Below are 144,179 nucleotides of genomic sequence, written 5' to 3'. Positions count from 1 at the left end.
GTGCAGGGTAAGTGGATTGGCCACGCTAAGTTGCCCCTTGTTGCTCTTTTTAATCGGAATACTAACCCACCAGCGTCACCAATAATTTTGTCAATTAATAATGATGCTCTTTAGATTCGCAAGGTATCAAATGATACCACCACAAGACTTTACCGGATATCGATCAAAGACCACACAACCAGTTAGTCAGTTCAAGTTCAAAGATGGTGGGCGGAATTCTCCCCCCCAACGCCGGGTGGGAGAATCACCGGGGCGCCGAGCAAATCCCGCCATGCCGCCCTGGCACCCGCACGTGGCGATTCTCCGGCCCGGATGGCTGAGCGGCCTGCCCAACACGACAGGTTCCCGCCGGCGCCATCCACACCTGGTCATTGCCGGCGGGAACAGCGCGGGAACTCTGGGGGGGCGGCCTGTGGGGGGTGGAGGGGGGTTTTTGCAATGGGGGGAGGGGGGGGGCCTCAAAACGGGTCTGGCCCGTGATCGGTGCCCGATCTGGTCCTTTCCTCCGCCGCCCCGCAAGATCCATCTGACATCTTCTTGCGGGGCGGCCGCGGGGAGGACTGCAACTGCGCATGCGCGGGTTAGCGCCGACCAACCTGCTCATGCACGGATGACGGCATTTACGCGGCACTGGCTGCGTCATTTACGCGGTGCCGCTTTTACGCGGCGCCTAGGCCCGGCGCGCGTAAATGACGCAGCGCCGCTCCTAGCGCCCTGGGGGCGGGAGAATAGGGGGCTTGGAGCGGCCTCCGATGCCGGAGTGAAACACTCCGGTTTACACTCCAGCGTTGGGACTCCGTCTCCCGATGGGAGATTTGCGACCGGTTTATTTACACACAGGGATTACTTTGACGTGCAATACAAAACACTACAAGTTAAACTACACCAAACAACTACAATAACCTATACTTAACTTCAGGGCAACCGGCTCTATGCAAATGGACAAGGCCTTTGTCCAGATATTTGGTCGTTATGCTGCACTTGGGTTGGCATAGGCCAGATCCAAGAGAGACCGAGTACATGGCTGTATCTCTTCTTATCCCTCTGGGACTTTGCGCTCTTTGGGCTGGTCCTTAACTTGGACCCAATAATTCGACAGGCTTCGATCACTACCTTCGATTTTGGCCAATAAAGGGGCGGGTGCCTTGATGGCTGGGCGTGTCCTTAGCGGTCATTGACCTTGGCTGTTTGGGCTCCCTGAGTAAAGGGAGTGGCGCCGATTAGTCTGTGGCTGTATCGGTTTCTTGAGGGCAGTCCTATTGTTCTGGGGAAATGGGCCTTTGGAATGCAAATGAGCGGGGGTTTCGATCGCATCTAGCTATCTGGGTTGTAAATACACATACAAACTCTGAGTCTGTCTGAGTCCTGGGTTGGCCATAATTCCCATGGTCCTTTGCAGGTGGCCATCTGAGATGGCTACACTCTTCATTGGAAAAAAGAATTGGTACTCTAAATTTATAAAAGCAAAAAAAGGGACATTAAGAGGCAACCAGATAACGCAAGTTAAGTTCAGGATGGAACAGTTCAGGATGGTATGTCCCTCCTCTAAAGAACACTTGTGGACTAAAATAAAAGTAAAGTACTGCGGCTGCTAGAAATCTGATATTAAATAATTCAAAGTCCTGGAAAAGCTCAGTCTGGGAGTATCTATGGAGAGAGAAACAGATGTTTCAAGATGAACATAGAACAGTACAGCACAGAACAGGCCCATCGGCCCTCGATGCTGTGCCGAGCAATGATCACCCTACCCAAACCCACATATCCACCCTAGACCCGTAACCCAACCCCCTCCCTTGACCTTACTTTTTTAGGACACTACGGGCAATTTAGCATGGCCAATCCACCTAACCCGCACATCTTTGGACTGTAGGAAGAAACCGGAGCACCCGGAGGAAACCCACGCACACACGGGGAGGACGTGCAGACTCCGCACAGCCAGTGACCCAGCTGGGAACTGAACCTGGGACCCTGGAGCTGTGAAGCATTTATGCTAACCACCATGCTACCGTGCTGCCCACCAATGACTTCTTCAGAACTTGGTGAATTTGTTGGGTTTTAGCAACAATCCAATAGGTTCCAATGTTGTTTTTCAGCCGACAAATAAAGCTTTATTTGAATTCAGTTAATTTTCTTTCTTCATTCTCAGGATTCAGGAAGAATTGTTAAAAAAGCAGGATAAGCATTCTTGGTCTGCACAGAGATGTGTGCTGGGACATATCACCTGTGGCATGCTTGGAGTTAATGGGTGGTTGCTTTAACATTTGGAAGGAGAATGCATTCAAACCAAACTGATTCACTCTGGACTGTCTGCTGACAGTACGTTAGCATTGTGGGCAGCACGGTAGCATTGTGGATAGCACAATTGCTTCACAGCTCCAGGGTCCCTAGTTCGATTTCGGCTTGGGTCACTGTCTGTGCGGAGTCTGCACATCCTCCCCGTGTGTGCGTGGGTTTCCTCCCGGGTGCTCCGGTTTCCTCCCACAGTCCAAAGATGTGCGAGTTAGGTGGATTGGCCATGCTAAATTGCCCTTAGTGTCCAAAATTGCCCTTAGTGTTGGGTGGGGTTACTGAGTTTGGGGATAGGGTGGAGGTGTCGTCCTTGGGTAGGGGGTAGGGTGCTCTTTCCAAAAGCTGGTGCAGACTCGATGGGCCAAATGGCCTCCTTCTGCACTGTAAATTCTATGTAAATTCTATCTATAACACATGGATATTGTCACTTCAGCATGACTGAGCCACAAAATGCAATCAATAAGAACTAATTATTTTTGCCTGCCATTTAAATCTTTCAATGAAACTACAGCTTAAATGACTTCTAAGTAGTTCCACACTGGCAACCTTATTAACATTTTTACAATGATGCTTGTAGGTATGTGATACTCCCATCATCAAAATAGAGTAACGGACTCCTTTGTTATCTTCAGACTTGATTTATTCTGATGTTCTCTTGGCCTGGCTTCCAGCTATCATGTTCTGCAAAGTTAAACTTATCTAAAACTCTGCTGGTCATATCCTAACTTGCACCAAGCCCCACTCATATATCTCCCCATTGTTCACTGTCCACAAGACTTCAATTTCAAAACTTTCATCCTTGATCTCAAAGCTCTCCAAGGTCGAGCCTCTCCCTGTCTACACTATCGCCTTAATTTTGCAATCTCCAAGGCACTTTGCTCCACCAATGATGCTGTGTCTTCACCTCTCCATCGCTTCACCTCTCTCTCTCTCCACCTTTCTACCTCTTCACCTCTCTACCTCTCCAACTCTCAACCTTCCCACCGTTCCACCTATCCACTTATCCAACTCTCTACTCACCTCTCCACCATTTCACCTTTCCACCTCCAACACTTGAATTCTCCAATCTCTACCTCCATATCGCTTCATTTCTCCACCTCTCCGTCTCTCCAAATCGCCAAATCTCCACCTATCCAATTTTCCAGCTGTCCAACTTTCCACCTTTCCAACACTTTATCTCTCCACCCCTTCACCTCTCTATCTCGCTATCTCTCCACTTCTCCAATTCTCCACCTCTCTCTCCAACTCTCCATCTCTCTAACTCTCCACCTCCATCTCTCCAATTCTGTATCTATCGACCGCCCTATCGCTCCACCTCTCTCCTTCTTGAAACTCGCTCTTTCTGCAAGTTCTTGGTCACCAATCCTAATAATGCTTCATCAGGTTTAACGTAAAATGTATTTAAGCTTCTGTGGAGCACTTTGAATTGTTTTATTGCGAGCCTGCTAAGTAGAAGTGGATGTCGGTCATTCAGCCCTTCGGGTCTGCTGCTCTATTCAATTAAATCGTGATCGATCTGTTTGTGTGTCAAATTCCAGTCTTATCACCCTCAATAACATTTGATTCCATTGCCCAATAAGAATCTATCGACTTTTGTCTTAAATATTCAATGATCCTGCTTCCGCTCCTTCTTGGGCGGCATGGTAGCACAGTGGTTAGCACTGTTGTTTCGCAGTGCCAGGGTCCCAGGTTCGATTCCCGCTGTCACTGCCTGTGCGGAGTCTGCACGTTCTCCCCGTGTCTGCTTGGGTTTCCTCCGGGTGCTCCGGTTTCCTCCCACATGTCCTGAAAGATGTGCTTATTAGGTGAATTAGACATTCTGAATTCTCCCTCTGTGTATCCAAAAAGGCGCCGGAGTGTGGTGACTCAGGGATTTTCACAGTAACTTCATTGCAGTGTTAATGTAAGCCTACTTGTGACACTAATAAAGTTTATTGTTCTGAGGCAGAGAGTTCCAAAGTTGTGCAACCCTCTGAGAGAAAACAATTCTCCTCATCTCCAGGTGATCCCTAATTTTAAACCTATGCCGCCTAGTTCTGGACTCACCCACATGAGGAAACATCCTTTCCACATTAACATTGTCAAGACCATGCAGGACTTTAGCATGTGTACTTTGTCTGCCTCATGTGCTCTCAGACATGGCAAAGCCTCTCAGTCTAACATAAGTTGACATTTATCTGCTGCACAAGTATTGGTCTCAATCCTCTGTTGTCTACCTAATTCCTTAATCCTCTTTATTTTTGATCACCCATCCAATGTGTCGCGGCAGATATTGCTCGCTTTCAGCTGTATTAGCCACAGGCTTCTGGCCTGAAACAGGTAGGCCTTGACTTGGGTTGAGGATGGGAAGAATGGTCACTAGAGCACAGTCGTTCATAGAGTTTGAGTGTCTCAATTTGAATGCTGCTCTCCCAAAGCCCCGACACGTGCATGCTCGTGCCCAGAGCCGCTGGGTGATGTTACCAATTTGGAAAACTATGTGATAGCTGAGGATAACGAAAGTCCATCCAAACTCCTGCATTCAGAAAGATTCAATATTCTCCCATTCCCACCCCACTCACAGCATCCAATTTCTTCCTTTTTAAAGAATTTGAATGATTTGGCCTTCACCATCTGACATACAAAGATACATACATAGAAGATAGGAGCAGGAGGAGGCCTTTTAGCCCTTCGGGCCTGCTTCGCCATTCATGACGACCATGGCTGATCATCCAACTCAATAGCCTAATCCTGCTTTATCCCCATAGCCTTTGATCCCATTCTCCCCAAATGCTATATCTAGCGTATATTCAAAGTTTTAGCGTCAACAACTTCCTGTGGTAATGAATTCTATGGGCTGGCCACTCTTTGGGTGAAGAAATGTCTCTTATCTCTGTCCGAAATGGTTTACGCTGAATCCTCAGACTGTGACCACTGGTCCCGCCATCCCTGGAATCAGTCTGGTAAACCTTCGATGCAGACCATCGAGAGCAAGAACATCCTTCCTCAGAGAAGGAGACCAAAACTGCTCCAAGTGTGGCCTCACCAAGGCCCTGTGCAATTGCAGCAACACATCCCTGACATGCAAGACCATCCCATAGGTTGATCAGTCTGTATGAATTTTTCGATATTGGTCCTAAATTGTTTTTCACTTGTTTGAAACTGTTCCCCGAGGCCTCTGGTCACAATGTAGCTTTGAATCAACATTACAGACCTACATTTTTCTACACAATTTACTACCTTATGTAAGATGAGGCCTCCTCTTAATCAGATAAATTCCTTATGCTGTCGGCAAAGGAGAAGGGAGTGGGACCAAGAGGGAACACAGGCACAATGGGCCATATGGCCTCCTTCTGAGCATATGATTCTACGATTGTCTGAATTACTTGGGCTCCTGTTAATCTTCCTCTCTTTTTAAATGCTTTTTGCCTTTCATGGGTATTCTTAAAGGTGCTGGTTTCCATTTAAACTCATGTGAAATGCCTGTTGGCCTCCCCTTTGTATATACACACACCTCAGGCCTGCGACCAAATCTCTTGAGGGTCCAGTTTGACAAGTAAAATAAGCCTCGGAGAGAAGCTAGAAATCCTGTTCAAGTGCATTTTTTTGGAAGTGAGTAATGGCATAAATGATGCATTGCACCTTAGTTCCCTTAATAGAAAGCCTGGCAGCTAGCCACATATGTTGAGAAATGTGTTTTTTTTGTGTCGACAGGACAGTAATACTGATGGGAATTTCATAGCAACTGGAATTATTTCACAATGTGACTTTCCGTATGCTCAATGAGGGCATTTGAGGAGTGCAGGAGGTAGCAGCATACTGGTTATGCTTACAGACTAGAAGTAACTTGCTATCCTTGCCCACCCTCTTCTCTGTGATTCCAGTCACTCAACAATGTGGTTGACTCATAATGGCTGTCTGAAGTGGTCTATGAAACCACCCAGGTGTATCAGATTCTGGGAAATTAACTAAAAACTAACCTATCAGTGATGCTGGGGATTAATTTTCAAAAGGCCTCTCCTTTTGAGGGTGATTGGGAAGCAGGTTGCATCATGTGGATGTCATGCACGAATCATCATGGTCTTCATTCAGAGATCATGAAACATTCACATCACAAGCTTCATTTATTATTCCATCCTCCTCTTGAAGAGCCATTATCTCACACTGGGGTAAAGCTTTTTTATGCCTGCCTTTCCCATTCGTCACTTGAACGGCCTGATCTTTACTTCCGAGCCTTGATCGGAATAATCTTAAACTTTGGCTCGGGGTTGCACATCTAATCGGATGACAATGAAGAATGGAGACAAATTGGGCAACATTTCCACCCCAAGCCCAGGGGTCCTGTGAGCGATTGTAGCATCTTACCTACCTGCATCCCAACCTACATTAGCAAACACAGGACAGGTCAAGAATCCTTACTGTTTGCATAACAGACAAACATAGAAAAAGTGGGATGTCAGAAACCTGTTAGATATTGTTCAGACAAGAGGAGTATGTGCATCAGAACCGAGTGACATTCATGATTCTCAACATGAAGCTAGTTGCAGGAGTCCTTAATGTTTAACAGATCAGGTTACCACTAGGAATCTTGTGTCATGTGACATGTCTGCTGAACCATAATTTATGTCAAGTAATCTATTTCCATCTACTCAATTTATTCCACTCATTTTTTGTTTGAAGCGTGGGTTCTATCCCCACTCAGCCCACCTTTATTATCACAGAAGATCATTAGTTCAGGTTTTGGGATCTTGGAACTATTTCCTCGCTGTTTTCCAACAATGTCCTCTTGAAGGTTGGGTGCCCAATGTTGCAAATAATGCTCTGAATGTAGACCCACCAGTTCAAAACAATTTGTTTTACCTTATAATCAAATTCCTTGAAATATTTCTCATTGTTTGAATAGCCTTGTTAATAACATCCATGCTTCCACTTACTAGTGCAATTTTGTAGATTGTATTTTCCTTTCATCCCTCTGTCAGAGCTGTGGACTAATTCATCTGAGCATGCTTTACATTGGAGAGAGGCAATGGTTGAATTCAGCATGCTCAGTGTTTGCACTGTATTGGAATTGTGCTATTGGGCATGCTTTATATTGATGGAGCATCACAGCCAGACCCTGTCTTTTGGCATAGATAAACACGCACAAGTATACGCAAAGTGTGCATAGATTTTTTAAAAACTAAATTTTTTACAGGATGTAGGCTTCGCTAGCTAGGGCAGCATTTATTGTCCATCCCTATTTGCCCTTATTATGGTGATAAGCTGCCTTCTTGAACCACTGCACTCCACGTGGTGTAGGTACACCCACAGTACTGTCAGGGGGGGAGTTCCAGGATTTTGACCCAATGGCAGCGAATGAACAGCGATATATTTCCAAGTCTGTGTGGTGAATGACTTGGAGGAGAACCTCCAGGTGGTGGTGTTCCCACGTATCTGCTGCCCTTGTCCTTCTAGAAGGCAGTAGTCATGGGTTTAGAAGGTGCTGCCTGAGGAGGCTTAGTGACTTCCTGCAGTGCATCTTGTAGATGGTCCTGTGTGTCAGTGGTGGTGGGAGTGAATGTTTGTGGAAGGGGTGCCAATCAAGCAGGCTGCATTGTCCTGGGTGGTGTAGAGCTTCTTAAGTATTGTTGGAGCTGTACTCATCCGGACATGTGCAGAGTATTCCATCACGCTCCTGACTTGTGCCTTGTAACTGGTGGAAGGCTTTGGGGAGTCAGGAGGTGAGTTACCCGCCACAGGATTCCTCTTCTCTGATCTGCTCTTGTCGCCACAGTATTAATATGGCTCATCCAGTTCAGTTTTTGATCAATGGTAACCCCCAGGATGTTGTTAGTGCGGGATTCAGTGATGGTAATGCCATTGAATGTCAGGGGACCTTGGTTTGATTCTCTTGTTGGAGGTGGTAATTGCATGGCACTCTTGTGGTGCCAATGTTACTTGTCACTTGTTAAACCAAGCCAGGATATTGTCCAGGTCTTGTTTCATTTACACGTGGGCTGCTTCAGTGTCTAATGAGTTGCAAATGGCGCTGAACATTGGGCAGTCATCAGCAAACATCCCAACATCTGACCTTATGTTGGAAGGAAGATCATTGGTGAAGCAGCTGAAGATGGTTGGGCTGAGGACACGAGGCCATGAACAGATGGAGAATTCTAGCCAAACAGTTTTGGAGAACTAATTCACTTTGACTGTCAAAGTTTACATTGTTCTTAATTTATTTGCCACACTGCACAAGACTGCCACTTTGCATTTCTCAGTTCTATAAAACTCTCCCCTTTCTAACTTCAGCCAACTCCGGCACTTTCTGGCTGATGTCCGCTTTAAATAAAATCGGGATGAAATAGTTGGATCTGACCATTGTTAGGTTGAGAACTTTATTTTTCTGTCTGCTACAATTCCCTCCATTTTCAAAGAGAAGTTCCATTGCAAGATCTGTGAAATTTGGAATCAATCTCCCAGAATCTCTGTGCAGTTTGGTTTAATCAGCATTACACGGTTCTGTTGGAGTTCTAAGAATGGGAGTTTTGATTGTGTAATGGCCTTAACCTGTGTCTATACCTCACTGGTGTTTTTGTATTATTGAGGTGAAGGGCGAAAGCACACAATGCAAGACTGCTCTCCAATCCCACCACCACAGCCATGGCTGAAAGGCCATGATGTGGAGATGCCGGCGTTGGACTGGGGTGAGCACAGTAAGAAGTCTTACAACACCAGGTTAAAGTCCAACAGGTTTGTTTCAAACACGAGCTTTCGGAGCACGGCTCCTTCTTCAGGTGAATGGAAAGGCTTTGTTCTGGAAAATACAGAATGTGTCATTTGAAACATAGAGGTCTGCCAACATCTGATCGGGGAGAGTGCAGGGAAAGATCCCACAAGAGGTTGGTGGCAGCTGAAGGGCACAGAAACTGTGGGCAGCAATTTCAGTCTATCAGAATGGTTATTACAACCTGCAGCAGGAGAAAGGCAAAAGAAAAAAGTTTTAAAAAATCTCTTTGTGTTGTTGGAAAATTGTGATGGACTGCCCCTTTAAGACCCGAAGTCCGATCCTTATCGGAGGTCCCGATCTCGCGCCAGAGATCAGCCAGCGCGGGCTTCCAGAACAGCTGGAACAAAGAAAACAGCGCGGGCTTCAGACTCCTCCTCTCTCCCCACGAGGCAAGAAGAGAGGAACAAAGGGACCAGGGCAGAACACCAGCGGCACCAGAAGCAGGAAGAAGGACAGCAGGAGCAGCAGCAGGAGCGGAGCGGCCCAGGAGAGGGAAGGCCCAGGAGAGAAGCGGCCCAACGGCAGACCAGACCAGAAGGAAGACGCAGAACGGCAGACCAGACCAGAAGGAAGACGGCCCAGCAGCAGGAGCAGCAGCCAATGAAGAAAGAAGAGGAGAAAAAGAGAAAACTGCACCAGGAGGGATGACCAGGAGACTTGAAAGAGAAAGAGAGAGAGAGAGAGTCTGAAGGCCTCAACAACCAACCAGACAACATCCAAAAAGTAAATAATGTTTTTAATTTAATGAAATAGAAAAGAGTATGTTAATAATAAAATAATTTAACCTGAAAAAGTGGTTATTAGCTTACTTCACTTCCTTAAGAACGCAGGACCCGGGACATCGATGCGATTAAGGGGTAAGTAAGTAAAATTCTTCAGTGAAGGCATGAGTTATACCGGGGGATAACTTGAAAGGAGAGTTTGACCCGAATAGCACTCACAGAGGCCTGTACTGGAGTCAGGGAGGGAGTTCCCTGTTCGCCGTTTTAGAATATTGGCCCTTAAGGTCGTTGGTATAAGGGGAATTCTAAAACATATAGGTGAATTTAGAAAAACATGGCGCCCAGCGTGGAGGCCTAGAATATTAGAAGTTTCTAGGTAAAGCGAGGCTAGAATATTAGAAGTTTCTAGTTAAGCAGAGTAGGGGCTAGAATATTAGAAGTTTCTAGTTCCCAAGAAACGGGTGGAATATTAGAAGTTTCTAACCGGCAAAAAGGCTAGAATATTAGAAGTTTCTAGTCTATGTGTGAGTCAAACTTTACCTGCCGAGTTTAGTTTGGAAAGTCAGGTGTGATTGGCTTTTGTAAGGATATTCTGTGGATCGAGGGGACTGAAGCTCAGGTTGGGTGTGAAAATCAGTAGACTAGAAGATACTGACCCTGAGAAAAAGTCTACAAGACATTTTGGTGATAGCACTAAAATCTTGCATCCATTACTGGTAAAAGGGGCTAAAGAATAAATCATCCTCAGAGTAAGGCAGATTGTGCGGACATTTTCTGGAAAATAGGGACGCTTATATTCAGAAACCAATAATCAATCGACCCTTAACTAAAGCAGGAAGATAGTGCCTTGGTCAGCCTTGGATAGGGCCCAGAAAGGGTACTTATCCTTAATTTCAGAGTGCACCTGAAAGGGACAACCAGGAACAGAACTAAAAATCCGAAAATGGCAATTAGGGTAATTCTCATGCCCTGGGATACGGTCAAGAGAAATGTAGAAATGAAAAGGGAATGGAAGAAATTAAAAGAGCAAAAGAAATCCTGGACAAGCGATATGTATCCAGACGGAGATATCTCCCTCTTTGTTAGAGTGCCAAAAGCCCTGCAATATACAGATTCAGTCAGGGTCCTTAAAGCACTTTGTCAGTTTGCATTTGAAAAGCGAGCTGAATCACTAATCGTATTTGGACACAGACAGAAGCATGCAGCTGCTCAAGTGGGCAAAGTGTGTTCCAAACTGATTAAAATCATTGACGGAGTAAACAGGACAGAAATAATACAGATCCCTAGTAAACCCAAAAGTAACTCTGAAGTGGTAGGCAAATATATAAAACAACTGCAGAAAAATGAACCATTAGAAATGGAAAGTGACGAGGAATCAGGCCTAGAATCAGATAGCCGAGAGAATTCGGACCCCTGTGAAAATTTCCCAACGGGATACAATTTTCCATACCCAGAGCCAAGTCTGTTTCAGGAAGAAAATTGGCCTCAGCAATCTGCCACACATAAGAAAGAAGCGTTTATCGATCATTTCGTTGAACCACAAGAAAGTGAAGAGGAACAAGGCATAGTTGGGATTATGGCGCCTCCTGTGATGGGACAGGAAGAATTATCATCCTCATCCGAGAATGAGGAAATAGTCAAACCAAAGAGAGGAATAGGGAATAGAAAAAATTCTAAACCATTAGAAATAGGGGATTATAGCGATCACTGGAAACACCAACAACCTTCCACTTATCAACCAGTAAATAAGGATGTACCGTATTATATTTATAATCCAGAAGCAGAAATGGTACACCATAGAGATCAGGAAGGATGGGAAAGAGAGGTTACAGCTAGGGGACTTAAAATAGGAGAAATATTAGGCGGAAGTCAACAAATTGATTCTACGAAATTACTAGAATTACCAAACGTTACCCCCAAAGCTAAAATTTGGCAAATGAGCAAAGGGTATGACAGTTTCGGAAGAGCCATGAGTAGGGTAAGGAACAGCACAGAAACACAAGGCCAGATAATAGCAGCATTAAGACCACAGGAAAGGATACAGAATCGTCCAAGACCCCAAAAAACTGCTCCTACTCCAATGGATAGGGCAAGTTATGCTCCACGAGATAGCCAAGTACCAAGTGCAAGGTTTGAAGAATATATAGAATCGGTGGAAGAGTTTGCACAACATAGTACCCCCTATTTTGAGGAAGAACCGGTACGACGACGGATACATTTCTCCGAATATAGGGACCCAGATAGAGGTGCCCCTTTGAGAACACCATGCCCCAGAAGTGAGAAAATAGTTCAGTCATTTACACCAGGTCCAGAGGAAGGACAGGGAGGCATGGTACCGTATAAAATAGTAGCAGCCGTAATGAAGACAGCAGGCCCAAAGAAACATGGGGAGAGTAGAGTTGAGTACTCACAGAGGTTAAAACAGTTAGCGAAGAAAATGGGGGCATCAGGAGAATCCACCAAATTGATTGATTTACATACAGTGGGAGAAATAGTTACAGGCGAAGTCTCAGATTTAATAAGTGAGTTAGATTTGGGAAATGAGAGAGCTAATTTAATGAAAGAGATGACAGAGGCAGCATATGCAGGGGAACACCTCACACCATATATCGACCGAATATATGAGGTTAATAAGGAAGAGGGGGTCGATGTAGTCAGATTCCTGAGGGAATTAGGACCCAAGATTCCAGGAGGAAAAAGCCTCTCAATAATACTGTTAACGACCTCTAGAAGAGAAATAGGAAGAGAACTGGTTAAATTTGATTTGGCAGGCAAAGCATTTAAGGATAAACACACAAAAGGGGAACAAAAAAGAGCAGCTGCCCAAAATAATGTTTCAACACAAAATGCTCAGATTAGACCACCAAACCGACAGATACCTGACAAATCGGAACAAAATCCAGCACAACCAGCAATGCCACAACATGGGTATAATTTGCGGTCACAAGGGCCACCTCCACCACAAAATCTAGATTATTTACCAAGGGGACAATTCCTAGCCCTCAGTCGGGAGGAAAGAGACAGATTCATTGAGGATAGGAGAAGAAGAGCAGCTGGTCAGGGGAGGATTGAGCAAGGTAGATATCAACCACCAGAAGGGTATCCGGGACGCTCGCGAGGGGGATTCCGAGGAGGAGGCAGAGGAGGCCCCGGTATATATGGACAGGATTCGGCTTCTCCCCTTAAACAGGCTATACAAAATCTAACCACAGAAACAGACAAAGGAGAATTAGTAGTAGTATACAAGGGGGAAAGATGTATAGTGGACACAGGGGCTGAGATATCAATGATAAGGGAAGAAGCTGGAAATCCGACAGGAAAGAAATACATAGTAGAAGGAGCATTAGGGAATAAGGATATTAGACCAGAAGTTAGATTGGGAGAATTACTGGCAATATCAGGAACTGATAATCTGATGGCAGGGAAAGATTTAATAAAAATAGATACTGGAAAAATAAGGATATTAAAACCAATTGATAACATGGAGGAAATAAGGAAACAGAAAGAGAAAAGTATTTTAAATGACGAAGCTTGGAAGAAGATGGAAGAAGTACTGATGGGAGCAAACCTAGCGATAGGTAAGAATGACACAGGTTTGCTTAGCCAGCAATTTCAACACACAATTCACGGGGGACAACACAGACCTCAAAAACAGTATCCTTTGCCTAGAGGAGCTAAGAGCGAGCTGGAGATAATAATCAAGGAATTGGAGCAGCAGGGGATTATTCAAGGGGTCACATATGCCTCAACAAATAGTCCACTTCAGGTAGTAAGAAAACCAGATGGTACATTTAGAATGGTAACAAATTACAAAGCTTTAAATAAAGTCACAAAGAAGGACAAGAGATATTTAATAAATCCACAAGCTACCTTAGAGCAAGTCGCGGGAAAAACTTACTTAACTAGTATAGATTTGGCGAATGGATTCTGGAGTGTTCCATTAGACCCAGACAGTAGGGAGAAAACAGCATTCACCTTTGGAACTAAGCATTATGTATATTGTAGACTTCCACAGGGATATGTTAATTCTCCAAATCACTTTCAGGCAATAATCAGGGAGCTGATTCAAGATGATTTGGCCTTAGTATATATCGATGATATATTAATTGGAGATGACGATCAGGACAAACATGTGGAAAGAGTGGCCAGGATCATTAAGACACTTGGTGAAGCAGGCTTTAAAATAGGGCTAAAGAAATGTCAAATTGGGAGAAGCGAAGTCAACTATTTGGGTTATTCAGTATCGAAGGAAGGTAGAGAGGCCAGTATTGAAATGAGGAAGAAGATAGCTGAAATTACTGCGCCTGTTTCGAAAAAAGGGGTTCAAAAAATAATGGGAATGTTGGGATATCTAAGGCCAGTAGTGAAGGACTTCAGTCTCTATGCTAAAGCCATTTATCAAACCTTGAAAGGGGATTTTATTTGGACCAGCGAGGCCCAGAGAGGGTTAGATCAGTTAAAGACAGCAATTGCGATATCGGGGTCATTAGTTGGGAGACAAGAAGAGGATGATTTAAGCATTAAATTAGACATATATAAAAATGGATATGGTATGGTACTTGCTAATCTTAGCAATCAGACACCTATCAAACATCTGACAGGAAACTGGTCGAGAGCTGAACAAAAGTTTTCAAACATCGAGAAATGTCTAGCAGCTATAACAAAGAGAATAGCAGAGATAGAAAACTTGTCGGGTGGTAAGAAAATTTATGTCACAACTGAGTTTTTGGAGTTAAAGGAGCTAACCAAGAGACAGATTTGCCAGCAAGGCGCGAATACAGCTCGATGGGAAAGATGGGAAACCATTCTTCTAAACCCTGACTTAATGTTTGTTCATAACATTCAAAAGGGACAGAAACTTGATGAGCCAGTTGGTAAAACGGAGTTGGTGAATGCTTGGGTATTATATACTGATGGTAGTAAAGTCAAGAAGGACGAAGAACAAGCCAGATGGGCATTCATTTTTAAAAATTCAGGAAACATAGTAGTGGAGGAACAGGGAATAATCATTGGATCAGCTCAGACAGCTGAGGTAGAGGGAGTATTGCAAGGGTTAAAGGAGTGTCACCAGCGAAAGCTGCAGGAAGTTACCGTTGTAACCGATAGCTTTTTCGTGCAGCAAGGATTGGAGAAAGATTTGGAGTTTTGGAAACTAAACGGTTGGACGAACGGTAGAAATAAACTACTGGAACAGAAAGAACAGTGGGAAGAGATAGATAAAATTTTAGCCGATATGGAGATCCAGACAATTCATCAAAAAGCACAAACAAAAGGAATTGGGGAACTGTGTAAGGGGAATCAGGAAGTGGATGAATTAGCCAGACTTAGGACAATAATCTTGGGGACTCTTGGGAACTCAGCAGCCGACCATCAAATGATAATTAAGCAAGTACATGAAGCCACAGGACATGGGGGTCATGTTGTAGTCGCAAGGGAGTTGAAGAAGTTGGGACTTAAAATAGCCTATTGGAGACAACATTTAACTGCAGTAAGGAGAAAATGTGAGAGATGTATGGCCTGTGGAGGACAGAGAGGAAATAAAACATATGGGAGCATAAAAACTGAGAAACCAATGCAGGAATGGTCATTAGATTATGCAGGACCACTTTTTCCCAGAAGCAGCAAAGGTAATTTGTATTTCTTAGTCAAAGCTGATAGCTGCACGGGAGAAATTGACCTTAGAGCAACCAGCAAAGCAAATGGAGCCACAACCAAAAGGGTATTGGCAGAAATGATGACCTCCAGAGGTAGACCAGAATCGATCCGAATGGACAACGCGCCACACTTTAGAAACAATACTGTTATTAACTTTTGTGCTGACAGAGGAATAACAATCAATTGGGCCGTGAAATATGCACCTGAGAGTAATGGAATGGCTGAGAGGTCTGTAAGAAAAGTAAAGGATTGGATCATAAAGAATCAGAATAATAAAGGCTGGGATAAAGACATTGAAAGAATAGTATTTGATCTTAATAGCAACCTTGGAACCTCTGTCCCCCAGGGACAAGGAGACCCAAGTGAATCTGGGAATTATCAAGTAGGAGACGAAGTTTGGGTGAAGTTACCAACTAAGACTGCGGGGAAAATCATTCGCGAGACTGTAAAATGTAAAGACAAGATTGTTCAGATTCTGGGTACACATACAATTGAATTAGAGAAGCATGGTGTCTGGAGCAAAAGAAATTGTGTCACGCTTGAAACACACAACCCAGTGAGCATCAGAGGAGTTTGAGATTCTTCGAATCTCACTCAGGGGTGCAATGACAGAAGGAGGCTTGACTACATCAAGGATATGGAATATAAACCAGTTCAAAAAGAAATGATGGCAAAAGGAATCCGGAAGTCCTGGAGAGGGCACTTCTGGGATAATCCGAATTAAAGAATAGGGCCCTCTCCACCCTTGATCTGTTCATTTGCTTTTTCAGGTGGAAAAAATTAATAACAAACCAGGTCGCAAGAAGGAAGAGAACTACACTCCAATAACAAACCAGTTCGCGAGAAGGAAGAGAACTACACTCCAATAACAAACCAGTTCGCAAGAAGGAAGAGAACTACACTCCAGAGAAGAATCTGTTCGACAGGATTGGGGGGAAACTAATGATATAATTGGCTACAAATTTGAGGGAATTAAATGACAGAACCCGGAGGAAAACTTTACGGGTTAGGAACAAATTAGAATATCAAATTATAACTGGACAGTGAAACCCCCGGTCAGACATCTCTAACTGGACATTAGTTGATGGATGATCTGTGGTCTCCATGGGGTATGTACTACGCAGTGGAATCATTAAGGTCTCGGCAGCAGATAGCAGCGACTGACGAGGAACCCCAATATGATCAATGATAATAGGTTAAGAATTTCAGTAGCTTGATACTACGGCGGGAAAATTGTTACCAATGCAACAAAACAATATTGCAGTGAAGAGCTATAATCGTTGATAAGAAAAAAATTTTTATTTTCATGTAAATTGATAGGGACTGTTGTATATATATGAGAAGGGGGGTATGTGTGTCGTTAAATAACTTGATCCGCATTTCTAAACTGTGAATGTTTTAATAGAGGGTTAGTTTAGTATGTAATAATGATTGTTCCAAAAGCCAAGAAGCGATGTTTCGATATTGATATTAAATTGTTAACAGTTGAAAATATGTAAAGTGTAACACACAGTCTATTGGTTAGGTAATGAATAAGGTGTTAAGATAAGATAAAAATTTTACTATGTATAGAACAATAGGGAGAATTTGTTTGGGAAGAAAAGAAAAAAGAGACGGTTCAATGCGGTTTTGTAAATGCTGAAATGAAAAATATACACGTTGTCAGAAAGATGTTCTCTCATGTAAACCAGGGGTTGGCAGACTTACATGATTCACGACAATGTTAGACATTAATGGGGAAGTTAGGAATACAAGCAGGATCAATTGAACATTTTAAATTAATAAGACTAGGGGATCAGTGGGGGTAAAAGATATCACAATTACCACATTCCAATCAGAAATGGAAAACAAGTTGGACTGGAACGGAAAACAAGACTCGTATTGACACTGGTCTGTGATATGCATACAAATGACAATGATCAGGGATGTAGGTTAGTACAATTGGATGGGGGGACAATAAACCAAATTATAGTAATGTTTCAAATGTCAAGACGGGGTGTTCTGGAAAATACAGAATGTGTCATTTGAAACATAGAGGTCTGCCAACATCTGATCGGGGAGAGTGCAGGGAAAGATCCCACAAGAGGTTGGTGGCAGCTGAAGGGCACAGAAACTGTGGGCAGCAATTTCAGTCTATCAGAATGGTTATTACAACCTGCAGCAGGAGAAAGGCAAAAGAAAAAAGTTTTAAAAAATCTCTTTGTGTTGTTGGAAAATTGTGATGGACTGCCCCTTTAAGACCCGAAGTCCGATCCTTATCGGAGGTCCCGATCTCGCGCCAGAGATCAGCCAGCGCGGGCTTCCAGAACAGCTGGAACAAAGAAAACAGCGCGGGCTTCAGACTCCTCCTCTCTCCCCACGAGGCAAGAAGAGAGGAACAAAGGGACCAGGGCAGAACACCAGCGGCACCAGAAGCAGGAAGAAGGACAGCAGGAGCAGCAGCAGGAGCGGAGCGGCCCAGGAGAGGGAAGGCCCAGGAGAGAAGCGGCCCAACGGCAGACCAGACCAGAAGGAAGACGCAGAACGGCAGACCAGACCAGAAGGAAGACGGCCCAGCAGCAGGAGCAGCAGCCAATGAAGAAAGAAGAGGAGAAAAAGAGAAAACTGCACCAGGAGGGATGACCAGGAGACTTGAAAGAGAAAGAGAGAGAGAGAGAGTCTGAAGGCCTCAACAACCAACCAGACAACATCCAAAAAGTAAATAATGTTTTTAATTTAATGAAATAGAAAAGAGTATGTTAATAATAAAATAATTTAACCTGAAAAAGTGGTTATTAGCTTACTTCACTTCCTTAAGAACGCAGGACCCGGGACATCGATGCGATTAAGGGGTAAGTAAGTAAAATTCTTCAGTGAAGGTATGAGTTATACCGGGGGATAACTTGAAAGGAGAGTTTGACCCGAATAGCACTCACAGAGGCCTGTACTGGAGTCAGGGAGGGAGTTCCCTGTTCGCCGTTTTAGAATATTGGCCCTTAAGGTCGTTGGTATAAGGGGAATTCTAAAACATATAGGTGAATTTAGAAAAACATGGCGCCCAGCGTGGAGGCCTAGAATATTAGAAGTTTCTAGGTAAAGCGAGGCTAGAATATTAGAAGTTTCTAGTTAAGCAGAGTAGGGGCTAGAATATTAGAAGTTTCTAGTTCCCAAGAAACGGGTGGAATATTAGAAGTTTCTAACCGGCAAAAAGGCTAGAATATTAGAAGTTTCTAGTCTATGTGTGAGTCAAACTTTACCTGCCGAGTTTAGTTTGGAAAGTCAGGTGTGATTGGCTTTTGTAAGGATATTCTGTGGATCGAGGGGACTGAAGCTCAGGTTGGGTGTGAAAATCAGTAGACTAGAAGATACTGACCCTGAGAAAAAGTCTACAAGACATTTTGGTGATAGCACTAAAATCTTGCATCCATTACTGGTAAAAGGGGCTAAAGAATAAATCATCCTCAGAGTAAGGCAGATTGTGCGGACATTTTCTGGAAAATAGGGACGCTTATATTCAGAAACCAATAATCAATCGACCCTTAACTAAAGCAGGAAGATAGTGCCTTGGTCAGCCTTGGATAGGGCCCAGAAAGGGTACTTATCCTTAATTTCAGAGTGCACCTGAAAGGGACAACCAGGAACAGAACTAAAAATCCGAAAATGGCAATTAGGGTAATTCTCATGCCCTGGGATACGGTCAAGAGAAATGTAGAAATGAAAAGGGAATGGAAGAAATTAAAAGAGCAAAAGAAATCCTGGACAAGCGATATGTATCCAGACGGAGATATCTCCCTCTTTGTTAGAGTGCCAAAAGCCCTGCAATATACAGATTCAGTCAGGGTCCTTAAAGCACTTTGTCAGTTTGCATTTGAAAAGCGAGCTGAATCACTAATCGTATTTGGACACAGACAGAAGCATGCAGCTGCTCAAGTGGGCAAAGTGTGTTCCAAACTGATTAAAATCATTGACGGAGTAAACAGGACAGAAATAATACAGATCCCTAGTAAACCCAAAAGTAACTCTGAAGTGGTAGGCAAATATATAAAACAACTGCAGAAAAATGAACCATTAGAAATGGAAAGTGACGAGGAATCAGGCCTAGAATCAGATAGCCGAGAGAATTCGGACCCCTGTGAAAATTTCCCAACGGGATACAATTTTCCATACCCAGAGCCAAGTCTGTTTCAGGAAGAAAATTGGCCTCAGCAATCTGCCACACATAAGAAAGAAGCGTTTATCGATCATTTCGTTGAACCACAAGAAAGTGAAGAGGAACAAGGCATAGTTGGGATTATGGCGCCTCCTGTGATGGGACAGGAAGAATTATCATCCTCATCCGAGAATGAGGAAATAGTCAAACCAAAGAGAGGAATAGGGAATAGAAAAAATTCTAAACCATTAGAAATAGGGGATTATAGCGATCACTGGAAACACCAACAACCTTCCACTTATCAACCAGTAAATAAGGATGTACCGTATTATATTTATAATCCAGAAGCAGAAATGGTACACCATAGAGATCAGGAAGGATGGGAAAGAGAGGTTACAGCTAGGGGACTTAAAATAGGAGAAATATTAGGCGGAAGTCAACAAATTGATTCTACGAAATTACTAGAATTACCAAACGTTACCCCCAAAGCTAAAATTTGGCAAATGAGCAAAGGGTATGACAGTTTCGGAAGAGCCATGAGTAGGGTAAGGAACAGCACAGAAACACAAGGCCAGATAATAGCAGCATTAAGACCACAGGAAAGGATACAGAATCGTCCAAGACCCCAAAAAACTGCTCCTACTCCAATGGATAGGGCAAGTTATGCTCCACGAGATAGCCAAGTACCAAGTGCAAGGTTTGAAGAATATATAGAATCGGTGGAAGAGTTTGCACAACATAGTACCCCCTATTTTGAGGAAGAACCGGCACGACGACGGATACATTTCTCCGAATATAGGGACCCAGATAGAGGTGCCCCTTTGAGAACACCATGCCCCAGAAGTGAGAAAATAGTTCAGTCATTTACACCAGGTCCAGAGGAAGGACAGGGAGGCATGGTACCGTATAAAATAGTAGCAGCCGTAATGAAGACAGCAGGCCCAAAGAAACATGGGGAGAGTAGAGTTGAGTACTCACAGAGGTTAAAACAGTTAGCGAAGAAAATGGGGGCATCAGGAGAATCCACCAAATTGATTGATTTACATACAGTGGGAGAAATAGTTACAGGCGAAGTCTCAGATTTAATAAGTGAGTTAGATTTGGGAAATGAGAGAGCTAATTTAATGAAAGAGATGACAGAGGCAGCATATGCAGGGGAACACCTCACACCATATATCGACCGAATATATGAGGTTAATAAGGAAGAGGGGGTCGATGTAGTCAGATTCCTGAGGGAATTAGGACCCAAGATTCCAGGAGGAAAAAGCCTCTCAATAATACTGTTAACGACCTCTAGAAGAGAAATAGGAAGAGAACTGGTTAAATTTGATTTGGCAGGCAAAGCATTTAAGGATAAACACACAAAAGGGGAACAAAAAAGAGCAGCTGCCCAAAATAATGTTTCAACACAAAATGCTCAGATTAGACCACCAAACCGACAGATACCTGACAAATCGGAACAAAATCCAGCACAACCAGCAATGCCACAACATGGGTATAATTTGCGGTCACAAGGGCCACCTCCACCACAAAATCTAGATTATTTACCAAGGGGACAATTCCTAGCCCTCAGTCGGGAGGAAAGAGACAGATTCATTGAGGATAGGAGAAGAAGAGCAGCTGGTCAGGGGAGGATTGAGCAAGGTAGATATCAACCACCAGAAGGGTATCCGGGACGCTCGCGAGGGGGATTCCGAGGAGGAGGCAGAGGAGGCCCCGGTATATATGGACAGGATTCGGCTTCTCCCCTTAAACAGGCTATACAAAATCTAACCACAGAAACAGACAAAGGAGAATTAGTAGTAGTATACAAGGGGGAAAGATGTATAGTGGACACAGGGGCTGAGATATCAATGATAAGGGAAGAAGCTGGAAATCCGACAGGAAAGAAATACATAGTAGAAGGAGCATTAGGGAATAAGGATATTAGACCAGAAGTTAGATTGGGAGAATTACTGGCAATATCAGGAACTGATAATCTGATGGCAGGGAAAGATTTAATAAAAATAGATACTGGAAAAATAAGGATATTAAAACCAATTGATAACATGGAGGAAATAAGGAAACAGAAAGAGAAAAGTATTTTAAATGACGAAGCTTGGAAGAAGATGGAAGAAGTACTGATGGGAGCAAACCTAGCGATAGGTAAGAATGACACAGGTTTGCTTAGCCAGCAATTTCAACACACAATTCACGGGGGACAACACAGACCTCAAAAACAGTATCCTTTGCCTAGAGGAGCTAAGAGCGAGCTGGAGATAATAATCAAGGAATTGGAGCAGCAGGGGATTATTCAAGGGGTCACATATGCCTCAACAAATAGTCCACTTCAGGTAGTAAGAAAACCAGATGGTACATTTAGAATGGTAACAAATTACAAAGCTTTAAATAAAGTCACAAAGAAGGACAAGAGATATTTAATAAATCCACAAGCTACCTTAGAGCAAGTCGCGGGAAAAACTTACTTAACTAGTATAGATTTGGCGAATGGATTCTGGAGTGTTCCATTAGACCCAGACAGTAGGGAGAAAACAGCATTCACCTTTGGAACTAAGCATTATGTATATTGTAGACTTCCACAGGGATATGTTAATTCTCCAAATCACTTTCAGGCAATAATCAGGGAGCTGATTCAAGATGATTTGGCCTTAGTATATATCGATGATATATTAATTGGAGATGACGATCAGGACAAACATGTGGAAAGAGTGGCCAGGATCATTAAGACACTTGGTGAAGCAGGCTTTAAAATAGGGCTAAAGAAATGTCAAATTGGGAGAAGCGAAGTCAACTATTTGGGTTATTCAGTATCGAAGGAAGGTAGAGAGGCCAGTATTGAAATGAGGAAGAAGATAGCTGAAATTACTGCGCCTGTTTCGAAAAAAGGGGTTCAAAAAATAATGGGAATGTTGGGATATCTAAGGCCAGTAGTGAAGGACTTCAGTCTCTATGCTAAAGCCATTTATCAAACCTTGAAAGGGGATTTTATTTGGACCAGCGAGGCCCAGAGAGGGTTAGATCAGTTAAAGACAGCAATTGCGATATCGGGGTCATTAGTTGGGAGACAAGAAGAGGATGATTTAAGCATTAAATTAGACATATATAAAAATGGATATGGTATGGTACTTGCTAATCTTAGCAATCAGACACCTATCAAACATCTGACAGGAAACTGGTCGAGAGCTGAACAAAAGTTTTCAAACATCGAGAAATGTCTAGCAGCTATAACAAAGAGAATAGCAGAGATAGAAAACTTGTCGGGTGGTAAGAAAATTTATGTCACAACTGAGTTTTTGGAGTTAAAGGAGCTAACCAAGAGACAGATTTGCCAGCAAGGCGCGAATACAGCTCGATGGGAAAGATGGGAAACCATTCTTCTAAACCCTGACTTAATGTTTGTTCATAACATTCAAAAGGGACAGAAACTTGATGAGCCAGTTGGTAAAACGGAGTTGGTGAATGCTTGGGTATTATATACTGATGGTAGTAAAGTCAAGAAGGACGAAGAACAAGCCAGATGGGCATTCATTTTTAAAAATTCAGGAAACATAGTAGTGGAGGAACAGGGAATAATCATTGGATCAGCTCAGACAGCTGAGGTAGAGGGAGTATTGCAAGGGTTAAAGGAGTGTCACCAGCGAAAGCTGCAGGAAGTTACCGTTGTAACCGATAGCTTTTTCGTGCAGCAAGGATTGGAGAAAGATTTTGGAGTTTTGGAAACTAAACGGTTGGACGAACGGTAGAAATAAACTACTGGAACAGAAAGAACAGTGGGAAGAGATAGATAAAATTTTAGCCGATATGGAGATCCAGACAATTCATCAAAAAGCACAAACAAAAGGAATTGGGGAACTGTGTAAGGGGAATCAGGAAGTGGATGAATTAGCCAGACTTAGGACAATAATCTTGGGGACTCTTGGGAACTCAGCAGCCGACCATCAAATGATAATTAAGCAAGTACATGAAGCCACAGGACATGGGGGTCATGTTGTAGTCGCAAGGGAGTTGAAGAAGTTGGGACTTAAAATAGCCTATTGGAGACAACATTTAACTGCAGTAAGGAGAAAATGTGAGAGATGTATGGCCTGTGGAGGACAGAGAGGAAATAAAACATATGGGAGCATAAAAACTGAGAAACCAATGCAGGAATGGTCATTAGATTATGCAGGACCACTTTTTCCCAGAAGCAGCAAAGGTAATTTGTATTTCTTAGTCAAAGCTGATAGCTGCACGGGAGAAATTGACCTTAGAGCAACCAGCAAAGCAAATGGAGCCACAACCAAAAGGGTATTGGCAGAAATGATGACCTCCAGAGGTAGACCAGAATCGATCCGAATGGACAACGCGCCACACTTTAGAAACAATACTGTTATTAACTTTTGTGCTGACAGAGGAATAACAATCAATTGGGCCGTGAAATATGCACCTGAGAGTAATGGAATGGCTGAGAGGTCTGTAAGAAAAGTAAAGGATTGGATCATAAAGAATCAGAATAATAAAGGCTGGGATAAAGACATTGAAAGAATAGTATTTGATCTTAATAGCAACCTTGGAACCTCTGTCCCCCAGGGACAAGGAGACCCAAGTGAATCTGGGAATTATCAAGTAGGAGACGAAGTTTGGGTGAAGTTACCAACTAAGACTGCGGGGAAAATCATTCGCGAGACTGTAAAATGTAAAGACAAGATTGTTCAGATTCTGGGTACACATACAATTGAATTAGAGAAGCATGGTGTCTGGAGCAAAAGAAATTGTGTCACGCTTGAAACACACAACCCAGTGAGCATCAGAGGAGTTTGAGATTCTTCGAATCTCACTCAGGGGTGCAATGACAGAAGAAGGCTTGACTACATCAAGGATATGGAATATAAACCAGTTCAAAAAGAAATGATGGCAAAAGGAATCCGGAAGTCCTGGAGAGGGCACTTCTGGGATAATCCGAATTAAAGAATAGGGCCCTCTCCACACTTGATCTGTTCATTTGCTTTTTCAGGTGGAAAAAATTAATAACAAACCAGGTCGCAAGAAGGAAGAGAACTACACTCCAATAACAAACCAGTTCGCGAGAAGGAAGAGAACTACACTCCAATAACAAACCAGTTCGCAAGAAGGAAGAGAACTACACTCCAGAGAAGAATCTGTTCGACAGGATTGGGGGGAAACTAATGATATAATTGGCTACAAATTTGAGGGAATTAAATGACAGAACCCGGAGGAAAACTTTACGGGTTAGGAACAAATTAGAATATCAAATTATAACTGGACAGTGAAACCCCCGGTCAGACATCTCTAACTGGACATTAGTTGATGGATGATCTGTGGTCTCCATGGGGTATGTACTACGCAGTGGAATCATTAAGGTCTCGGCAGCAGATAGCAGCGACTGACGAGGAACCCCAATATGATCAATGATAATAGGTTAAGAATTTCAGTAGCTTGATACTACGGCGGGAAAATTGTTACCAATGCAACAAAACAATATTGCAGTGAAGAGCTATAATCGTTGATAAGAAAAAAATTTTTATTTTCATGTAAATTGATAGGGACTGTTGTATATATATGAGAAGGGGGGTATGTGTGTCGTTAAATAACTTGATCCGCATTTCTAAACTGTGAATGTTTTAATAGAGGGTTAGTTTAGTATGTAATAATGATTGTTCCAAAAGCCAAGAAGCGATGTTTCGATATTGATATTAAATTGTTAACAGTTGAAAATATGTAAAGTGTAACACACAGTCTATTGGTTAGGTAATGAATAAGGTGTTAAGATAAGATAAAAATTTTACTATGTATAGAACAATAGGGAGAATTTGTTTGGGAAGAAAAAAAAAAGAGACAGTTCAATGCGGTTTTGTAAATGCTGAAATGAAAAATATACACGTTGTCAGAAAGATGTTCTCTCATGTAAACCAGGGGTTGGCAGACTTACATGATTCACGACAATGTTAGACATTAATGGGGAAGTTAGGAATACAAGCAGGATCAATTGAACATTTTAAATTAATAAGACTAGGGGATCAGTGGGGGTAAAAGATATCACAATTACCACATTCCAATCAGAAATGGAAAACAAGTTGGACTGGAACGGAAAACAAGACTCGTATTGACACTGGTCTGTGATATGCATACAAATGACAATGATCAGGGATGTAGGTTAGTACAATTGGATGGGGGGACAATAAACCAAATTATAGTAATGTTTCAAATGTCAAGACGGGGTGTTCTGGAAAATACAGAATGTGTCATTTGAAACATAGAGGTCTGCCAACATCCGATCGGGGAGAGTGCAGGGAAAGATCCCACAAGAGGTTGGTGGCAGCTGAAGGGCACAGAAACTGTGGGCAGCAATTTCAGTCTATCAGAATGGTTATTACAACCTGCAGCAGGAGAAAGGCAAAAGAAAAAAGTTTTAAAAAATCTCTTTGTGTTGTTGGAAAATTGTGATGGACTGCCCCTTTAAGACCCGAAGTCCGATCCTTATCGGAGGTCCCGATATCGCGCCAGAGATCAGCCAGCGCGGGCTTCCAGAACAGCTGGAACAAAGAAAACAGCGCGGGCTTCAGACTCCTCCTCTCTCCCCACGAGGCAAGAAGAGAGGAACAAAGGGACCAGGGCAGAACACCAGCGGCACCAGAAGCAGGAAGAAGGACAGCAGGAGCAGCAGCAGGAGCGGAGCGGCCCAGGAGAGGGAAGGCCCAGGAGAGAAGCGGCCCAACGGCAGACCAGACCAGAAGGAAGATGCAGAACGGCAGACCAGACCAGAAGGAAGACGGCCCAGCAGCAGGAGCAGCAGCCAATGAAGAAAGAAGAGGAGAAAAAGAGAAAACTGCACCAGGAGGGATGACCAGGAGACTTGAAAGAGAAAGAGAGAGAGAGAGAGTCTGAAGGCCTCAACAACCAACCAGACAACATCCAAAAAGTAAATAATGTTTTTAATTTAATGAAATAGAAAAGAGTATGTTAATAATAAAATAATTTAACCTGAAAAAGTGGTTATTAGCTTACTTCACTTCCTTAAGAACGCAGGACCCGGGACATCGATGCGATTAAGGGGTAAGTAAGTAAAATTCTTCAGTGAAGGTATGAGTTATACCGGGGGATAACTTGAAAGGAGAGTTTGACCCGAATAGCACTCACAGAGGCCTGTACTGGAGTCAGGGAGGGAGTTCCCTGTTCGCCGTTTTAGAATATTGGCCCTTAAGGTCGTTGGTATAAGGGGAATTCTAAAACATATAGGTGAAATTAGAAAAACAGCTTGTTCCAGAAATGTTTATATAGACACAGTCAGAGATGCCCCGGAATGCGAGCACCTGCAGGCAATCAAATCATCAAAGATGCAGAGAGAGAGGTAACTCCAGGTTAAAGAGGTGTGAATTGTCCCAAGCCAGTTCAGTCGGTAGGCCTCTGCAAGTCCAGGCTTGTTGGTGGGGGCCGAATGTAATGCGACATGAATCCCAGATCCCGGTTGAGTCCGCATTCATGCGTGCGGAACTTAGCTATAAGTTTTTGCTCAGCAATTTTGCGTTGTCGCGTCTCCTGAAGGCCTCCTTGTAGAATGCTGACCCGGAGATCAGAGGCTGAATGTCCTTGACTGCTGAAGTGTTCCCCAACTGGAAGGGAACAGTCCTGCCTGTTGATAGTCGCACGATGCCCGTTTATTCGTTGTCGCAGTGTCTGCATGGTCTCGCCAATGTACGGGCATCGTGCGACTATCAACAGGCAGGACTGTTCCCTTCCAGTTGGGGAACACTTCAGCAGTCAAGGACATTCAGCCTCTGATCTCCGGGTCAGCATTCTACAAGGAGGCCTTCAGGAGACGCGACAACGCAAAATTGCTGAGCAAAAACTTATAGCTAAGTTCCGCACGCATGAATGCGGACTCAACCGGGATCTGGGATTCATGTCGCATTACATTCGGCCCCCACCAACAAGCCTGGACTTGCAGAGGCCTACCGACTGAACTGGCTTGGGACAATTCACACCTCTTTAACCTGGAGTTACCTCTCTCTCTGCATCTTTGATGATTTGATTGCCTGCAGGTGCTCGCATTCCGGGGCATCTCTGACTGTGTCTATATAAACATTTCTGGAACAAGCCTTTCCATTCACCTGAAGAAGGAGCCGTGCTCCGAAAGCTCGTGTTTGAAACAAACCTGTTGGACTTTAACCTGGTGTTGTAAGACTTCTTACATGGCTGAAAGGGGCAATGTTTGTATGTCAAGATGGACATTAGGATTAGATTGTAAAAGCTTGTGGCTTGTAGGAAGCAAAGACTGGATGAGGTAAGAATTTCAACCATACTGTTGTATGGGCAGCTAAATCATGCAAAGTAGGGCCCATACCATTAGAAAATGATAAGAATAACTGAAAATCTATACTTGGTGTGTCGTTTGAAGGAGGAATGTTGGTAGACAATGGGAGAATTTATTTCCCCTCCTCTAATAGTGCCATAACGTTCTTGTGCCCAGGCCAGCGTTATAATCAAAACACCATCTGACAATGCAGCACTCATTTATTCCTGCATTCATGTATCAGCCTGGGATATGTACACAAGCATTGGAGCGCCTTATGCGAGGTAGACCTGAAGAAGGAAAAGGATTGAGGTGCGCAATTACACAGCCTCTGCTGTTGCTAGTAGTAATGTAACAATTAGACCCACTGGATCACTGGGTAGTTATTTTTGGCTGAAGATATCTGCCGGGGATGCACATGGTAACCAACTTCCTCTTTTCATTGTTTTAAGAGAGGCATATCAACCCAGTCAAAACAAACAGCTGTGCCATTGAACTGAAGGACAGACATATGCCAAACACTTGAGGAAATTATTCACCCATTTCTCAAGGAGTAATTTCCAATCTCTAGTCTACGATAGGCTAAGAAACTAATTAAACAGGGCAGCACAGTGGGTTAGCACTGCAGTCTCACGGTGCCGAGGTCACAGGTTCGATCCCGGCTCTGGGTCACTGTCCGTGTGGAGTTTGCACATTCTCCCTGTGTTTGCGTGGATTTCGCCTCCACAGCCCAAAGATGTGCAGGTTCCGTGGATTGAACACACTAAATTGCCCCTTAATTGGAAAAATGAATTGGGTACTCTAAATTTGTAAAAAAAAAAGGAAATTAATTAAACAGTGGGGGTCAGTTAGCTCAGCAGGCTGGACAGCTGGTTCATGATACGGGGTGATGGCAACAGCGTTGGTTCAATTCCTTTACCAGCTGAGGTTATTCCTGAAAGCCCCGCCTTCTCAACCTTGCCCTTTCCCTGTGGCATGGTGACCCTCTGGTTAAATCACCATAGTCCCAGAGGACACTCTCCCCTTTGAGAGCTGGCTGCGGTGGCATTTACATTTCACTTTGGTTCCCGAGTATGCAGCCATGCAGCTTATCTCGGTACCTTCATTCATGAAAACCCTGAGCTCTGAATCCCCTTGGTTTCACTGCTCCAGCAAAGCTCAAATAGAATTCGTCCTTCTACTCTCCAACTCTTTTAAAGTCTTTACATTGTCTTTAATGGTTTCAGTCTTTAACTCCCATGTTCAAGGCGAAAAGATCTTGTGAGCAACATTGATCGATTATGCCAATGTTTCCAAGCAGTGCAAGGCAACTTGGGGGGGAAAGAACCCCAGAAAAATAGATCAGTATAACAGGCAGAAAGTAATGTCAAATGGAGTTCTTGAAAGTGGTATCTCCCAAGGGTAGATATTAGCACCACTGTTCTTTATGATGTATATTAGTGACTTGCCTGTACAAGGATCATTTCAAAGATGATAAAATGTGGAAATGTAGGGCGCGATTCTCCCAAAAGGGAACAAAGTCCCCGAGCGAGCGTGTTTAGCTGAGTGTTTCCAGGCGCTGTACAGGGAACACACGGCCAAGGCTGCACATAGCCCCATTTTGTATAGTGGGGAGCTCTGCTCACTGGAACTCCCAATGTGGAGAGAGATTGGCAAACCATTTTTAAATTGCGTCCTGTTCTGAATACCGCCGCACTCCCTGTAGGATACTCTCCATAGTTCACTGAAAAATGACACATGCGGATGTAACTCCAAAAGGCAAAGGGATGTACTGGTAAAGGCCTCTGTGTATTGTTTGTCATATACTCACCTGACTTGCTGACCAACTCCAAGTGCTGATAGGCATGGCTTAGTGAATGACTTGCCTCTCACTAACTTTCCATACAAGTCATCGATTCTAGGTATGGGGTACTTGTCTAACTTTGTTGTTCTGTTGACCGTCAATTTGTAGTCACTGCATAGACGTACAGTCTGGTCTTGCCTGATAACTGGGACGATGGGTGTGGTCCACGTAGAAAGCCGGGCACGTTGAATTATTCCCAGGTTTTCCAAACTACACAAGCCAGCTTTCACTGTTTCCCTGAGGAACTAAGGCACCGGCATGGCCTTGAAAAAATAAGGTGTTGCCCGGGGATTGATGTGTATTTCAGCTTGCATACCCTTCAGTTTTCCCAATACATCTTGAAAAAGTGTCATGTTGTTTCAAAAGCTTGGAATTCCATCGGACTTCAAATGGAATATTTCAGACCAGTCTAGTTTCATTATTTGTAGCCAATCTCAACCTAAAAGGCTGTGTTGCTCCCCCTCTATGACCATCACACGAGGTTGGGCTGTCTGCCGTTTGTAGCAGACTGGAATAGCAGCAATGCCTTTGACATGAATGGGCTTTCCAGTATAGGTTCTCAATTGAGTGTACGTGTGCCCCAACACCAACATCTTACTCCCTTTACTGAGGTCCTTGAACATGTGCTCCCCAACAACAATAGCTGAAACACTGGTGTCCACCTGCATCTGCAGTTGTTTGCCATTCACCTGCACTGTCACTGCAATGGCGCAGATTTAACACCACTCACATGATACAGAGAGTACTCAGCAGCAGCAGCTTCTGTAGTGTGGTTAATTCAATCAGATTTGTTCTCTGCTTGTTGTTGTTTGATTGTTTTGCTCTGCATTGTCTAACCAGGTGTCTCTCTTCTGACAATAGTAGAATCATGGAATCCCTACAGTGCAGAAGGAGGCCTTTCGGACCAGTGAGGTTGCACTGATCCTTTGAATGAACACTCTACCCTTGCCCATTCCCCTCTATCCCCATAAACTCATAACCTAACCTGCACACCCCTAGACACTAAGGGACAATTTATCATGGCCAATCCACCTATCACGCACATCTTTGGACTGTGGGAGGAAACTGGAGCACCCGGAGGAAACGCACGCAGACACGGGGAGAAGGTACAAACTCCACACAGACAGTGATCCAAGGCCAGAATTGAACCGGGTCCCTGGTGCTGTGAGGCAGCAGTGCTAACCACTGCACCACTGTGCAGGTAGCACTCTGCTTTTCTAAATCTGCATGCATCTGCTCCATGGTTGACTCCACAACTATAGCATATGTGTACCCTGTCAATCTTTTCTACGGAAGCTTGTAAATGTCTTCTTGAAGTCCATAAAAACAACATCCATCAGCATTCCCTTATATTCCACATTAGTGGCATCCTCAAAAAATTAGGGTTGTTTTCTCCAAACCTTTCGCAAATCCAGCTCATAACGTTCATTTTGTTGCTCCTTTTGTTCTGTTCTCTTTTAGACTCAGTTCACTTTAATATCCCCCCAGTTCCGACAACGGTTTACACTTGAAATGTCAACTTGTCTGTTCTGTTCATGGGTGATGGCTGAGTATTTACAGCACTATTTTTTGTTTCAGAATGTGTTGGCTACGATTTGGCTGATGAAGGAGCAATTTATCTGTTTTTTGGTGATGTTGTTTGAGGCACCCACGCAGGCACACAGATATGCGCACACATACATGCACACACATGTGCACACATGGACACACATGTACATACACACACGCACACATGCACACAATGATAGGCACACAAAGACAGATATAACAGACAAAAGCAGAAACACACATAAACAAAAACAACACAATCAGAAACACACGCAAGCCACTTCCATTAGGACACATATATACATAATAAAATATATACATATATGGTCACAGACAGGTACACACCGACATGGATGCACATATACACACAACACACACAAACCCAGACAAATATAAAATGTATTTGTCCTTTAAACACACAAAGAAAGCAGGACTCCATATGTGACTTTTCCCAATACCTCCCATGCAGGTTGGCGTCTGTTTTATTTTTTAATTGAAAACTTATTTTTTTCCCAGAGGGTTTCTATTTTTATGGCAGTTTTTTTATGGATTGTGTTTGAGTGGAATATATCAGCAGGAAATTAGCTAAACCCTGTTTACTAAGTCAAACTTTTAAACATGGTCACAGCTACATCGAATGCGGAGAATCGAATACAGGTGCACATTCCAGTGAGTCAGCCCGAGTGCCAAACTGGGGAGGAGGTTGCTGTGAGCAGCCAAGACTTAGTTAAACTTGTGGTAACCTTCTGTTGTTCCTTTCTTTCAGGGATATGTTTTGATGCAGCGATCACAGATTTCACAAACGACATGGATTGCCGCATCTTTCCTGCTTTCTCCCCACGCACACACCCCTGGTGATGCTGGAGTAATAGTTCCTCTTGGTCGTGTGGGGACAATAACAACTCAGCAACTTGCTTTGCACCGTATCCAATATTCTTTTTCATTGCAGGCTGTGAAATCCAATTTATACCCCGCCACAGGCGTGGACTCTGCTTAATAGGACTGATTGCGTGTCTTAGTAAGCTCATGAATGTTAGTTTTAGAGCATATTGGGGCACCCTCCTTGTGGTATTTATTGCAATTAAATATTGATGTTTTATCGAAAGAAAGGCTTGCATTTTTGGAGCACCTTTCACAACCTCTGAGCATCTCAAAGCCTTTTACAACCAATGAAGTACTTTTAAAGGGCAGACATTATTGTAATGTAAAAAGGCAGCAACCAGGTTGTGCACAGCAAGCTCCCTAAGAGCAAAGTGATAGTGATCAGGCAATCTGTTTATTGTCATGTCGATTGAGGGATAAATATTGACCTGGACACCACAGAGAAATCCTCTGCTTGTCTTTGAAATAGGAATGTGGGATTGCTTATATCCACCTGAAAGGGCAGATGAGATCTCGGTTCAGTGTATCAATCAGTTCGATCCTGGCCTTTTAGAATTCGGGTATGACAAAGACTGGGCCTCATTCTACATCATGATAACGATCTTACATGTATATCCTCTGCACTGATAAGGCTCGCCTGTGCTGGAAGGTAAGCCATTCTACGGAGGTAGAGGATTCCCAGCATCCACCACACTACAGAAACCCCTCTATCAAAACGAAAGGACCTGGCACTTTAAAAATGGGCTCCAATTTGCATCTTTCCATAACGATTGACGCCCCTAAGCACCTTACAGCCAATGAAGGACTTTTGGAAGATTAGTCATGTTGTAATGTGGGAAACACAGCAGCCAATTTTTTACTCTACAACAGCAGTGTAATAATCACCAGACCATCTGTATTTGTTATTGATGGATAAATATTAACCAGGACGTCAGGGACTGTGGTGTTCTTTTTGATTCTTGTTCTCAGGATGGATGCTGTAGTGTTCATAAAGTCCACATTTACACTACTTAATTAAGCTCGACCACTTACTCCTGTAGAAAACAATAGTCTAGTAATCTGCAATCTACACTCAACTACCACTAGACTCTACACTCTATCTATAACTGTACTGAACTCTCTATCACTGCTCTCTCGCTCTCCTCCAGCTCTCTCCCAGAAGTCTGTGAGTCAATGCTTTATATAGTTCTACATATAGCTCCATCTAGTGGTTAATTGTGACGTAACATTAACCCTTTGTATTCTGAACATTCCCATAATGTCACACGGAAAACTCCCCTAGCCTTCTTCGAAGAAGTGCCATTGGATCGTTTCCATCGACACGGGGCCTTAGTTTAAAAGTCAGTGCATCACTCCCTCAGTGCAGGGTCAGTCTGCACTCAGCTCCGGACCTGAAACACGGAACCGCTGTGGCTGGGACGGGGCGGGTGCTAACAACCGAGCATGACTGCGTCGCCAAATCACCCAAATCCTGCAGTCACTGTTAAAAAAACGGGCAGACTGAGAAAGAGGAAAGTGGGGGTGGGGGTGGGGGTGGGGTGGGGGGGGGGGGTGCAGAAATGGACAAAGAGGATGAGAAAGAGAAGAAACGTTATTGGAACTTGATGATGCCCTGCAGTTTTTGTGATTTTAATTTTAATTCCCAATGCCTGGTGCGAACCGGGCATCAGAAAAATAGGTTTCTGCTCACAGTCATATTGCTGGTTGTGGGAGCTTGCTGTGCAATAGTCGGTTGCTCCTTTTCCAATATTACAACAGTGAATGCATATCAAAAAGTACTTCATGTAGTATAAATGTTTAACAGGTGAGATATGTCAATATATAACTTAGATAATGATGTACCACTGACACCAGTCGGCCTTGTGTTAGACTCTTGATAGTAAGCTTGGAATGACGCCTAAGAACAAGGTACCCACTCTGAAACCTGTTTAGAAGTCGTACTAATAAACAAGTGTTAAACGGACACCACCGTATGTCTACAGTCTGTCTAAGAACCAAGTCCCGTTCCTTGAGTCCAAGACGGAAGGACCCGATCTCAGAAAACCTCATTGCTTATAAGTTGTTCTTTGGGCTGTCCTGAAATTGTGAAAGGTGCTATATAAATGCAAGTCTTACATTCTGGCACATAGCTACAGAAAGCGGGGGGGGGAGGGCAGTGTCCTGTGAGTAACTGGAGATTGGGGAACCCGCAGAAATGCAGCAGACTGTCTTTGGGCCTGCTGTTTGGCACTTATTGCTGTCGGACCAGGCCTGCAGGAGATACACTGCGGGCCAGGCCTATAAGTGATGCCATTCTATTTTAGGCTTCCTCATGGCCCAAGGGGAGCAGCTATGTGCATCAGAGGAAGCCCTGGTCCTCCCTTGCTCCCATATCACCACCCCAACCTCCACAGACTCCACCCTATCACCTGGATCCCTGATGTGGCATTCCACCCACTGAATTCTCACTCTTACCCATAAAGATTTATGGTCATGAAAATGGCTGCTGGGGTTACAGCAAACACCTACCCCCTGGGGTTCGGGCAAACACCTCATCTGCTTTAAAATCAGATACAAAAGGGGCGGCATGTGGTGCAGTGGTTAGAACTGGGACTGCGGCGCTGAGGACCTGGGTTCAAATCCCAGACGTGGATCACTGTTCATGTGGAGTTTGCACATTTGCCCCGTGTCTGTGTGGGTTTCACCCCCACAACCCAAAAGATATGCTGGTTAGGTGGATTGCCATGCTAAATTGCCCCTTAATTTTAAAAAAAGTAATTGGCTACTCTAAATTTTTTTTTAAATCAGACACAAAGTTGCTTTTGCTGAAAACAGGTTGATGTGTGTTTGAAAACAGCACGACGACAAATAGGTAATGGCCCAGTGGTACATTGAAGGTGACAATTAAAACCACTCATGTTTGAATGAATCGCTGCCTGTGTGCGTAAAGGCATCAAAATAAAATCCTTCCGCAAAGACTTCCCAGCATTTCCGATGGGATTTTCCACACAATGAGGACTCTGAGCTGCTACATTGTCAGTCTTGTGGGAAGTGTTCAGCTGCAGCTTAAACCTGTTGCAGTTCCTGTGGGAAACGAGTCATTCCGTTAAACACTGACTCGGCTGCCAGTTACCAGCTTGCACGGATATGTCTGACACCCGACCTTGGTGCCTTGTTCTTTTTTTAAATAGAGCTGAGCAAGAGTCATGACAGCCAGCAAATGCCAGGGGAGGGTGTAAGGGCAGATATATCTCCACCTCTCTCCTGGCGGTGCAGGCTCATACTGAGATTCATCTTCAAAAGGTATGAAAATGAAGGGCCCAACAGACCGTAAAGTGGGCCTGCTCGCTGAAGTTGCAAGTCTAGCACATTCACTGGCAGCTGCTCTATTTTCACAATGTCAGGGGTGTTTAAAATGAGTAAAGGAGTTGTGGATTTGCTAGAGAAGTTTGCTCTGGTAGGAGAGGCCAGAACAGGATGGTATAACTTTACGATTGCTGCAGGGTCGTTCAGGGGCAATTACATAAAACTCTCCCTCACACAAAAGGGAGGGGAAATCTAGAACTCGCTCCCCCCAAAAAGCTGTAGAGTCTGGATGAGGTGGGCCAATTAAAAATCCCAAAACTGAGATCGATGGGTTTTTACTAAGCAAGGGCCTTAAGGAGTAAGGAAGCAGGTAGCAGGTGTTAAGATCCAGGCCATCGTCCAATCAAATGTTGGAAGAGCTCGAGAAACTAAATGTGTTCCTTAGCTGCAGGATTGATTGATTTTATCATCTGTGTTGATGTGCGAGCATCTAATTTTCCTTACTTCACGGGTCACTTGCTGCCATGATGCCTTGCAGGCCGCACATACTTTAAATAGATATTTCGATTGATTTGGGGAGAGATGACAGTGTAGTGGGAATATCACTAGACCAGAAAGCCAGCTTAATCCTCTGGAAACACAGGTTCAAATCCCATCACAGCACCTGGTGGAATTTAAATTCAATTCATAATTTTTTTAAAATCTGCAATTGAAAGCTAATCTCTAATCTCTGCGAAGACTTCCTTACCAACATCTGCACCAAAATTGTCCTGTCACACGAGCAGGACAGATCCAGGATTGATTGATTGATTGATATTCATTGTCACATGTAATGAAGTACAATGAAAAAGTATTTTTCAGCGGCCAAGGGAACGAACGTACACAGTACGTACTAGGCAAAAGAATAATCGACAGAGTACATTGACAATGGTACATCAACAAATAGAGATTGGTTACAGTGCGGAACAAGGGCCAAACAAGAGCAGCATAGGGCGTCGTGAATAGTGTTCTTATGGGGACAGATCAGTCCAAGGGAGAGTCGTTGAGGAGTCTAGTAGCCGTGGAGAAGAAGCTGTTCCTATGTTTGGATGTGCGGGTCTTCAGACCTCTGTATCTTTCTGGCTGGTTTAGCTCAATGGGCTAGGCAGCTGGTTTGTAATGCAAAACAAGCCCAGCAGTGTGGGTTCAAGTCCCGTACCAGCTGAGAATTCTGATTTCTCCTTCTGTGTACCTGAACAGGTGCCAGAATACGGTGACTTAGGGGCTTTTCACAGTAACTTCATTGCAGTGTTAATGTAAGCCTACTTGTGACAATAAAAGATTTGTACTATTATTCTGCCTGATGGAAGGGTGTGGAAGAGGACAAAGTCTGTGTGTGAGAGGTCTCTGACAATGCTGTCTGCCTTCCTGAGGCAGCGGGAGGTGTATACAGAATTAATGGGAGGATGGCAAGCTTGTGTGACGGGTTGGGCTGAGTTCACCACACTCTGCAGGAGACGGGGTGAGACAGCGGTATACAGCCGGGAGGGCATTACCCTGGGTATCTGATCAAACATGGGCCAGGAAACCTCCTGCTGATTATGATGTACCACCTTCTGATGAATCAGTACTCCTCCACTTTGATGTGGCGAGGGCATAGATTGTCCTCTGGGTGGGTGACCTGGCTGGCTGAGCCCTAAAGGACATGATTTCAACAGGTGGTGAGGGCGGTGGTGAGGAATCAACATGAGGGGAAAGCATACTTGACCTCATCCTCACCAACCTTCCTGCCGCATATGACTATGACGGTATTGGTAAGAGTCACCACCACCACCGAGTCCTTGATGAGACAGGGCTCTGTCTTCACATTGAGGTTGTGTGGCACTCCCATCATGCTAAATGGGATAGATTCAGAACAGGTCTAGCAATTCAAGACGAGGCATCCATGAGGCGCTGTGGGCCATCAGCTACAGCCACAATCTGTAACCTCATGACCTGGCATATCTCCCACTCTATCATAACCACCAAGCCAGGGATATCAACCCTGGTTTAATGAAGAGTGCAGGAGGGTATGCAAGAAGCACCAGACAACATGTAAAATGAAGTGTCAATCTGGGGAAGCTACAACACAGGACTACTTGTGTGCCAAACAACATAAGCAGCAAGTGATGGGTAGAGCTAAGCGATCCCACAACCAACAGCTCTGCAGTCCTGTTACATCCAGTTGTGAATGGTGGTGGACAATTAACTCACTGGAGGAGGAGACTCCACAAATATCCCCATCCCCAATGGTGGAGAAGCCCAGCACATCTGTGCAAAAGACAAGGCTGAAGCATTCGCATTAATCTTCAACTAGAAGTGCCATGTGGATTACATCATTCCAGGAGCTCCTCAGGGTGGTGCCCTAGGACCAACCTTCTTCAACTGCTTCTTCAATGACCTACCTTCCAACATAAAGTCAGAGGTGGGGATGTTGGCTAGTGTTCAGCACCTTTCATGACTCCTCACACACTGAAGCAGTCCACTTGCAAATGCAGCAAGATCTGGACAATATCCAGGCTTCGGCTGACAAGTGGCAAGTTGCATTCACGCCACACAAGTGCCAGGCAATGACTATCTGCTACAAGAGATAATCAAACCATCACCCCATGATATTCAATGGCATTATCATGAATCCCCCACTATCAACATCCTGGGGGTTAACATTGATCAGAAACTGAACTGGACTAGCATGTAAATACTTTGACTCCAGAGATTAGGAATCCTGTGGTGAATAATTCACCTCCTGACTCCCCAGAGCCAGTCTACCACCTACAAGACTTAAGTCAGGAATGTGATGGAATACTCCCAACTTGCTTGGAATAATGCAACTCCAACAACACTCAAGTAATTTGATATCACCCAGGACAAAGCAACCCGCTTGACTGGCACCCCATCCACAAACATTCAATCCCTCCACCATCAACGCACAGTAGCAGCCTTGCGTACCATCTACAAGGTACACCGCTGGAACTGACCAAGGCTCCTGAGGCAGCACCTTCGAAACCCATGACCACTATCATCTATAAGGACAAAGACAGTAGATACATGGAAACACCACCACCAGCAAGTTCCCCATTTACCATCCTGACTTGGAAATATATTACCGTTCCTTCACTGTCGCTGGATCAAAATCCTGGAACTCCCTCCTCAGTAGCATTGTGAGTGTAACTACACCACATGGACTGCAGCATTTCAAGAAGACAGCTCACCACCATTCTCTCAAGGGCAATTAGGGAAAGACAATGAATGATGGCCTAGCCAGCGATGTTCGCATCATATAAAAATGAATTATGTTTTGACAAGGTTCACTGGAAAGAAATCTATCTGCCTGACCTACTCTGGCCTATCTGTGACCCCAGATCCACAGAAATGTGATTGACTCTTAAGTGACCTAGCAAGCGCTCAGTTCAAGGGCAATTAAGGATGGGCAACAAATGCTGGCTTTGACAGTCACATCGCATAAAAGAATGTCTCAAGCTGCCTCCTGCTAGCAATGGATGTCAGACATGGTTCAGTTACTAGCAGGCTTTCCTTTCAGTTAGAAGATTGTGGATTCAAGAACCACGTTGGAAACGTGAACATATAATCAAGGCTGATACGCCAGTGCAATAACGAAGGAATGCTGCTGTAACCATCTAAGATGGCCACCTGCAAAGGACCATGGGAATTATGGCCAACCCAGGACTCGGACAGATACAGAGCCTATGTGTATCTGAAACACAGGTAACCAGGCCTGATCAAAAACCCCACTCGTTTGAATTTTAATGGCCCATTTTCCCAGGACAATAGAACTCCAATCAAGCAACTGGTACAGCCACAGACTGATCGGCGCCACTCCCCTTACTCAGAAAGCCCAACTGCCAAGGCCAATGACCGCTACGGACCTGCCCAGCCACCAAGGCACCCACCTCTTTATTGGCCGAAATTGAAGGCAGTGATCAGAGCCCTGTCGAACTATTGGATCCAAGGTTAAGGACCGCCTCAAAGAGCGCGAAATCCCAGAGGGATAAAAGAAAGCATAGCCATGTATTCTGTCTCTTTTAGATCCGACCTGTGCTAAACTATTGCAGCAGGAGCAGCCAGCTAAGTTCAAGACCAACGCTACCTGAGTCCAGCAGAGACAGAGCCACTTTCTTTGAACCAGCCAAGTGAAATCCAGATAAAGGCCTTATCCATTTGCACAGTGCCGGTCGCCCTGAAGTTAGGTATAGGTTATTGTAGCTGATAGGTGTAGTTTAACTTGTAGTAGATATTGTGTTTGCATGTCAAGATAATTCTTGTGAATGTAAATAAACCATCTTTTGAACTAACTAACTTGTTGTGTGGTCATTTGATCGATATAAGGGAAGGCTTGTGGTTCAGTAACATTATTAATAGAGCAACGCTGCTCTTCCAGACGTGCCTCCTTTCAGATGATTGATTGATTGATATTTATTGTCACATGTACCGAAGTACAGTGAAAAGTATTTTTGTGTGGGCAAGGGTACGTACACAGTAAGTACATAGTAGACAAAAGAATAATCAACAGAGTACAGTGACAAATGGTACATCAATAAATAGTGATTGGTTACACAGCGGAACACCGGGCCAAACAAGAGCAGCATTGGGTGTCATGAATAGTGTTCTTACAGGGAACAGATCAGTCCGAGGGGGAGTCATTGAGGAGTCTTGTAGCTGTGGGGAAGAAGCTGTTCCCATGTCTGGACGTCCGGGTCTTCAGATTTCTGTATCTTCTGCCTGATGGAAGTATCTGGAAGAGGGTAAAGCCTGGGTGGGAGGGTCTCTGATAATGTTGTCTGCCTTCCTGAGGCAGCGGGAGGTGTAGACAGAATCAATGTGAGGATGGCAGGCGTTGGGGTGAGTTCACCTCACTCTGCAGTTTCTTGCAATCTTGGGCCAAGCAGTCGCCATACCAGGCTGTGATGCAGCCAGATAGGATGCTCTCCATGGCACATCTGTAGAGGTTTGTGAGAGTCGATGTAGACATGCTGAATTTCTTTCACTTCCGTAGGAAGCAGAGACGTTGTTGGCTTTCTTGACTGTTGCATCAACCTGAGTGGAGCAGGACAGACTGTTGGTGATGGTGAGACACTAATTCCTGTCTGTCCTCTCATGTGAACAGGAAATATCCCATGGCATTATTTCAAACAAGAGAACTCCCAGACTCATGGTCACTCAGTGGCAGTTGGACTCAGATCTTCCGCCTGAAGGATCAGCCACTTGCATCATCTGGGAGTCTATCCCAGTCTATCTCAGTCCTGCTGAGGGTTCCTGGCCAGTGAACTGGCAAGAGTTGGAGGTCAATGTCACCACTTGCCTCTGACAGGACTGCTTCAAGTGTTATCCTGGACAAAATGTTGCACTGGCTCTTTGCTGCGGTTCTGTATCTCCCACTGAGGGGGTTCAGGCACCGGCGTGTCTTTGTCCCCAAGTGGTGACTTTCCATCTCCAAACCCTGCAGCGATACCTTTACATAGAGCCCCCTCGCTGATGGTGTGCTGTGGTGAGATATTTCTACCGCCCGGTGCCTATAGCTCCTGTTCATAGACTTGAGGGGTCTCCAAGCCTCCAACCAGTTGTTGTCTGATTTTACCAGGGCCTGTTCAAAGTCTGGAGCATGATTGTTTTGCGCCCAGGCTCCCTTGTGTCAGGAATAGTGGCTATCGTCAGAGAGCCGCTGCTCAGGAATCCGAAGCTCCACCAAAAGGGGTTCACGTGGCTGGTGGAATGGAGGGTTCAACTGCTGGGATAATCCAGAGTCAGGGACATATTGGATAACAGAGGAGGGGGATGGATGCCGCCACATGAACTTGTGCATTGTGCATCACTCGATGTCCAGCTCGCAGCGATCACCATCCACAACTGAAAAAGCTCAGCCCCCAGCTGCACCCGTGGTGTTCAGGAGACTCAAGCATTCGGTGGACTCCCACAGTCCAAACAATGTACAGGTTAGGTGGATTGGCCATGCTAAATTGCCCCTTAGTATCCAAAGCTGTCGAGGTTAGGATGCGGGGCTGGGGGCGTGGGATTGGGCCTAGAGAGGGCCGGTGCAGACTCAATGGGCTGAATGGCCTCCTTCTGCACTGTCGGGATTCTATGGATTCTATGCCGTCTTAAGGATCTTTCAATTAGTTCAATTGTCTTACTTGCCCAATCAGTTTGTTTTATTTCATGATTATTCAAAAGAATATAAAGACAGACCGTCCAGCTCATGGCCCAAGCCACTCAAAGCCTTAAAACCATGGTGCTCGGCTCCAATACCTCTCGTGTTGAGGCAGCCCTTACTGTCAGAATGAAGACTCTCCTCTCTCTCTCTCTCTCTCTTTCTGCTCTCTCTGTTGCCTGGAAAAGTCTAAAGGGAAATAAATCTGAGTGATCTCCACCCATTTCCTCGTGGGCTCAAATATATAGTTTGATAACTGCCCATAACTCAGCACTAATTGGCATTAAACTGGCAATCCCTCTCGGAAAGTCTGCAACTAATGTGCGGGAATTTTAAATGTCACGCTGATAGAGAGGGGGGGGGGAGTGAAAATAGGGTAATGTCCCTCAACTCCAATAAAATAGTGTACTGAAATAAATCAGGGAAGAAAATCAGAAAGATGTGACGTTGATGGTGATGACAGAAAGAATCGGTTCCGCCAGAAGGCGCAGATTTAAGATCATTGGCAAAAAAAAAGCATGGGGAGAGAGAAAACAATGAGTTGTAATTTGGAATGCACTGTCTGAAAGAAGCAGATACAATAATAATTTTCAAAAAGAAATTGGCTGAAGATTTGGAGAGAAAGAATGTATAGAAATTAAGAATTGAAAGATCTGGGGAGTGGGTGGGACTAATTGGATAGGTCTTTCAGAGAGCTGAGACTAGCATAATGGACGGCGTGTGTGTGTTTGTGCTTCATATGCTAAACTGGCTATACCCCATTCACCCCTCGCCTGCGCACTTCTACCACAGAATTTCCCAGGGTCACTTCGCTATATGTGCACAAAGTGAGTAGCCAACATTAGCTCATGAAACAGACTTATTTCAGTTTAATAATTTGACATTCTCACGTCACAATCGTGAAATGTGAATCTATTCCCACAGTGCCCCTCCTGAAAGCCATTCTTTAGCCTATCCCATGTTACTCAGCAGAGCGCTCAATCTCCCACAGCGCCTTTTCCTGCAGAGAGGTATTCATTGCACTGGTGACTGTGGCAGAGGAAGGCGGACTTCCGATCTCAATCACTCCCTTCCCTTTCAGCTAAGTGGAAGGAGCTAATAGCTCTTCCTGTGAGCTTAACGCATTGTTTTAAGGTTGGAGTATGTGAATCACCTTTCAGTTTGGGTTTGCCTTGTCGTAAGAAATGGCGAAGAATGAAGTGACACACCTTGTATAATTGCAGCAACGTAATTTATTTATCTTTCCATTTAACCTCAAAAACCCCATTTTGATTTATGTATTTCCCAATTTGCAACAAGTTGCATTTATAAAACAACTTCAATGCAGTGAAATAACCTAATGAAGTGCTTCACCAGAGTGTAAGAAACTGACACCACCACAGAAGATGTTTGGGCAGGTGACCAAATACTCAGATCAGGAGGCAGCTTTTAAGGAGAGAGAGGTAGAGTGGCAGAGAGGTTTCGGGAGGGGATTTCGGAGCTTGACAACTGGAGGTCGGGCCATGAATGGTGGGGAAATTGGAGTGGGAGATGTACAAGAGGCTGGAGCTGGAGGAGTGGAGGGTTCTCAGAGGATTGGAGGGCTGAAGAAAATCACAGAGATAGGAAGGGATGAGGGACTTAAACACGGGGATAAGAGTTTTGAAATGAAGCTGAGAGTGAGCGAAAAGAAGACCTGGAGGCAGTCAGCAGCACCTAGAAGAAGATCTATCCAACCCAGTCATGCGGATGTACCGACGACATGCCCAGCATCACATTGGCACTGAAATTCATATACCACATTACCAATTCGTGTGATAGGCAGATGGTCTTTTTAGTTTGACGGTCGTATCCTGGGATTAGTGAATGTCACTCTTGTTACTGCATGGCCATACATCTCAAAGACTACTGGATCACATCAGACAGCATGTCTCAGCCGTTGTTCTCAATGGGAAGGGACAGACTGTACACCACAAAGATTAATGGTAAGCCAAGGAATTGGGAAAGTGCTTTTTGAAATGAAATGAAAATGAAATGAAAATGAAAATCGCTTATTGTCACGAGTAGGCTTCAATGAAGTTACTGTGAAAAGCCCCTAGTCGCCACATTCCGGCGCCTGTCCGGGGAGGCTGGTACGGGAATCGAACCGTGCAGCTGGCCTGCTTGGTCTGCTTTAAAAGCCAGCGATTTAGCCTGGTGAGCTAAACCAGCCCCTTTTAAAAAACAAACAACAAAAGACGACCAAAAAATAATAAAGAGGGAGAAGATAAACTGTGAGGGTAAACTAACAAGCAAATAAAAAACAACAGCAAGAGCTTCTTTTAATATAGAAGGAAGAGAGTGGCCATCGTAATATAGGCCCCTTAGAGAATGAGAGGAATAATGGGAAACCAGGAAATGGCAGTCTTCACGATAGAAGACACGAATAACTTCACAAAAATAAATAATCAAGGGGCAAAAGAGAAGGAGGAAATAAATACAATGACAATCACTAGAGAAAAATACCAGGGAAACTTATGGGGGTAATAAGTTCCGGTTGCATCCCAGGATATTAAAGGAAGTAGCTGCAGAGCTGGTGGAGGCACTGGTAGTAATCTTCCAAGAATCCTTACATTCTGGATAAGTCCCACTGGATTGGAAAACTGCCAATGTAACACTCTTACTCAAAGAGGGAGGGAGATAAAAACAGGTTAGTTTAACATCGGTCATTGGGAAAATGTCAGAATCCATTATGAACGATGTAATAACAGGTAATTTTGACATACATAATATAATCAAGCAGTGTCAGCATTGATTTATGAAAGGGAAATTATGACCGATAATTTTATTGAAATTCATTGAAGTGATAATGAGCATGATAGATAAAGGGGAACCAGTAGATGTAATATACTTGGATTTCCAAAAAGCATTTGATAAAGTACCACACAAAAAGCTATTTAATAAGATCAGAGTCCATCGTGTTGGGGGTATAATATTAGCATGGCTAGAGGATTAACTAATTTATAGGAATCAGAGAGTTGGGACAAGAGTGGCAATTTCAGGATGGCAACATGTAACTAGTGGAGTAGCACAGGGATCACTGCTGGGGCCATAATTATTTAACAACATATATTATTAACTTGGTTGAGGGAAGTGAATGTGCTATTGCCACATTTATAGATGACACAAAACTCGGTAGGAAGGCAAGTACAGCATCTACAGAAGGATTTAGACAAATTAAGTGAGTGGGCAGGACTTAGCGTATGGAATATAATGTAGGAGAATGTGAAGTTATGCACTTTGGTAACAAGAATAAACAAGCTAAATATTTTGTAAATGGAGAAAGACTGCAGAAAGTTGCAGCAGAAAGGGATTTGGGGGACCTCGTGAGTAAATGACAAAAAGCTAGCATGCAAGTTGAGTAGGTAAATGGAATGTTGGCCTTTATTTCAATGGAATGAAATATAAAAATAGGGAAGTCTTGATAAAAAGACACTAGTTAGACCATACCTGGAAAATACTGTGAACTGTTTTGATCCCCCTATCTAAAGAAAGATATACTGGCATTGAAGGAAGTGCCAAGAATGTTCACTAGGTTGATCCCGGGTATGGAGGGATTTTCTTATGAGGAGAGGTTGAGTAGGTTGGGCCTGTACTAATTTGAGTTTGTGAGAATGAGAGATGACCTCGTTGAGATAGGATTCTCAGGGGGCTTGACAGGGTAGATGCTGAGAGGTTGTTTCCCCCTGTGCGAGAGTCTAGGGCCAGAGGGCATAATCTCAGACTAAGGGGTCGTCCATTTAAAACAGAGATGAGGAGGGATTTCTTCTCTCAGAGGGTAGTGAATCTGTGGAAATCTTTATTGCAGAGCGCTGTAGTGGCTGGATCATAAAGTATGTTCAAGGCAGAGAGTCAGATTTTTAATCAGTAAGTGTTCCAAGGGCTATGGGAATAAGGTGGGAAAGTGAGTTAAGGATTATCATATCAAATCAATCATTATCTCTTTGAAGGGTGGAGCATACCTGATGGGCCAAATAGCCTCTGTCTTCTGGTCTTACAACCAGCCCATCTACAAAACTCAAAAGAGTGTCTAGCATTAGAGGTGATTCTGCGAATCAACAGCATTTGCTAAATAATCCTCAGTGTGCTAAAAATTACACTGGCAATCTATTTAAGATTGTCTGTCACACTCGCAGTGTGGTCCATTTGCTTGTACTAGAAGCTACATATATTAACACACAGTGTCCTGTTCTTTGCAGACATAAAGAACAGGTACACAAATTGCACCTGTTTCAGCAAAACAAAGTAGATGACAACCATTTGTGGACTCTTTCTTCAGGGAATGTCTTTACCAATCAGGGTCAAACTGCCTGTTTTAAATTTCAATGATTGGTAGCTGTCAGTCACCTGGTGCATTCTCCATGACAACGCCCCTATCAATCAGAGTCTACTTGTCAACCAATCTGCACTTTCTTCTCATTCAGTATAAATTGTTGTTTTCCCCTCATGTTGGTCTTCTGGCAAAGTGCCCTGGTGAGTGCAAGACAAAAACTTTGACATTTCAGTTTTATCAGCAATTATTAGTCACAGTACTTGTAGATTTAAATAGTTGTGGTAAGGTTTACCAGCAGCAGCAGTAAAGGTTATTGGGATTAGAAGTGTTTAGATGGCAGAACAGGTGATGTATTGCAACTGCAGAATGTGGAATTCCCTGGACATCGGGGTGACCCAGGGCAAACACATGTGCAGTGAGTGTCTGGGGCTTGAAGAGCCTTGGCTTGAAGAGCTGGAGACCGAGCTGCAGACACTGCGGTACACCAGGAAGAGGGTAAGTTACCTGGATGTTTTGTACCAGGAGGAGGTGGTCACACACTTTAGGATAGGATCTTCTCATTTCGTCAGGGACAGAAGGATGTGACTGTGAGTGAGACAGGTATGGGGACCCAAAGGTTGAGATGGAGGAGCCTCAGCCTTTCCACATGTCTAACAGGGTCAAGGATCTTTGTATGAATGGAAGCAACAGCTACAGAGTGGATGAGCAAACGGACCCTGGCACCATGGTACAGAAAACCACTCAAGTGGCGTGGGTTGAGGAGGGAGTGGTGGTGTGGAGTTAATAGGAACATAATGGTACTCGGGGACAGTATAGTCAGGGGGAGTTCTCTACATCTGAAAGTGTGAGTTCAGATGTCTGTGTTGCCCGCGTGGTGACAGGGATTGGAACATCTGCTCTGAGCTGGAGAGGAACTTGCCATTCAAGCCGGAGAGGATCCAGTAGTCGTGGTCCACACAGGTACCAATGACATATGTCAAACTAGGAAACAGGTTCTAATGAGGGAAATAAAGGGACAAAGTGCAAAGCTAATAATCTCTGGATTACAAACCAGCTCTGAGCAAATTTGTCAAATCAGATTAGAAAAGGAAGACACGCCATCTAATAAATAATCGCTTATTGTCACACGTAGGCTTCAATGAAGTTACTGTGAAAAGCCCCTATGACTAACTCTATGACTAACTAAAGAAAATAAAGATCGTATCAAATTGAAAAAAAAACTATAATTCTGCAAAGATGAGTGACAGGTCAAATAATTGGACAGAATTTAAAGAACAGCACATTAATATGGAGGGATAAATTAGAAAGCTAGCTAGAAATATGATTCAACAATACTCAGAGTTTCTACAGGCATTTAAAAAGGAAAAGAGTAAGTCAAGTGAGCTTTGATACTCTCGAGAGTTGTCTGGGGAACTAATAATGGAAATTAAGGAAATGGCAGATGGATTGAACAGATATTTCATATCTGTCTTCACTGTAGAATATACCATTAACCTCCCAGCAATAATTGTGAATCAGGATGTGAAAGGGAGGGAGGAATTTAAAACAATTACAATCAGCAGTAGCAGAGAGGGAAGAAAACCCTGTACTCTGGAACCCACCGCTTCATGGGATGTGCTGCAGGTTCTAGGTCACACTGTGTAAAGTGGTGTTTACTCTGAATTTGATTGTCATAATATCCACTCATGTATATAATGAGATTCAGACAGGCAGTGATTGACACATAGGATGACCAGTCAGCACACAACACAGAACAGCCAATCACCAGACAGGACACTACCACTATAAAGCCAGGGAGCACTAGGTTTCCCGCTCTCTCGGGACCCAGCTACTGAGACAGTCAGAGTCCACGAGCTAGCAAGTGCAAACACCATGCAGTAGCTAGTAAGTCTGGTCAGGCTACTACAAGGTCACCAGTCAGATCAGTATAGTGTCGACCCACAGCTGAATATTTATAGCAGTTCTCTAGTTGAATAAAACAGTGTTGGATCTTCTCCAGTGTTAGACGTCTGTTTCTAACTTCCCTGCATCGAGTGCAGTCCACATTGAACCAACCTGCCGAGCACATCATTGATTACTCAGATTCATTATTTTTTTTTAAAAATAATCTTTATTGTCACAAGTAAGCTTACATTAATACTGCAATGAAGTTACTGTGAGGGGGTCGGAGAATCCCTGATCTGAGGGATGACGCCATTTGGAACATTCAAGGAAGTAAAGCCAGATCTAATGCAAAGTGGAATTACAGCAATAAATGCATTATTTTCCCATTCGCATTCTAGATTTGGAGTCAATTAAGGTCACAACATTGTCAATCTTCTCCTAGTGTGCTTGTTCATTCGTATTTTAATCAAATTTTTATATGGTCTCCCCAAATTTAAATACTAATCCTTGTTTTCAAATACCTCCATGTCCCACCTTATTTCTGTAGCCTCCACCAGCTCGACAATCATGCTCTCAACGTCTCAACGGGGAAAGCCTGGAGCAGGACATCAGCATCCTGAGCGGTGTTGCCCAAGGCATGGTTCAGTCAGTGATGACCGTGGCTGAGGGCCTGAACAGTATGTCCTAGTCCCTGAGCTATATGTCCCATATACAGGTGGACATTGTCAATGCCATGCAGAGCATGTTCCAGTCATTGAGGAAAATCGCTGAGGGTTTCAACACCATGGTGCAGACAATGGGGTGCCGCGAAGCCAGGGCCGGCAGGGACGGATGCCTCAGTGGCCTCTGGAGCTCACTCCTGCTGCCATTCTGTCCCATGGAGACCCCTAGGGCCTCATGGGCACTGGCCAGGAGGAGGGAGCGCTGGAGGCCAACCTAGTGCCTCCCCTTAGGGAATCCCCTTGTCCTGACAACGACGCGTCTCAAGGTCAGAGGGCAGGACAGGATGGCATGGCGACGACAGTGTCACGGCCAAGGCAACCAGAGCCCTCTAGCAGGGTAGTGGGGCAAAGGGGAATGTGGAGGAAGGAAGAGGGAGTGGGGAAAATAGTGAGGGATGGGGGAAAAGAGGGAGAGGTGAACAAAAGGGTGGAAAAAGGAGGGTGGGGTGGAAGTAGTGGGCAGAGGGGGTGAGATGATGGACAAAGCCTCGTCCTATCAGAAACAGGAGAGGCTGAGGGCCTCCCTGGTCCTCCGGGCATGCCAGACCATCGCTGCCTCCTGCCCTCCATCCTCCGGATGGTCACGAATACTCCGACGGCTGATCCTCCATCCCCTGCTGGCACTGCCCTCCTCAGCCTCCTCCAGTACATTGCCCCGCTGCTCTGCCAGGATGTGAAGGGCACTGAAGACCACCACAAAGCGGGAGACACTCGGGGAGGGGGGGGGGGGGGGAGTATATTGCAGGGCACCGCCAGAGCAGCTCAGGCATTGGAGCAGTCCGATGCATCGCTCATTGACAGCACTGTCGGCAACTTGGACCGCGTTACGGGGCAGCACGGTGGCGCAGTGGGTTAGCCCTGTTGCCTCACGGCGCCGAGGTCCCAGGTTCGATCCCGGCTCTGGGTCACTGTCCGTGTGGAGTTTGCACATTCTCCCTGTGCTTGCGTGGGTTTCACCCCCACAACCCAAAGATGTGCAGGGTAGGTGGATTGGCCATGCTAAATTGCCCATTAATTGGAAAAGAATTAATTGGATGCACATAACATGGACCGCATTACATCGGGTCTCCACATCCGTCACCGGCCTCCGTACTGGCGTCATTAGCCAAGGCCTCAGCAGGTACTCCTTATCCCCCAAATGCCAACCCGTCATCCTGGGGTGGCACTCAAAAACGCCAGGGATCTCCGAGTGTCCCAAGATATAGCTGTCATGCACACTCCCCAGGAGTGCATGATCCTCACGGGGTGCTCGTACATCAGTTGAACATTCAGGGAATGGAACCCCTTCCAGTTAATGAAGGGCACTCCCTGATGCCCCAGTCTGCACAAGGTGACATGCATGCCATATATTACCCTCATGACGTGGGACATTCCGGCGATGGAGGAGAATCCTGCTGCCCTGGCATCTTGATGGGCTTGGTCGAGCTCAAAGTTTATGTAATCTGATGCCCAGGCACATGGGGCATCCATGACTGCACGGATGCACATGTGGGTCATAGCTTGGGAAATGCCAGACAAGTCCCCATTTGGGCCCTGAAATGAACCCGTAGCATGGAGGTTCAAGGCTGCATTGACCTTGACGGCCATCGAGAACAGTTATCCTCCTCCCCCACGTGGTGCCAAGTATGCAAGGACATGGCACAGGTGCTGCACCATCTCCTTGTTGAGACGGAGCCTCCTGTGTGACATGCTGTCTGACATCTGCTCAAACGACCCACAACACCTGTACACAATGGGCCATCGCCGGCAACCCCTCTGGTTCCCTCCCCAGCCTGATGCGTGGCCAGGCCCTCAGGATGTGCGGCAGGTTCCTGCACATGAGCTGCCACCTCGAGCCTCCGTCAATGCTGCTGCTGCCGATTCTCTGGTGTCTGCTGCCTGGGCTGCCACCAACACCATGAAGGCAGCTGCTGTGGGGTCAACAACACCATCCATATTGCTACATCTGCAAGGAATTGGAGGAGAGTGACTGACGATCAGTTAGGGCATCCACCAAGGAACCATCGAATCCCCCATTTCCCCGCCCCCCAGCACCTCCGCCCTTATGGGTCCCGCCTTCTCTCAGAGTGCCATCCACCGAGTCAGTTGTACTGGAAATCCTCGCTCTGCACACTCACCCCCAGCAACAGCGGGAGCCCGCGACCTCAGACTCCAGACCAAGGACCCCAGACCCCTGCCAGGCACACTCGGGCAGACTGTGCTCAGGTATCCTCCCCTGGTCCACGCACTCACTCTGGCTACAGGGATATGCCCAGTGCTGCAGCCTATCTCTTGAGTGTTTGATTGTTGGCTGCTGCTTCTGTGCTGTTGATACCCCCAAGGTTCAGGCAGAATGTCCAAGCCTCACAATTTGATGGGAATGCAAGGCAAGAAGACTTAAATAACTAATAATCTTTATTGACACAAGTACGCTTACATTAACACCGCAATGAAGTTACTGTGAAAAGCCCCTAGTTGTTCGGGTACACAGAGGGAGAATTAAAAATGTCCAATTCACCTAACAGCACGTCTTTTGGGACTCGTGGGAGGAAACCAAAGCACCCGGAGGAAACCCATGCAGATACAGGGAGAACGTGCAGACTCCACACAGACAGTGATCCAAGCTGGGAATCGGACCTGGGACCATGGAGCTGTGAAGCAACAGTGCTAACCACATGCTACAGTGCCGCCCACTCACCTGAGACATGGCGTGTGAACCCAGGTGTGTACTTGAGAGCTGTGAATTGTTCTCGCATAACTAACAGTGCCAATTCCTTATTAGCAATAGCCTTCACCTGTGCAGACAGAGGCTGCTCACAGTCAGAGGTAGTTAAAGTGACCTTCAGCATATATCCAAGCACAGGACTCTGTCCTGGATGTGTTCAGTAGGTCAGATGGGTAGTGGCTGGAGTTGCCCCTGACATGGATATAGACATTTAGGGGGATGGCTTTATGGCCTTTAAAGAGCCGCAGGCGCTGAACCCCCATTCCCCCAGCCCAGAGGTCACCCCCAACCGATGGTGTCCAGCCCCTCCAAATTGGCCCAGCACCCCTAACCAGGTCCAGCCCCCTGGGTCCGAGCACCTCTGGCTGGCATCCCCCCTCCTCCCTCCACCGCACCCCCTCCCCCCCCCAACCCCCGCAAGAGGCAGAGCAGCCCCATTGCTCCTGGGCAGAATGCCTGAAAATGAGGATAGTACTCAGCTCCTCCGATCCTCTCAGCAAACGTTACGCAAGGTTCCATGTTTTAAATAGGAGTGCTACACGGCATCCATCTGACCACTCGCCGGAGGGCCAGTTAGACCAAGGGAGGCCATTAGATCGGTCTTCCATCTCGCTAATGAGGCCCTTAATTGGCCTTGTGACGTGTCTAGGCGCTATGTCTCAGTGGGATCCGCGTCCTGCCAACAGGAGCAGGCTGGTCAGATCGCAAACCACTCGCCACCTGGCGCGGTTCCTGATCTGGGCCTCTCCCACGATCAAACCGGCCCTCACATATCCTCGCTGGGCGCAACGCAGCCGTTAAACCGCACCCCTCCTTACGCAGTTTAGTGTGAAATTCTGCTTGAAAACCCCTTCTGTGCGGTGCCTGGGGATGTTTTACTGCTTTAAAGACCCAATGGAATTTGCTGTTGTTTTAAGAGAAATCCCCAGAGTTGTCCATCAATCTTTGGTGTCACTTAGAGGCACGGGGGACAGAAACAGCTCCAAGACAGACGACCGAGAATCAGAATTAATGTCTGATTAAGCAGCATTTCCTTGACTAACACGGGAAACAGCTAACCAGGTGACAGGGCAGTTCAGATGAAAAGAGGTAGGGGGGGGGGAAATGCACGTTAAAAAGAAAAACAGAAAATTCTGGAAATTCTCAGTGGGCTGGTTCACATCTGGAAAAGAATAGTTGAGAGTTTGGGTGGAGGCCCTCCATCCGTTTGGATGAGGGTTGCATCAGAGCAGCTGAGCCTCTGTGAGTTAAAGTCTGTTCTTTGGTGCGACTTTATTCCTGAGCTCCATGTGTGGAGCCCATCAGATATTGTTACGGCCAGGGATCCAAAAGAGAAACAAAACATTGCTTATTTTACTTACACCAATTCTCAAGAAGAAGTGATACAATAGGTACCTGGAAGTGATTACATGGCAGTAATCTCATCAAGATGACTTCATAAACACCAGATGAGAAAAGCATGAATTTTTATAACCATTGTCAGATTCCCAAGGTCACAGCACAATAGGAAGCTGTTCGGCCCATCCGGCCCATGCCGGCTCGGTGAAAGACTTATTTAATTAATTCCACTCCCCTGCTCTTTCTCCATCGCCCTGGGAATTTTTTTTCATTCAAGTATTTTTCCAATTCTCTTTTGGAAGTTACTATTAAATCTGCTTCAGGCACACTTTCCGACAGGACAATCCCGAATATCTTTCCCATTTTGTTGTGTGCCCAATTTCCTTAAATCCATGTCCTCTGGTCACCAGCTCTGTTGCCCCCGAACACATTTTCTTGCTGTGTACTCTATCAACACTCCACATCATGTTGAACACCTCCTTTAACTCTCGCCTTAACCCTTTCTACTCGATAGAGAATAACCGCTGTCCCTCTCATCTCCCAAAAACTCCCCAAAGACTTTCTTAGGAATGGGGCTGCTCCACATTGATTGTGCCAGATTAGTCCTTCATCCCAATACTATTCTGGTAAATCCCCTCTAGTTAATTTGGTAAATCACCCTTGGTCCAAACATGGACAAAAGATCTGAACTCACGAGTTAAACCCCCATCCCCCCGAGTTCAGGTGAGAGTGAGAGTGGCTGTCTTTGAAATTAAGGCAGCTTTTAATCAATTTGGCAAAACTTCAGTCATTGGGAATTGGGGAAATAATCTTCACTGGTTGAAGTTAGACCTAGTGCAAAGAAGATGGTTGTGGTTGTTGGACATCAATGATCTCAGTCCCAGGTCATCACTGCAGGGGTTCATCAGGGGTGTGTCCTAGTACAATCATCTTCACTTGTTTCATTAATGACCTTCCTTCTATTAAAAGGTCAGAAATGGGGATGTTCACTGACTGCACAATGTTCAGCACCATTCACGATTCCTCAGATATTGAAGCAGTCCATGTCCATATGCAGAAAGACCTGGGCAATATCCAGGCTCGGAATAATAAGTGGAAAGTAACATACACCCCACTCATGTGCCAGCCAGTGACGATCTCCAGCAAGAGAAAGATCTAATCATTTCCCCTCCTCATTCTCATAATGGCATTAGCATTACTGAATCCCCCACAATCAACATCCTGGGGGTTACCATTGACCAGAAACTGATCTGGACTAGCCATATAAATACTGTGGCTACAAGAGCTAATCTGCAGCAAGTATCTCACCTCCTAGCTCCTTAAAGCTTATTTATAGTAATCAAAATATTGGAGAGGGGGAGAAAAGGCTGTTTAGGGCAAAATCCAATCCTGTCAAAGAGTCTGCTTGCTTTCCAATTGGTCGTTGGAAGCCAGTGCACTTGAAGGATGGACCAATAGTGGGAGTGTGGGGGCAGGGCTGTTAAGGGCAGAAGGTCATGTGCTCCATGGAAACACCCAATCAGAGTGGGCATCCTTACACAGGCCCAGATTGGAGACTTACAAGTCTGCTGTCTGCTTTTTTCTGTCCAATAAAATTGGTCGTTGCTGGGAGCTTCCAATATGCATCAATTTGAGGAGTAAAGCCAAGTTGTAACATATGTAAAGAGCTCTCTATTCTCTTTGACAGTCTGCCCACCACCCTGAGCCATGTGGCTCCAAGACCATAATCTGGTCCAATCCATGTGGAGCAGTCCCATCCCGAAGAGAGTCTTTAGCAATGCTCAGAATCAACCAAGAAAATTAATGTTTAAAAAAGACAGATTCTGGCAGATTAAGACGTTGTTCATAAAGAGATTCTGTTACATCATTTATTATAATGACCATTGGGGCAAGTATTTGTTATCACAAGATTGCAATCCTTCATCTTAAAGTGATGAATTTGTATCTGGAGTTTGTTATATTGAGGATATACTCCATTGAGAAACAAGAGCAGAAAGCACTTTTTAAAATAACAGCTGGCGCAGAATATTCTTCCGCCCACCTCCCTGACAGCAGGGCTGCTTCCTGACACCCTGAGGCACAATGCTGGCTTCAGCATACTCGAGCTGTCTGGACACTCAAGCTTCTGCTAAGGTTACATTGCTGGCCAAGTAGTCAGCCCTTGCTTGCATTGCACAATTCTGGAGTCCAGTCATCAACAGATGTGTAGTCCATGTAACCACAGTGAAGCTTCCATGTGGCAACTTCTGCAGAAAGTATTAAACTGAGAACATCCAGATTGCAGGGAGATCCCACAAGACCTTCCCACAAAGTGAATGTTGGAACCAAGATCTATTCTTCACACATTCATCGACAAAAAGGGAGGCTCTTTTCATCCCTGATCAAAGTCACCAATGAAACAGCATGTCTAATAACAATGAATGGTTTGATGAGAACGATTACTGATATACATAGGTTTTCACTTTCTAATCACATTTGTAAAACCATATTAGGGGGCAGATTGCTGCTGATTTGTCTTAAATATCACTAACGCTCTGCAGTTCCCAGTGGGAACTCCTTTGCACTTCATCAAAACAGTGCTAATGGAAGCATTAGGAGAGGTAGGGGTAGGGCAGCACGGTGGCCTAGTGGTTAGCACAACCGCCTCACGGCGCTCAGGTCCCAGGTTCGATCCCGGCTCTGGATCACTGTCCGTGTGGAGTTTGCACATTCTCCCCGTGTCTGCGTGGGTTTCGCCCCCACAACCCAAAAATGTGCAGAGTAGGTGGATTAGCCACGCTAAAGTGCCCCTTAATTAGAAAAAATAATTGGGTAATCTAAATTTATTTTAAAAAAGGAGAGGCAGGGGCGTAGTGGTTGTCACTGAACTAGTATTCCAGAGACTGAAGGTTATGCTGTGGGTGCCTGAGTTCGAATCCCACCATGGCAGATGGTGAAATTTGAATTCAATAGAAATCTTATGATGATCATGAGATCATTGCTGATTGCCATCAAAATCTTCCTCTTTTAAAATACATTTAGAGTACCCAATTCTTTTTTTCCAATTAAGGAGCAATTTAGTGTGGTCAATCCACCTACACATCTTTGGGTTGTGGAGACAAAACCCACGCAAACACGGGGAGAATATGCAAACTCCACACGGACAGTGACCCAGGGCCGTGATCAAACCTGGGACCTCGGTGCCGTGAGGCAGCAGTGCTAACCACTGTGCCGCCGTGCTGCCGTCATAAAACCCTCCTGGCTCACTGATGTCCTTTAAGAAATCTGGAAACATCTGGTCTATATGTGACTGCAGATCACACACGGCTGACTTTTAAATGCCCTCTGAAATGGCTGGGCAAGCCACACTCAGTTCAAGGGTAATTAGGGATGGGCAACAAATGCTGGCCCAGCCAACGACGCACACACCCAGTGAATTTTTAAAAAGGGCCACTTGTAATGTCACACCTGAGAAACAGCATATCAAACAGTGTAGCATCCCTTAGTACTGCAATGGACTGTCAACCTTGATTGTGAGTTCAGAATTGGGCTTCAATCCACAACCTTATGACAGGAAAATCTGACCGACTGATACATTAAATTTGTCAGGCTCAGCTACCCCTTGCCTCTTGTCTTGTGTGTTTTGTCCAGGCTGGTCCCTACTTTCTGTGTGGAAGAGGATAAGGCTCTTTCACCTTGCAAACATAGTGTGATTACTTGTTTGATGTACGTGTGCACTTGTAGATATGCTAGATGGTGTCTTGGAATGATACAATATCCCAAAACAAAACTAAAATAAGCGGATGCTGGAAATCAGAAAGAAAACAGAAAATGCTGGAAATACTCAACAGGTCTGGTAGCATCTGATCTCTAACGTTTCAGCAGGGCTGGTTCTATGACAGAACAGACCTATAATAGTATAAAACCTATTTGCTCCAACTTACATTTCTGTGCAAAGAACCATGGGCGAAATTCTCCGTCCCCACGACGGGTGGGAGAATAGTGGGAGGGCCTTCCCGACATTTTTGCCGCCCTCCCGCTATTCTCCCCCCCCCCCCCCCCCCCGCCGAAGTCCCGACCCGAATCGCTGCCGCCGTTTTTTTACGGCCGGCAGCGATTCTCAGCTGTTAGATGGGCCGAAGTCCCAGCCCTTTACGCCGTTTTTACGAACGGCAAACACACCTGGTCTTGCTGTTCGTAAAAACGGCGTGACTAACTCGCTATTAATAACCATGGCACCGATTGGCACGGCCGTACCAAGGCCGTGCCAAGGGTGCCATGGGCCCGCGATCGGTGGGCACCGATCGCGGGCAGCGGGCCCGATGCCCGCGCACTACTTGTCCTTCCGCCACCCCGCAGTATCCATTCGCGGGGCGGCTGAGGGGCAACCCGGCCCGCGCATGCGCGGGTTTCGCGCAAAAACGCGATGACGTCACCCGCGCATGCGTGGGTTGGAGTCTTCCAAACTGCGCATGCGCGACTGACGTCATATGATGCGTCAGCCGGCGCTAACTCCGGCAAGCGGGCTTAACGATTTTCGTTAAGCCCGTCTTGCCGGAGCCTACGGCGTCGGGCTGCTAGCCCCGACCGGGGACCAGAATCGGTCCCCGGTCGGGAAGGGGCGCGCTGCCGTAAAACCCGCCCGGGTTTTACGCCAGCTTTACGATTTCTCCCGTTTTGGGAGAATCGCGCCCCATGAGCGGGATTCTCCATCCCGCCGTACCCGTTTTCTGGCACGGCGGCCCCCGTCGGCAGCGGGATTTTCCGCCCCGGCAGCCGGCCAATGGGATATCCCACTGTGGGTGCCCCCACACCGTCGGGAAATCCATGGGGGTGAGTGCGCTGCGGGCGAAACGGAGGATCTCGCCGACGGAGAATCCGGCCCACCTACCAGCATGCTCAGCCTCACTTTAACATGTGAATACATCTCAGTGGACTCCATGTTGTAACTTATAACTTGTTCCATGCCCCATTTACAATGTTTTGTTGGAGCTATGGGATGTTATTGGATGTAGGAAAGTCACAGGAGCCGAACAGCTCAAGAGGCCCAGTTAAAGTGATTTCTGCTGGAGGTAATGTATATAACAACATATAATTGCTGCATTTTAATCTGTGTGTTAGCAGTTTTAACTGGGCTACCTCCACTTTTTCATGTCGCTGCTGTTTTTGAAAGTCCATAAGGATAAAGCTAGTGTTGGACATTCCTTGGGTAGTGCCTCTGTGCAATTCGAATAAGGCAGCGGAAATCGAGAAGGATCAACAAATATACGTGTGACAAACCCTGAGGCACTTTACCTGTACCTTGGAAGGTGAGTGATACCTAGGCAGCTCAGAGGAGGTTAGATTCATTCACTGCTCCCTCCTTCTGCTCCACCCATATTTACATAAAGTTCTAAATGCCACATTTCAACATTGCAATACAGGCATTCAGAAAATCTTCATAGTTATAACGGCATAATAGATTAGTGCTAATGCTATGAGATTAGCATCTCAATGGTCATGATTTAAATTTATCTGATCACTAGAAGGCAGGATTTACCAGAAAAGATGCTGGAATATTGTAAAATGTTCACTCGTACAGGTCCTTCAAGGATGTTGCTACTTCTACCTGATCTGACATAAAATTATTGGAGTGAACAACAACAGCCTGTATTTATATAGCACTTTCAATGTGATAAAACACTTCAAAGTACTTTAAAGAAGCACTATAAAGTAAAATTGGTCCCATTCAGGGATATTAGAACAGATGGCAAAAAGCTTGGTTAAAGAGTTAGTTTTTAAGGCGTGTTTTAAGGAGGAAGAGGCAGCAAAGTGGCAATTCCAGAACTTAAGGCATAGGCACCTGAAGACATGGCCATCAATGGTGGTGCAGTTAAAGTCGGGAATGATCAAGAGGCCAGAATGAAACGAGTGCGGATATCGCGGAGGGTGATGTGGCTGAAAGAGATTATGAAGATAGAGAGTGATGAAGGGATTGGGAAACAAACATGACCTCATGTGTAGGGAGGGTAGAATGTGGGGGGGTCAGCCTTGAGTGCATTGGAATAGTCAAGTCTCGAGGTGACAAAAACGTGCGTGATGGGTGGTACGGTTACACAGTGGTTAGCATTGCTGCCTCACAGCACCAGGGACCTGGGTTAAATTCTGGCCTTGGGTGACTGCTTATGTGGAGTTTGCATCTTCTCCCCACATCTGCTCCTGTTTCCTCCGGGTGCTCCGGTTTCCTGCCGCAATACAAAGATGCGCAGGTTAGATGGATTGGCCGTGCTAAAATTGCCCCTCAGTGTCCAAAAATGTGTAGGTTAGGTGAGGTTACAGGGATAGGGTGGGGAAGTGAGAGTTTGGGCTTAGGCAGGGAGCTTTATCAGAATGTTGGTGCAGACTCAATGGGCCGAATGACCTCCTTCTGCACTGTAGGAATTCTATGAATGTTTCTGGTTTCATAGCAGAAGAGCTGAGTCAGGGGTAGAGTCGAATGATATAAGGGAGCTAACACAGTCTTACTGATCTTAATGGGGTCAGAAACTCAATAAAATATGACAAAATGGTTGCAACCAGACTAGTTTAGCCTCAGATAGTTTCCAGGGAGAGGGTTAGAGTCCGTAGCTAAAGAATGGAGTTTGTAGCTGGACTTACCATAATGGGGTTGGTCTTCCAAATTTTTAATCGGAGGAAATGTTTGTTCAAGCTGTACTGGATGTCGGATAAGCCATCTTATAATTTAGCAACGAGAGAGGAGCAAAGTAGGGCCGTGATGTGGTAGAACTGAATGTCGTCAGCGTACATGTGTAACATGTACATGTATCGGATGATTTTTTTTCATCATTCTTCCATGGCATGTGGGTGTCACTGGCTAGGCCTGCATGTGTTACCCATCCCTAATTACCCTCAAAATGAAGGGCCTGCGATGCCATTTCAGAGGGCCTTTAAGTGTCAACCACATTGCTGTGGATCTAAAGTCACTTCTAGACCAAACCAAATAAGGATGGTAGATTTTCTTCCCTCAAGGCCATTAGTGAACCAAGTGAGTTTTTATAATAATTGATGATAGTTTCATGGTCCCCATTACTAAGCTAGGAATAGGAAGGGACTAAATATAGATTCTTGGAGTATACCAGAGTTAACAGTGTGGGAGCAGGAAGATTGATACTTCAGCTACTATTAGATAGATAAGAATGGAATCAGTGAGTGCTGGATGAGAGTGGAGAGGGATTGGAGATGGATAATATGCCAGCCGTGTGAAAGGGTCCAGGTATGTTGAGAAGGGCGAGAAAGAAATAGTTTACCTTTGGCACAGTCGTATGGTGTGCCATTTGTGCCTCTGCTAAGGATCATTTTAGTACGATAGAATGTCGGGGGTGGGGTGGTGTAGGGGAGGAATTTGATTGGATAGCATCATGCACGGAGTTCCAGACAAAATGAACATGGATTTTGGCGATGACATCACGTCTAAGGAGAGGAGAGGAAGATTGGAAATGGGAGGGGGCTTTGACAGAACAGTGGGGTCAAGAGTTGGTATTTTGAGAAGAGGAGTGATGACAACGGAATTACAGCAAGCGGGATAACAAGCTGAAGAGATAGAACCATTAACAACATCGCCTGACATGGGGACCGGATGGGAAAGCTGCATGGTTGACAGTTTGGTGTGAATAGGATCAAGTTGGATCTCGTGGGAGCTTGGAAAAGGCAGGAGGGGTGATAGGCGAGAAACTAGAGAACGATGTAAGTTCAGGGCTCGGGATAACTTTAGAGGAAGTTCAGCTCAGTGGGCTCGTGTAAGGCAGGGAAGCAACAGAGACAACTGATCGAATGCTCTCAATCTGAGTGATAAGAACTCAAACTCCTCACACTCAGTTACTATTTTTCCTCACTAATGCCTTGCGGGCAAGTAGGGATGGGCAATAAATGCAACATTTGTTCTTGTTTCCCACATCCCTTTGAGCAAATTTAAAAAGAACACACTGACTTAATTGGTTGCAGCCATGGGATTTCCACGTGCAGCAGATATTTGTGAATAACAAGGTGTCCGTTGAGATTGGGTTATTCTTAACACAGAGCCCACCAACTGTGCATACTACAACTTACACACTCACACATATTAAACAAAACTGTATGGGGAGCTGTCTTTTCAAATTGAATTTTTATCCTCAGGAAGGTAATGGAGAAAAAAAACTGTGTTTAATTTTTCTGGCCTCCCGGGGGATTTTCTCCATACAGTTAAATACCTGACCTCAGGTTTGTGATGTTCCACACATGGAGAGAGGGAGTTCCTGCTCCTGACATCGGAGTTGTGAGTAGTTGAAATGATCCCCCAGAAAATTTCAATCCAGCAAAAAAAACAAATGTTTTAATTTCAAGATCCAAATGCTCCATTTAGAAAAGAAAACAACATTCTTGAAGAAGCTTTTTGGGTGGAAACGTCAGTGTTCAAAAATCAAAAACACCATAAAAATTGATTTTTCAGCCAGCTGTGAAATCCATAGCATTTCCTGCTTTTGCAAGATCGCAGGCTAGATATTAAAACGGGCAGGTCGTTCAGTCCAAATGGACTCTTCCCATTCCACCACCCCCCCCCCCCTCTCCCCACCATCCACAGAGCAGCAGCAGAAACAGTCCTGGGTTCTGGTCTCCTTCAGAGGGACCAGAGCTGATGTTCAAACAAAACGGCGTCACTGGCAGGGGTTCAAAATGGCAGCCCTAGAAACACAGAATCAAAGAAATGTTACAGCGCAGAAGGATGCCATTTGGCCTATCGTGCCTGCATTAGATCTCAGTTGCACAAGCAACCTACCCTCTCTTCAGATGGGATTGAACAGGCTGGGAATTAGTACTCTAGAAAAGAGAGGGCCGGAAATCAACCTGATCAATATCTTTAAGATTATGACGAAGTTTGACAGGGTAGGCTTAGCGTTACGCGTCGAAGTCTGAAACAATCACGCTATCTGACTGTTGGAACCAACAATTCTACGGACACGTGCTTGTAGGATTAGAATAGCGGTTTTAATATACTCACAACAGAGCCAGCCTATTAGCCATTGAACTTTCGGTGAACTGGCCGGCTGACCATGTGGCACTGATCTTTATACAGAAGCTCCTGGGGGCGGAGTCCTGGGCAGAGCCAAGGGAGAAGCTCCGTACAACTCAAGCATTCCCAGAGATACTCCCCCTGGAGGACAGGTAGTGCAACTGCACTTACAATACAGACACATGTATATACAGATTATAATCCGGTGTGAATCACATTCACCACATTCACCCCCTGTGAAAAAAATTGAGTCCAGCGGGGTGGTGGCTCACAGAGTTAGTCTGTCCGGTGGATGAATTGTTCTTTTCGATCTGCGGAGCACCGGGGTTGCAGCCTCCTGCGGTGGCTGTGTGGGTGTTGAGAGCTGGGGTACGATGGCAGACTCCGGGGCGGGTCTCGTCCGAACTTTATACACCTCTGGCTCGACCGGAGACTGGGGGCACTGGGGGCGGGCTGGTTCTGGCACGTGGAACCGGTGGGGTGAGCTTGCGGAATCGGGGGCGCGAGAGGGCGGCAGCATAGGGAACGGGGTAAGGGGTTCCTCAGCGGGGGTGGGGGGGGCTGGATCCAGCGGGTGCCAGGTCCCGAAGGGATACTGTGTCCTGGCGACCGTCCGGGAACTCCACAAATGCGTACTGGGGGTTGGAATGGAGGAGGTGCACCGGAAGTGAGACTCCCGTGGTAGTGCCCCTAGAAAAAATGAAGAGTCGCTCGTGAGGGGTTTGATTTGTAGCTGTACAGAGGAGGGATCTGATTGCATGGAGCGCGTCTGGGAGGACTTCTTGCCATTGGGAGACTTGGAGTTTTCCAGACCGTCGCGTTCTCCCTCTCCACCTGCCCGTTTCCCCTGGGGTTGTAACTGGTAGTCCTGCTCGAGGCGATGCCCTTGTCGAGCAGGTACTGACGCAGCTCGTCGCTCATAAAGGACAAACCCCGGTCGCTGTGCACGTAGCTGGGGAAACCGAACAGGGTGAAGACACTATGCAGGGCCCTAATGACTGTGTGGGAGGTCATATCAGGGCATGGAATGGCAAAAGGGAATCGGGAGAACTCATCAATGATGTTGAGGAAATAAATGTTCTTGTTAGTGGAGGGGAGTGGCCCTTTGAAATCGATCGCAAGGCGTTCAAAGGGCCTAGAAGCCTTGACCAGGTGGGCCCTGTCTGGTCTATAGAAGTGCGGTTTGCACTCTGCACAGGTCGGGCAGTCCCTGGTGACCGCTTTTACCTCCTCGTTGGAGAAAGGCAGGTTTCGGGCTCTGATGTAGTGGGCGAGCTGGGTGACCCCTGGATGGCAGAGGTCAACGTGGATGGCTTTCAGACGGGTGATCTGCACGCTGGCGCATGTCCTGCGGGATAGGGCATCCGGAGGCTCGTTGAGCTTCCCGGGTCGATATTTGATATCGTAACTATAGGTGGAGAGTTCGATCCTCCACCAAAGGATTTTATCATTTTTTATTTTGCCCCTTTGCGAGTTGTCAAACATAAAGGCAACCGATCGTTGGTCGGTGATGAGGGTGAACCTCCTACCTGCGAGGTAGTGCCTCCAGTGACGAACAGCCTCCACGATGGCTTGTGCTTCCTTCTCGACTGAGGAGTGTCGGAGTTCTGAAGTGGATAGGGTACGGGAGAAAAATGCAACGGGCCTCCCTGCCTGATTTAAAGTGGCTGCGAGAGCTACCTCTGAGGCGTCGCTTTCAACCTGAAAGGGAGTGGATTCATCCACCGCCCGCATGGCTGCTTTGGCGATGTCCTCCTTGATGCAGCTAAAGGCCTGGCGTGCCTCAGCTGACAGGGGAAATCGTGTGGCCTTAAAGAGTGGGCGGGCTTTGTCCGCATACTGAGGGACCCACTGGACGTAGTATGAAAAGAACCCCAAGCCCCGTTTGAGGGCCTTGGGGCAATAAGGGAGGGGGAGTTCTAAGAGCATGCGGTCCGGGTCTGGGCCCAGGACTCCGTTCTCCATGACGTAGCCGAGGATGGTCAGTCTGTTTGTGCGGAAAACGCATTTCTCCTTGTTATAAGTGAGATTTAATTTCTGTGCCGTTTGGAGAAAACGGTGGAGGTTGGCGTCGTGGTCCTGCTGGTCATAGCCGCAGATGGTAACATTGTCCAGATACGGAAACGTGGCCCGCAGCCCGTACTGGTCTACCATTCGGTCCATTGTTCGTTGGAACACCGAAACCCCGTTAGTGACGCCGAAAGGGACCCGGAGGAAATGGAAGAGGCGGCTATCGGCCTCGAATGCCGAGTAGTGGCGGTCCTCCGGGCGGATTGGGAGCTGGTGGTATGCAGACTTCAGATCCACCGTGGAAAATAGCCGATATTGGGCGATCTGATTAACCATGTCTGCAATTCTGCGGAGGGGATACGCGTCTAGGAGCGTAAAGCGATTTATGGTCTGGCTATAGTCGACGACCATGCAAAATTTTTCCCCGGTCTTGACGAGCTCTCCAGGGACTATTACTGGCCTCTATGATCCCCACACTGAGCAGCCGTCGGACCTCCGATCGGACCTCCTATCCTGTAGGCTGTATCGCCTGCTGCGAGTAGCTACTGGCTTGCAATCTGGAATGAGATTGGCGAAGAGAGGAGGGAGGGAGATGCGCAGCGTGGTTAGGCTGCAGATAGTGAGTGGGGGCAGGGGTCCGCCGAAGCTGAGGGTGAGGCTCTTGAGGTTGCACTGGAAATCCAGGCCTAATAAGAGTGGTGCGCAGAGGTTGGGCAGGACATAAAGTTTAAATTTAGAATAACTGGCGCCTCGAATTGTGAGCGTAGCGACGGTGCGTCCTTGGATTTGGACTGAGTGGGAGCCTGAAGCGAGGGCGATAGTTTGGCTTACCGGAAAAATAGAAAGCGAACAGTGTCTTACCAGCTCTGGATGTATAAAGCTCTCGGTGCTCCCGGAGTCAAAGAGGCATGGCGTGCTGTACCCGTTGATCTGGACCTCCGCCATCGAACTTCGTAGGTGCTTGGGGCAGGATTGATCCAGGGTGACTGCGCTGAGTTGCGGGTAGTCGGCGGCTCGATCAGTTGTGCTGGAGTGGCCCCATGATGACTGCCCTCTGAGTTCGTAGTCGTCGAGGTTAGTTTCAGAGTTTGAAGGGGATGGATCCCAAGATGGCCGCCCCCATGAGTCGCACATGGCCAGCCGCATGGAGGAGGATTGCCAAGATGGCTGCCCCCATGAGTCGCACATGGCCGGCCGCATGGAGGAGGATTGCCAAGATGGCTTCCCCCTTGAGTCGCACATGGCCGGCCGCATGGAGGAGGATTGCCAAGATGGCCACCCCCATGAGTCGCACATGTCGGGTGGGGGCAGAGTCGGCATACAGGCTGCAGCATTTTGGGGCCTGCAGGCCTGTGAATTCAGGGAACGAGTGCTTTGAGCCATGGGAGGGTTAGAGGCTGGGGCTTTCTTCGCCAGACACACTCTGGCATAGTGTCCTTTTCACCCGCAGCTGCTGCAGGTCGCGTTACGGGCCGGGCAGTGCTGCCACGGGTGCTGGCTTTGGCCACAGAAATGGCAGGCTGGAGCAGCCGAGTAGCTGGCTGGGGCAGCAGAGTAACAGGCTGGGGCAGCAGAGTAACTGGCTTTGGCAGCGCGGTAGCTGGGGGGCCGTGCGGCACAAGCTTGGGGGGGGGGACTGTTGGTCGGGGGTCCACGATGAGGTCGCGGGGTCCGCGGGAAACGAGGTGAGGCTGCGGAAGGAAACTTCCATAGTGGTAGCAGCCTCCACAGTAGTGTCTAAGTCCAGGGCCCCCTTTTCTAGCAGTCCTTGGCGCACATAGTTAGACCTAAGGCCCGCCACGAAAACGTCCCGCACAGCAAGCTCCCTATGTTCAGCTGCAGTAACGGCTTGATAATTACAGTCATTGGAAATTCAATTCCCTTACAAACTCGGCTAGCGTTTCTGTAGGCTGCTAACGGCTGGTCGTAAACACGTGGTGTGCATAAACCTCGTTAATGGGCCTAACGTACATTTTGTCCAATATTACCAGCGCTGCGGTGTAAGAACCGGCTGGATTCAGCTGTGTGGATATTCTGTGGTTCACCCTCGCGTGCATTAGGCTGAGTTTTTGTTCCTCCGTTGTTCCAGCGGTGCTGGCTTCTGCCAGGTAGGCTTTAAAACATCTCAGCCAGTGGGAAAAAATTTCCTTAGCCTCTGCATCCTCTGGGTCGAGTTCTAGGCATCCGGGCTTGAGGGCTGCTTCCATGATTTCTTCGACTGTTTCCTGAGTATATTAAATTGTTGGAACCAACAATTCTACGGACATGTGCTTGTAGGATTAGAATAGCGGTTTTAATATACTCACAACAGAGCCAGCCTATTAGCCATTGAACTGTCGGTGAACTGGCCGGCTGACCATGTGGCACTGATCTTTATACAGCAGCTTCCAGGGAAGGAGTCCTGGGCAGAGCCAAGGGAGAAGCCCCATACAACTCGAGCATTCCCAGAGCTACTCCCCCTGGAGGACAGGTAGTGCAACTGCACTTACAATACAGACACATGTATATACAGATTACAATCCGGTGTGAATCACATTCACCACACTGACACAGATTCTGGAGTTTCATTGAATATATTTTCTCACATCTCTCCATGTGGGGTGTTGAGTACACAGTGAGTGAGTGATGTGGTGTCCTGGATATACATGCATCAGTGCACATGAGAATGTAGTTCCTACATTATTTTGGGATACTATAATCTCAAAGAGAAAATGTTTTCACTCGTGGCATAGACCAAAACTAGGGTGGTAAATATGGGAGAGTCAAGACCAAATCCTGCAGGGGACTCAGAAGAGTAGTTAGAATGTGAAGCTGTGTGCTACACAGAGAAGATGAGGCGAAAAGCATAGATGCCTTTTCGGGGAAGTTAGATCAATACAAAAGGGAGAGCGGATATGTTGATGGAGTTAGATGAAAAGTGTGGAAGGAGGTTTGGGTGAAACATAAACAAATGGCCACTTGTTGTTCCATTCTTACATTACAACCCTAACCAAACTTCAAAAGTATTTAATTGACTTTAGAGAGGTCCTGAGACCATGAAAGGTGCTATACAAATGCAAATCTATCTTTCAGACTATACAATTCTGAGCAACTCAGATTCTTCAAAAGCAACTCAATTACATTGTCGACAAGGTTTTGTCAGGAGAGTTCCTGCAGTGAATGCCGATTTGTTTAATATTCACACAGCAGAAATTGAACTGCAGCAAACTTCAAAGCGAGTCATCCTATCTCAGCTGAGAGACAGCTCTGAGTTAATACAAATAAACTGGAGTGAAAAGCTGAAGAATGGTGCTGTTTGATGATAAATTGAAAAATGAACATGTTCATCTCTTGTGGGTTGGCACTGAATCCATTGAATCCACTCAATAATTCTGACAAGTGTCTCATTTACACCTGGCACTTTTACGTCTTTATTCACAATCCATTCCTGGGCACAGATGGAAGGGACACAGCTGGCTCTTAAGTCAGCTAGAGACTTTGAAAACATTGGTCTTAATTTGAGGATTGCTTTGCTTGGCCACATCACCACCGACTCTGGCTGACCCACAGCCAATTGAGCTTCCACACCTTACTGGGGAGGACTCCCCACCTTGCAGAGCTGCTGGCCAGTGATATTGGCCAGTAACTCTCCAATCCCTGCAGCAACAATGCTGCAGTGGCCCGAGGAGGAAGCTGAGACGAAGCGTCTGAGACTAAGTTGCGGGAACCAGAGACCCAGGTGAGAGGTTCCAGGGCGGGGCGGGTAGGGAAGATCTGGGGGGATTATGCTGGGGATAGGCCAAAGGTTGAGAGTGTGAGGGCGAAGGGGGAGAGGAAGGTTTAGGCGTCACCAGGCTTTAAGGGAAGGGCGTCTCCAGTTAGCAGCGTCTTCTGTTGGGAGTGTCCCCTGCTCGCAGCCCACCCCACCCCCCGCACATTCCCGCCCGAGATCTAACTTTCATCATTTTGGGGTTTGACTGATTGATTTGATTTATTGTCACATGTACCGAAGTACAGGGAAAAGTATTTTTCTGCGGCCAAGGGAACGTACAAAGTACGTACAAAGTAGACAAAAGAATAATCAACAGAGAACATTGACAAGTAAGAAATTGGTTCCAGTGCGGAACAAGGGCCAAACAAAGCAAATACGACATGAGCAAGAGCAGCATAATATGTCATGAATAGCGTCTTACAAGGAACAGATCAATAAACTTCAATCTGCCCACCAGCCAAAAATTGAGGCTGGGCGGGAAACAGCTCTTAAATTGATCATCAATTGGCTGTTAAGGGTTTCAATTGGAGTAAGGTCAAACTTTCCATCTGAGGTCCTGCCTGCCCCAGCATAAAATCACTGCGAGGTTGGGGTGGGCGGTAACCTGGAAGGAATTCCGTCCCTGCAATTTCATGTTTCCCTCCCTCCACGCACCTAAAACCCACGGGAAGTGGGGAGGGGGGGGGGGGGGAAACACTCTGCACATTGTATTTTTGATGAAGAAAATGAGAGGCAAAGGGTGCGATTCTCCGCAAATGCAGAGAGTCGTAAAGGCTGCCGTGAAACTGGCCGTGTTTCACGGCAGCCTCCGCGCCCCCTCCCGGGACCCGATTCTCCCCCCCGGTCGGGGCTAGCAGTGCGGCCCCGTGAAGAACGGCATCGCGGGCTTAGCGACCGTCGCTAAGCCCGCGCGCTTAGCGTCACGGCGGCTGACGCGCATGATGACGTCAGCCACGCATGCGCGGGTTGGACGGCTCCAACCCGCGCATGCGCGGATGACGTCGTCACTCATATGTGTCAAACCCGCGCATGCGCGTGCCGTCATGCCCCTCAGCCGCCCCGCGGACTGATCCTGTGGGGCGGCAGAGGAACAAAGAGTGTGCGGGTATCGGACCAGCTGCCCGCGATCGGTGCCCACCGATCGCAGGCCCATGCCACCCTTGGCACGGCCGTGGTGCGGCCGTGCCAATCGGTGCCATGGTTGTCCGGGACGGCACTTTGCGGCCGTTTTCACGAACGGTGAGAGCAGGTGTATTTGCATTCGTGAAAACGGCCGTAAAGGCCTGGGAACTCGGCCCATCGGCCAGGGGAGAATCTCTGTTCGCCGTAAAAAACGGCGAGCAGTGATTCGTGTCGTGGGGCGGCCGTTGGGGGGGGGGGGGGGGGGGGGGGGGGGTGAGAATAGCGGGAGGTCAGGAAAAATGTCGGGAAGGCCCTCCCGCTATTCTCCGACCCATCGTGGGCAGCGGAGAATCGCGCCCTTAAGGGTTTTATGCTAGGAATTCATGGCTAGGCAATTGGACATAAGAACTTGTCTGTTTAATCATACAGATGATGGATATAATTGCTTTTACTGACTGGCTTCAGCTTTTAAGTGAAATATTTCTGATTGGGCAACCTGCAACAATTTAATGTGAGGTTTTTGTGTGAATTTGATGCTCATGATTGCACTGGGGAATGGTGCATTTTACCATTTTAGCTTCCTGGAGTCAACCAGTCAAACATTTGACTGTCAGGCTCTCCCTAATTTCCCGTCACGATGGCCGGGATTCTCTGTTCTGGAGGTTAAGTGCTCCTGCCTGCGGAGAATCGGGTCTGGTCCCCGCTAGCACTAGGAGCACCCACAATGTTCCATTCCATGGGATTTGGAAAAAAAATTCCAAATCGGGTTTTCTGGTGTGCCGGGATCTGCGCTGCAACTAAGAGGGGTGAGACCCAATCTCTCGGATAGGGCCCAGACTTCTGAGATCAGAGCACCATTTCTAAAGGACTCTCCAATCTCCACTGATTTCTGTAACCACTCTCCTACCCCGGATTGCGGCATGGCACCACCCCGGCCCTAATCGCTGGCAGCTCCCCCCGCTCGGAACTCCCATTCAGCTCCCCCCCCCCCCCCCAGACATCCCATTCAGCCCCCCTCCCACCCTCAAACTCCCCCTTCAGCCCCCCATTGCCCCACCTCCCCTACCCCCATTCAAGCCCCCTCCCATTCTCGCCCTTCAGGCCCAGTCCCTGACAGTGCTAACCTGGCACTTTGCAATCTGAGAGGACTATAGCCACCAGGGTTCCAAGGGAAGTCCATCCTCAGAGGTGGCGGTCGGGGGTGGGGGGGGGGGAGGGGGGGGGTGGGGGGGGAGGGCTCGGGCTGGACTGGAGGGGCTCAGGTTGGGGGTCTTCCCTGGAATGGGGCTTCTTTGGCTGCTCTCCCCATCTGTGGCCTTTAAAACCATTAAACAGTCACTCAGTGTGTAAAAGTTAACGTTTTCCCACATCAAAGTCAAAATATGTTCATCTTTATCCTTATACCATTTAGACAGTCACACTTACACATCCCTAATAATAAAGTGAAAATGTTCTCATCTGCACCCCTAAACCCTTTAAACAGTAAATCAGTATGTGAGAAATGAAGCTTTCTCATGATAGAGATGAAAGTGATTCCATCTGTACACCTAAGCCCTTTAAAAGATCTGCCAGTATGCCAAGTTTAGAAGTCTGAGAGATGAATTGGATTGGATTGGATTGGATTTGTTTATTGTCACGTGTACCGAGGTACATTGAAAAGTATTTTTCTGCGATCAGCTCAGCAGATCATTAAGTACATGGGAAGAAAAGGGAATAAAAGAAAATACATAATAGGGCAACACAACATATACAATGTAACTACATAAGCATAGGCATCGGATGAAGCATACAGGGTGTAGTGTTAATAAGGTCAGTCTATAAGACGGTCATTCAGGAGTCTGGTGACGGTGGGGAAGAAGCTGTTTTTGAGTCTGTTTGTGCGTGTTCTCAGACTTCTGTATCTCCTGCCCAATGGAAGAAGTTGGAAAAGTGAGTAAGCCGGGTGGGAGGGATCTTTGATTATGCTGCCCGCTTTCCCCAGGCAGCAGGAGGTGTAGATGGAGTCAATGGATGGGAGGCAGGTTTGTGTGATGGACTGGGCGGTATTCACGACTCTCTGAAGTTTCTTGCGGTCCTGGGCCCAGCAGTTGCCATACCAGGCTATGTAGAAAGGATGCTTTCTATGGTGCATCTGTAAAAGTTGGTAAGGGTTAATGTGGACATGCCGAATTTCCTTAGTTTCCTGAGGAAGTATAGGCGCTGTTCTGCTTTCCTGGTGATAGCGTCAACCTGGGTGGACCAGGACAAATTTTTGGAGATGTGCACCCCTAGGAATTTGAAACTTTGAAGGTGAAAGTTAGGCCAGTAAAGTGGTGGAAACCTTTGAAGTAGTTTTCACACAGTCAATTTCATTGCCTTTTGAAGTTTGAAGTCAGGGTGTACTAGCTAGGAAGCTGAATGCTTCAAACAGGATTGTTTACATTGAAATTCACACTGCATCTAGGCCGGTGCAGATAAGGGATCCACTGCGCATGCGTGCATTGGCGCCGGTCCCACTGCGCATGCGCGCATTGGCGCCGGTCCCACTGTGCATGCGTGCATTGGCGCCGGTCCCACTGCGCATGCGTGCATTGGCGCCGGTCCCACTGCGCATGCGCGCATTGGCGCCGGTCCCACTGTGCATGCACGCATTGGCGCCGGTCCCACTGTGCATGCGCAGACCCGCAGCGCCCAACTGATGCTGGGAATCAAAGAACAAAGAAAATTACAGCACAGGAACAGGCCCTTCGGCCCTCCCAGCCTGCGCTGAACCAGATCCTTTATCTAAACCTGTCCCCTATTTTCCAAGGTCTACTTCCCTCTGTTCCCCGCCCGTTCATATATCTGTCTAGATGCATCTTAAATGATGCTATCGTGCCCGCCTCTACCACCTCCGCTGGCAAAGCGTTCCAGGAACCCACCACCCTCTGCGTAAAAACGTTCCACGCACATCTCCCTTAAACTTTCCCCCTCTCACCTTGAAATCGTGACCCATTGTAATTGACACCCCCAATCTTGGAAAAAGCTTGTTGCTATCCACCCTGTCCATACTTCTCATAATTATGTAGATCTCAATCAGGTCCCCCCTCAACCTCCGTCTTTCCAACGAAAACAATCCTAATCTACTCAAACTTTCTTCATAGCTAGCACCCTCCATACCAGGCAACATCCTGGTGAACCTCCTCTGCACCCTCTCTAAAGCATCCACATCCTTCTGGTAATGTGGCGGCAAGAACTGCATGCAGTATTCCAAATGTGGCCGAACCAAAGTCCTATACAACTGTAACATGACCTGCTGGCTCTTGTACTCAAAACCCCGTCCGATGAAGGCAAGCATGCTGTATGCCTTCTTGACCACTCTATCAACCTGCGTTGCCACCTTCAGGGTACAATGGACCTGAACTCCCAGATCTCTCTGTACATCAATTTTCCCCAGTACTCTTCCATTGAACATATAATCCGCTCTTGAATTAGATCTTCCAAAATGCACCACCCCGCATTTGCCTGGATTGAACTCCATCTGCCATTTCTCTGCCCAACTCTCCAGTCTATCTATATTTTGCTGTATTCTCTGACAGTCCTCCTCACTATCTGCAACTCCACCAATCTTAGTATCATCTACAAACTTGCTAATCAGACCACCTATACCTTCCTCCAGATCATTTATGTATATCACAAACAACAGTGGTCCAAGCACGGATCCCTGTGGAACACCACTAGTCACCCCTCTCCATTTTGAGACACTCCCTTCCACCACTACTCTCTCTCTCCTGTTGCCCAGCCAGTTCTTTATCCATCTAGTTAGTACACCCTGAACCCCATACGACTTCACTTTTTCCATCAACCTGCCATGGGAAACTTTATCAAAAGCCTTACTGAAGTCCATGTATATGACATCTACTGCCCTTCCCTCATCAATTAACTTGGTCACTTCCTCAAAGAATTCTATTAGGTTTGTAAGACATGACCTTCCCTGCACAAAACCATGCTGCTTATCACTGATAAATCTATTTTCTTCCAGATGTGAATAGATCCTATCTCTCAGTATCTTCTCCTACAGTTTACCTACCACTGATGTCAAGCTCACAGGTCTATAATTCCCTGGGTTATCCCTGCTACCCTTCTTAAACAAAGGGACAACATTAGCAATTCTCCAGTTCTCCGGGACCTAACCCATGCTCAAGGATGCTGCAAAGATATCTGTTAAGGCCCCAGCTATTTCGACCTTCGCTTCCCTCAGTAGCCTGAGATAGATCCCATCTGGTCCTGGGGACTTGTCCACCTTAATGTCTTTTAGAATACCCAAAACCTCCCCCTTCCGTATGACGACTTGACCTAGTGTATTTAAACATCCATCCCTAGCCTCATCATCCGTCATGTCCCTCTCCTTGGTGAATACCAATGCAAAGTACTCATTAAGAATTTCACCCATTTCCTCTGAGTCCACGCATAAATTCCCTCTTTTGTTTTTGAGTGGGCCAATCCTTTCTCTAGTTGCCCTCTTGCTCCTTATATACGAATAAAGGGCTTTGGGATTTTCCTTAACCCTGTTAGCCAAAGATATTTCATGACTCCTTTTATCCCTCTTTATTGCGCGTTTGAGATTCGTCCTACTTTCCCGATATTCCTCCAAAGCTTCATCAGTTTTGAGTTGCCTCGATCTTATGTATGCTTCCTTTTTCATCTTAGCTAGTCTCACAATTCCACCCGTCATCCATGGTTCCCTAATATTGCCATTTCTATCCCTCATTTTCTCAGGGACATGTCTGTCCTGCACTCTAATCAACCTTTCTTTAAAAGACTCTTTTGCTCGTTCTGGGTGAGTGTGCTTAACACTCAATTTGGCTCTGTTTCATTACTTAGCTCTGGAGTCGCCAGGTATCGTTAAGATACCGCCACAAGTTTCAAGGTCAAGTTCAAAGCAATAAAACCCTACATCAATTAGTAAGTTCAAACAAATGAGTTTATTATAATACAATTATAATCTGCTCATGCACACGCTAAGATGACTAAACTATTCCTACCACTAAATAAACCAATACTTATCTTAAAGGGAACTGCCGGATCAGGGGACAAGGCCTCTTGCTCTGCACTGGTCCACAGACTTCCGGTTGGTACGGGTTAAAAAGGGGTCAGGAGTGTCTATCTCTGGTAGCGATCGTTGTGAGACACTTATTTGCTGGCGGCTTCTGTCCCAAACCTCTCCTCTCTCTCGGTCACGGTCTTCTTCGGTAAAAGGCTAGTCGAGAGGGCTGGTCAAGAGAGGAGGGCTGGTCAAGAAGAACGAACTAAGTTTAGGACCTGTATTTTATAGGTCCTAGGGCTTCGCGCCCTTTTGGGTGGTCTCTCTACCTGCTGGGAATCGATTGGGTCTCTTCCCAATCGATTTGTTTGAATCCCCCCAATATTGAGGCTGACCCTCGGTTGCTGGGCGGGCCTTCAGGTGCTTTGTTTTCGAACTCCGCTGGTGCCGGGGTGTCTGGTTTCCCATACACTGTTGCAATCACTTCCCTATTTGTATCCATTGTCCCTGGGATCATTCCATTACTATGTTAACTATCCCGGAGATTGCCTCATTAGTATGCGAAATGTTTGTTTCGGTGCTGTCTGCTCTCTTAGCAGACAGAACATACATTGGCTTGGTGCAGCCTGCTTGTGCTGCAAACATTGTCCATTTTAACCTGCAAGCTTTGCGTTCCTCCATTTTGTATTGAGGGAATGGCCAACTTCGGTGGCTACACCTCCCACATTTCAAATGTGGATTTACCCTTAAACAGCTGCTCCCAGTCCACATTCCCTAGCTCCTGCCGAATTTTGTTATACTCTGCCTTTCCCCAATTTAGCACTCGTCCTTTAGGACCACTCTCGTCTTTGTCCATGAGTATTCTAAAACTTACGGAATTGTGATCGCTATTCCCAAAGTAATCACCAACTGAAACTTCAACCACCTGGCCGGGATCATTCCCCAATACCAGGTCCAGTATGGCCCCTTCCCGAGTTGGACTATTTACATACTGCTCTAAAAAACTCTCCTGGATGCTCCTTACAAACTCTGCTCCATCTACACCTCCAACACTACACGAGTCCCATTCAATGTTGGGGAAGTTAAAATCTCCCATCACAACCACCCTATTGCTCCTACATTTTTCTATAATCTGTCTGCATATTTGTACCTCTACTTCATGCTCGCTTTTGGGAGGCCTGTAGTAAAGTCGCAACAATGTTACTGCACCCTTCCTATTTCTTAGCTCTACCCATATTACCTTAGTGCTCGAATCCTCCATAGTGCCCTCCTTAATCACAGCTGTGATATCATCTCTGACTAGTAATGCAACTCCTCAACCCCTTCTACCTCCCTCTCTATCCCTCCTGAAGCATCTATACCCTGGGATATTCAATTGCCAGTCCTGCCCTTCCCTCACCCAAGTCTCAGTAATAACAATAACATCATATTCCCAGGTACTGATCCAAGCCCTAAGTTCATCTGCCTTACCTGCTACAATTCTCGCATTAAAACAAATGCACCTCAGACCACCTGTCCCTTTGCGTTCATCATATAGTAGTGGTGTTCTGTCTGGTGATTGGCTGTTCTGTGTCGCGTGTGTTCATTGGTTATCCTGTGTGTCAATCACTGCCTGTCTGCATCTCATGATATACATGATTGGATATTACGACAGGGTGCTTCATAGAAAGTGAAGGTGCAGCCCCCACAACTGTCCTCTCTTCAAGAACAGAGACAGACTCATCAAAAATGGGCAAAATACTGCAGATGTTGGGGATCTGAAATAAAATCAAGAAAATGCCTAATAAACTCAGCAGGTTCTGGCAGCATCTGTGAAGAGAGAAAAAGAGTTGACGTTTCGGGTCTAATATGACTCTACTTTGGAACAGGAAGGAAAGTATCATACAGGAGTGAATCGCTCTGGTTTGTCTCGTGTATACTATATAAAGTGCAGGAGTTGGGAGTTAAGTATATTCCCAGATTGGAATGCATTATTCTCTTTATTGCGTACAACTTGGAACTCTGGTGGCAGCAGGAGGCTCCCACGAGGGGAGCAGAAACACATTAGAGATGTTGTCAAAGCATCCCTGAAGAGGTTAGACATACCCGCCGACCCATGAGAGACCCTGGGCTGGATTCTCCGCCGTTGGGATTCTCCATTTTGCCGGCAGCCTGTGGGTTTCCCGATGGCGTGGGGCTGCCCCATAATAGGAAACCCCATTGACCAGCCAGTGAAACGGAGCATCCCACTGGTGTGCCGAACCAGAAACATGGCGCGGTGGGATGGAGAATCCAGCCCCCTGGCTTGTGACCAACCACAATGGAGCAGGTTTATCCAGGAACACCCAACACATCAACAGGTTTCACCAGGAATGTGCAGAGGTGGAGTCAAGGCATCAGAGGGAGCACTCAAACCTCCAAACAACCCATCTGCCCAAACCTTCAAGAACAACCTGCCACGCATGTGGCAGAGTCTGCCAGTTGCGCATTGGACATATCAACCACCTCAGAGCCCATCAAACTGGAGCAGAAGCAAGCCATCCTAAATTCTGAGGGACTGCATTAGACCTTATTGGTATTCAGTATGCTCACAAATGCTTCCTTTGCATCAAGCTCAAATTACCGTTTGGTGTGTGAGAAGTCTATCCGCAGTCAGCAGTGAGGACAGATATTCGGATTCCAACCAATAGACATTCCATTTCCGAATGTTTGTTGAAGACTTCAATCCAGCTTGAACAATTGCCACACACATGGTTTAAACAGTTCAAATTGTAAATCTTATTAGCATATTTTTTCAGATGTAGGGAGGGAGGTGCAAAACTTTTAATGGCTGTTTGGAAAACTTTTGCTGAACTTGGAAAGCTATCACGTAAAGCGTCACACCCTTGGAAGAAATGCAGAGAATAACAGATATTCAAGAGAGTCTGGCTGTAAGATTGTGGAACTCAAGCAACCGACAAATGCCTGTTGAACTCAAAGCAAAGGGTAGTGGGAATCCGGAATTCTCTGGCTAGGAGGCTATCGATGACCGGAGCCTTCGGAACTGGGTGATCAGATTTTTGTCTGGAGCGGGTTTCAGAGATTATGGAGCTGGGCAAGTTGAGGGAGAGGTCAGCCATGATCTAACCCCGTGTTTCCCAACTTTGTCTGTATCATGGCTTTCCTCTACACTTTGAAAGAATTTTGAGAAGTCCTCTTCCCTCTCTGGGAACTTTGTTTTTAATCTTCTCCCTGTCCTCTCTCCTGTTTTTTTTTTAACCTGCCTCCTTCTCTCTTGCTACCCCCAGGGGTTTTAGCACCCTTTTGGGTTTTTGCCTTTTTGTGCAAGCTCATGGGGGCTCTCACAATCTAACAGCAGGTCTTTCGGAAAAGAGATCAGCTGAAGTCAGGTACAAAAAGGCTTCAATAATCGTCAGGAACTGCAGCATAACTACATCAAGTGGTCAGGGTATCGGTGAAATGAAATGAAATGAAAATGAAATTCGCTTATTGTCACAAGTAGGCTTCAAATGAAGTTACTGTGAAAAGCCCCTAGTCGCCACATTCCGACGCCTGTTCGGGGAGGCTGTTATAGGAATTGAACCGTGCTGCTGGCCTGCTTTCAAAACCAGCGATTTACCCCAGTGGAGAGTCAGTACTTATAGTTGTCGGACCAATGGAAGTCGTGTTTCAATTAATTGGTGATGTCAATTCACTATGACTGTTGAGAGGAGATTTGGGGATCTTTGTTCATGGGCCGGATAGGGGATCCATCGATTAGCAACCGAGGTCCCGTTCTAATTGTGAGACAAAGTCAGATATTATTCGAGTGGTTAAATTTGTTTGACAAGTTTGCAGGAAATTTGAAAGAACCGTGTCACCCATCTGACCACCCAGGGATGAAAATATTTCATTCTGAATTTAATGTTTTTGCTGTTCCGTATTCTCTCTTGCTCCGGCTTTGTTTGCAGATTTTGTGGGGGCGGTGAAGAAATTATCCTTTCTTGTTGACTTTGGCACTGTCGGATGAAATGATTTGAAAACTCTTCCTGAATAATGTGAAGTGATTGCTTGTTTAGGCTGCTGCTTGCCTGCTTCACTGCCCCTTTTTCCTCCTTCCTTTCCTCCAGCCTTCAGACAAGACAATGGAAATTTAACAGATGACGGCAGAAGGAAAGAGGGAAAGAGAGGTCAGGCCAGGCAGGAGACTGAGCTTGAGGTAATGCACTGGAGAACAGTAAGGGAGGTAATGCTCAGAGCGCCAAAGCTGCCGAAAACGTGGTGATTGATTCGCACCGGAGCGTTAATCGTGTTGTCTTAGCCCAACAAAGAAAAGATGTCGCACAAAATGCTTTCCAGGCTGCTTTTTACTGAGTATTCCATTCCTTTGAGCAAATCAGACAGCCCTCTCTGTTCGTTTAAACTGCCTGTATATAATTTTTCATCCTGTGTGTTCTCATGGCTCAGAAATAGTTTGCTGTCACACACACACACACACACCTGCTTTTCAAGCACTCAAACCTCAACTAAGCTTCCAGGATGGAACAGGAAGCACACGCTTTGAGATGCAAGTGCGCCACCCGCCATATTGGGGTAGACAAATTCAGGGCCCACACCGGAAACAGGCTTCGGCCAAAAGGGGCCTTGCACCTCTTTGATGTCCCTTGTATAAAACTGGCTTGCTCTGAAAACAAACAGCGCTGGACCGCATTCCTCAGCGAAATCAGGCCTAAGTGCAGCCTCTCCCGAATAGGAAACTAAATAGCTGCAGGTGCTGTAAATCTGAAATAGAAGCGGGAAATGATGGGAATTCCCGGTATGTCATACAAGACCCGAGCACAAAGAAGCAAAGTTATTATTTGAGATCGATGAACTTACATTAGAACTACTGCGGGGGCGCCACAGGGCTGCCTCTGCCCGTTTCACACACAGCCCCGTCCTGATGTCTCGAACATCTACCCACCCCCTCCCACACTCCTCACTGACACAGTTACATGATCAACCAGCTCCCAATATTGAGCACCCCACTCCCACCCACCATTCGCACTCCCCCTCCCAGTTCTCCTCTCCTCCCAGTCACCCATTCCAAATTGTGCCGTTTTAAGCACTTATCTCCAATAAGCTAAATCTTTTTCAAACGTGCTTTGGGCCGGTACCCTCAGGTCCACTTTCCTAAACTCATATGGTGTGGTTTTAACTTATTTGAAACAAGGCAATTAAAATCAGACAAGTGGAATCACAGAAAAGTGAAGCATAAACAGAGGCCATTCGGCCACCAAGCCTGTGCTGGCCCTTTTGACTTTTTGTCTGCACATCCCTGCAATATTTTTTGTCTTTCGAGTATTTATTCAATTCCCTTTTGACGGTGACCTATTGAATCTGCATACACGACCCACTTGAAAGATAAGGGCCCAGATTCCACATCGGCATAGCCTAAAAATAAGGGAGAGTAGATTTAGGACTGAGCTCAGGAGGAATGTCTTCATCCAAAGGGTTGTGAATCTATGGAATTCCTTACCCAGTGAAGCAGTTGAGGCTCCTTCATTGAATGTTTTCAAGATAAAGATAGATAGTTTTTTTGAAGAATAAAGGAATAAAGAAAGTGGAGCTGAGTCCACAAAAGATCAGCCATGATCTAATTGAATGGCGGAGCAGGCTCGAGGGGCCAGATGGCCTACTCCTGCTCCTAGTTCTTATGTTCTTACGTTCTTTTCAACAATGTCAAAATGGCAGCAAAAAAAAGCCCAAATCCAGATGCCCCACCCCCAACAACTAGCACCAAGCACGGCACCTACCATTTTTTTCAGGGGGGGTGAAATTTGCCCCACGTCTGGATTCATGCATGTGTATTTTGCAGAGGCAACTTCCCTAAGGAATCAGCAGCTGCCTCCGCTCAAGTGTGATTTTCATGTGGGAAGTGTCTGAAGCACATGTGCAGGTTAGACATGATAGGAGCAGATATGAACTTTGTGGATATGTTTGGATAGCCCGGGTCCCCTTTGGATATGGTTTCGGAATCCTTTGGGCAAGATCCGATGCCCTTTTGGAGAGGTAAGTTGCCCTTTCAAAGAAGTAAGCTTCCCTCTGGGTTATAAAGATAGGCACGAATGTGCGTAAAATGTGTGTAAACTCATTAGAACTGTGAAGCTTATGGGAACTGTCAGAAACAACAGTTAAAAGTGTCAACATTAACAGTCAAAGGGTGCTGTCAAGCTGTCAAGTCATGAACAACTCCTGCCCTTAACTCTTTGAAAAACTGTCTGAAGTGTGAAAAAAAAGTAATTTCCTACTATTTTACTCTGTCTCATGATGTTAGCCTTAAGATTACAAATTCTGAATTAGGGTGGCATGAATGATTGCACAACCATCTATTATCACAGTAGGGTGACTGCCAGTTCACCATTTGATTGACAGCTCCAGGTAGTTCTGGACTCTTTAAAGTGGAACTATGAATTCCAGTGCTTGTTTTTGTAATGGAACGTTATTGAGTTTTTAATGAATGAGAGTTTCTTTTAATATAGTCTGCAATAGAATGTTAATCTTGTGGTGAGTACTGGATGAGTTGGAATGGTAGGTGTATGGCCAATGGATGGTGGATGGGGGGCATGGGTTATCATGAATTGGCACTAAGTTGGCATAATAGCTATAAAGGGCCATGGTGTAAGTCAGCTGAGGTCATAGGTTAGAATGGAAGCTATGAATGGCCACAGGGATGAGTGGGGAGTATGTTGCCATTGATGGTATGGGAGGCTATATGGGGTTGGGAGCATGGCATGGCATGGGCTGGCATCAGTGGGACATGGGGAGTGAGTGGAGGGGTGAGGGTTGCTTTATGTTTTCCAGTTTTTAAAAATATTGCTGGTGCAGGTCTCCTCTCTGGTCCATCTCTGCACCCAGCAGCCTCCACATTTGTTCCGGGTCGGATTTGCGGAGCCAGGAAAGGCTCCGACTTGTTGCCTCTGACCCAGTAACAAAGATCCAGGCACAGGTTTTGCGACTCAGCTACAGTTTACCATGGAACGGTTTACAATGAAATGAAAATCGCTTATTGTCACAAGTAGGCTTCAAATGAAGTTACTGTGAAAAGCCGCTAGTCGCCACATTCCGGCGCCTGTTCGGGGAGGCTGGTACGGGAATTGAACTGTGCTGCTGGCCTGCCTTGGTCTGCTTTAAAAGACAGCTATTTAGCCCTGTGCTAAACCAGCCCCAACTGGTCTTAAATAGGAGATATGATATCTGCAGTGAGCTTCAAGTATAGATTTGGACGTGCACAGTTTTGGGAGTGAAAGATTATCTATAAATGAGATCTAAAGCGGTGGCAATAATTAAAGGAGAGTATCACAAATGGGAACAAAATACTTCAAAAAATCTTCAGAAATTCAAAGTGGTTCTCAGGCCTTTGGCAACTGTGCAAGAATGAAGGCAGTGCAACAAACATACGAAATAGGAGCATAAGTAGGCCATTTGCCTCCTTGAGTCTGCTCCGCTATTCAATAAGATCATGGCTGATCTGTGTTGAGTTTGAGCTCCACATTCCCCATCTATTCCCACTAACTTTCAATTCCCAATATGTGGGCTGCGTGGGAGGGTAACTAAGAAGCGACAAGCAAAAATAACAGCAAAAGATAACCAGTGTGTAACCATGGACGGCTAGTTAAATGACAGAGCAGCCCAGCGCCCAATGCCCACTCGGTGGAGGTGCCAATGCTCTCGAGTTTCTTGGTTACCCCAGCCTGTTCTGTATAGCAACTGCTGCCTTCTCGCCACAGTGTCACGGGGAGACCAACAACAGCATTGGCCTCTAAGTACAATTCGAGCAGATCTCAAGAATGCTCGCACTGACTAATTCAAGACGTTGAGGGCCAAAACCCAAGAGACAACTGAAGCCAGCATCTTGGAAACACAGTCGGGACAACTGTCATGCAATACCGAGACCATACAAACATCACTGACCACTTCCAGGAATCAGTCTCAAACAACAGTGAGACGGGCAAAGCACAGGAATAGTTGGATGACTTTCAAATTACTGTCCAGCAAATGCCTTTGAGCGAGTGATGGGAGAAATACCAGAGGAGCATGCAGACATCCATAGCCTGAATAGGACAGTCTGTTCCTGGCACCCAGGCAGTTCCACTGGAGGTTGTGGCAGCCAGCAAAATCACAAGACAGTTCAAAGCAATCTCACAGGAATTTGCAGCACTTACTCAATCCATCAGAGAATCAGTTCGGGGTGGTACCTTTATCAATATATTTAACACAATGGGACAGCAGAATAATACAATGCATCATGTCACAACATCGTACAGAATAAAAAGTCTGCATTCAACATGGTAAGAATCTTGCAATCATTACTTATTTTATTAGCTTTCTATCATTTGCACTTAAGATTGTGCGAAATAAAAAAGATTTATATGACAAGAAGCAGTAGAGCCTCAGGTAAAATGTATTTACAACCATCTGAATTTGGTCCTTTGCCCTCTTTTAAGTGCTGCCTCAGAGGAACAAATCCTACGTAAGTGGTTCTTCCTGAGGCTGAGGTTGTTCCTGCTATTTATTTAAAATCATCCAAATATGTTTTTGAATTGAAATATGGTGCTGATTGCAACACAGTCGAAGAATCCTCACAGCTCACTGTAAAGTTCAGACGTCCCCTCCCCGACCCACCCACCCCACCAGAAACTCAAATATCAAACATTGTCACTTTAAGATCTCCATTGTTTCTCCTATTTTAGTTATCCTGATCATTGTGCACCTTCCTGGAGGGATGTAGGGGCTCTGCACAGATGTTGTCAGCCATGTTCAGAGCCGGTAACACGCGTTGCCTGGGAGAGAACCTTATATCCTCCAACAGTTCAGAATTCTTGATTGCATCAAGATGTGAGCATTGCAACAAAACAGGCACTAACTTTTCTTTTAGCTGGTCGTAGCAAAACATCTGGACTTTAATAGAGTGTTTATTCCATAAATAAAAGGGTGGGCACTGTCTATATGGACGGGCTTGAGTGGAATCAATGGCGCCTTATGCTCTGAGCAAAATGAAACCTCTTCTCTGGATACTTTTATACTCCCGTATGGAACTTTATCAATGAAAATAAATGGAAAAATAGACCCTTTGTCACTTCTATGATGCATTCGTAAATGCGAAACATATGACGAGGAGGAAGCCATTCAGCCCCTTGAACCTGCTTCGTTGTTCATGGCTGATCTATATCTTAACACCAACTTTCATAGAATCATAGAATTTACAGTGCAGAAGGAGGCCATTCAGCTCATCGAGTCTGTGCCGGCCCTTGGAAAGAGCTTCCCACTTAAGCCCACACCTCCACTTTAGCCTTGTAACCCAGTAACCTCACCTAGCATTTTTGGACATGAAGGGCAATTTATCATGGCCAATCCACTTATCCTGCACATCTTTGGACTGTGGGAGGAAACCGGAGCACCCGGAGGAAACCCACGCAGACACGGGAAGAACGTGCAGACTCCGCACAGACAGTGACCCAAGCCAGGAATCAAATCTGAGACCCTGGAGCTGTGAAGCAACAGTGCTAACCACTATGCCATCACGCCACCGTCTTGCCACCTTGCTTCATAGTTTTTAATAACCTTGCATATGAAAAATCTAATAAAATCAGGTTTAACATTATTAATTGATCTCAGCTGTTATTTGGAGGAGAGTATTTCAGTTTCCCATTCGTCTTTGTGTGAAGGAGTGTTTCCTGACGTCATCCTGGAATGGTCTTGTTCCAGTTTGAAGGTTCTGGACCACCACCATCCCCTCCCACCCCCCACCACTCCTCTGTCAACAGAGAAAATTGTTTATATAGAACATAGAACAGTACAGCACAGAACAGGCCCTTCGGCCCTCAATGTTGTGCCGAGCCATGATCACCCTACTCAAACCCACGTATCCACCCTATACCCGTAACCCAACAACCCCCCCTTAACCTTACTTTTTAGGACACTACGGGCAATTTAGCATGGCCAATCCACCTAACCCGCACATCTTTGGACTGTGGGAGGAAACCGGAGCACCCGGAGGAAACCCACGCACACACGGGGAGGACGTGCAGACTCCACACAGACAGGGACCCAGCCGGGAATCGAACCTGGGACCCTGGAGCTGTGAAGCATTGATGCTAACCACCATGCTACCCTGCTGCCCCTAATCTCTATCTACTCTATCAAATCCTCTATCCATCTCAAGAATCCCAATGAGATCATCCTTATTTCTTCTCAGTCGCCTGCTGGCATGTGAAATGATCCATAGGCATTTCATGTGGTGTTCACTTTCACCAATATTACTATCTAAATGTCTCCTGACCTGGTTTTATGTTTGACACAGGCCCCAGGTGAGTATTAAGCCTGGTTATACACTGGGCTGGATTTTACACTTTTCAGCAGGGTGAAGGAGATGGAACAGACAGTGAGTGGTCGACTTGTTCCCTATCCCGTTGCCTCAGTTTGGCGAATCGGGCGTTAGATGACAAATTAGTGCAGCAAAAAGGGGGGGTGGGATTCTCCATGAATCGGCGCGATGGCCTGAATCCGGCAGCAAAAATGTCACGAATGACTCTGGCGTCGGACCCCCTGGAACGTCGCGAATTCTCCGGCCGGGAATGGGCGAGCAGAGGTGTGACGCATTCGCGATGGCGTCACCCATCACTGACGCATGCGCCGTCAGTGACGCCATGTGTCGCAGCACAAAGGATGACCCACCCACCCCCCGCATCGCAGCACCCCCCCCCCCCCCCCGCCGAAAACCCACCAAAATGGCCGCCCGCTGCGCAGCGCTAAGGTTCCAGGAGCTGGACAACGAGGCGCAACTGGACGCAGTGCAGCAGAGGAGGGAGGCCCTGTACCCGGGACACGTCCGCAGGGTCGCACCACATCTCAGCCGGTGCCTATGGCGGGAAGTGGCAGAGGCTGTCAGTGCCGTGGCCCTGACAGCAAGGATAGGTGTCCAGTGCCACAAGAAGATCAATGACCTTGCCAGGGCAGCCAGGGTGAGTAGCCCCCTCCCCCCCACCTCCGATGGGTGGCACAGCCCGAGGTGCAACCGACATGGCTGCACCCACCCATGCAGGCTGCAGTGTCAGGATGGGCTGTGAACCACTGCTAACATACACACAACCGCTGGTCCGCATGTGTATGTCTGCCTAACACTGTTGCCCTTTATCCCTGCCACCCTCCCGCCCCCCACAGGAGAAGCACGCTAACAACAACCAGGAGCGTGAGAGGACCGGAGGGGGTCCACTCACCATCCATGAGGAGAGGTCCCTGGAACTTGCAGGCAGACCAGAGGACCAGGAGGTTGCGGATGCAGAGGTCGGGGGCGCACCACCAATTGAGAACCCCCACTGCCTGCCCCACTTTCCCCCTTCCCCCATATCCCCCTTACCTCACATCCCCATCATCTCCCCTTCCCCCATATCCCTGTTATCCCTCATATCCCCTCATATCCCCTTCCCCATATCTCCCTTATCCCCATATCCCCTTCCCCATATCTCCCTTATCCCCATATCCCCTTCCCCATATCCCCTTCCCCTAATCCCTTATCCCCATATCCCCCTTATCCCCCATATCCCCTTCCCCATATCTCCCTTATCCCCATATCCCCTTCCCCCATATCCCCTTCCCCTAATCCCTTATCCCCATATCCCCCTTATCCCCCATATCCCCTTTACCCCCCATATCCCCCTTACCCCATATCCCCATATCCCCCTTCCCCCATATCCACCCTGCCCCCATCCCCGTCTGCGTGTCTAACCATGCATGATGAATTACACGTCGACTCACCCGTCCCCGCGGATGGCGACCACCCCCAGGACGATCCAGGGTGGCCACGAGCCAGGGACAGACCCGGTCCATCAGGCATGCGATGCCCCCAGGATGATCTGGGACGGCCTCGAGCCAGGGACAGACCCGAAGCACCAGGGACACGATGCCCCCAGGACGATCCGGGACGGCCACGAGCCAGGGACAGACCCGAAGCACCAGGGAGACGAGGCCCCCAGGATGATCTGGGACGGCCTCGAGCCAGGGACAGACCCAAAGCACCAGGGAGACGATGCCCCCATCAAGTGCGAGTGCAGGACGCCGGCTGGCCAGGCCCAGCGACGAGGGGGGCAGCCACAGGAACAGGCCTCTGTCACAGCTGACCCAGGACACACCTACCCAGGACACACCTACCCAGGACACACCTACCCAGGACACACCTACCCAGGACACACCTATCCAGGACATACCCACCCAGGACATACCAACCCAGGACACACCTATCCAGGACACACCTATCCAGGACACACCCACCCAGGACATACCCACCCAGGACATACCCACCCAGGACATACCCACCCAGGACATACCCACCCAGGACACACCCATCCAGGACACACCCACCCAGGACACACCTATCCAGGACACACCTACCCAGGACACACCCACCCAGGACACACCTACCCAGGACACACCCACCCAGGACACACCCAACCAGGACACACCCACCCAGGACACACCCACCCAGGACACACCTACCCAGGACACACCTATCCAGGACACACCCACCCAGGACACACCCACCCAGGACACACCTACCCAGGACATACCCACCCAGGACACTGACGTCCAGGACACTGACGCACAGGATACTGACGCCCAGGACACCGATGTACAGGACACCGACGCCCAGGACACTGACGCACAGCACACCGACAGACAGGACACTGACGCCCAGGACACTGACGCACAGCACACCGACAGACAGGACACTGACGCACAGGACACTGACACACAGGACACCGACAGACAGGACACTGACGCACAGGACACTGACACCCAGGACACTGACGCACAGGACACCACGCACAGGTCACTGACGCACAGGACACTGACGCACAGGACACTGACGCCCAGGACACTGACGCACAGGACACTGACACCCAGGACACTGACACACAGGGCACCGACGCCCAGGACACTGACACCCAGGACACTGACACACAGGACACTGAAGTACAGGGCACCGACGCCCAGGACACTGACACCCAGGACACTGACACACAGGACACTGAAGTACAGGGCACCGACGCCCAGGACACTGACACCCAGGACACCGACGCCCAGGACACTGACGCACAGACACCGACGCCCAGGTCACTGACACCCAGGACACTGACATCCAGGACACTGACGCCCAGGACACTGACACCCAGGACACTGACATCCAGGACACTGACACACAGGACACTGACGCCCAGGACACTGACACACAGGACACTGACGCCCAGGACGCTGACGCCCAGGACACTGACGCCCAGGACACTGACACACAGGACACTGACACACAGGACACCGACGCCCAGGACACTGACGCCCAGGACACTGACACCCAGGACACTGACATCCAGGACACTGACGCCCAGGACACCGACGCCCAGGGCACTGACACCCAGGACGCTGACGCCCAGGTCACTGACACCCAGGACACTGACATCCAGGACACTGACGCCCAGGACACCGACGCCCAGGACACTGACGCCCAGGACACTGACACCCAGGACACTGACATCCAGGACACTGACACACAGGGCACTGACACCCAGGACACTGACACACAGGACACTGACGCCCAGGACACTGACACCCAGAGGACGGACACCCTGGACACTGACACCCAGGACACTGACGCCCAGGACACTGACACCCAGGACACCGACACCCAGGACACTGACGCCCAGGACACTGACACCCAGGACACTGACATCCAGGACACTGACACACAGGACACTGACACCCAGGACACTGACATCCAGGACACCGACACCCAGGACACTGATGCCCAGGACACTGACACCCAGGACACTGACATCCAGGACACTGACGCACAGGACACTGACACCCAGGACACTGACATCCAGGACACCGACACCCAGGACACTGATGCCCAGGACACTGACACCCAGGGCACCGACGCCCAGGTCACTGACATCCAGGACACTGATGCCCAGGACACTGACGCCCAGGACACTGACGCCCAGGACACTGACGCCCAGGACACTGACACCCAGGACACTGACACCCAGGACACTGACATCCAGGACACTGACACCCAGGACACTGACATCCAGGACACTGACACCCAGGACACTGACATCCAGGACACTGACACCCAGGACACTGACATCCAGGACACTGACGCCCAGGACACTGACACCCAGGACACTGACGCCCAGGACACTGATGCACAGGACACTGACACACAGGACACTGACACCCAGGACACTGACGCCCAGGACACTGACGCCCAGGACACTGACACAAAGGACACTGACACCCGGGACACTGACGCCCAGGACACTGACACCCAGGACACTGACGCCCAGGACACTGACACACAGGACACTGACACAAAGGACACTGACACCCAGGACACTGACGCCCAGGACACTGACGCCCAGGACACTGACGCCCAGGACACTGACACACAGGACACTGACACCCAGGACACTGACGCCCAGCACACTGACACCCAGGACACTGACACCCAGGACACTGACGCACAGGACACCGACGTACAGGACACTGAAGTACAGGGCACTGACGCCCAGGACACCGACACCCAGGACACTGACGCCCAGGACACTGACGCCCAGGACACTGACACCCAGGACACTGACGCCCAGGACACCGACACCCTGGACACTGACGCCCAGGACACCGACACCCAGGACACTGACGCCCAGGACACTGACGCCCAGGACACTGACACACAGGACACTGACACCCAGGACACTGACACCCAGGACACTGACGCCCAGGACACTGACGCCCAGGACACTGACACCCAGGACACTGACGCCCAGGACACTGACGCCCAGGACACTGACACCCAGGACACTGACGCCCAGGACACTGACGCCCAGGACACTGACGCCCAGGACACTGACGCCCAGGACACTGACACCCAGGACACTGACGCCCAGGACACTGACACACAGGACACTGACGCCCAGGACACTGACACCCAGGACACCGACGCCCAGGACACTGACACCCAGGACACTGACACACAGGACACTGACGCACAGGACACCGACGTACAGGACACTGAAGTACAGGGCACCGACGCCCAGGACACTGACGCACAGCACACCGACGCCCAGGACACTGACGCCCAGGACACTGAAGTACAGGGCACCGACGCCCAGGACACTGACACACAGGACACTGACGCACAGGACACTGAAGTACAGGACACTGAAGTACAGGGCACCGACGCCCAGGACACTGACACACAGGACACTGACGCACAGGACACTGAAGTACAGGACACCGATGCCCAGGACACTGACGCACAGGACACTGACGCCCAGGACACTGACGCCCAGGACACTGACGCCCAGGACACTGACGCCCAGGACACTGACGCACAGGACACTGACACCCAGGACACTGACACCCAGGACACTGACACCCAGGACACTGACGCCCAGGACACTGAAGTACAGGACACCGATGCCCAGGACACTGACGCACAGGACACTGACGCCCAGGACACTGACGCCCAGGACACCGACGCCCAGGGCACTGACACCCAGGACGCTGACGCCCAGGTCACTGACACCCAGGACACTGACATCCAGGACACTGACGCCCAGGACACCGACGCCCAGGACACTGACGCCCAGGACACTGACACCCAGGACACTGACATCCAGGACACTGACACACAGGGCACTGACACCCAGGACACTGACACACAGGACACTGACGCCCAGGACACTGACACCCAGAGGACGGACACCCTGGACACTGACACCCAGGACACTGACGCCCAGGACACTGACACCCAGGACACCGACACCCAGGACACTGACGCCCAGGACACTGACACCCAGGACACTGACATCCAGGACACTGACACACAGGACACTGACACCCAGGACACTGACATCCAGGACACCGACACCCAGGACACTGATGCCCAGGACACTGACACCCAGGACACTGACATCCAGGACACTGACGCACAGGACACTGACATCCAGGACACTGACATCCAGGACACCGACACCCAGGACACTGATGCCCAGGACACTGACACCCAGGGCACCGACGCCCAGGTCACTGACATCCAGGACACTGATGCCCAGGACACTGACGCCCAGGACACTGACGCCCAGGACACTGACGCCCAGGACACTGACACCCAGGACACTGACACCCAGGACACTGACATCCAGGACACTGACACCCAGGACACTGACATCCAGGACACTGACACCCAGGACACTGACATCCAGGACACTGACACCCAGGACACTGACATCCAGGACACTGACGCCCAGGACACTGACACCCAGGACACTGACGCCCAGGACACTGATGCACAGGACACTGACACACAGGACACTGACACCCAGGACACTGACGCCCAGGACACTGACGCCCAGGACACTGACACAAAGGACACTGACACCCGGGACACTGACGCCCAGGACACTGACACCCAGGACACTGACGCCCAGGACACTGACACACAGGACACTGACACAAAGGACACTGACACCCAGGACACTGACGCCCAGGACACTGACGCCCAGGACACTGACGCCCAGGACACTGACACACAGGACACTGACACCCAGGACACTGACGCCCAGCACACTGCACCCAGGACACCGACGCCCAGGACACTGACACCCAGGACACTGACACCCAGGACACTGACGCACAGGACACCGACGTACAGGACACTGAAGTACAGGGCACTGACGCCCAGGACACCGACACCCAGGACACTGACGCCCAGGACACTGACGCCCAGGACACTGACACCCAGGACACTGACGCCCTGGACACCGACACCCTGGACACTGACGCCCAGGACACCGACACCCAGGACACTGACGCCCAGGACACTGACGCCCAGGACACTGACACACAGGACACTGACACCCAGGACACTGACACCCAGGACACTGACGCCCAGGACACTGACGCCCAGGACACTGACACCCAGGACACTGACGCCCAGGACACTGACGCCCAGGACACTGACACCCAGGACACTGACGCCCAGGACACTGACGCCCAGGACACTGACGCCCAGGACACTGACGCCCAGGACACTGACACCCAGGACACTGACGCCCAGGACACTGACACACAGGACACTGACGCCCAGGACACTGACACCCAGGACACCGACGCCCAGGACACTGACACCCAGGACACTGACACCCAGGACACTGACGCACAGGACACCGACGTACAGGACACTGAAGTACAGGGCACCGACGCCCAGGACACTGACGCACAGCACACCGACGCCCAGGACACTGACGCCCAGGACACTGAAGTACAGGGCACCGACGCCCAGGACACTGACACACAGGACACTGACGCACAGGACACTGAAGTACAGGACACTGAAGTACAGGGCACCGACGCCCAGGACACTGACACACAGGACACTGACGCACAGGACACTGAAGTACAGGACACCGATGCCCAGGACACTGACGCACAGGACACTGACGCCCAGGACACTGACGCCCAGGACACTGACGCCCAGGACACTGACGCCCAGGACACTGACGCACAGGACACTGACACCCAGGACACTGACACCCAGGACACTGACACCCAGGACACTGACGCCCAGGACACTGAAGTACAGGACACTGACACCTTGGACTCTGACGCACAGGACACTGAAGTACAGGGCACCGACGCCCAGGTCACTGACGCCCAGGACACTGACGCCCAGGACACTGACGCCCAGGACACTGACACCCAGGACACTGACGCCCAGGACACTGACACCCAGGACACTGACGCACAGGACACTGACACCCAGGACACTGACACCCAGGACACTGACGGCCAGGACACTGACGCCCAGGACACTGACGCCCAGGACACTGACACCCAGGACACCGATGTACAGACACCGATGCACAGGACACTGATGCACACGACACCCACACATAGGGGATGGATGGACAAGAACCACCACTCCAGGGGACCCTGGACTCCGGGTCGGATAAGGATCACGACACTACACCACCGCTACCTCCTACACCCTCCACCATCACAGAGACACTCACCTTGGTTCGGCACTTTTACGATGAGGCATCTGGGACACTAACTGGTGCGCACAACACAGCCCAACATCCCAGTACAGCAGGTGGAGGTAGGAGCAGCCGAGGGGCCGGGTGGTCGGAGGGCAGCCCGGCGCAAGCACCCATCTGTTGCCCAGACGGGTCCCGGGTTACTGGAGTTACCACATCCACCCATAGACCCGATGCAGTCACCAAACCAGGGACGATCGAAGAGGGTGACATGTCATCATCCCCCCCCCCCCCCCCCCGCGCCCCCCCCCCCCCCCCCCCACCTCCACACCCCCACAGCCAGGTGCCATGGGCTGTATGGCCGAGATGTTGGAAGCTGGCACCTGGCCAGGCAGGCACCCTCGCCAAACCCCCCCCCCCCCCCCCCAGCACTCCCCCCCCCCCCCCCCCCCCCCCCCCAGCACGCACCCTCTCCTCCCCGGCACTCGCCCTCTCATCCCCGGCACGCGCACCCCAACCCCCAAGCCTCCCCGACACGCGCCCCACCCCTCCCCAGCACGCACCCTCTCCTCCCCGCCACGCGCACCCCAACCCCCAACCCTCCTCGACATGCGCCCCACCCTTCCCCAGCACGCACCCTCTCCTCCCCGCCACTCGCTCTCTCATCCCCGCCACGCGCACCCGAACCCCCAACCCTCCCCGACACGCGCCCCACCCCTCCCCAGCACGCACCCTCTCCTCCCCGGCACGCGGCCCCCACACCACCCCCTCCCTCCCCAAACTCCCCCTCCCCCAACCCCCCTCCCCCCCAAACCCCTCTCCCCAACCCCCCCTCCCCAAACCCTCCCCCCGCACACACACTCCAATGGGTCCTGCGACCCCACCCCCCGCCAACTGCTGCCGAGCCCTACCTCCGCGCTGGCCGACGTCAACCAGCACGACTGGTTGATGCTGTTAAATAGGTGGTCACGTCGCCGGGACTTCGGCCCATCCGGCCCAGAGAATCTGAGCGGCCCCGGGGCCCATTGCAGTGCCCCAGTCCTCAACATTCTCCGAGCCTGCCAACAATATTCACGTGGACGGGATTTTTGGGGAGCCGGAGAATTCGGCAGCCGCCAGGGGCGGGATTCACGTCGCCCCCCCCCCCGGTGGGGGGTCGGAGAATCCCGCCCAGGGGCTCTGTCCAATTGGGTGTCTAGGCCAGGGTTATACCAGGAAGTCATAGTTGAAAATTAAAATGGCCCCTGCTCTCTCAATCTCTCTTCCTTTTTCATTGAAGATTCATAGAAAAATAATAAGTGAAGTCAAGAGAGGCACCGAGCAGGGGAATCTGATGCTTAATATACCCATGGTTCCAGCACCTGGCCCTCCCTTCCACTCTCCTGCTGCCTCCTCATACCTGCTGTAAAGCACTCCCAAACTCCCCCTCTCGAACGGCCAAAAAATGAAACAGGCAAAGAAAGGTTCCATACAATTGGCTCTTTAACAAATTGGTTATTTCAAAATGCCAAGTGGGCCTCTGATTTCAGCTCCTGCTCGCCATCCATAATATCAGAGACGCCATCACGCCGTCATTTACGTCTCGCGGGCGGAGTCCGCACCCACCCAATATGCGGTTGTAAAGTACAACCCACTCTTACACAGTAACTTAAAGTAGCTGGCACGCTTCAGCACTGCAGTGGTTCTGGATAATAACCAGGCTGCCTGAGACAACTTCTCCTCCAATGTACTCAGTGGTGAGCAATTTGATGCTGCCCCCATGCTGCTAAGCTTAATGAAAGGCAGCTCTTTGACTTCTCCTTGGAGATGTCAATGGCACTGCTCACCTGTTAATGTCTGCTGGCTCTCCTCTATGGTTCTATTTGAACACCAGCTTTATTCTATGTGCAAATTAGATAAATCCTGAGAAAGCTTGTTAATTCTCATTAACAAAGAATGGCAGGTAAAAGGAAATGCCTTTAAAGTTTGGCCTGTACCGAAATATGGGTGATAAATACTGTTGTAAGTGAATTAACAGAGAAGTAAAATTAATGCTCAAGGAGTTATTGCACAAAATTCCAAACAGGTATTACATATTTAACAAACACAAGTTATCAACATTATCACAAGTCAGTGATAACATCCTCACTTTTGAATCAAGAGAGTTCTGAATGCAAGTGCTACTCCAAAGAGCTGAGAACAGAATCTAGGCTAACAAGCCAGTTTGCAGCACTGAGGGAGCACCACACTCTGGGATGGGCTTTCTTTGGTAAGGCCGTGATACTGTGTGCCCCTTCAGATGAAGACTGAGGATCCCATGACACCAAGGTTTATCAAACAACAGCAGCTATGAAATAGTTGCTGTCTAACCTTAAAAAGGTGCCCTATTCTTTTTTTAAATAGCGCCATTTTAAATATATAACATCCATAACTCATCACTATCACATTGCCTTTTGGATCTTGCAAGGCGCACATTAACTGCCTTATTCCTTACATCATAACAGTCACTGTATTTCAAAAGTATTCATGGGCTGTGACATCGTGAAAAGTGCGATAGAAATGCAAGTTTTTTTTATTATTATCATCTTTATTAGTGTCACAAGTAGGCTTACATTAACAGTGCAAAGAAGTTACTGTGAAAATCCCCCAGTCGCCACATTCTGGCACCTGTTCTGGTACAGAGGGAGAATTCAGAATGCCCAATTCACACATAATAAACACGTCTTTCGGGACTTGTGGGAGGAAATTGGAGCACCCGGAGGAAACCCACGCAGACACAGGGAGAACGTGCAGACTCCGCAAAGAGAGTGACCCAAATCTGGAATCAAATCTGGGACCCTGGCGCTGTGAAGCAACAGTGCTAGGTCTGCCTGGCTCATTAATCTTTATTCAAAGCGATATTACAATTCCAGACCAAACCTCAACTGTGGCTAGGGTACTGGACCAAAACCACAACATTTTAGTTTATTTGTAAGACTGTGCGGAAAGAATCATTCGCTCCAGGAATGATTGCATAAAGAAATAGGGTTTGGGTATTTTAAAAACAAAACACCGCAAGCTCACCCCACCGGTTCCACGCGCCAGAACCAGCCCGCCCCCAGCGCCCCCAGTCTCCGGTCGAGCCAGAGATGTATGAAGTTCGGACGAGACCCGCCCCGGAGTCTGCCATCGTACCCCAGCTCTCAACACCCACACAGCCACCGCAAGAGGCTACAACCCCGGTGCTCCGCAAATTGAAAAGAACAATTCGTCCAACGGACAGACTAACTCTGTGAGCCACCACCCCCGCTGGACTCGATTTTTTTCACAGGGGGTGAATGTGGTGAATGTGAGTCACACCGGATTATAATCTGTATATACATGTGTCTATATTGTAAGTGCAGTTGCACTACCTGACCTCCAGGGGGAGTAGCTCTGGGAATGCTCGAGAGTTGTACTGGGCTCCTCCCTTGGCTCCGCCCAGGACTCCTCCCCGGGTGCTGCTGTATAAAGATCAGTGCCACAGGGTCAGCTGGCCAGTTCACCGAAAGTTCAACGGCTAAAAGGCTGGCTCTGTTGTAAGTATATTAAAACCGCTATTCTAATCCTACAAGCACGTGGCCGTAGAATTGTTGGTTCCAACAACTGTCATTGAAAATATTCTGAGATATTCTGAGAGCTTTGTGGTGCAGGGTTTACTTCAGGAATATACTAGATTAAAAGCATTGCCATCCGTGAATACAAACAAGCATTGAATTCTTGCAACAGGTGTGCTGAGGGAATCTCTGTGCTCACTCAGCCCAACGTGCTCCTAATTTCGAGTCTCATAGAAGCCCCAGGCTAATGCAGTGGAGGCCGTGGTTCAGATCCCACCACGTCAGCTAGTCTCAGTAATGGTGGCCATGGGCAGCACAGTGGCGCAGTGATTAGCACTGCTGCCTCTCGGCGCCGAGGTCCCAGGTTCGATCCCGGCTCTGGATCACTGTCCGTGTGGAGTTTGCACATTCTCCCCGTGTCTGCGTTGGTTTCTCCCCCACAATGCAAAGATGTGCAGGTGAGGTGGATTGGCCATACTAAATTGCCCCTCAATTAAAACAAATGATTTGGGTACTCTAAATTTATTTTTAAAAAAGTAATGGTGGCCATGACATCTATCATCGATTCTTATAAAAACCCATCTGGTTCATTCATGTCCATTAGACAAGGAAATCACCATCTTTACCTGGGCTGGCCTGTATGTGACTCCAGACCCACAGCAATGTGGTTGGCTCTTAACTCTCCCTCTGAAATGGTCGAGCAAGTCGCAGTTCAATGGCAATTCGGGATGGGCGACAAATGTTGCCTTTCCCACATCCAGGAAAGAATATTTTTAGAAGTCTCATATTGTAGATCATCAACTACACATTTCAAAGTTATTGTTGTTGCTGTAATTTATAACAGCCTGTATTGTGCTGAGGTATAGCATGGTGCATGTGTTGCCTTTCCAAAAATTATGGCCCTTTATTACCAACAGGTGGACAAGAAACATTTGAAATGAAATGAAATGAAATGAAAATTGCTTATTGTCACGAGTAGGCTTCAATGAAGTTACTGTGAAAAACCCCGAGTCGCCACATTCCAGCGCCTGTTCGGGGAGGCTGGTACGAGAATTGAACCGTGCTGCTGGCCTGCTTGGTCTGCTTTAAAAGCCAGAGATTTAGCTGAGTGAGCTAAACCAGCCCCTTTCATTTCAGAACATTGTTCAAAGTCGGGCACCAAGTTCTTCCAGCGTCAATATTTCTCCCTCGACCAGATTGACTTGCAATGGCTTCCAAAACGGGCTGCACTTCCAACTCAAGATAAGTGGAACCCTGAGGCAAGGTTCAAAATAATTGTGAGTTTCTCCTCTCACTCATGTCTCCTTTGCCTTTTCCACATCTTCTGTGGGACAATAGGCAGAGGCCAGGCAGCTTGCACTTTGTTCTTGGCCTGGTGTCAGTAGCAGTGTATGAGGCTCGTCTCCACATCCGTTTCACATTCACACCCTCTGCCTCTCCTTCCCTGCTGGGTGATGCAGTGGTATTGAACCATCATTGGTTCAGCAAGTAACTCGATCTGGCATGAAGACATGGAACATTTCCAACGAGTCTGCAAAGATTACCTCAACGAAGCAGATCAGGGAACAAGCGGAAACTGGAAACAGTAAGAAGCAAAGTTAGTCAGCAAGTTGCTGACATCTCCTGCCAGGTAGGAAAAGGATTCTCAAGTTTCTTTTTCCTTGTTTTGTGATATAATTGATGTGGGTGAGTGGAGCTAAAACACTCCACCCAGCCCTTCCCGTCTCTAAATCCTTAACGTTTAACCCCTTACAAGTCATTGGATGTTGTGATACACCTCCTATACAACCAGAATTTCAAATTTATCGAGAATAGCATAGAATGACTCATCTTGCACAGAGTCCATAACTCATCAGTGGCAGCAGTAATCTTAAACAGGGCTCCTAAATTAAAATAGATACCGTTAATATTCAACATGATTTACTTGCATTGGAGATGATGCAACGAATGTTCACCACATTGATCCCTTGAATACGAGGGTCGCCCTCTGATAATAGGCTGAGTAAATTGGGTTTATATTCTCTGGATTTTAAAAGAATGAGAGTTGATCTCAGTGAAACCTAAGTGAGTCTGAATTGGCTTGATCAGATAGATGATGAGAGAGTGTTTCTGCTGGTTGGGGAATCTAAAACACGGAGCACAGTCTCAGGATCGGGGGCTGATCATTTAGGACTGAGATGAGGCTCACACGAAAGGTTGTGAATTTTTGGAATTCTGTACATCAAATGGTTGTGGATTCTTTATTGTGAGAGAAACACTGCTCGGCCCAAAGCACTCCCACTGCCTTGGGAAAGGTTGGGAAGGACAGAGTTTTGATCTCTCAGGGCAATGTTTCGCAAATTGGGTTCCATGGAAACTTAGGGTTCCGTAGGAACCATCTAGGGGTTCTGCATTAGGTCAGGACATTGCAAATTTGAAAAAAACTCCTCTTCCATCTTGTCCAATTGGAAGCAGCTTTCATAGAATCTCCACAGCGCTGCGGTAGGAGGCTCGTCGGCCCATCGAGTCTGCACTGAGCCCGATTGGCTACTGATGGGCACATGATCAACAGCCAATGCACTGAGATGCCGGCCTCTGATTGGGTGAGCTGGAAATAGTGGCAGAATGAGTATCCAAAGTCCCATGCAAGGGCAAGAGTGAAGGCAAGTGGACGGTGCAGAGAGGCAGGCGACGGCCACTGGGTGGGAGGAGAAGAGGACACAGAATGAGACAGGCAGCAGCCCTGGAGCAAGGAAGGAAGCAGCCATGTAGTGAGGCAGAGAGAGGTGAGTGTGTGTGTGTGAGAGAGCGAGGTGAGTGTGTGTGTGAGAGAGTGAGGTGAGTGTGTGTGTGTGTGCAAGAGAGAGAGGTGAGTGTGTGTATGTGAGAGAGAGAGGTGAGTGTGTGTGTGTGCGAGAGAGAGATTTGAGTGTGTGTATGTGAGAGAGAGAGGTGAGTGTGTGTGTGTGCGAGAGAGAGAGTTGAGTGTGTGTGTGAGAGAGAGAGGTGAGTGTGTGTGTATGCGAGAGAGAGAGAGGTGAGTGTGTGTATGTGAGAGAGAGAGGTGAGTGTGTGTGTGTGCGAGAGAGAGAGTTGAGTGTGTATGTGAGAGAGAGAGGTGAGTGTGTGTGTATGCGAGAGAGAGAGAGGTGAGTGTGTGTATGTGAGAGAGAGAGGTGAGTGTGTGTGTGTGCGAGAGAGAGAGTTGAGTGTGTGTGTGAGAGAGAGAGGTGAGTGTGTGTGTATGCGAGAGAGAGAGAGGTGAGTGTGTGTATGTGAGAGAGAAAGGTGAGTGTGTGTGTATGTAAAAGAGAGATGAGAGCATGAACGTGTGTGTGAGAGAGAGAAGTGAGAGATTGAGTGCATGTTTGTGGGAGAAACAAGAGCTGGTGAGAATGTGCGTTTGAGAGAGCGTGAGGGGAGAATATGTATGTGTGTAAGAGAGAGGCAAGTGTGAGAGCAAACGGCAAGAGTATGAGTGTGTAAGTGTTTGCATGTAAGAGAGGTGAGAGTGTGATTGTGTGTGAGAGAGAGGTGAGAATGTGTGTTTGTGTGAGAGTGTATTTAAATGCGGTCCAGACAGGATCAGTGGGAAGCATTATAGCTGTAATACTTGCCTTGCAGCTCCACGTATCCATTCATTGAAAGAGAACAGCTGTGCCCGTATCTGGTTCCACAATCCACTATCTGTAAGCCATTCATAGCTTTCGAGTAGTGGTCTGTGACTGACAGCTTGTAAAAACCACCTGCAACTTTGATCCATTCATATCCTTTCACGCTTCAGTGGCCTAAATGGTGAAACCCCAATGGTTGTAAACATTGACCACATCAAAAAAATGTAAGTGCATTCCAATCATTCAAGCGTGAAACACTGAATTGCATCCCACTTTACGACTGCAAGGAGATCGTAAAACTGGTGCAATTCAGCTCCAGCGGGAGAACATAGGGCTGGATTCTCCCCTGGCAGAATCCTCCGTTTCGCCGGCAGCGCACTTACGCCAGCAAATTTCCTGACGGCGTGGGAGTGTCCACAATGGGAAACCCCATTGGCCGTCTGGAAGGACGGAGGATCCCACTGCTGCAGGGGGTATGCCACACCAGGAATCAGATGTGGCAGGATGGAGAATCCCACCCAGAGAGTCAATATCTAACATTAGATGTGATTTTGTGATTGGGCAGCACATACTGTACAATCCTAAGTACGCTGAGAATGACAAAAGTTCCTGCGAAGCACGTCAATAAAAACTGATATTAGTCCATTGGTGGTCACTTGCAGTCCACCCCAGCCTGTGTCCTCAGCAACTTCCAGTCTCCCACCACCGGCCTACTTCTCATTCTCTACTACCTCAGTGACATGTCCTTCAGGCACCTTCCCCTACGCCTGAAAATCCCTTCTTCAGAATAGCTGCCGAGTCAACCCCTTCCTTGCCTTCAAAAACCTCATGAAAATCAACTTTTTTAACCATTGCCTGTGCCTACATAACCCCTTTTCTCTTCCATGGCTTGTCAGACTAATTAATAGTGGGAGCATTCAGTGAAACCGCTGTCAACTACAGACCCCATGCCTCGCAAATCAGCTAACTTAACATGGGGAAGAGATAGTTGACAGCTTCAAATTCCTAAGTGTCCACATCACCAAAAATCTGTCCTGGTCTACCCACGTCGACACTACGACAAAAAAGCACAACAGCGCCTATACTTCCTCAGGAAACTAAGGAAATTTGGCAGTTCGACATTGACTCTTCCCAATTTTTACTGGTACACCATAGAAAGCATGTTATCATGCATCACAGCCTGGTATGGCAACTGCTCGGCCCAAAGCACTCTCACTGCCTGGGGAAAGTGGACAGCATAGTCAAAGACCCCTCCCATTCAGCTTACTCACTCTTCCAACCTCTTCCATCAAGCAGGAGATACAAAAGTCTGAGAACACGCACTACCAGATTCAAAAACAGCTTCTTCCCCGCTATTACCAGACTCCTAAATGACCTTCTAATGGATGATCTGATTAATACTGTCATGAAAATGCCACTTTAAGAAATGTTTGGCTGCTCATGTTACTGCAGTGATGTCAGAGTGTGGGTGGAGCTGAGCTCTGGCTCTGCTTTTTAGTTTCACTTTGAAAAAAGCTTGGATGTGTCTGTGTTTGTTTGGATTTGTTTTCAGTGTTGCAGCTGAAGCCAGAGAAAGCATATGTACTGCTGCTCTCTCTGCCATGAAAAGACTCTCTTGATCATTTGGTGAATTCAGAATTATAAATGTTCTCAGTAGTGAATGTAAACCTGATGTGCTTCTGTTAAAAGGTGTTTATTTTGTCTTCTGGATGCTGTTTGGGAAGTTATTAAGGATCACTTAGTGTTGCATTCTTTGGGGGGTTGTATTTGAATTGATGGTTGCTAAGATAATCACTGTATGTTTTAAAAAGGTTAACTTGAGTTCATAGAATAAACATTGTTTTGCTTTAAAAAATACTTTTCGATTTCTGCTGTACCACACCTGGAGAGTGGTCCATGTGCTCCCCATACCACAATCTATTAAAAGTTGTGGGTCAGGTGAACTCCATTATACACTTTAGGGTTCTCTAAACCCTGGCCCATAACAATACTACACTCCTGTGTGCCTGTGTCTATGTATTTACATTGTGTATCTTGTGTTGCCTTATTACGTATTTTCTTTCCATGTACTAAATGATCTGTTTGAGCTGCTCCAGAGGGCTGGATTCTCCCACCCCGCCCGTCGCAGGAACGCCACTGGCGAGATGCCGACAATGGAAATATCCAATGACCTCGGGCGGAATTCTCCAGTTGCCAGGTCAATGTGGACGGAGAATCCTGCCCAGAGAATTTTCCTATCTGTACAGCTCAGCTCAACACTTAACAGTGAACAGAAATATCTTAAAACACTTCACAAAAATATAATTCCATGTACTTGGTCATTGATGGAATTCTCTGGATTAGATTCATTGATACTCAATACTCCAATTCGGAGAGCAAAGAGGGAGCATGAAAAAGCACGAGTAGGTAAAATAAAGGAAAATCCAAAGGTGTTTTTGAAGTATATTAAGTGCAGGAGATAATAATAATCTTTATTAGTGTGACAAGTAGGCTTACATTAACGCTGCAATGAAGTCACTGTGAAAAGCCCCTAGTCGCCACACTCCAGCACCTGTTCGGATACACTGAGGGAGAATTCAGAATGTCCAATTAACCTAACAGCATTAGGGCGGAAACCAGAGAACCCGGAGGAAACCCACGCAGACACGGGGAGAACGTGCAGACTCTGCATAGTCTGTGATCTAAGCCAGGAATTGAACCTGGGTCCCTGGTGCGTGAAGCATCAGTGCTAACCACTGTGCTACCATGCTGCCCACATACTTGATACTCCAGTCTTTTACCATCTGCTTTGCAGGGTTTATCCAGTGATGTTTAATACACACTGATACTCAATGCCACATATTTAGTAAGCCCTCTGCAGCATCTTATCCATTGATATTGGACACCATCCATGTATTATTTGTGATCTGAATGTTGTTACCAACTAAGACACTCAGCTCTGCAGAATACTAAACAGCCTTCGACACCAATAGAAACGTATTCAGTTGTCAACTAGTGTCCAGACATCGAGCAACTGCTATTCATTTTTATAAAGAAGCACAAGAACAAGACGAGGCTATTCGCTCTTTGAGACTATTCTGTCAGCCAATGAAATCATACCTGATCTGTATCTTTACTCTATTCACCTGCTTTTTCTCCATATTTTTCCATACCTTTGGCTAGTAAAGGCCTATCATTCTCAGATTGATTATGATCAATTGCATACCTCTCACTCTTTTTGAATATAGCAATATTTATTCACTTCTCTCCTGAATGTTCTGTCTATGATTTTTGGATAACGTCCCCTAATTCTAGATTCCCTCACCAAGAGGAAAAGGTTTTCTCCATCCACCTCATGAGTTCCTTTCAAAATCCTGTAAACCTCAATCAAATCACTGGCTAACGGTTACGTTCCAACCAAGACAAGCCATGTTTATCTATTCTCCCCTCATAATCTAAGCCTGGAGCCTCCAACAAGAGGCCGGCAACTCTCCAGAACCGGGAGCACCACCAGGAGCGGTGGCCACTTCCGGTATTACACTGGGGCCTTCATCAGAACTCATCACTGGATCCTTGGAGAGAGCTAATTGTGAGCAGGATTGGGTAGCAGTGAGATGGGCATCAACGTGGTGGACTGGTGGGTCAGAAGCAAGGGCAAAGGGGTGAATTTCAACAATCCCCCTATTCCTGTTGCTGTGACCCTTAATTAGGCACCAAACACTCTGAAGGAGGGACCCCACTGCGAGGCTGCAGGCAAACTCGATAGGAAGGCCGCCCTTTAGCTTTCTACCGTGAATTCTAAACTTGATTGGTGGGTAGGGAGGAGGTGGTGGAGAGTTGGCAGGCAGTTAGATAGAGAAGGGAGGAAGACAGTGGGGTCTGCACGCTCTATCCCAATCAAATGCTACTCCACCACCTCCAAACTGTCCTCGAGGGGTGGGAAGTGGGATGGTGTCATATTCCATTCAGTCTCTCAGTGTCTAACCTGCTAAGCCCCTTCCAAATCTTAAATGGAAACAGAAAGAGCAAGAAATCCTCAGCAGGTGTAAAGAGAAAAAGAGAGTTTCAGGTTATGATGTTTTATCAGAACCCTTCAGAATCTTGTATGTTTCAATGAGGTCGGTCCTAATTCTTTGAAATTCCAGAGAATATAGACCCAATTTTCTCAGTCGCTCATCATAGTACAACAGTGCAGGCCCACATTCAGGAAGGCTTGGTCAACATTCAGGCTTGGTCTGATGTGAAGAAAGCAATATGTATACCACACAGATGGACATTGATCATCTCCCACAAAGGAGAATCTAATTACTTGACATTCAAGTAATAGTCAAACACTATTGACGAGGAACTAAAATACTGCAGCTACAGGTTCAGGTCAGAGGCTGGAATTTCTACCCTAGTAACTCATCTCCTGACTCCCCAAAGCCTGTTCAGCATCTACAAGCCATAAGTGAGGCGTGAGATGGAATATTCTCCATTTGACTGGATGAGTGCAGCTCCAACAGCACTCATGAAGCTCAACATCCAAAAGAAACATGGCTGTTTGATCAGTACCCCATCCAGCACCTTAAATATTCACCTTCTCCAACACCAGTACACAGTGGCAGCAGTGCATCCCATCCGCAAGGTGCACTCAGCAACACGCCAAGGCTTCTGCAACATTACCTTGAAGGACATGGGCAACAAGTGCAACACAACCTTCAAATTCCCCTCCCAGTTATTATGCTCCTCTATCTCCTTCTCATCAGTTGATCCCCTATAGTACACACCCAGTAGTGTAATCACCTCTATTATTTTTTATCTCTAACCAAATTGGTTCATTTTTGGACTCATCCTGAAGATTATCCTCAGCACTGCAATATTTCTGGGAGATGGGAGGAGGGGGTGGGTTGGTAAGGGCTGGAAGACTCTTGAGACTGGGTGGGGGGTGGGAGGGAGGAGCTGTAGACTCCCACCACACAGGGCAGATGAAAACCGCTTATTGTCACAAGTAGGCTTCAAATGAAGTTACTGTGAAAAGCCCCTAGTCGCCACATTCCGGCGCCTGTTCGGGGAGGCTGGTACGGGAATTGAACCGTGCTGCTGGCCTTCCTTGGTCTGCTTTCAAAGCCAGCGATTTAGCCCAGTGTGCTAAACCAGCCCCTGGGAAGATCTGGGAAGGCTAAAAAATCTTGGAAAACCCAGGATGGTTGGTCACCCTCACTGCCAAGCTCTTCCTTCGTTACCTAGCTTATCTTTCCTGAAGACCCTGAAATATTTAAGGCCAGTCATAGAAACATAGAAAATAGGAGCAGAAGGAGACAATTCAGCCCGCTGAGTCTGCGCCACCATTCAATATGATCATGGCTGATCATCCAACTCAATAGCCTCATCCCTCATATCCTTTGACCCCCTTCACCCCAAGTGCTATATCTACCTGCTTCTTGAAAACGTAATGATGTGGAGATGCTGGCGTTGGACTGGGGTGGGCACAGTAAGAAGTCTTACAACACCATGTTAAAAGTCCAACAGGTTTGTTTAGAATCACTAGCTTTCGGAGCACAAGTCTTTCATCAGGTGAGTGACGAAGGAGCTTCGCTCCGAAAGCTAGTGATCCAATACAAACCTGTTGGAGTTTAACCTGGTATTGCAAAAGTTCTTACTGAAAACGTAATGTTTTGGCCTCAACTACTTTCCGTCGTTACGAATTCCACAGGCTAACCACTCTCTGGATGAAGACATTTCTCCTCATCTCTGACCTAAATAGTCTATCCGTATCCTCACACTTTGATCCCTGGTTCTGGACACCCCCATCATCGGGAACATCCTTCTACCCAGTCTAGTCCTGTTGGAAGTTTATAGGTTTGCAGAATATCCCCCCTCATTCTTCTGAACTCCAGCGAATACAATCCTAACAGACTTAATCTCTCCTCATATGTCTGTCCTGCCATCCCAGAAATCAGTCTGGTAATCCTTCTCTGCACTTCCTCGAGAGCACGAACAGTCTTCTTCAGATAAGGAGACCAAAAATGCACACAATATTCCAGGTGTGGTCTCACCAAGGCCCTGTATAATTGCAGAGAGACATCCCTGCTCCTGTACTCGAATCCTCTCGATATGAAGGCCAACATACCATTAGCCTTCTTTACCGCCTGCTGTACCTGCATGCTTACCTTCAGTGACTGGTGTATGAGGACACCCAGGTCTCTTTGCGCATTCCCCTCTCCTAACATATGACCATTCAGTTCTGCTCCTTTTTTTAAAACTAGGTCGGTATTATCACCACATCATTCTATGCATATGCGACGATCGGTGTCTGCAGCTCACCAACCTTATTTACCACACTCCGTGCATTCACATGCATACACATCCCTCTTAGTCTTACCTCACCTAATACCTTACTATCTGAGTATAGCTGGACAAGGAGACATGCTGTTAACGTTTTTCATCTTGTACTCATCAGGGCAGTTCCCAAGGGTGCCAATAGTAGATAGAAGATAGAACATACAGTGCAGAAGGAGGCCTTTTGGCCCATCGAGTCTGCACCGACCCATTTAAGCCCTCACTTCCACCCTATCCCCGTAACCCAATAACCCCTCCTAACCTTTTTTGGTCACTAAGGGAATTTATCATGGCCAATCCACCTAACCTGCACGTCTTTGGACTGTGGGGGGAAACCGGAGCACCCGGAGGAAACCCACGCAGACACGGGGAAAACGTGCAGACTCCGCACAGACAGCGACCCAGCGGGGAATCAAACCTGGGATCCTGGCACTGTGACGCCACAGTAAAAAAAATAACTGTGTATATTGCAAGAGAAGAGAGTGCTAATTGGTCTCTTCTCATGGAGTATGAATTGTTGTTCATTTTACGATTAGTATTCTTGAGAACTGCTCTGAAGAATGCGAGATGAAAAGCAATACTCAAGTTCTGTAATACCAAACAACTACTTTACTATTTATTACTCTAACACTATTTGCCTCTTCCAGTCCTTTATGCACTATTCCCCTGCAAAGCTAGTTTCAATCCTCCCCAATAGCACCAGTGAACCACCCTATAACGGCGTTGATCTCTGCTCTGTTCCAGTGCAATCAGTGGCCTGACAAGGTCCCAGCTCCCTGAGAGCAGGTCCCAATGTCCCATAAAATGAAAGCCCTCTCTCCTGCATTATATTCCGTTCCAGTTTAGAATGATTTAAGACTTAATCGCATACAGGTGCTTCCCTCCCCAAGTTTTGAAGAATGTCATTATTAACATTTAATTCTCGGTCAGACGAGCGCTGAAGTACCATATAACTCACTTGCACTGCCCTGCGGAGTCTCCAAGTGCACTGGGAGCAGATGTAAACCTGAGAGATTATTCATTCTTACTGACTGACGTCAAGAAATGAAAATATTGGAAAAGTAGATTTATAGTGCATTTAATGCGTTTAAATTTAGATACTTCCTTCTGGAGCCAAGTTTCAATTTGCTGTGCTGCTCTAATCAGTTTTGTCCCTTGTTTATGTACCGATGATTTCCCTCTGAATTGCAGAATGGGTTCCTGATAATATCCTGTGTGTCAGGTAAACATCCCTTGATGGCATTGAAAAAGAGGAGATGTCAAGGTGGCTTTCTTATTTATGAGTCGCACTGATGAGACTGATCCAGGCCAAGTGTTCACCATGGTGTGTGGTTCAAATACCAGGAGACACGATCTATCAATTAGCAGGTTAGGTATACATACATCAGCTGTTATTTTTCACTCAGGCATTCAAGCTTTTGAATAAGGTACAAAAGAAGGCAGTCAAGGAATAATAACATAGAATGCAAGAAATTGAGGTAGGAGACGGCCATTCTACCCCTCAAACCTTGCACCGCAAGCCAATACGATCGTAGCTGATCTTCCACACCAAATCCACTCCCCCCCCCCCCCCCCCCCCCGCTCCCCCCAATTCCCAAACCTTGCTTCCCCGAGATATCATAAATCTATCCATCTCAATCCTGAGAAAAGGCAACAAACAAGTATCCATAGACCTCTTGGGTGGACAATTCCAAAGATTCATAATCCCAAGTGAAGATGTGTCTCCTTATTTCTGTCCTAAATTCTCAATCCCTTATTCTAAGACTGTGTCCCGTCAGGGGAAACAACCTTTCAGTATCTACCCTGGTAGTGAGTTGGGGGGGGGGGGGGGGGGGGGGGGGGGGGGGGGGGGGGGAGAGGAGGAATCAAGCCCCTTGCCTTTGAAGATAGGAGAAATTAAGGAACATGGGTGGGGAAGCAGACCTGTAAAGGGGCAGTCTTGGTTGGCTGTGAGTCTTTCCATGTTTAGAAAAAGTGATGTATTTTTAGGAATGTTCCAGGACTCTGTTAGGTTAAGCATTCCGAAAGAAGAATTAGCATACAAACCAAACTAAACAATGGCCAAAAACTGACCAATATCTTTACCAAGTTAACATGGCCTCAGAAATAACTCAAACTCCAAATATGATGAAAGTGCAATGGGCCATGAACAATGTGTGGCTACTTTTATCGTTGTGCATGCATTGTTAAAATGCATACAAGAGCAATTTGTAGGAATAGCTATTGTAGAAATTACTGAAGGAAGACATGAGAACTATAGGCACAAAATGTATCTTTTGGGATGCCTCTGCAAAATGGTTTTGAATTTGGACTATTTGTTTTGGGAGTTTCTGGCATTATTTTAAGCCTTATTGTAGTTCAGTTAGCTCAGTGGTTGGAGGGTGATGCAGAGTGATAGCAAATATGTGGTTTCAATTGACTCACTGGCTACGGTCATTCCTGGAAGCCTCGCCTTGTCCCAAACACGTGGAGTCATGCCCCGTGTGCTCTCGATAACCGATTTCCTCAATTTCCACACATAATACCTATAGTCCTGTGTGTCTATGACTAATTACCCATAATCCCACTTTCCAATCAAAGGTTAACCACTCATGAAACGTTTGCCGATATTGGGGGCCAGGTGATAAAGCAAGTGACTGCGCGTCTGCAGACCAACTTAGCACATTGCAAAAAAAATTGAAGGAAATCAGGCAGAGTGTAAAATGGATTCATGATTCATCTTGGTCCATTTTTATGCCCAGTGACTATAGGTAAAATTACCCCCATTTTTAGTGCACAATTCCTGGAATAATTGAAGGGAAAATTAAACAGTCGTTTGGTAGTACAGAACTTGAGTGTTGCTGAAAAAACAGACATGTTATCAAAGTTTTTTGTCTTGTACTCATCAGAATTGCTCACAAGAAATGACCAATAGTAAAGGTCGAACAAGTGACCTTTCTAAGTGGATAAGACCATAAGACGTATCTATCTCTGTCTTAAATACACTCAGTGATTTGGCCTCCACAGCCTTCTTCGGCAAAGTGTTCCACAGATTCACCACCCTCTGGCTGAAGAAATTCTTCCTCATCCCAGTGTTAAACGATCGTCCCTTCAGTCTGAGGCTGTGCCCTCTGATTCTAGTATTTCCTACAAGTGGAAACATCCTCTCCACGTCCACTCTAGCCAGGCCTCGCAGTATCCTGTAAGTTTCAATAAGATCCACCCTCATCCTTCTAAACTCCAACGAGTACAGACCCAGAGTCCTCAACTGTTCCTCACACGACAAGCTCTTCATTCCAGGGATCATTCTTGTGAACCACCTCCGGATGAGTTAAGATAGCAAAATAGCCTTCTTTCCCATATGTATTTTGTGTAAATAAACATTTTTGAAAACCACATAAACTTACAGCACAGAAAGATGGCTACTTAACCCAACAAGTCTTTACCAGTTCAGTCCTAGAGCAATTTAAAACTGTCCTGTACTTAACTCATAGCCTCAGCTTCAAATATCATTGCAGTTTGTCTTCAGATATTGCAAAGGTTTTTACAACAAATGAAGCATCACATGCTCCATAACATATGTCGGCAAAATGCTTTATTATTTTGATGAAGATCCACAAAACAGTTTCCATAATTGTGGGATTGTGTGTTTTTGCTGTATGCAATTACCAAAAGTATGATTTTTATTCGGGATAATGCACGGAAGCAACCAGGCATGACACAGGTTCAGTAACGCTTCACAAACAATTAACAAACTCCTTAACTGGAGGAAATATCCAACAGTTAATTGATCCAATGTTCGGGTACATGGGAAAAGCTGGGAGAAGTCTCTCATGGAACATAAACACCGGCATGGACAAGTTATTCCAAATGGTCTGTTTCGCTGTTTGAGGTAATTTTTGTAACTCTATACAGATTGCTGTAGTGTGAGTAAAAACTGCCCTTCACCACCAGACTGTGCAAATCCCAATAAAACTCTGTAACAAAACCTAATGACTACATTTATCCAGCAGCTGGGTATGTACAGTTATCCTTCAACTTCTCTAATTCTTAGCCCAGCAAAGATGACTTGGTGCTCACAGTCATTATGTTAAGATTGAAATGTAATATTGCTTTGTTGCAGTCTTATTACCACGGGGTGGTTTGCTCAGTCACTTCGCTGGGCATCAACCGTGTAGTTTGGAACTGGAGTCACGTACAGGTGGCAAGTTCCCTTCCCTGAAGAAGATTAATGAACGAGTCAGGTTTTTGGCAATCCTGGATGTTTCCCTGTCAAATTTCTTCTGGTGCCAACCCATAAATTACCAGATTTATCAAAGTTAATTACGTAACTTGCCATGGTGGGGTATGAACTCATGATGAAACAACAAATCGGTTCAGGAATGTTCTGAAACTGTTATTTCAATTAAGTCAGGAGTATGTTCAAGGACCAGCCAGTTGGAATGATTCTCCATTAACCACTGCCCCCCCCCCCCCCCCACCATCAACAACGACCACCCACCACCCCCCAGCCACCTCTCTATCTTTGAACAAGCACAGTGTAGAAAACTCTTTTAGCCCCAGCTTAATAGCCGCCTTTATTTAAAATGATATTTTAGAGCATGTGAAAATGCCCGAGGCCAACTCATGGCAGTCAGAGGGCAGCAACGACGAACATTGCCTCTCTTGTATCCTACAGACCCATTGTCATTGAGTTTTTCTTGTCACCATCTGAACTGAGATGACCGAAAGCCTTTTCAAAACTAAATTCAAATCAGACTCACTAAAGTCCTGGATCAAGCCTTAAAAAAATAGCCTTTTTATGAAGACTCCTAATAATTAATTGGTATGTTCCAATGAATAAGGTTCATGGGAATTTGTTTGGTAAGCAACACAAACAATGTGGGAGGCACACTTGACGCCACTATTTTTTGGATTCAGTCCCAAACCAGCTGATACTCAGCAGTATTATCAAAGGAATACAATGAACTTCACTTACTCTGAGCTTTCAATGATCATAAAATGGAAATGTGGAAAACTGGTGCTTCTGCAGGATCTTCATGAATTTTTGGCTCTTTGTTCGAAGGAAAGATTTGTGCCACAAGATATGTGTGATGCAAAAATAGTAACCTTGTACAAAAGCAAAGGGGATCACCGTGGCTTTAACAATTGCCGAGGCATCTCCCTGTTAACTATTTCAAAGAACAAAGAACAATACAGCACAGGAACAGGCCCTATGGCCCTCCAAGGCTGAGCCGACCATGGTACTTGCCTCAACTAAAACCGTCTGAATTTACCCTTCCATTCCCACCCTATTCATATATTTGTCTAGATGTCCCTTAAATGTCGCTATCGTACCTGCTCCCACCACCTACTCAGGCAGCGCATTCCACATATTTACCAACCCCTGTGTAAAAAAACTTGCCTCCCACATCTGTTCTAAACTTTTCCCCACCACGTTAAGCCTATGTCCCCGAGTACTTGACTCTCCTACCCTAGGAAAGAGCATCTGATTATCCACTCTGTCCATGCCACTCATAATCGTGTAGACCTCTATCAGCCTCTCAACCTCCATCGTTCCAGTGAGAACAGACCGTGTTTATCTAACCTTTCCTCATAGCTAATGCCCTCCATACCAGGCAACATCCTAGTAAACTGCTTCTGTACCCTCCCCAAAGCATCTGGTAGTGTGGCAACCAAAATTGGACACAATATTCCAATTGAGGCCTAACTAAGGCCCTGTACAGCTGCAACATGACTTGCCAATTTTTATATTCAATGCCCCGACCGATGAAGGCCAGCATGCCGTATGCCTTCTTGACCACCTTATCCACATGTGTTGCCAATTTCAGTGATCGGTGGACATGCACGTCCAGATCTTGACCAGATGATGGCGCCGGAGCGAGGCGACTCTCTGCAGGCTCTCCCCAACAGATCCACTTTTAACTTTATTTATACTCGTTCTGATCTGTTGAGCTGCTTGCAGAAAAATACTTTTCACTGTACCTCGGTACACGTGACAATAAACAAATCCAATCCAGATCTCTCTGCCTGTCACTACTCACAAGAGTTCTACCATTTATTGTGTGATTCCTACATGCATTGGACCTTCCAAAGTGCATTACCTCACACTTGTCCGGATTAAACTCCATTTGCCATTTCTCCACCCAATATTCCAACCAGTTTATATCCTGCTGTGTCCTCTGACAATCCTCTTCACGCTATCCGAAACTCCCCCAATATTTGTGTGGGCTGCGAACTTACTAATCAGACCAGCTACATTTTCCTCCAAATCATTTATTTACATCTCAGGCAACAAAGGCCCCAGAACTGATCCCTGTGGAACGCCGCTGGTCACAGCCTTCCATTCAAAAAAGCACCCTTCTACTGCTACCCCCTATCTTCTGTGCCCATGCCAGTTCTGTGTACAACTTGCCCGCTCTCCTCTGATCCCATGTGACTTCACCTTTTGTACCAGTCTACCTGAGGTACCTTGTCAAAGGCTTTACTGAAGTCCATGTATACAACATCTACTGCTGTTCACTCACCTATCATCTTTGTCACTTCCTCGAAAAACTTGATCAAATTCATGAGGCACGACCTCGCCTTCACAAAACCATGCTGTCCATTACTTATTACTTATAAGTCATTTGTCTCCAAATGTGAGTAAATCTTATCTCTAAGAATCTTTTCCAATAATTTCCCTACCACTGACGTAAGGCTTACCGGCCTATAATTTCCTGGATCATCCCTGCTGACCTTCTTAAACAATGGAACAACATTGGCTATTCTCCCATCCTCTGGAACTTCATCTGTTGCCAATGAGGATGCAGCAATTTCCTCCCTTGCCTCCCTCAATATTCTGGGGTAGAATCAGGCCCTGGGAACTTATGCTTTTTAAGATGCCAAACACCTCTTTATTAATATCAACATGACTCAGAATATCTACACACTCTACGCTATACTCCTCATCCACCGAGTCTTTGGTGAATAGTGAGGCAAAGTGGGGGCAGCACGGTAGCATGGTGGTTAGCATAAATGCTTCACAGCTCCAGGGTCCCAGGTTCGATTCTCGGCTGGGTCACTGTCTGTGTGGAGTCTGCACGTCCTCCCCGTGTGTGCGTGGGTTTCCTCCGGGTGCTCCGGTTTCCTCCCACAGTCCAAAGATGTGCGGGTTAGGTGGATTGGCCATGATAAATTGCCCGTAGTGTCCTAAAAAGTAAGGTTAAGGAGGGGGGGGGGGGGGGGGGGGGGGGGGTTGTTGGGTTACGGGTATAGGGTGGATACGTGGGTTTGAGTAGGGTGATCATTGCTCGGCACAACATCGAGGGCCGAAGGGCCTGTTCTGTGCTGTACTGTTCTATGTTCTATGTTAAAGTATTCATTTAGTATCTCTCCCATTTCCTCTGGTTCCATACATAGATTCCCTCCAATATCCTTGAATGGACCAACCCTTTCTCTGGCTACCCTCTTGCTCTTTACATATGTATAAAAAGGCCTCAGGATTTTTCTTAATCCTGTTTGCCAATGACATTTCATGACCCTTTTTAGCCTTCCTGCCTTAAGTTCCTTCCTACTTGCTTTATATTCTTCAAGGACTTCATCTGTCCTAAACCTTTTAGACCTTACAAATGCTTCCCTTCTCTTTTTGACAAGGTTCATAATATCCCTCGTTATCCAGGGTTCCCTATACTTGCCTCCCTTACCTTTCATCCTCACAGGTACATGTCGGTCCTGAATTCTAATCAACTGACATTTGAAAGCCTCCCACATGCCAGATATTGACTTTCCCTCAAACAGGCTCGCACAGTCAACACTCTCCAGATCCTGCTTCATGCTGTTATATTTAGCCTTCCCCAAGCCTAACACCTTCACCTGAGGACCACTTTTGTCCTTTTCCATAAGCATCTTAAAAATTACAGAAGGAAAGACCTTTGCTTACATTGCTCTGCCCAGGTTGAAGGTCCTGGCATCACACATCTACCCTGATTCTCAGTGCATCTTCAGAACTGGCAGGCCATCAGTGTGTAATATGAGGATGTCTTGCAAGGGGGACTTCAAGTTGAGCTGAGATTGTAACTCCTCGTTGCTGATTGGGGTGCCTGGAATCAAGCAGTCAGGAAGGGCATGGAAAAAGCAGAAGACAAAATAAATGATGAAAAAGTTGGTGAAAAAGAGAGCCTGGCAGAGGGAACAATCATCAGTCGACCCTGGGCCAACGCTATTCACCTATTCCAGCTGAGGAAGGAACTGCAAGCACGAGTTGGCCTCTCCAGCCATGGCAATTATCGTCGAATGATGCAGCAAAGTAAGAAGCCAATCAGCCCATTGTGCCTGTGACAGCCCTTTGAGAGAGAAACCCAATTAGTTTCACCCCCCCTGCTCCAGCCCTATGTACGTGAAAAGTTTTCCCCTTCAAGAATTTATCAAATTCCCTTTGGAAAATTGATCTTGAATCTACTTCCTCTGTGTTTTTCATGTAGTGCGTTCTAGATCCGAATAACTGAGTAAATTCTTTTAAAATGCTCGTTTCCCATTTGACTGATGCCATTTGCCTTCACTCTGTGTTGTCTGGTTCCTGACTCTCCTATCAGTGAAAACAGTTTCTCTCCATTTATTCCATCAAAATCCCTCATCATTTTATTATACACCAAGATTCTGATAGGAATCAAGGGCCTTGGGTCAGAACTGAATGCGCTTTGATTGGATTCGGCTACTTTCATGAAAAACACACCAGAGAAAAGTAAACAAACTGCAGAAAGACCTGGCAGACACTTTAAAACCACTGAATAAAACCTGTGACACATAGAGGGCTGGAATGTACAGGTTCTCCCCCCCCCCCCCCCCACCCCACACTTCCACCCCCTTCCTAGATATGTTGTCAGCAAGAGGAGGGGGCAGGTAAAATATATCAGCTGGTTAGCCCACCACCTTCCTACCAACCCCCAACCTCAACGTTATAATACTGGGGTTGGGTAGGGCATCCACAAGCCCGCCTGTCCTTGGGCCTATTGAGGCCCTTAAAAAGTCTGATAATGGGCCTCTTAAAAGCTTAAAAGCCTAACTCCAGCTCAACTACCATGATACGCTGGGCAGTGGAAGGTGGATGTAGAATCCGCCAAAGTAGCATGCAAGGAGCTAGCACATAGAAAACAAAAGTAAGGTTTATTCACGCTACACAAGAATCTCCACTCCCCAAAGGAACTCCTCCTTCAACCTGCACACAGGGCGGGGTTTTTACGCTAGTGAGCCTGTCCCTTGTTACACAGAAGACCCACCCGGCTAGTTCATATGCTGTGGCTTCCATGAGTGTTACAACACTCCCCCCTCTTAACCCTCCCTCAAGTCCGGAGAAACATCCATGTCCAGGGGTGGGTCTAAGAAATCTCTAGTTGTATTAGCCCAGGAAAGGCCTTTGGGGCCGATCTCATGACATCAGGAAGAGTATACCAAACCAAGGAGTGGCATTTTCGGGCAGAGTGTGGGGTTGGCGGAATGGAGGTAGCCGACATGGTGGGTTCTGGCGGTGGTAATATATACTCTTGGCGGGTTATTTTCAAGTATCTTGCCATCCTCGACGCCTGGTTTCTCCACAGCTGGCATGACCGGGGTCAACAGCAGCATCTGCTGTGGAGGTGCCAATGTGAGTTGTGGTTGTGTCCGGTCCGGAACCTCCGGAATCAGATCTGACATGTTGGGGATGCTCCTACGGAGGTGATCCACATGTTGATTGGCTCGCTCCCCTGTGCCATACTCAATAAGAGACTGGTCCTGTCTGGGCTAACTCGTCACCCGGAATCCACGTGGCACCTTCACAAATGTTGTGGGTGTACACAAAGCCTCCTAAAGCGAATGTGTGCAGAGGTGTATGCCAGCCTGCGTCAGCCTCGGGTCCTGGCCCTGGCGAACGTTCCTGCCAACATCCGGGATAACCAAACTCAACCTGGTGTGAAGGCGGCAACCCATCAGCAATTTGGCCGGAGAGACCCCTGTCGTTGCATGCGGTGTCATCCGTCAGCAAAAGAGGAACTCCGCCAGTCGAGTCTCCCAGGAACCCGGGGTCTGTTTTTTCATCCCAAACTTGAACGTCTGAACTGGTCACTCCACTAATCTATTTGATTGCACATGTTGTATGCCGTTCGCTGTGATGAACACCCCAAATGTGTGAAGGCCGTTCCATTATCCAAGACTAGCACCTCAGATATCCCGTGTGTGCTAAAAGATTCTCGCAGAATTTCGAAGGTGGCCCGAGCTGTCTTCATGGACCTCCATCCAATTTGATTGGGCATCCATGATGATGAGGAACATCGCTCCTTGGAACGGTCCCGTAAAATCCATGTGGAGGCGGGACCCAGGAGAGCCTGGCCAATCCAATCCTTGTCGGCAGTGTAGAATCCTCCAAAGTAGCACGCATGAACCAAGCAGGTAGAAAACAAAAGTCAGTATGATTTATGCTACATAAGACTCTCCACTCCCTGAAGGGACCCCCCACTCCCACCCCCCCCCCCCCCCCGGCCTGCACCCAAGGTGGGGGTTTTATACGAGTGAGCTTACCAGGGTGTTCATACTCTGTGGAGGTCACGAAAAATCTAATATTTCTTGGCCTGGATTATCCATAGCCCGATGCCAAAATCGTGATCGGCGATTGGGCGGAGAATGAATTCCAATGACGGACTTGGGGCCAACGCCGGTTTTCCTCTGGTCCGCCATTCTTTGACCCCTCCAAACAGGCATCATCGTGCTCCGTGTTTTAATGCTGTTGGCGCTTCATCGGCCGGCCCACCCACGATGCTCCGCCCCTCATTGGCCAAGTTACAAATGGCACATGCCACGTGTGGTCCCAATGGTTGAGAACCCGGCGTGCCAGCTGCAGACAGTGTCCAGTGCCGCCACACACATCTGGGATCCATGCCACTGGCCAGGGGAGGCTTCTGCTGGTGCTGGGGGGACTAGTGGGTGATGGCCAGGGGTGGGCTGCGGGGTCGGAGTGGCGGGTTAGGGTTCGAGCATGGCCGGCGCCATGTTTTACGATGTGGCCGGTGCAGGTCGTTAGTCGCGTGCATGCGCCTCCCGAGACCCAGCCATTCGTCGTTTTTGGTGTGATCCACGGGCGTTTCACATGGCAACGGTGCTAGACCCTCACCGGTACCGGAATCGGTGAGGGATTCGTGACGATTCTCCTGTCTTGAACCTCACACAGATTCTCCGCTCACGCCGGCACTTAGCCTCAGAAACGGAGAATCCAGCCCCGATGTTGTGATGTCCATGAGGGTTATAACAGCGGACAAGAGTGGTAAGGCTGTAATTTTACCCAGGTTTGCGGAAAGTTGGGAAGGAAATAGGGGGTACATCCTTTGGAGAGGGCCATGTGTACATCAAGGATAACCCCATTAAAATTATACCCCTGATTTGCGCTTCCCTGCTAGGCCCTCTATACCCAAACCTCTTCTGAGCTCCCTTACCCCTTCGCTAGGGTTCCTCCACACCCGAAAAGATGCAACTCACCTCTCTCCGACATCTACAATGCCTCTTCCTGGGGCCTCCTTAGAGTCTCAGCAGCACCCATTGCTCTCAGACGCGAGACTTTCTTCCACTGGAAGACTTGTGAAAGTCATCCACAGTGTGTTTTGATGCAGAATGGACGTTTTAAAAGTTGGTCAGGGGGTGAGCAGTTAGCAATCCCCCTTCTAGAAATTCTAGTGCCATCTATGCATGGATCCAAGATAAATATACAACACCAGACAAGACAGCATTTGATGGACAGTGATCACGTTCAGAGAAACTGGCACTGGAGGCAAACATTTACAATCTCCTGGAGCCTCATACACAATTGAATGACGAATTGACTCCTAATTCTATCTTTCTGTGATATTACTGGTATCAGATCCTGGGATTCTGATTGATCGTAAGGACCCGACAATCGTATGTACTTACCTTTATCATAAGATAGATAAACAGGTGCTTCAAAATTAATTTTAACTTATCTAGGTAATCCTAAAAATGGATTATGTTCAACATTAACCTCTTACCACAGCACGATGGACCATTTTACGCTTAGATTGCAGTTATTATCTTTCTGGATCATCATTACTCCTCACCTAGATAGTTACCCATTAGAAAACTCTGCTTTGTATATGAATGATGTAAGCTTTCAGTGTATGATGCATATGCGGAGCACTTTGAAACCTATTATATCACAGTCTGAAATCCCTTATTCTTTATCAGCATTACCTTAACACCTTGTTCATTCCAGTCTGTGAAAAGTGACAATTCCAAAATGCTTCAACCACAACCGCAAGTCCTGAAACTCTCGGACTCTGAGACTCTGTCTTGAATCTGTATGCAGCCGATGAAGCACTTTGGAAGTGGATTCATTAGAATAGTGCAGGAAATTCAGCAGACAACTTGTGCACAACAAGGTCCCACAAACAGATAATGACCAGACAACCTGTTTTAATGATAAAAAAACAGAATCTACTGCCCAATCTCAGTAGGTCCGACAGCATCTAAGAGAGAAGGGAGCTGTTTTGGTGGGGGTTAAATATTGGCCAAAATGTTGGACGGGGCATCTGCTTTTCTTCAAAATAGTGCCATTGTCCTTTGCATCCACCTTAAAGGTCAGACAGGACCTTGCTTTGACATTTCATCGGAGAAGTGGAATCTGGTCCAGCGCCCTCTCAGTATTGTGCCGAATGATCAGCCGGAATTTTGTGCTCAAATCTCAGGACTTAAACCGAGAACTTTGTGACTCAAAGACAGTTGCATGAGAAACAATGCCTGTGTGTGTGTGTGTGTGTGTGTGCATGTGCTTTGCCTCAATGAGATCACTCTGTGGAGGCTTCAGACGACAGCAATCAATATTGGGAATTGTTTCTTTGGAGAACGGGAATGAAGAGAACTGTGTCAGGCAGGTCAGAAGTTTCTCTCTTTGTCACACTTGGCCGCTGCACACAAATAGCAAAATATTTGAGTACAAAATTAATGCTGCACTAAAACACATTGGTGGAAAAAAAAAGAGAGGCATTCTTGTGAGCGGAGGACACAGAATAGGTTTGTTACAGGCTGACACTGAGTGTGAGTGAAATCTCCTCATTGCTCTGTGTCACTGGAATCAGGTTTCTGAAGCCCACACCAATCTGAGACAAACTGTGAGATAACAGGCCCTTTATTACTTGGAACTCTTCAATTAAGGCTTTGTTCCAACTCTCATTTTTTTTTCACTTAAGTCAGGGTCTTTGGTGCATTTCATGCATCTAATTTTGTTTGCGTGTCACACGGATTCTTTCACCGTGTTGTTCAATATGACATTCCTCTGTGATCAGTAATGTTCTTGCTAATGGAAGCTCCCCCACTCAACCCTACCAACCAATCTTATTAAAAACAGTCAGTCCAATGCCATTAACCCCTATCGGTATGCACTGAATTAATCTGGTCACTGTATGGAAGTAGTTATGAGGTTGCTGCACATAGGCCTGAATTTTCAGTTGACAGGGGCTCATCCTTGATGAATCTAACTGGCCTGTTGTAGTTTCATGTTCAATTGAGCGTTGATTGGCAGCAGGCAGGGACATCCGTCATGGGGAGGAAGTCCTACCGTGGAGCACTGACAGCCAATCTGATTGGCCAGCAGCTCTCCAAGTCCTCCAGGTACAGCGCTGCAGTGTCCAGAAGAGGCATTGCAGTGACATGCCTGGTGTCGGGATTTGGAGCCCAACTAAGTGGTTGGGGTGTCAACAAGGGGAAGGTAGGGGATTTGGGTGGGGGGGTGGGTATTTATTGAGGTCCTGGTGGGGAAGAGGTGTGAGGGAGATCCAAAAAATCTCCAGGCCTCCCCCCCCCACCCCGATCTGTCATCTGCCTGCCAGCCTAATAATTGAGGCTGGTTGGGAATAGGCCTTTAAGTAGCCATGAAGTGACTGCCTAATAGCCGTAATTGGGCCTAAGGCATGCTTCTCCCTTGAGGCCCTGCCAGCCCACCATAAACCTGCTTTAGGTTGGGCCGGAAGATTCCAGAGGGAATCCCGTTCATGCAATTCCACATTCCTTCCTAATTGTGCACAAATTATTGAGGTTGGCAGGGGAGTTTGAGAAAGTTATAAGGCATACGGAATCTTGGGCTTTATAAATGAGGAATTGAGTAAAAAGCAGAGAAGTTATTGTGAGCATTTAGAAGATAATAATTCAACCTCAATTGGGGTATTGTGTCCAAATCTGGGCTTTTGGAAGGGTGTGAAGGCATTAGAGAGAGTGCAGAAAAGATTCACAAGAATGGTCCCGGGGCGAGGGACTTAAATTATATGGATAGATTGGAGATGTTTCTTGGGAGTTAGGGGTATGTCGCAATGTTCCGATGATGGCATAGGGACATCAGTATGTTATTGTAAGAATTCAGGTTCTGTACATCAACGAATATTTCAGTGATAAGTTGAGGTATTTCATACAGGGTGTCATAGTAATGGTATGGTTGCTGCATGAGTGTTACAGTGACCATGTAGGTACATAATATCTAGCACATCCCAATCATCGAACTGTTATGGTGCATAAGGAAACCATTCAGTCCATTGTGTCTGCACCAACTCTCCAAATGACGATTTTGACTTTGTGCCATTCTCCTGCCTTTTCCTACACATTGTTTCCATTCACATAATCAGTTAATGCTGTCTTCAATCCTTCGATTGAACCTGCCTCCACCACACTTCCAGGCAGTGCATTCCAGATCCCCAACCACTCACTGTGTGAAAAGAATCCTTGCTGGCTCTCCCTCATCAGTCCACATTTTTCCATGTGATTATGAATTTTATGCTGAATAATTGTTTCTCGAAGCTTCTCCACCACTGATATTAAATGGACCAGACTGTTATTGCTGGGCTTATGCTTGCAAACATTTTTGAACAAGGGCATGACATTTCCAATTCTCCAGTCCTCTGGCATCTCTCCTGAGTCGAGGGAAGACTGAACGATTATTGCCAACGTTCCGACAATTTCAATTCTCATGACCTTCAATATCCTGGGATACATCTCATCTGGTCCAGGGTCCTTGTCAACTTTAAATATCGACAGTTTATCCAATACCTTCTCTTCATCAATTCTAAACCCTCCTAGTGATAAAGTTTTCACTTCTCTTACCATGGCCTGGGTAACATCAGCTTCCTTGGTAAAAACAGATGCAAAGTATTCATTTAACACCTTGCTTCCTGCCTCCATGTGTAAGTTCCTTTTTAGGTCCCTAATTGGCTCTACTCTTCCTTTTACAACTCTTTCACTGTCTGTGTACATATAGAAGAGTTTTGGATCCCCCTTTACGTTAGCTGCCAAACTTTTCTCCTAATCATAGAATCATAGAATCCCGACAATGCAGAAGGAGGTCATTCAGCCCATCAAGTATGCACTGACCCACTGAAAGAGCACCCCACCAAGGCCCACTCCCCCACCCTTTCACCGTAACCCCATAACCCCACCTAATCTTTTGATACTAAGGGTAATTTAGCACAACCAATCCACCTAAGCTGCACATCTTTGGACTGTGGGAGGAAACCGGAGCACCTGGAGGAAACCTACACAGACACGGGGAGAATGTGCAGACTCCAGACAGATAGTCACCCAAGGTCGAAATCGAACCTGGGACCCTGGTGCTGTGAGACAGCCGTGCTAACCACTGCACCACCATGCCACTCATTCCCTCCATAACCCCTCTTGACTTCTCTTATTTGCATTTTCACCTCCCTTCTGCTCTTCTGTATTCAACCTGGTTTTCAACAGTATTTTCTACCTGACACCTGTCTTAAGCACATGATTTCTTCTTTATCTTAATTTCTATCTTCTTTTTCATCCAGAGAACTATGGATTTGTTTCCCTACCTCTCTCTTTTGAGGGAACATACATTGGCTGCCCGAACCATTGTTGTTTTGAAGGTAGCCATTGCTCAGTTCAAGATTTTCCCGCCAACCTTTGTTTCCAATCTGTGGGGCCGAGCTACGTTCTTTCCCGATTAAAGTCGACTCGACCCCCAATTAATTATGCCTACTCTGGATTGCCCTCTGTCCTTTTCTATCATTATCCTAAACCTGATGAGACAATGATCACTGTCTCCTAAATGTTCAGTAAGAAGTCTTACAACACCAGGTTAAAGTCCAACAGGTTTGTTTCAAACACGAGCTTTCGGAGCGCAGCTCCTTCCTCACTTCATTACTCACCAGAGGAAGGAGCTGCGCTCCGAAAGCTCGTGTTTGAAACAAGCCTGTCAGACTTTAACCTGGTGTTGTAAGACTTCTTACTGTGCTAACCCCAGTCCAACGCCGGCATCTCCACATCCTAAATGTTCCCCCACTGACACTCGCTCTTTTAGCCCACCTTACTTCAAAGAACGAGGTCCAGGAGTGTTTGGTTTCTTGTTGGACTGGGTACATACTGCTGTAGAACATTCTTTTACACACAATCTATGAACCCTTGGCCCTTTCTGCCCTTTACACAACCTCTATACTAGTCTATATTCAGGTAACTAAAGTCCCCCATTAAAATACTCGACAATGTTTGCACCTCTCTGTAATTTCCTGTAGATTTGTTCCTATACATCCTTCTCACTAGTTGGCAGTCTATAAACTACATCGAGCAATGTAATTGCACCCTTCTGTTTCTTAGCTCCAGTCAAATTAATTTTGCCCTTGAACCTTCTGGGAGATCCTCTTTCTCCAGCACTGCAATGGTCTTCTGAATCAATCCCACCATCCCTCCTCCTTTCCTTCCTACCCTATCTTTCCTGAACACTTTGTACCCAGGAATATTTAAAACCCAGTCTTGCCTTTCCTTGAGCCAGGTCTCCGTTATCGCCACAGTGTCACAATTCCACATGGCAATCTGCACGACAATTCACCGATCTTTCTGACAATGATCCATGCATTCACATACATGCAGTGTAACCCTAATTTAGTCTTCATTACTTCTTCCCTTACTCTCACTCGGCCTATGAACTGACTGTTCTCGGCACTACACCTCATGTTCCCAACCCCTGACCAGCTAGTTTAAACTCTTCCCAATAGCTCCAGCAATCTCCCTGTGAGGATATCAGTGGAGTCCTGTGAAGGTGTAATCCACACAGCTTGTACAGGTCCCACCTGCCCAATGTCCTGGTCCCAATGCCTCAGAAATCTAATGCCCTCTCTCCTGCAGACATTCTCCAGGCACATATAGAATCACTCAATTCTCCCATTCCTATGCTCACTGGAACCTGGCACTGGGAGTAATCCTGAGATCACTGCTCTTAAGGTCCTGCCTTTTAATTTCCTTCCTAACTCCCTAAAATCTGCTTTCCTGATCCCATCCCTCTTCATTGGTACTAATGTTGACCATGACCTCTGGCTACTCACCCTCCCCCAGAAGGATGTTCTCCAGCTGCTCCATGACAGCCTTGACCCTTGCATCAGGAAGGCAACACGCCGCCCTATAATCATGTTTACTGCCGCAGAAATGACTATGGAATTCCCTATCACTATTGATCTCCCACTCTTCTTCCTCCAGTCCTGTGCAGCTGAGCCACCAATGATCCCACAAACATGGCTCTGGCTTCACTCCCCTGAGGAGCGATCACCCTCACCAGTATTCAAAATGGAAAACCGATGAGCAGGGAGGATAGACTCAGGGGCCTCCTGCATTACCTGCCTGGATGCCTGGCAGTCTGATTGCGACCCTAAATGTGCTAGCTGTGTAGCTCTCAGCCTCATAGATGCACACCAGTGATTCCAGCTGCTGCTCAAGTTCCTAATTCCGGAGATTCAAGCTTCTGCAGCCAGTGAGACCTCCTGTATATGTGTTTGCCTCGGAGATATGGTGGATCTGTCGCTTCTCACATAAAACAATGTACCAGCCTCCCAGAACCAGCCTTCCCGTACCAGCTTCGCCGAACAGGCGCCGGAATGTGGCGACTAGGGGCTTTTCACAGTAACTTCATTTGAAGCCGATTTGTGATAATAAGCGATTTTCATTTCATTTTTCATTCATGTGCACAATCCAATCCGCCACGCTGATTCACCACACCGTAACTTAAAAAACTATTCATTAGAATAAGCAAAGAAACTTACCAGTTACTCACCAATCATCTCCTTCTGTCACAAAGTAAGGACCAGCACTGAAGGCTGAGGGAAGGTAGCAAATGAAAGAATCACGGGCGCGATTCTCCCAGAGAGGGAGAAATCGTAAGGCTGCCGTTAAATCCGGGCGGGTTTGACGCCAGCCTCCCCCTCCCCGACCAGGAACCGATTCTGGTCCCCGGTCGGGGCTAGCATGCCGCCGCCGTAAACTCCGGCATCGTGGGCTTAACGAATTTCGTTAAGCCCGCTTGCCAGAGTTTGCACTGGCTGACGCGTCACATGACGTCAGCCGCGCATGCGCGGATTGGAAGACTCCAACCCGCGCATGCGCGGATGACATCATCGCGCATTTGCGCGAAACCCGCGCATGCGCGGGCCGGGATGCCCCTCAGCCGCCCCGCGAAGTGATACAGCGGGGCGGCGGAAGGACAAAGAGTGCGCAGGTATCGGACCCACTGCCCGCGATCGGTGCCCACCGATCGCGGGCCCATGGCACCCTTGGCACGGCCGTGGTACTGCCGTGCCAATCGGTGCCATGGTTTTAAAAATCGGCACTTTACAGCCGTTTTTACGAACGGCCAGACCAGGTGTGTTTGCCGTTCGTAAAAACAGCCGGAAAGGGCTTGGAACTCGGCCCATCGGCCAGCTGAGAATCGCTGCTGGCCGTAAAAAAACGGCGGCAGCGATTCGTATCGGGAGTCGGGCGTCGGGGGGGGGGAGAATAGCGGGAGGGCGTCAGACTAGCGTGGCCGTAAAATTTTACGAACCCTGCTATTCTCCGCACCGTCGTGAGTGCGGAGAATTGCGCCCCACTTCTTTCCCACCACCAAACTCCGTCTCAGTGTTTCTTGATTCAAGCTTCTAAAAACCAGATTAAAGCCAGTTATTTAATTAATAGCTGCTCAGAGAGCCTGGGTGGGATTCTCTAATCCCGCAGCAGAGTGTCCACACCGTCATAAATCCTGTTGGATTTTACGACGGTGTGAACGGGCCGCTGCCAGGACTAATTCTGGCCCCTAATGGGGGCCAGCACGGTGCTGGAGTGGTTCACGCTGCTCCAGCTGCTGATCCCGGCGCGAACTGTGCGCCACGGGATCCGCACATGCGCAGTGGCGCCGGCGCCAACGTGCACATGCGCAGTGGCCTCCTTCAATGCGCCAGCGCGTTTTTTTTTTCACGCCCGCTCGGCCCATCCGGGCTGGAGAATCGCGGGGCGGGGGGGGGGGGGGGGGGGGGGGGGGTAGACCAAACGGTGCCGTGTCAACCAAGCCGGCGCCAATGGCAGCGATTCTCCGCTCTGCGGAGAATCAAGTGCCAGTAGCGAGACGGCATGGCCTGGTCGCAGGGATTCTCCAGCTTGGCCCAGGGCTGGGAAAATCCTGCCCCCTGTATCAGCCCTATTTTGAAACTGGAATAAAATTCAACATCTCCCAAACCAAAGTGCAATTTCCAATTATTTGCTAAAGTAAAGAAAAGACAAGACTTTAGATAGAAATTAATCCTTAAATAGATTAAATTAACCCTTAAAACTCCCTCACTCCCGAAACAACAATTTGAGCACTCTAATGCAGCCCAAAGCAGCAATCTAGTGCCGACTGACAACCCAGAACACAAGAGTTTAACCTTTATTGCCGCGTAGTGTGGCTTGGACCTTTTTGTGATGGGTGCAAGATTGCCACCACTGGGCCAAGTTGACATGATGGGCAGGAGCCTCCAGCCTCCCAAATGCATGTGTCTCAGGAACGGGACGTGGCGTGCCATTTGCTGGTGGCGGGATTTCTGTTCCCATTGCTGTTAATGGAAATTCCCATCGGAGCCACCCCACTCCGCCGGGAAACCCACGGGCAGGCGTGCGCTGACGCCGTGATAAGAGATTCCCGCCGCCGGTAAACAGCCGTACAATTCCAGCCAAGGTGTGTAACCAGGATTATCACAACTCCACTGATTGTGAGTTTATTGGGAAGTTTAACTCTTTATAACTGGAGCTATCTGAATGGAAATCGAAACTGCTCCAGTTGCCAGCTCTCCTGATTAAGAGTAGAGGACTCTATCACCAGCAGTTGTTATTTTTCAGTCCTTAAATAAACACACCTCATTGGCCTCCATCATTTCCCAATTTAAATCCCATCTAACCACATCAGTCATGCTTACAGGGGAACTTTGGGAAAGGTGACATTTCCTGGCAGTATCTGTCCCTTATCCATTCGACTTTGTTTCCCTGTTGCTCAAAGCCAACAATGCATTTGCTGTTTTTTTAAAGTTAGGGCAGGGTTTTCTTTTGCTGAGTTACTGATAGTGCAGTTTCCTTCTCTCTAAAGCGCTCCCTTTGGGATGAAGGCTTCACAATCGAAGCCAAGGATTCTGCCACGAGTAAACTGTACAGCAATAAAGGATTTTGCAACTTCAGAATATGCTTACACTAACCAGTGCTGGTTATAATTAGCTGGAGAATCATTGTTAATATACATTATGGTAATGTTTAAACACATCGGGCGGGAATCTCCATCGGCCGACGGCGGAATCGGCAATCCACCTAAGTGGACTTCTTTGGACTTGGGAGGAAACTGGAGCACCTGGAGAAATCCCACGCAGACACGGGGAGAAAGTGCAAACTCCACACAGACAGTCACCCTAGGCCGGAATTGAACCTGAGTCCCTGGAGATGGGAGGCAGCAGTGCTAACCACTGTGCCACCGTGTGGCCTTCTCTTTGGGGGAGGGGGGGGTGCGGTGCAGAAACAGAAAACGCCCTCTTTTTGACACTCCAATGAATGCTGCCCAGGGAGTAGGTAGCTGGTGGCACCCAGCAACGGTGGGCGGAATGGGTGCTGGCATGTGGTGCAGGGTAGGGGTTGGGCTGCCCTCCGAATGTGGAGAGGGGGTTACAGATCTGTGAGATGGGGGTTGGTGGCAGGGGCACAGTGCTGCCTACTCACCCTTGCTGCCTGAGGAGGCTGTGTAGTTTCTTCCTGCACTGCTGGCCGGTCCGGATGGTGTTACCCACTTGCTGACCGCCTCTGCCACCTCTGTCCAGGCACAGCAAATGGCGGTGGCACAAAGAATCCTTCCTGAGCTGCCTCTCCTCCATGGCATCTAGCAGGGTCTCGAGCTCAGCATCCTTGAAACAGGGTGCTATTCTCCTTGCTGCACCTTGGCTGCGATGGTGTGTGTGTGGCGTGAGGTATATGCGGCTGCAGCTTGTCAGCCTCCTGAGTGTCAATCGTGAACCCGGTGAATCCGGCACCGTTTCTCATTGGAATCAATTGTGTTCTACATGGTGCCGGTACTAGCCGTTTAACGGTCGTTGAATCGGTCCAGGTGCGGCGCCAGTTTTGCTGTCGCAGAACTCCACGAATCCTGTCCTGGCATCAACATTTACTGTCAGCCGACCACCCTTTCAGCAGCTACCATTTTGACAAAATCATCAGTATTTTTCTTATATATATCAATATTTCATGCTGATGAAGAATCCCACCTAATAATTTGGGTGGAAATCCCAGTTGTGAACCATAGAATCCCTAGAGCGCCGAAGGAGGCCATTCGGCCTATCAAGTCTGCACCAGCCCTATGAAAGAGCAGCCTACCGAGATCCACTCCCCCGCCCAACCCCGTAACCCCACCTAACCACCTTTGGACACCAAGGGGCAATTTAGCATGGCCAATCCACCTAACCTGCACATCTTTGGACTGTGGCAGGTAACCTAGGCGCCCGGAGGAATCTCACGCAGACATGGGGAGAAAGTGCAAACTCCACACAGACAGTAAGAAGTCTTACAACACAAGGTTGAAGTCCAACAGGTTTGTTTTAAACACTAGCTTTGGGATCACTGCTCCTTCCTCAGGGGAATGAAGAGATATGTTCCAGAAACATATATAAAGTCAAAGATGCTCGCATTCCAAGCATTGTCTGGAATCTTTGACTTTGTCTATATATATGTTTCTGGAACATATCTGTTCATTCACCTGAGGTAGGAGCAGTGCTCCGAAAGCTCGTGTTTGAAACAAACCTGTTGGACTTTAACCTGGTGTTGTAAGACTTCTTACTGTGCTCACCCCAGTCCAACGCTGGCATCTCCACATCATGCCCACACAGACAGTTACCCAAGGCTGGAAACGAACCTGGGTCTCTGCCGCTGTGAGACAGCAGTACTAACCACTGTGCCATCTTGCCACCTTTGCCCTGGGGATCTAATGAAGCACTCATATTGCAGCTATGTACGATCAATGTTTAAGTGGCAGGCAAACAAGCTGAAACCTTTGATAAAATTAATAATACAATGACCAATGGAATACCAGTCTGATGTGAACTTTTCTGATCCAGAATTTCTGCACTCTTATCTTTTCCATTTATACTGTGGACAGGTCTGGGCATTTTCAACATTTCCTAATTACTTTTAACCTAATGTAAAACAGGACAGGAGATGAGACAGCTCATAGTTCAGTGGCAAAAGCTACAGGCGAGGGTTCGAACACCTAACAGGGGTCTTCCTGTAGACAGCAGTGTGGGTGTACCTGCACCGCAGAGACTGGCGGTTCAAGAAGGCAGCTCACCACCACCTTCTCAGGGGCAATGAGAGATGAGCAATAAATTCCGGCTTAGCCAGCATGCATATATCGCATAAATTAATTGTTAAAAACACTTTCTGAATAACACTATACATATTTCACTTGACGTCCATCAATTTGATCGCCTGTATGTGTTGTTCCCAAGACGGTCTCCTCTACATGTGCTAATGTGCACTGGGTGACCACTTTACGCAACACTTGGCACAGCCTGTAAGCATCACCCCAACCTTTCTGTTGTTTGCTATTTTCACCTCATCATAACATGGGTTCTGAACGATGCGAGCACATCAGATTTAGCATATATTTATATCACTAGTCAGTCAGCGTCTGTGGAGAGAAACAGAGTTAACATTTCAGCTCAATGATGACACTCCCATCTGTTGATGCACGGTAAGGCATTATGATTGGACCCAAGTATTTTAGATGGTTGCACCTTCTTCCTGCTGCTGACAAGTGAACAAACAGAATTGTAATCTGCAGTGTGATAGGTGCAGGTGTAAAGAACGCTGGACACCATGGGCTGGATTCTCCATCCTGCCACACCACGGGCGGGATTCTCCCCTACCCGGCGTGACGGAGGGTGCCGGCGTAGGGGAGTGGCGCCAACCACTCAGGGGTCGCGCCTCCTCCAAAGGTGGGGAATTCTCCCCACCTTTGGGAGCCAGCCCCGCGCCGGAGCAGTTTGCACCGGTAGACTGGCGCAAACACCCGGCGCAGTCGGTAGCGGGGCTGGCCGAAAGGCTTTCGGCGGTCGGCGCATGCGCCGGCAGTGACGTCAGCGGCAGCTGGCCGCTGACCTCACTGCCGGCGCATGCGCGATGCGGGGTTCTCCTCCGCGTCCGCCATGGCGGAGGCCGTGGCGGCGCGGAAGGAGAAAGAGTGCCCCACGGCACTGCCCCGCGGAGTGAGCGGGGGGCCCTGATCGCGGGCCAGGCTTCCGTGGGGCCACCCCCCTGGGTCCGATCGCCCCCCGCCCCCCCCCAGGACCCCGGGGGCCCGCTCGCGCCGCTGAGTCCGCCGTTTCTGAGGTGGTGTACACCTCGGCGGCGGGAGAAGGCCTCCCAGCGGCGGGACTTCGGCCCATCCGGGCCGGAGATTTAAAGGTGAGTTTAAAAAAAATGAAATCCCGCCGGCGCCAGCTGTTTTCACAGGCTGCCGGCGGGATTTGCACAACGCCGGTTTTTTACCGGCGGGAGAATTAGGAGACCTGCGGGAGCGGAAATCACGCCGCTTCCCGCCAATTCTCCGACCCTGCGTGGGGTCGGAGAATCCCGCCCCACATTTCTGTTTCAGCGCACCGGCAGGATACTCTGTTCGTCGGCTGCTCAATGGGGTTTCCCATTGTGGGGCAGCCCCATGCCTTCGGAAAACCCCCGGGCTGCCGGCCAAATGGAGCATCCCGCCGGCGGAGAATCCAGCCTATGTTTGTGGAACCCACCTCTTCACTCACCTGTTGGAAGGAGCAGTGCTCCGAAAGCTAGTGATTCGAAACAAACCTGTTGGACATTAACCTGGTGTTGTAAGACTTCTTACTGTGTTCACCCCAGTCCAACGCCAGGATCTCCACATCACAGGTCCAAAACTAAGTTGTAACCTTAATATTTCAGAGAGACAGAAGCTTCTGATGCGTTTTTTAAACTGTCAAATTATGTTGCCGTGTTTGTCACTAATCATTTTTAATTTGTGCAACATATTCATCAAATTTGTCATGTCAAACTTGCACCAGGTTTCCTGAGAAGTTTGCCTGAGCTATCAATAAATTAGCAGCCGTATCAGCCTCCCCGAACAGGTGCCGGAATGTGGCGACTAGGGGCTTTTCACAGTAACTTCATTTGAAGCCTACTTGTGACAATAAGCAATTTTTCATTCATTAGCTGTGATTCATTCCTCACTAGTTGGATGATAGGAACGAGCAATTCCTTCCTCATTCTGCTGCTTCCCTTTATTTGACAATTTGTGCAGTCCGACTCAATCGTCTGCTCAGTCATGTGTCTGATGCAAGTTTAGTCGGACGTCGGTTAGCTCAGTTGGCTGGGGGGCAGGTTCATGACCAACAGCGAGGGTTCAATCGCTGTATAAACTGAGGTTATCCATAAAGGCCCCGCTGTCTCAACCTTGTCCCTCGCCTGAGGTATGGCGACCCTCAGCTTAAATCACCACCAGTCAGCTCTCTTTCTCAAAGTGGAGAGCGGAGACTGTGGCGGCTTCCACATCTTTATGGGCAACAGGACAGGTGACACCTCCCAGGCATGTTGCTTTTTTAAAAATTCATTGGATGTGGGTGTTGCTGCCCCTGAAGGCATTTAAAGGTCAACCACATTGATGTGGATCTGGAGTCACAGGCCAGTGAATCAGATGTTTTTTTCATGACTAGGTTCCTTAGACTTTTAATTCCAGTTCCTGATCTTATCAAATTTCACTTCTGTCGTGGTGGGATTCAAACCCAGGTCCCCAGAGCATTAACCTAGCTCTATGGATTACTATCTCAGTGACTTTATCACTACGCCACTGCCTTCCCTGTGACTCAGTGAAGAGCAGACTTAAAGCTAAGGCCCCAGCACATAATTTAGGTTGACCCATCAATGTGGCATTGTCTCCATTGCCAAATGTGCCATCTTCCAGGTGAGATATTAAACATCAAGGCTCCAGAGTGGATGTGAACGATCCCACTATAGCATAGATAAACAAAGACATTGGGCGGGATTCTCCATCTGCGGTTCCTGCGCTTCTCCATCAGCGCACTCACTCCCAAGGATTTCCCGACGGTGTGGGGGTGGCTACAATGGAAAACCCCGTTGGCTGGCTGCTGGGATGTCGCTGCCGGCGGCTGAGCTCCAGGCCAGAAAATGGGTCTGGCGAGATGGAGAATCCGCCCAGTCCCTGTGTCTGAGCCAATATTTATTCCTGAACCAAATAGCCACTAAATCATAAACTGTTCATTATCATATTGCTGTTTGTGGGATCTTGATGTGCACAACTTTGTTTCTCTGATACAAAACTGACTCCATTTCAGAAGCACTTCATTGGGTGTAAATGGGTTTGGGATCTCCTAATGTAAAAGGTGTTTATTTTCTTTGAAATTATGTTTGACCAGATGGATAGTCTTTAAGCAGCAGAAATGCACTCTCCTGCATGTTACCATTCGGTAATCAGTTAGATCCTGGCTGGAGAAATCAGTTGATCTGCCAGGTAGAATTTGTAAGCGAAGGGTGATCTGCTGAATGTTGCTGTCTGCAATGTTCCTTCCATCATGATCCACCTTGTTACTTTTTTCTTTATCTGCGACATTAGATTTTTAGAGATCTCACCAATGACATTATGTAAGAACACGAGGAGATGAAAAGCAAATAAATAATTTTAAATTCTGAGCAGAAAATGGGGGAAATACACAAACTTTAGACAGTCTCTGTGAAACAAAATGCGAGGTCAGTGTTTCCCTTCAGAACTAGAAACTGAGAGGTAAGCAAACAAAAAGGATGAATACAATAAATAAAAGCAAAGTATCAGGTATATTGACTCGCATGGCAAGGAAAACAATAATGGATTTAGTTATCTTTGAAGATATTTTTCAAAGATGTGTGGAGTTTGTACATTCTCCCCGTGTCTGTGTGGGTTTCCTCCGGGTGCTCCAGTTTCCTCCCACAGTCCAAAGATGTGCAGGTTAGGTAGATTGGCCATGCTGAGTTGACCCAAGGGTGTGCAGGTTTGGTTACGGGGACAGGGCGGGGTAGATAGACCAAAGAACAAAGAAAATTACAGCACAGGAACACACCCTTCGGCCCTCCCAGCCTGCGCCGATCCAGATCTTTTATCTAAACCTGCAGCCTATTTTCCAAGGATCTACTACACTCTGTTCCCCGCCCGTTCATATATCTGTCTAGATCTGGGGTGGGCAAACTACGGCCCGCGGGCCGCATGCGGCCCGCCAAAGGTCTTTATGTGGCCCACCAAGTCATTAAAAAAAAACATTTTTATTTTTAAATTTTTTTTTAAGGTTAATGGGGGGGGGGGGCTGTTGGGTTACTTACTGGTATAGAGTGGATACGTTGACTTGAGTAGGGTGGTAACTGCTCGGCACAACATCGAGGTCTGAAGGGCCTGTTCTGTGCTGTGCTGTACTGTTCTATGTTCTATGTTCTATATAAGGCGCCCAGAATCATAACCGGGTGAAGTAATTATTTTACTTAATACACTATGCGGCCCTTTAAAATTGTGAATTTCTGAATGTGGCCCTTGCACGGAAAAGTTTGCCCACCCCTGGTCTAGATGCATCTTAATTGATGCTATCGTGCCAGCCTCTACCACCTCCGCTGGCAAAGCGTTCCAGGCACCCACCAACCTCTGTGTAAAAAACTTTCCACGCACATCTCCCTTAAACTTTCCCCGTCTCACCTTGAAATCGTGACCCCTTGTAACTGACACCCCCACTCTTGGGAAAAGCTTGTTGCTATCCACCCTGTCCATACCTCTCATAACTTTGTAGACCTCAATCAGGTCCCCCCTCAACCTCCGTCTTTCCAACAAAAACAATCCTAATCTACTCAACCTTTCTTCATAGCTAGCACCCTCCATACCAGGCAACATCCTGGTGAACCTCCTCTGCACCCTCTCTAAAGCATCCACATCCTTCTGGTAATGTGGCAACCAGAACTGCACACAGTATTCCAAATGTGGCCTAACCAAAGTCCTATACAACTGTAACATGACCTGCCAACTCTTGTACTCAATACCCCATCCGATGAAGGCAAGCATGCGGTATGCCTTCTTGACCACTCTGTCGACCTGTGTTGCCACCTTCAGGGTACAATGGAGTCATAGAGTCATAGAGTCATAGAGAAATACAGCACAGAACAGGCCCTTCGGCCCACGATGTTGTGGCCAACTTTTGTCCTAGGTCAATCATAGATCATAGAATTTTGGACACTGAGGGCAATTTATCATGGCCAATCAACCCAACCTGCACATCTTTGGACTGTGGGAGGAAACCGGAGCACCCGGTGGAAATCCACGCACACACGGGGAGGATGTGCAGACTCCACACAGACAGTGACCCAAGCCGAAATCGAACCTGGGACCCTGGAGCTGTGAAGCAATTGTGCTATCCACAATGCTACCGTGCTGCTCTTAAGAACAAATTAATCTACACTCCATTATTCTACCCTAATCCATGTACCTATCCAATAGCTGCTTGAAGGTCCCTAATGTTTCCGACTCAACTACTTCCACAGGCAGTGCATTCCATGCCCCCACTACTCTCTGGGTAAAGAACCTACCTCTGACATCCTCCCTATATCTTCCACTATTTATCTTAAATTTATGTTCCCTTGTAATGGTTTGTTCCACCCGGGGAAAAAGTCTCTGACTGTCTACTCTATCTATTCCCCTGATCATCTTATAAACCTCTATCAAGTCGCCCCTCATCCTTCTCCTTTCTAATGAGAAAAGGCCTAGCACCCTCAACCTTTCCTCGTAAGACCTACTCTCCATTCCAGGCAACATCCTGGTAAATCTCCTTTGCATTTTTCCAAAGCTTCCCAATCCTTCCTAAAATGAGGCGACCAGAACTGCACACAGTACTCCAAATGTGGCCTGACCAAGGTTTTGTACAGCTGCATCATCACCTCACGGCTCTTAAATTCAATCCCTCTGCTAATGAACCCTAGCACACCATAGGCCTTCTTCACAGCTCTATCCACTTGAGTGGCAACTTTCAAAGATCTATGAACATAGACCCCAAGATCTCTCTGCTCCTCTATATTGCCAAGAACCCTACCGTTAACCCTGTATTCCGCATTTATATTTGTCCTTCCAAAATGGACAACCTCACACTTGTCAATGGACCTGAACTCCAGATTTTCCCCAGGACTCTTCCATTGACCACATAGTCTGCTCTTGAATTAGATCTTCCAAAATGCATCTTCTCGCATTTGCCTCAATTGAACTCCATCTGCCATTTCTCTGCCCAACTCTCCAATCCATCTATATTTTGCTGTAGTCTCTGACAGTCCTCCTTGCTATCTGCAACTCCACCAATCTTAGTATCATCTGCAAATCTTAGTATCATCTGCAAATGATGGGGAGTTGACCTGCCTAGAGTGCTCCTTTGGAGGGTCGAAGCAGAGTTGATAGGCCAAATGGCCTCCTTATGACCTGTAAAGATTCTAGTCCAAAGATTTACAGGTTAGGTGGATTAGCCACGCTAAATTACCCCTTGTGTCCAAGGATGTGCAGGCTAAGTGGGGTTACAGGGTTACATGGATGGAGTGGGGGAATGGGCCTAGGTGGGGTGCTCATTTGGCGGACTTGATGGGCTGAATGGCCTTCTTCTGCTCTGCAGGGATTCTATGGATTTTATGTGCAAAGCAGTGAAAGTGCTTTGCAGTACATATAGATTGTCTCAGAATGTGAAAAGGCATTATGTCAAAAAAATTTAGTTCAATCAGTTTGGTTAGGTAATTGAAAAGCATTAAAAAGACACCTCTACAATCAATTACCTGGAGCCTATTTCTATGCTGAAAAATGTGCCATGCAAGCATTTATACTACAGTGCTAGACCCGATCGTGACTATGGTGCCAAAATAGAAAGTGTTCCACTGCCCACCATTAATATCCCTCCTCTTAAAATGTACATGTTTCAGAATTGCTCTGTGCGTTGTGTCGTTTCCTGACCTTTCCTTATCCCTTTCATCCTGTAAGCGTTCCAGAAAATTATTTCTGCAGGTGTAATATGAAAGCAATGTGCTTATTTGTTCAAAGTGCAAACGAAATTCAACACTTCAAAAGGTTGTTTTACTTTTTGACATGAGCGAGGGAAATGAAAGTTCTCTTGAACTTCCTCCGATGTCTGCTACCTTGATCCTCACAGCATAGCTGAGATCAGACCCCAACAGTTCATTCTCATCAGCAAAGCAGATTCTTCCTTTCAGGCAACTTCCAGAAGAAACAGTTTGTACGTCAATTAGTGTCTCTAAATAAAAAGCACAATTGGTGCTGTGGTGAGGAACGATCTGCAGTCAATAAATGTTCACGCAGAACCAGTTGATTGATTTAATGTTATGGAGCCGCTCTTTATGTCGGAAACTCCTGACTGGTCACGTCGTCATATCAAACAGCACAAATTCCCAAATCCGTTTGGACCCTGCTGTCCACAGAAAATATTCACTTGTCAATCATCAAAGAACATGCATTATTCTTATTTTTATTCTTTCACAGGGTGTGGGCGTCACTGGCTAATCCAGCATTTATTGGCCATGCATAATTGCCCTTGAGAAGGGGCCGAGGGCTGACTTCTTGAACCGAGGAAGTAGGTACACCCACAGTGTTGTTAGGAACGGAGTTCCATGATTTTGATCCAGTGAAAGTGAAGGAGCACCGATATATTTCCCAAGTCAGGATGGCGAGTGTTATAATCTGCCTTTAAGGGAAAGCAGCACGCCATTACTAAAGGGAAATGCATCATCATGTGCGCCAGCCTCAGTTTCACTTCGGCCTGTGAGCAGAGCACCACAGACAGGGCCTCAACGCTGACCATGTATATCTGTTCTATCCATGTATATCTGTTCTCATTTGCCTAGTTCAAATAAATAGACCCACAACATGTTTACACAATCCCTTATGAGTGATTGATTCTTTTATATCATTATAAAAAGACAACTAAGTGATCAGCAGTGATAAAACTGAGTCGCAGCAAGGTTAAGTATAAGTACAACATGGTGAAGAGCCTGCGATCATGCTGCATGACATGAGAAGTCCTTTAGGTCAGACCACAATGAAGCCACAGCGTTGGAGAGTTTTGTAATCACAACGTAATGACTGCACAGAAAAGGTTTGAAGACACAGTGTCAGGATAGTGATCAGATAAAGAGCTGGTAAACAAACGCATCCCTCGTGGTGAGATGGCTGTGCATAGCCTATCAGTTTAGTGAGTGGGTCAATGCACCAGAGGACCAAAACCGGTTAGCACAGTCAGGAAAGGCGAGTGACTAGGCTGTGGGCCGGATCACAGGCGGACGGGGGAGATTCCAACAAAAGAAAGTAAAAAACAAACCAATCGCAAAAATTGGGCCAGTGAAGGTTGTGATTATTATGGGTGGCTTCCAGAGTTGCTGACCAATAAATTGAATAAAACAAGGAGGAAGTTCAAAGGGATATTGTCAAAATTTCTACAAAATTAGAATCCCACAGTGCAGAAGAAGGCCATTTGGCCCTTCAAGCCTGGACCGACCCATAAAAAGAGCATCCTACCGAGGCGCAATCTCCCACCCCTTTCCCGTAACCCCACCCAACCTTTGGACACTTAGGGGCAATTTAGCACGGCCAATCCACCTAACCTGCACATCTTTGGACTATGGGAGGAAACCGGAGCACCCGGAGGATACCCACGCAGACACAGGGAGAATGTGTAGACTCCGCACAGCCAGTGGACAAGGCTGGAATTGAACCCAGGTACCTGATGCTGAAAGGCAGCAGTGCGAACCACTGAGCCACCCAAATTCTCTAGTTGGAATTGGGATGCAGTTTATCTATTATCCTAATTCAAAATTAAGCAGCGTACATGGGGTGGGAATCTCCGATTGCCAACGCCGAAATTGTGTTTGGCGATTGGCCGGAAATCTGATTTACGCCGAAATCAGGGACGGCAATGTTTTTCAGATGCTCCGCCCCCTCAAAAAACAGTGTACTTGTGGATTGCGCCGCATGCCACTGGGGCGGCCGCAGGACGTCACCTGAGGCCCTCCCCAAATGCTCCACCCCCCATGGGCCGACTTCCCTCTGGCATTGGTCACTTGACCTCTCAACTTTCAGGGACCTCGCATGGTGACTGCGGACTGCGTCCAGCACCGCCACAGTCGGGGGGGAGGGGAGGCGTTCCACTGGCCGGGGAAGGGCTTCGGCGGGGATTGGGGGGAATGGCAGGGGCGGGGTGGGCACTATCTGGCAGGCCGGGTCTGCACAGCTAGCACCATGTTGTATAGCATAGCGCATGCGTGGCCATGGACCTGGCCATTCTGCGCCTGTTTCTGCGGGTAGAGCCTGGGGCTTCACGTGGCGTGGCTGCTAGCTCCCCACCGGGCGTAGCATCGGTGTGGGGGCGGCGGCAACTTTTTGGTTGGAAGACCAAACACTTCCTTCGGACATAGCCCCAAAATCGGAAATTTCATCCCCTAGTTTCTTGATTCAGTTGTGTCTGAACTAGTCAAGCAAGCCATAAAAATTTACATAGCAATTGGGCATGTCGATCTACACAGACAAAACATGCCAGGATTAATAGAAGAAGAGAGAAAGGATCACCAAAATAAATGGGGCGGGATTCTACATTCGCCGACGCCGAAACCGCGTTTGGCGATTGGCCGGAGAATCCCTGGTCACAACCGAATCAGGGACGGCGCCGCTTTTGCAATACTCCCCCTCCTCCCAAGCAGGACATTGTCTGAGGCCCACCCCCCAATACTCCGACCCAACAGCCAAGTTCCCAACAGCATCAGTGGCGTGTGGTCTCATCTATCGGGAACTCAGCGTGGCAGCTGCGGACTCAGTCCAGCGCTGCCACAGTCAGTGGTGTCCCGATCTGTGGGCAGGCAGGACTTTACCTGGAACTGGGGGTACTGTTGGAGGGTGGATCGGGGGGCACAAACCAGCCAAAGGGGGGGCATTATTTCACAGGCCAGATTGCGAGCAGCTGCGCCATGTTGCACGGCGCAGCCTCTGTAGGCCGCTGCCGTGCGCATGCGCAGCCACAGACCCATCAATTCTCTGGGCCATATCGGCAGCTAGAGCCGGGTGCTCTATGCTGCCTTGATGCTAGCCCCCAGCCAAAGGGAGGATCGGTGGCCGTTTTACGCCATTTTTTTCTGTCCTAAAACGCCACACGGACAAAGCCTCAAAATCGGAGAGTCCAACCCATGGACTACATTGGAAGACCAGTTCAGAATCAGATTAAATTTTCATATTCATAGATGAGAGTTCATGTCATTTCGACAAATCCATAGACCACGTCATCAGCAGGTGAAGAGAATACGGTAAACACTGTGATTCTTTTTCTTGGAAGCAGAATTAGGAGACAAAATTGTTGAGTTGGTGATCTCATCCACTCCCAAGGAAGAATACCATAAAGAACTGCTGAACCAGTCCAAAACAGATAGCACCAAAGAGCTATTTAAGGATCAGTGTAAGTATGAAGTGATCCTCGCAAGCTATGTGGAAGTTGTTAACTCCTACATAAACAAAGGAAATGCCCAGCTTTCCATCAATTCTGCAAGACATATGGCAGAAAAGGCCATTGACAACAACAGTGCACTAGAGTCGTGCACTGATCCAAACAGACCATGTACAATAGGTGCCTTCAAACAACAAGAATGACCATCTGGTAACCCATCAGAAACATATACATGACGGATGGGATTTTCCAACCCCGCCTTCCAGTAGGATTTTCCACTTCCACCAAAGTTATGGACTATAGGCGGGGTTGCCACGTCAGGACGGTGGATTTCTGAGTGTTGGGCATTTGGTGTAATTTGAGAGGCTGGTGCATTGAAGGATAGGAGATACCATGAGGACGTTTACTGGCCTTGACTACCGCGTGAGGTCATTGAACGTCTTGTCGAACTGCTGTCACGTCCTTGGATCCAGACTCCTGCGTTGACCTACCTCATCACCAGCTTCTTTCAAAAAGTGGTCCTTGAGGGCTGGCTGGGCCACACCCCCATGGAAATATCATCCTGTTAAACTTCACCGCTAAAGTCTCCTGCGCTGCAATGGTGAAACACGTAGCTCGGTAACCCTTCTCCTGTACTCAATTTGAATACCACATACATGCAATTAACTATCTTCTACCAAGTGACATTGCCCTTCTAGATGTGCAGGTCCCACATGGGCTAATTCTGCATTTAGTTACAATGAGGAGATAGCACCAAATCTATGTACTGCTCTCTGTGGGAATGGGTAAGTTGCATATTGTGACTGCTGTGCCCAAATACAGTTGCAGACCAATTTTTAGCCCATTGTTTTCTAGCAGTAACATGATAGTACATAGACATGCTATACTCTACTCACAGTGTGCTGAGAGTTAAGCCCACCATACTGCACAATGTGATTCGAGATTTATACACGCTATTTTCTGCCATTTGGTTCTCAAAAATACCAGAGCAAAGTATGTGCAACTTTTCTCCTGAAACATATGGTTTATGTGCAGTATATATAAAGTAGAGACAAAGAAGAATTACACTTACAGTAGTTAAGAAATAAGAGATGCCCAACCAGGTGTCATCACTCATGATTAAGAGTTTGCAGGAAATGCTAAACGAGTCCCCAGGACTTTCTAAATGTGCTCAGGCTGCTCTCTCGCTGGACAGGAATTATTTTTTCAGACAAACGGCATCAATCATCGGCTGAAAGTATTCTCCAGTAAAAAACCCTGGATCCTTTCAAGGATTCAATGGAAAGTGAAGTGATTAAGGGCTTGGAATTATGCAAAAGGAAAATCCCCTCTGCCATTTATTTTCTCTGTTCCCTGGTTGAAGGATGCCAGTGATGGCCAATGGAACATTTTAGATTAGATTTAGATTTATTGTCACATGTACCGAGGTACAGCGAAAAGTATTGTTCTGCGTACAATGCAGGCAGATCATTCAATACATGGAAAACATAGGACATATAATAAAAATACAATGTAGATAGACATGGACATCGGGTGAAGCATATTGAGTGTAGTGCTACAACAGTAGAGAAGATGCATAGAGAGATCAGTTCAGACCACAAGAGGGCCATTCAGGAGTCTGGTAACAATGGGAAAGAAGCAAGCTGTTTTTGAATTCAGAATGTCTAATTCACCTAACAAGCACGTCTTTCGGGACTTGTGGGAGCATCCAGAGGAAATCCACGCAGATACGGGGAGAATGTGCAGACTCCGCACAGACAGTGACCCAAGCTGGGAATCGAACCTGGGACCAGGGCACTGTGAAACATCAGTTCTAACCACAGTGCTACTGTGCCGTCCATTTTCCAGCACTTTCTGCATTTAAGGGAAAACTAGATAAACACTTGGGCTGGGTGGGAAGGAATGGAAGGATAAGGTGGTACAATGAGTTGAAGAAACACAGGGAGGACTCCCTGGAATTCCGGGAGCTAGGCCGGAGCTGGAGTGGTTGGTGCCGCGCCAATGGGAGGAGGCACATGTGTAGCCTCTATAAGGCTCCGTGATGGTCGGCGCGGAAAAGAAACCCCCTGCGCATGCACAGGAATCACGGCAGCGGTTCTGCGCATGCGCCAGAACACGCTGGCGCTGATGAACCTACGCCAACTCACGGTTGGCCGGCGGAGGCCCTTCGGCGCCGGTTGGCGCAGCACCAACCACTCCAGCTCCGGCCTAGCCCCCGGAATTCCAGGGAGTCACAGGGAGAACGTGCAGACTTTGCGCAGACAGCAGCCCAAGCCAGAAATCGAATGTCAGACAATCTGACCCTGGGAGGAGGCTGGCGTTGCAAGTGACACAGTGAACTGCACTTACAGTCCAGATATGCATCACACATGTTCACGTGGCCATGCACTGAACAGGACTCAAAAAGCGTTCCAGCGCTTACCCTTTTGCCAGCATCAGCCCTCTGCCCCCATTCTGCGACCCCGTGACAGAGGAGTGTCAGTGTTATGAGAAGAATAGCCGCAATTTCAGAAAGGGATAAACGCTCAATGGAAAATGGTTCCAGGCCAACTTCCTCCCGAACCGCTGCCCCAGATAGCACTGGTTCAATGCCAGAAACAAGCAGGAATTTCTAAGCTCAAATTTCGAACTCCAAGACCTGGAAAGTTTCACACATGAACAAATGTTCTTATAGTTATTTTATGTTTTTACTCATTCTTTGCCCAATCAGCCTGAAGCAGAAAGGGTTTGAATCAGACTCCCCTGTAAGAAAGTTTGATGAAAGCTTTAGGTCCCCTGGTGTCATCAATAAATAAAACAGCTTTGAAAATTGCAAAATCTGATGGGAGATTAATTGGAGAGGTTAGTGATTATTAGAACCCAGGGATTATCTTCTGGAGATGCTTTGAGGGACCGAAGAGGGTAATACAGATCTCGCAATAACAGTCTGCCCAGATAAGGGCAGCACGGTGGCCTAGTGGTTAGCACAACTGCCTCACGGCGCTGAGGTCCCAGGTTTGATCCCGGCTCTGGGTCACTGTCCGTGTGGAGTTTGCACATTCTCCCCGTGTCTGCGTGGGTTTCGCCCCCACAACCCAAAAATGTGCAGAATCAGTGGATTGGCCACACTAAATTGCCCCTTAATTAGAAAAAATAATTGGCTAATCTAAATTTTTTTTTAAAAACAGTCTGCCCAGATATGTAATTTGGACATAATCAAACAGGGTCAGATGAAGAACACAGTGGACATGCGGCTCAGTATAGGATCTGAACTGCAATGTTAAATGCCATGTAAATATTATTGCACTCATACAGATTGTTCTTGTGGACTCAGTCTGACTGAAGATAAAATAAAACATTGATAACAAGATGAATACTGGAACCAAGAGACTATGTCATGACATAAGAGAGGGGGTTGGGGGAGATGGTGGAAGTGTGGATCTATCACACCGCCATACAAACATGTTCCTTGACAGAGGGCAACAGATGAACGACCTGCCAATTAAAACAACGAGCCACTCTCAGTGTTCCTTTTTTATTCCAGGAGACTGTGACAGATCTCAGTTGGTAGGTCCCCGGCCCGATTTGCAACTAAACGGCACAGAGTGGTGTCTGCAATCCTGGTCAATGCTGAGTGAGCTGATCTGAAAGGAAAGGCTCCAGACTGTTTTGCAGGTCAGCGAATTCAGCCTGGGTTTGTGCCGTTAATGCAATCCAATGACTCCCCCCTCGAAGATGCGTGGACTTTGAGTGAGAAAAAGGGTGGAGTTTGTCTGTGATGCTCTTCACAGTCAAATAGCTTCCCTGTTCTCATTATCTAGGCTGTCATTTGAGGATCGGGCACATGAATTGGGTATTATAGACCAGCTGGCAACCATGGGACCACGTTGCAGCATACATCAGTTTCTTTGGTCGAGGGAAAGGTTAGGAGTTAGAAGCAATGGGGATATTTAAGTAGGAAGTGCATCAGATACGTCTCTTACCTCAGCAATTAATTTATTTTCATCTCCCCACTACTCATAATATAAAGGGACAGTATTAAATATACAAATAATCTACATCATCGGTGATCTAAGGACGCATGATAACATGGTATGCTGATAGTTCGATCTGAAGTGTGTTCTAGCCTTCTGCTGTACATGGTTAGAAGGTTCAGTCAAAGGAAATGCTTACCAATAGCCTTGTATCCAGCAGTCTCCATCAATCCCCACAAGAACATCCTCATTCAATAATAACAGATGGTATTAGTGGAAAAAGCTACAGTGAAGGCACCAAGCCAAGAGTCCAGTGCCCTGAAAAAACAGCAAGAGAAATGACTGCAGGAGCAGGACAACATGGGAATAATCGACAACAGAAGATTAGCATGAGGGAAAGCCAGGGGGGGGAAACCTTACCTTTACCTCAGTGCTTCGACACCCTGGAAGGCTGAGATCAAGCCAAGAAGTGGTAGAACTGGTCAGTTTGCCACTTTGAGTTTAAACCGCTGAATGAGAAATTAAAAGGGAGCTGCCAGGGAGCTCAAACCAAGAATCATAGAATTTACAGTGCAGAAGGAGGCCATTCAGCCCATGAAGTCTGCACCAGCCCTTGGAAAGATCATCCTACTTAAGCCCAGGCCTCCACCCTATCGCCGTACCAGTAACCCCACCTAACCTTTTTAGACACCAGGGGAAATTTAGCATGGCCAATCCGCCTAACCTGCACATTTGGACTGTGGGAGGAAACCAGAGCACCCGGAGGAAACCCACACGGAGAACATGCAGACCCCGCACAGACAGTGACCCAACCCAGAATTGAACCTGGGACCCGGGAGCTGTGAAGCAACTGTGCTAACCACTGTGCTGTTGTGTTGCCCGCATGGAACACAGTGGCGATATGCTTAAATTTATACAAAATTTGAAGCGAAGGAAGTACAGGCATTTTTCAATGTATTTGAGAAAATAGCAACCCAAATGGAGTGGCCTAAAGGAAAGTGGACTTTAGTAAATTGACAGGACGGGCACAGGAAGTTGATGCTTCCCTGTCAGAGGGGGTATCTATGGATTATGATGAGGTAAAAAAAAAACTATTCTGGGTGCCTGAAGAATAAAGACAAAAGTTTCTGAATTTAAGGAAACAGTTGGGTCAGACTTATGCTGATTTAAAAAGGTTAAGCAAACAATTTTAATAGATGGGTACTGTTGGAACCAACAATTCTACAGACACGTGCTTGTAGGATTAGAATAGCGGTTTTAATATACTCACAACAGAGCCAGCCGGTTAGCCATTGAGCTTTCGGTGAACTGGCCGGCTGACCATGTGGCACTGATCTTTATACAGGAGCTTCCGGGGGAGGAGTCCTGGGCAGAGCCAAGGGAGAAGCCCCATACAACTCGAGCATTCCCAGAGCTACTCCCCTGGAGGACAGGTAGTGCAACTGCACTTACAATACAGACACATGTATATACAGATTACAATCCGGTGTGAATCACATTCACCACAGGTACAAACATTGGAATTTGAAACTAACTATGAGACGCTGAAAGAGGTCATTCTCTTAGAAGAATTTAGGAATTTGCTACCTTCTGTGATCAGAAGCCATGTTGAAGACCAAAGGGTTATAGTCACTAGACAAGCAGCAATAATCACTAGACAAGGGCAGCACTGTAGCACAGTGGTTAGCACTGTTGCTTCACAGTGCCAGATCCCAGGTTTGATTCCCGGCTTGGGTCACTGTCTGTGCGGAATCTGCACGTTCTCCTCGTGTCTACGTGTGTTTAATCCGGGTGCTCCGGTTTCCTCCCACAGTCCAAAGGCGTGCTGTTAGGTAATTTGGACATTCTGAATTCTCCCTCAGTGTACCCGAACAGGCGCCGGAATGTGGTTATCATAGATTATCATAGAATTTACAATGCAGAAGGAGACCATTCGGCCCATCGAGTCTGCACCAGCTCCTGGAAAGAGCACCCTACCCAAGGTCAACACCTCCACCCCATCCCCACAACCCAGTAACCCCATCCAACACTAAGAGCAATCCTGGACACTAAGGACAATTTATCATGGCCAATCCACCTAACCTGCACATCTTTGGACTGTGGGAGGAAACCGGAGCACCCGGAGGAAACCCATGCAGACACGGGGAGGATGTGCAGACTCCACACAGACAGTGACCCAAGCCAGAATCAAACCTGGGACCCTGGAGCTGTGAAGCAATTGTGCTATCCACAATGTGGTGGTGAGAGGATTTCAACAGTAACTTCATTGCAGTGTTAATGTAAGCCTACTTGTGACAATAAGTGTGACAATAACAATAATGACTGATGCACCAATCCATAAATTTAAACCTTCGTTCTGTCTGTCATCCATATAATTTTGAAAAGGGCAGGAAGTGAGAGAGTGAAATGATGGCAGGGAGCCAAGGTAAGAAATGAATAGCTGAGAATGTTCCGAGATCTCCTCCTCAGACCAGGGAGGAAGGTACTGAGGGTGAAGGTGAGACTTCAAGGCTTAGGCGTTACCATTGCAATAAAGCGGTATGCATTCGTTCAGCATGTTGGAAGTTTCCTTATCTAAGGAAAGA

Source organism: Scyliorhinus canicula, chromosome 7 (genome assembly GCF_902713615.1).
Source record: "Scyliorhinus canicula chromosome 7, sScyCan1.1, whole genome shotgun sequence".
Lineage (NCBI taxonomy): Eukaryota > Metazoa > Chordata > Chondrichthyes > Carcharhiniformes > Scyliorhinidae > Scyliorhinus > Scyliorhinus canicula.
The sequence above is the reverse complement of the archived record's forward strand: the minus strand, read 5'-3'. Positions refer to the sequence as shown.